Source organism: Pithys albifrons, chromosome 9 (genome assembly GCF_047495875.1).
Source record: "Pithys albifrons albifrons isolate INPA30051 chromosome 9, PitAlb_v1, whole genome shotgun sequence".
In the NCBI taxonomy this organism is placed as follows: Eukaryota; Metazoa; Chordata; class Aves; order Passeriformes; family Thamnophilidae; genus Pithys; species Pithys albifrons.
Window position 1 is genome coordinate 33,589,136 of NC_092466.1, and position 138,073 is coordinate 33,727,208.

At 46.5% G+C, this 138,073-nt stretch overlaps 7 protein-coding genes across 14 annotated transcripts in view; 6 read left to right on the forward strand and 1 right to left on the reverse strand.

Annotated features, from left to right (window-relative positions):
• Positions 1 to 339: 339 nt before the first annotated feature.
• On the forward strand, positions 340 to 2,877 carry SRGN (serglycin). The gene is made up of 3 exons (XM_071563612.1): positions 340 to 514; positions 2,245 to 2,392; positions 2,547 to 2,877. Exons 1-3 carry the CDS (start codon positions 424 to 426, stop codon positions 2,758 to 2,760), a joined length of 453 nt encoding a protein of 150 aa, XP_071419713.1. The 5' UTR covers positions 340 to 423; the 3' UTR covers positions 2,761 to 2,877.
• Positions 2,878 to 3,435: 558 nt separating this feature from the next.
• On the forward strand, positions 3,436 to 15,915 carry VPS26A (VPS26 retromer complex component A). Of its 3 annotated transcripts, none has more exons than XM_071563862.1 (9): positions 3,436 to 3,537; positions 7,346 to 7,495; positions 9,226 to 9,298; positions 11,136 to 11,292; positions 11,736 to 11,900; positions 12,310 to 12,416; positions 12,736 to 12,804; positions 13,387 to 13,529; positions 14,178 to 15,915. In XM_071563862.1, exons 1-9 carry the CDS (start codon positions 3,535 to 3,537, stop codon positions 14,289 to 14,291), a joined length of 981 nt encoding a protein of 326 aa, XP_071419963.1. In that variant the 5' UTR covers positions 3,436 to 3,534; the 3' UTR covers positions 14,292 to 15,915. The 3 variants fall into 3 exon arrangements, with proteins under 3 accessions (XP_071419963.1, XP_071419964.1, XP_071419965.1); XM_071563863.1 differs by lacking the exon at positions 3,436 to 3,537 and adding an exon at positions 3,785 to 3,793; XM_071563864.1 differs by lacking the exons at positions 3,436 to 3,537; positions 7,346 to 7,495 and adding an exon at positions 8,435 to 9,097.
• A 1,346-nt stretch (positions 15,916 to 17,261) lies between these two features.
• SUPV3L1 (Suv3 like RNA helicase) lies at positions 17,262 to 36,703 on the forward strand. 2 transcript variants are annotated; one of them, XM_071563991.1, is made up of 15 exons: positions 17,262 to 17,518; positions 23,424 to 23,501; positions 23,754 to 23,861; positions 25,553 to 25,667; positions 26,977 to 27,145; positions 28,367 to 28,478; positions 28,745 to 28,822; positions 29,735 to 29,826; positions 30,715 to 30,895; positions 31,296 to 31,389; positions 32,297 to 32,516; positions 32,888 to 32,968; positions 34,461 to 34,637; positions 35,618 to 35,766; positions 36,149 to 36,703. In XM_071563991.1, exons 1-15 carry the CDS (start codon positions 17,269 to 17,271, stop codon positions 36,642 to 36,644), a joined length of 2,400 nt encoding a protein of 799 aa, XP_071420092.1. In that variant the 5' UTR covers positions 17,262 to 17,268; the 3' UTR covers positions 36,645 to 36,703. The 2 variants fall into 2 exon arrangements, with proteins under 2 accessions (XP_071420092.1, XP_071420094.1); XM_071563993.1 differs by lacking the exon at positions 17,262 to 17,518 and having other exon boundaries at positions 23,483 to 23,501; positions 23,754 to 23,812.
• A 4,976-nt stretch (positions 36,704 to 41,679) lies between these two features.
• Positions 41,680 to 62,501, forward strand: LOC139675443 (hexokinase HKDC1-like). 2 transcript variants are annotated; one of them, XM_071563047.1, is made up of 18 exons: positions 41,680 to 41,900; positions 45,283 to 45,445; positions 47,858 to 48,006; positions 48,100 to 48,219; positions 48,968 to 49,063; positions 50,724 to 50,823; positions 51,461 to 51,644; positions 51,946 to 52,101; positions 52,846 to 53,079; positions 54,026 to 54,330; positions 54,622 to 54,770; positions 54,860 to 54,979; positions 56,459 to 56,554; positions 56,646 to 56,745; positions 58,641 to 58,824; positions 59,483 to 59,638; positions 60,538 to 60,771; positions 61,379 to 62,501. In XM_071563047.1, the coding sequence occupies exons 1-18, from the start codon at positions 41,838 to 41,840 to the stop codon at positions 61,521 to 61,523; spliced, it is 2,754 nt and encodes a 917-aa protein (XP_071419148.1). In that variant the 5' UTR covers positions 41,680 to 41,837; the 3' UTR covers positions 61,524 to 62,501. The 2 variants fall into 2 exon arrangements, with proteins under 2 accessions (XP_071419148.1, XP_071419149.1); XM_071563048.1 differs by lacking the exon at positions 48,100 to 48,219.
• Positions 62,502 to 78,197: 15,696 nt separating this feature from the next.
• On the forward strand, positions 78,198 to 114,161 carry HK1 (hexokinase 1). Its single transcript, XM_071563046.1, has 18 exons — positions 78,198 to 78,342; positions 86,125 to 86,287; positions 90,935 to 91,083; positions 95,279 to 95,398; positions 98,609 to 98,704; positions 99,860 to 99,959; positions 100,043 to 100,226; positions 100,429 to 100,584; positions 102,262 to 102,495; positions 102,903 to 103,207; positions 103,817 to 103,965; positions 104,066 to 104,185; positions 104,998 to 105,093; positions 105,855 to 105,954; positions 107,820 to 108,003; positions 110,390 to 110,545; positions 111,404 to 111,637; positions 112,337 to 114,161. Exons 1-18 carry the CDS (start codon positions 78,280 to 78,282, stop codon positions 112,479 to 112,481), a joined length of 2,754 nt encoding a protein of 917 aa, XP_071419147.1. The 5' UTR covers positions 78,198 to 78,279; the 3' UTR covers positions 112,482 to 114,161.
• A 3,203-nt stretch (positions 114,162 to 117,364) lies between these two features.
• On the reverse strand, positions 117,365 to 133,016 carry TACR2 (tachykinin receptor 2). Of its 2 annotated transcripts, XM_071563049.1 has the most exons (6): positions 132,717 to 133,016; positions 128,183 to 128,860; positions 123,578 to 123,772; positions 120,373 to 120,529; positions 119,546 to 119,742; positions 117,365 to 118,038 (listed from the first exon to the last, which is right to left on the reverse strand). In XM_071563049.1, the coding sequence occupies exons 2-6, from the start codon at positions 128,584 to 128,586 to the stop codon at positions 117,846 to 117,848; spliced, it is 1,146 nt and encodes a 381-aa protein (XP_071419150.1). In that variant the 5' UTR covers positions 128,587 to 128,860; positions 132,717 to 133,016; the 3' UTR covers positions 117,365 to 117,845. The 2 variants fall into 2 exon arrangements, with proteins under 2 accessions (XP_071419150.1, XP_071419151.1); XM_071563050.1 differs by lacking the exon at positions 117,365 to 118,038 and having other exon boundaries at positions 119,542 to 119,742.
• The window catches only part of TSPAN15 (tetraspanin 15), a 19,082-nt gene continuing 13,847 nt past the window's right edge, over positions 132,839 to 138,073 (forward strand). The window contains exons 1-2 of one of the 3 annotated variants that reach the window (XM_071563053.1): positions 132,839 to 133,034; positions 137,744 to 137,929. In XM_071563053.1, coding sequence (XP_071419154.1) covers positions 132,867 to 133,034; positions 137,744 to 137,929 — 354 coding nt within the window. In that variant the 5' untranslated portion in view covers positions 132,839 to 132,866. Of the gene's footprint in view, positions 133,149 to 133,172; positions 133,455 to 137,743; positions 137,930 to 138,073 lie in introns of those variants that run through there. The other 2 variants (XM_071563051.1, XM_071563054.1) reach the window with 2 other exon arrangements.

A 138,073-nucleotide genomic window follows, 5' to 3' on the forward strand; every position in this document is an offset into this window, starting at 1 on the left:
GTGCAAGGGCAGGAATGCAGTTGACTGAAAACTGGGGAAAATGAAGCACTGCCTTTTCTCTCTGGAGAAAACAGCGAATGCCCTGGCTCTCTCTGAGAATGGGGCAGGGGCTGGGTGGGATGGCCTGGACCACAAGCTGCCGGCAGCACTGCCTTCAGTCTGGCTGGTGGGTCCCAGGTTTGCTTTTCTCCTCGGGCAAGGCTGGGGATAAGGGCAGAGGGGATTTTTTATTTGGAGTGATGAAGGCCAGGAGACCAGAGCTCTGGGCTGTTCTGTAGATGTCTCGCTCCCGTCAGTCAGGAAGTGGTGACGCAGGTTATGGGTTGGGTTTGGGGTTTTGGAAACCTTTTCTAAAAGTCGATCTCCTCGCTCCGCCGTATTTCTGAAGTGTGAGCTGTGGTGAGGCTGGTTGCGAGCAGAGGGATGCCAGCCAAAATGCAGCTCCTTATCAGATGTAACGGGAGGATTTTCCTGGCTATTTGTTTAATCCTCTTTGTGGGATACACAGCACAAGGTAAAACGGGGTGGTTGTTCTCTCCATAATCCGCTTTCTGGGCTATGCAGTGTAGGCCAAACAGGCAGCCTCTGAATTTCTCAAACTGGGCTTCTTTTGCGGGTAATGAGATCTACTCAGAAAATCTGTTTTGCTAACATTTAATTTTCGGGAGGGAGAATGGTAAGAAAAGGTGCTTTTTGGAAGTGGAGCATTTCAGTGACCCAGCCCTTATCAGAAAAGACTTCATAAAGTATGATGTTGTATGAGTGTATATTTTCAGTCTATTTCAGTATGTATTTTTCTAAATGTCCCTTTCATAATGGTCTGGTTGGTGCTGTAACTCAGTTATGTAGTTACAGACCAAGCATGTAACAGTTCTCATGTCATAACTCCTATGGTCTGCTGTCTTGGGAGAGCGGGAAAGGAAACTACTTGTAAGTATGAGGAAACTAAACGGTTTATCTGGTACAGTATTGCTACACACAGCACCAAAACTATGAAAAGGAAATATCTATTTATGGTGACAAGAGCCCCATGGATTTATTTCTTGTGAGAGAGAATGCTTTTCAAACATGTAGAGTAAAATCTGTCCACAAACAATGTCTGTGATAGTGATAGGGTCTCATTATGTGTTACTACTCAGAGGCTGATCTTTGAGGGATTATAACCTGCATTCTCTATGTTGCTTATTTGCAAATTTTTCAGCTGCAGCTGTTTATTTTGTTGCCACTGTTATTATAAAAAACCTCATTAATAATATGATAAGAGAATAAGTATGGAGAAGGAATATGCTCTAAAAGCGTCAGGAAATTACGCCGGTGAAATCTTTTTTTCTCTTCCAGAAGAGTGTAGGAGGTTGCTGAAAGTCATGCAGTACACTATGGAAATATATAGGGCAATAGAGAAGTGTAATTACAGAGAAATGACAGAATTACAGAAACAGAAATAGATGAAGTGCCAACAGGTGGAGAATGCACCAGGAGGCTTCAGAAAAAATTAATTACATGAGGCTGAGGGGAAGGACAAAATGCCACTGCTTTTATCTTTACTGTGTGGTCCTTATTTTAGCTTTTTGGTATTTTTTGAAGACCCACATTTCAGTGACAGCCCCAATCAGGCACCTGGGGGGCACCACAGCTGAAAAGGTGGGTTTACAAAACCCTGTAGTGTCAAGGAGACACCAGGACTGTCTCTCCTCTGGTGACATGCTCTGAGAGTGTATGTAAACCCCAGATCTGCTCCTGGGGCACACCCTGAGCTTCTGACCTCCCCACCAAGACTCATCCCATTGAACTTGAAGGGGCAGAGCTGGAGCCAACAGAGGAAGGGAGAGATGAGCCAGCTCTCTGCTGGGTGCCTTGCCCCAGAGATTCTCACATTATTTTCACATACCTCCATCAGCTTCAGGGAGAGCTGCAGGCAGCTGAGCCCACAGGAACCTGGGGATGTGCCATGCCCTGAACCTTGCTGTGGTAGCAGTGGTGTCCCATGGGATTTTCCACAGGCTTCCTGGTGCTGTGTGAGAGATGTGATCGATGTCTCTGATGGCAAAGATGTCCCTTGGGGTATCAGTAGCCATTTTAAGAAAAGTCCTTCAGGGTTAGTTCAGCTTTTGGTGGTTGAGCAATCAAGGCTACACAAATTACTTTTCCTCCGCTTCTTTAAGCTTTGCTAGTGCTCATAAAGTTAATAGGACCTGGTGAGTAACATCGTGGTCCTGGTGAGTAAGGCATGGCTGATTCCATCAGGTGCTCCGATGCAGAGGGCAAGGTACAAGAGAGTGAAGTGCCGGCCTGACGACTGGTCTGCCAACTGCATCGAGGAGCAGGGGCCCTGGTTCTACCTGCCCACCGGTGGAGCCAACAGGATCCTTCCTCCCATGGCAGACCCGTCCCTGTAAGTTCATTGACACACATTTGTCATTAATGCCAGCACCCAAAAATGCCCATTACTTCTGAACTGACAGTCCTGCCACAGCATGCCTGTCAGCTGGCAGCGTGAGGCTTTGGTATGTTCATTTAAGAGATAAAATCGCCGCTCTGCGTTTCAGGATAAGGCGGTACCAGGAGCTGGGTGACATCTTCCCTCTCTCGGATGAGGAGTCCGGCTCGGGATCCAACGCGGCGGTGGGAGCAGAACCAGCCTCGGGGTCGGGGCTGGGTGACAGTGACAGCTTCTCGCAGGCCGAGCTGCCCGTGTCCCTGGAGGGCCCGCGGGGCACTGAGCTCCAGGAGAGGCTGTCGGAGGAGGATTTGCTGCTGTAGGGCCAGACACGGCCCCCATGCGCTGCTGCCCCGCCGAGCCCTCCCCACAGCCTGACCCGACGGCCACCAAGCGGCTTTAAACCAACTCCACATCAATAAAAACTTTGCCTTAACGTCTTCACTGCTTTCGCTCACTAAAATGTTGCTGTTCAGTCTGAACTGGCTTTTTGTGTTTGCGCGGGGCGGCCATCCCACCGGGGGGGAACAACAGCGGTGGGGGCGCAGCCTGCGCTGTGGGGAGGTCACCGAGCTCTGGCGGGATGAACTCCAACCCTCTGAGCGCTGGGGGGCCGCCTCCACTTTCACAGCCCTCGGCTAAACGCGTATCGCGATAAACCCCGCAGTTACCCCGCGGGCAGGGGCTGTCCCACAGCGGCGGTGCCTCTCCTGACAGCCCTCGGCTAATCGCGTATCGCGATAAACCCCGCAGTTACCCCGCGGGCAGGGGCTGTCCCACAGCGGCGGTGCCTCTCCTGACAGCCCTCGGCTAATCGCGTATCGCGATAAACCCCGCAGTTACCCCGCGGGCAGTGGGTGTCCCTTATCGGTGGTACCCTGAGGGGAGCGGCGCGCGCTGCCCCTCCCGCCCGCCAGGGGGCGCCCTCCCCGCGCGGGCACGGAGCGGGGGGGTGAGGGGGGAGAGGTCACGTGCGGCGGGGCGTGGCCGCGGGGGGAGTGGGCGTGGCCCGGGGCAGCGAGGTCACATGACCAGGGGCGCGCGGCCGGGGGCGCTGGTGCTGGTGCGGGAGCCGGGCCGCGGAGGGGGCGCGTACCATGGTGAGTGCCGGGGCCGGCGGGGCCCGTACCATGGTGGGCGTGGGGCAGAGGGGCCCGTACCATGGTGAGTGCCGGGGCCGGCGGGGCCCGTACCATGGTGGGCGTGGGGCAGAGGGGCCCGTACCGTGGTGAGTGCCGGGGCCGGCGGGGCCCGTACCATGGTGGGCGTGGGGCAGAGGGGCCCGTACCGTGGTGAGTGCAGGGGCCGGCGGGGCCCGTACCATGGTGGGCGTGGGGCAGAGGGGCGCGTACCATGGTGAGTGCCGGGGCCGGCGGGGCCCGTACCATGGTGGGCGTGGGGCAGAGGGGCCCGTACCATGGTGAGTGCCGGGAGCGGAGGGGGCGCGTACCACGGTGAGCGCGGGGCAGGGCGGGGCGCGGAGGGGCCCGTACCATGGAGGGCGCGGGGCGGAGGGGCCCGTACCATGGTGGCCGCGGGGCAGGAGGGCGCGGGGCCGCTCCGCCATGGCCTGAGGCGGCGGCGGTGGCGGCCTGGGCAGGGCGGTGCCTCCGCCCGCGCTGCCTCCCTCGGCAAACCGGGCGCTGGGCAGGCCCTCGGTGCTGCTTGTGGGTAAAGGTGCCCGCGTGTCCCCGGCGGGCCCGGGCCCGGCGTGCCCCGCCTGGACGGCCCTGAGGGCGCGGGTGGATCCCTCGGGATCGCGCCCTGCAGGAAGCGGCGGCCGCGCCGTGCCTGGCGGGCTCCGAGCCGTGTTTCATGGGCGGTCCAGCCAGCCCTCCGGATCCAGGCACTTCGTGTTTGTGGGTGTTCGGGCTCCGTGGCGCTGGCTTTGTCTCTTCTTGGGTGTGCAGGAGCTGTTGAGGGCTCGGGAGGAAGCTCAGGGTGGGGGTTCTGCATTCTGTGTCGGCTGCAGGGAGACTCACAAACCCTTCGGAGCAGCTCCAGCTCACACTGACGGACCGAAGGCTGTGGGGCTTTGGCCCCGATGTGGCAGAATCTGTGCCTGGCATAAACCCGAGAGCACAGCCTGGCGTCCGGCGAGGTTCTGAAAGCTCCTGTTCTCCGTCTGCTTTCTCTGAAGCTGTAACATAATAAGCCGTATGACGGCTTAAAATACTTCTTGTTTTTGCATAGCTTCCCCGCAGCAGTGTCTTCGACAGCAACTGGGGGAGATACCAGCTGCTGGTTTCTTTATTCCCTGTGTCCCTGCCCTCCCTGGAGGAGATCAGCGCTAATCTGGAGCCGGGGACTGTTGAGATACTCACACACAGCCCCCTGGGAAGAGTTACTGGGGTTGGGTCTGGCTGACTGTTTAACTCATGGTACAGCTTGATAAGGTACCGTGAGAGCCTCTTGTTTGCTTAAAGGTGGTGACCCTCTTGTTTAGTTCAGGAGAGTATAAGACTAATCTGGAAAATGAGTAGAGTTTCTAAGGAAAAAATGTGGGCGTGCTCAAAAGCATCCTGTGTTTAAAATAGTTTAAAATTTGAGATTCTTCTTGGAACTTGTTTCTTTTTCTCTTGCCCATCCCCAGGAGCAAAAAATCAGTAATGGTTCTGGTGTGCAGTGTTAAAAAAATAAATTTGGCAGTCAGTACAAATCTGTGCTTGGCAGAGACTTGCATGACTTCAGTCTTGTGTCTGACTACCTTGTTGGTCTTCTGCTGCTGCTGTTGCTTGCCCTTCAGAATGTGAAGTAGATACAACTGGATTTCACTTAGTTATATACCTCTTTGTGGATTAAATTAGGGATGATTCCTGTCTTTACACATACAGTCATTTTAGTCTTGTGTGAGTCCTGTAGCTCCAGCTTGCACCGTGTCTTTGGAGTGATAATTACAAAGTCAATCAAATGTTCGCACTGCTTAGCAGTGCATTCAGATCAAACTTTCCTCTGGGCTTGTTGTTGTTGTTAATACTGCATTTCCAACCTCAGGTCCCCAAGAATGTCTTGGATGGTGTTCTTACTCACTGTTTTGTGTTAAATTGGTGAAGTGAGCATGACTGTGGTGGTTTAACCCCAGCTGGCAGCAAAGCACCTGCTGGGATGGGGAGGAGAAGCAGAAGTAAAACTTGTAGGTTGAGATAAGAACAGTTTAATAATTGAAATGAAGTGAAATAAAATAATAATAGTTAATAATAAAAAAGAAGACTAACAAGTGATGCACAGTACTAATTGCTCCCCACCTGCTGACTGATGCCAGACCCCAGTTGGTCTCTTCTGGGTAACTCTCTTGGTCTGTACCCTGGGCAGGACATTCTAAGGTGTGGAACATTCCTTTGGCCAGTTTGGGTCACCTCTCGTGGCTTTGCTCCCTCCCACCTTTTTTGTGCACCTCCTGACTGGCAGAGCGTGAGACACAAAAAAGTCCTTGACTTAGGATAGAACCGACTTAGCAACAACTGAAATATCAGTGTGTTATCAAGGTTGTTCTCATTCTGAATCCAAAACACAGCACTGTGCCAGCTACTGAGAACAAATCAACTCTAGAAGAAATTGTTTCTGGAAGAAATGAACTCCAGCTGAAACCAGGACAGACTGTTTCATGTAAACCAAATTCATCCAGTTGAAACAGATGTTTTCGTGGAGAACACAGTGTAATTTCTCAAAAAAATCCCCAAATAGTGTTGAATTAGTGAAGTGTTGTCTGCTTTGGTACATCAAAGCAGATTAGTGCCTAATTCTTGGGAGGAAAGTGTTGGCTTTTGTACTAATCTTGTGGAGTTTCCCATAGAGGCACTAACACGTTTTGCAGCTTGTTGTCAGAAGTCTTTGTGCGAGGTCAAAGGATGATCTCTCGAGGGTCCCGTGTTTGGTGCTGGTCAGGATTGGAGCCTGGGGGTGCTGTGGTGAGCTGAGCATGAGCGTTGTGCCTGGGGCAGTGCTGCAGATACAGCTGTGACACCCCTCTGTCTGCAGGCAGAGCTGTGGGGCTCAGGGGCTTGTAGGAAGAACTGCTGCCTCTCCAGGCTGCAAGTGCTCTGTTTGTTAAGAGAACACACACCTTGAGTGTTGTGTTCAGTTCTGGGCCCCTCAGTTCAGGCAAGAGATTGAGGGGCTGGAGCGGGGCCAGAGAAGAGCAAGGAGGCTGGAGAAGGGACTGGAGCACAAGTGCTGTGGGGAGAGGCTGAGGGAGCTGGGGGTGTTTAGCCTGGAGAAGAGGAGGCTCAGAGGTGACCTCAGCACTGTCTGGAACTGCCTGAAGGGAAGTTCTGGCCAGGTGGGGGTTGGTCTCTTCTCCCAGGCACTCAGCAATAGGACAAGGGGGCACGATGGGCTCAAGCTCTGCCAGGGGAAATTGAAGTTGGAGAGCAGAAAAGCTTCTTTGCAGAGAGAGTGCTCAGGCATTGGAATGGACTGCTCAGAGAGGGGGTGGATTCCCCATCCCTGGAGGTTTTTAAGGTGAGCTTGGCCATGGCACTGAGTGCCATGATCTGGTAAAGGGACTGGAGTTGGACCAAGGGTTGGACTTGATGATCTTGGAGGTCTTTTCCAACCTAATCCATTCTATGATTCTATGATTTTATCCCATTGTTTCTTTTCACCTTACTTTGTTTTAGTAGTTTTGGTTTTAGTAATAGTAATGGTAATTACACTGTGTACTTTTTATAAATGTTTTATTTTTTAAGAGCTGTCACTGCTTGTTACTGACATGATTTCAGTTATTTGCTGGATGAACAACTGTTCTTTGTCATCACTATTTCTTGGGTCTCTCCTACATAATGGCTTTGTAACTTCACGGGAGCACAAGTATTCTTTCCCAGTGTATAGTGCACAGCTGCAAGTGAACATCACATTTAAAATGGAATGTCCACTCTGTAGTAATTTATCGAATTCTTGTTATTCCAGAGTTTTCTTGGAAACCTTTTTGTTCCTGTTTGTGAGATTGACGTTGTTCTTAATGATGCTGAAACACGAAAACCAGCAGAAATCAAAACAGAAGATGGTAAAGTAGAAAAGCATTTTCTCTTCTACGATGGAGAATCTGTTTCAGGAAAGGTAAATTTTTATTTAAAAGTGGCTGTTAATTACTGTACTGATTCTGACATTCAAATGCAGATAAGCAGGTAAATGAAAAACTGCTGTAAGAGCTGCATTTTCAGCTTGTGTTGTTATTCAGAGAGGAAATACTGTGTTGCTCTGTGTGGTCTCTTTAGCCATTGCCTTTCAGGCAGCTGATAAAACTGAACATTTTTGAGCAGTAGCTGTTTATGTGTTTCTGGTCACCCTGTGTTTATGAACAAGCTTTTTGTGCAAAGATGTGCAAGCCTGTCATTGCTTCTGATGAGAAAACTGTTCCAAACTGGATCCCCCTGACTCCCCTTCCCCTTGAACTGCAAACTCCACAGTCCAGCACAGGTAACAGTAATCTTTGGCTGGCACAGTCAGCCTGCTTTGCATACTCTTAAGATATCCCTGTGTTTCATGCCCTGAAGTGGTTTCTGGAATTGCATCAGAGGAACAACATATGAAGTTCATCTGGCTGCTGAATCAACAAGAGTTTTTCTTACTGGAAAAAAGACCATGAAGATGAGATTGCCAGAGGGATTTCTCTACTTTCAATGTTGCACTTAAGAACATCTTGCTATTGCTATTTCACTGGACCCCTCCTCACTCTGAGTATTTCTGTTACCATTCCCTTTTCCTCCAGACAGCTTGAGCTGGGCCTTGGGTTCTGAGATTGACTTGTAAATACCTGCTTTGATCTTGACTGAACTATTGTCATTGGGCATCTTCCTGCCCTGGAGAGACAGTTCCATGCAAAGACCTTGATTGTCTAGAAAGTTCCTTCTGGGGATGTGAAACTCCCATGAGATGGGCCTCAGACTTGGGAAGCTGAGGGAGAAGCTGATGATGACTGGCTGGAGCACTGCTTGCTTGTATTGTGATACCTGAGAGGTGCCCTCTGAGTCGTGATAACACAAGCACAGGGGGATGAGGAGGTCTGGAACACCAGCCATTTTTTGGTCAGCTTCCCTCCACCCCTTCTGTTTTTTCACCACAAAGATGGATTATTCAGGTGGTTTGTTTCCTGCTCAGATATTGGCAATGTGCTGGACTTTAAAGCACAGGAACTTCTCTGGTTGTTGTTGCCTCACAACAAAGTATCACAACAAAGTATATGCTTAATTTTTATATGCTCCAGTAGAAAGTTAGCCTTGTGGAATCTTTTCTTGTCTGTTTGTGAGACTCAAAGTCACAAGTGAAAGCCTTCATAGTAGGTTTTATCATCTCCTGTTTTTCACTGGCTTCTCCAACACCAATGTTGAGCTGCAATCTGCTGAGGAAGGGACTGAAGCTCACTGGACTTGCAAGGAATGCATCTCATGGCAGTTCTTTTTTGAACTTCCAAGTGTGACCGTCAGAAGATCCTTTGAAGTTCTTGGCCTTCAAAGATGGCAAGAGGGTCACGACTGACTTTGTGAACTCTGCTTAAGCTCTGGCTGGGATTCTTAATTTTGCGACTTAAAAGTTTCAGGCTTGGTTATTAAATTCAGTCTCATGGATGATAAGACTTTTCTTGACTGCTTTAGTGGTGCCTTGGAGATGTTTAATTTCATAGTCAGCTGTTTGTTTTGGCTGCCTTCAAGCTCAGGTAAGGCCATTGAGAAGAGGTCTTAGTTTTCATAGGCATGTACTAATATGTTTTCATTTTGACTGAGATTATGTTTAGAGTGAAAGTGTTGAAAAGATTTAACTGTGTTTTTTTTTATTTTTTACCTTGGTAGGTGAATGTCTCCCTTAAGCATGGGAAGAGACTAGAGCACCAAGGAATTAGAATTGAATTTGTAGGACAAATTGGTGAGTTAAAGCTATAAAGGGGCTGTTGGGCACTTGTGGTTTAAGGAACTTGGATGTTGTGACTGTCAGTTTAGCTCAAAAAATGCAACCTGATTGGATTAGTGGATGATAAATGCCAAAGGAAGGTTCTATCCTCTGTATTTTAAAGGAAATGATCTACTAATTTTTGCTAGTCAGAAGGTCATTGGGAGAGAGATATACATGTGAAGGAGAATGATGAATATTCAGTCTGTGTCAGACTAGTTAAAAGTTTGATTAATGACCGCCAGAGATTTCTGAAAACTAATCTTGTGGTCTTTTAATTATGGCTCTGAAAGAGAAGAGACATAGAAAAGGAGTGATGGGGCAGCTTATAGCAGAATACTGTTAAAAATTCTGTGGTACTTGGTTCTCTAAAACCTTGTTTTATGCTGTTAACACAGACCATGATTGATGCTTCAGAGATTCTCTGTGCTTTTTACCAAGATAATGTGGTATTGACATTAAAAATGTAAATTTCTTATGACTGCACCTAAGTCTGCTTAGATTTGAACTATGAGGAGTCTATATTTAACTTCTTACCAGTCAAGGTAATCTCTGCACCCTTAGACTGATGATAATAAAGTTTTTCATCTACTCTGATTTATAAATTCTCTAAATAACTTTAATTTGATGTCTGTCTCTTGAACTTTGTGTGTTTCTGGGCCTTTCTGTTGTGCTACCACGTAGAAGTCCATGGAGTTATGCAGAAGTGGTTCAAGCTGCTCCTTTTGTACTTGTCCATGTTTTCTTGCATCCTTCCAATTTTTAATATTTTTAGTACAGAAGGGACTCCAGTAGTGTGATCTCTGCAGTATTTTGAGACTAACTCAGTGTCAAAGACTTACTTTAAATGAGCTCTTCAGAATGCAGTTTTCTGGCTGGCACAAAAGGTTTTGGATATGCAGCAGTAAATAAACTCTGTATTAGATAAATCCTTGTTGTAGCAAACCAGGTACATCTTAGATAAATTGTGGTCATATTAGAAAATAAGAGTTTACTAGTTTGTGTTAGTTTCTACCAAATTTTCCATAATAAACTGTGGAATTGGTGTGTTTGGTTCATTACTCTTTTCTGAAAAGCTTCGTCTGTAAAACCAACAACTGCTGATGTTCAGTTTTGAATTGTAGAGAAGCTTATTTTTAGATGCCAAAGTGCCTGGGTTTGGATTTTTAGGGTAATATTTATGGTAATTCTCAGTGAGAATTGCCTGACAGAGCTGTAGGGATGGACAACTGACACTGCTCTGGGGACAGGAGGTTCTGTTGCTGTGGAACAGCTCTGTCTACGCTCATGTGTCAAGAGCTGCTTTCTAAATGACTGACTTAGACCAGGGGTCATAATAAGCCATTAGATGTAGACTGGTAGTAACAAAGAACCCTTTGATAGGTGCTGTTAATCTGCAAGACACCAGTTAGGATCGCTGTCTTGTCTTAAATGAGCCAGCCTTGACGTTGCTTGGATTTTGTCCCTGCAGCAATAAATGCTGGAAGTCAAACCCAAGCAATACTAATTACAGAGTATGCAAGGCAAGAAGTGCTTATTAGAGGAAGCTAAACTGTCATTAAAAGACAAAGCTGTGCTAGTGGAGCTTTGAATGTGCTGCGTTCATTGCAGTTATCTCTTCAGGAATGCTTCCTGGAGGTTGCTGGAACTGAAGGTAATCTGAAAACCTGGACAAAACATTTTGATCAAACGTGTGTATTTTAAATTAATTGTTTCTGTTGTACTCTCCCACCTGCTCCTGCCAAATCACAGATAGTTTTGTTTGCTAAAAGCAAACACTGAAACGTGTTTTCCTTTAACTTCCTACCCTTAGAACTCTTCAATGACAAAAGCAATACCCATGAATTTGTAAACTTAGTGAAAGAACTGGCCTTACCTGGAGAACTGACCCAAAGCAGAAACTATGACTTTGAATTCATGCAGGTTGAAAAGCCATATGAATCCTACATTGGTGCCAACGTCAGACTGAGGTTTGTAACTGTTAAACCTTCTTTCCTTTCCTCCTGTGCAGAAAATTCATAATTTAGCAATTATGCTGCATCCTCTTCCTCCTTTTGGTTATTAAAGGGGACCTGTGTCTTGATTGGAGTTGTTGGGATCATATTATAATGTGGCCTTTTATACTCAATTTGGAATTGATCAGTACTGTTTGTATAAATAAAAAGTCTTCTAATTAATCAAGGGAAGATGGTCCATGTTTCTCCTTTTAAAAAACCAACATACCCACAGCTGAAGAAAACAATTCCACATTTCTACATTTGAGTGCGTTGTCTTGTACTTTGTTGTCTCACTCTTTTTACTTGGTCTCATGAGAATGTAGACTGGTGTTTCAAAGAATGCCTGTACTTCAGAACACAGGGGCTCTAACTTAGTAATTCTGAGTCAGTGTGGGTAACTCAGGGCTTTCTGGTAGGTATTTTCTCAAGGTGACAATCGTGAGGCGGCTGTCGGACTTGGTGAAGGAATATGATCTGATTGTTCACCAGCTCGCGACCTACCCAGATGTGAACAACTCCATCAAAATGGAAGTGGGCATTGAAGACTGTCTCCATATAGAGTTTGAATACAACAAGTCAAAGTAAGTGTCAGAGCAAAACACATTTAGGTAAATAGCTGAGGATAAAAGGGCGCAGTGTGTGGTATTTGATGTACAGCTTTGGCTTCTGGAGACTTAAAATGCTGATGACACAATGGCCTTTTTTGAGAACTACTTTTCTGTTCTGCCTGCAGTACTAACAGGAAGGTCACCAGCAAATATTGGAGACTTGATTTTTGTGTTTATGCCTTTTCAGTATGACTGTAACACTTCCTTTACTAATCCTGCAATGATGGGAATGTTCTAGTCATGCTGGTGTGGCTGAGGTGCTCAGCTCAGCAGGGAAGTGAGCTCCAAGGAGTTAACATAACTGCCTGTGTAACTTGTATTCAAGAAGGTGTGAAAGTTACATGTGTTCTTTAATGAAACCTCCCCTTCTGTTCTTTTAAAGGTATCACTTAAAGGATGTGATTGTTGGAAAAATTTATTTCCTCTTAGTGAGAATAAAAATTCAGCACATGGAGTTGCAGCTGATCAAAAAGGAGATTACTGGAATTGGTAAGAGAAATGAAATGGCAGCTTGTGTGATTTGAGCCTTACACAGACCTGGATGGCAAAGTCAGTAGTTGCAGCTTTGGCTAACTGGTGCTGAAGTGCTCCTTTCTCACTGGTGTTTGACTCCCATTTGCATTTTGAGCTTTGGTAATAGTGTTTCACAGTAAGCTTGCTGTGACCATGTGTAACTTACATGCAAGACAAAGGCAAAATTGCAGTGCTGTGTTCATTTAAATGCTGCAGCGTGGAAATTGTGTGGTCAAGCTTTGTAGATGTTTGAGCCTGAAGTGTGTGTTCTGACAGATAAAACTTGTTTCACCAGGACCCAGTACCACAACAGAGACTGAAACCATTGCAAAGTATGAAATCATGGATGGTGCACCAGTTAAAGGTAAGTAACTGCTTGGTTTAAAGGGAGAGCATTGGGTGTTAAGACTGTATTTAAAACATCTGGGGCAGAAGAGATGGCTTAGGTAATTATTTTTTTCCTGCAGAAACCACACTTCTCTTTAGGTTGCTGGAATTATGGTGGATTTTTCTATTCAAAGCAGACATTTTTATTTACTGAGGTCATTTCACTTGGGATCTTAGTAACTTTTATCCTTATTTACCATTGGAAATTCTATGACTGATCCTTTTATCAAACCTGACTCGGTGGTATAGGCCAGCTCTAGAGAGTTCAAGATACTGATCCTTCTGCCTTTCCTGGCTTGCAGTGAGGAAGGGCTCCCACTTTCCATTTCATACTTGCCTCTGTGCTTAGTATTATGTTTGTGAGTTTTTTGGTGCTTATTATTTGTTTGTTTATTTTAACATTTTATTTCCATTCGTGTTGGTTTTCTTTTTCTTTAACCAAGGAAGGGGCACAGACAGTGCTTGGGAAACTGCCTTTATTTTGCATGTCTTTTGAAACTGTGTTAATTATTCCAGTTTTGAGGAACTAATTTAAGGTTTCTTTTTTTTTTTTTTGCAGGTGAATCGATTCCTATAAGACTATTCTTAGCTGGCTATGACCCAACTCCAACAATGAGGGATGTGAACAAAAAGTTTTCAGTGAGGTACTTCTTAAATCTGGTGCTTGTGGATGAAGAAGACAGACGATACTTCAAACAGCAGGTATGGTCCATAGCAATTGTTGCAGAATTATCTGGGCTGTAGTACAAAATACTGTGGGTAAAATGAGCTACAGGTACATGGGTTTGCTTGTTTTCTTAAACTGCTGCAGAGAGTTCTCCTCTCAGCATTAGCCCAGGTTCAAATCTGCAAAACTGTAATAAAAGCTGAAAATGTTACAAAAGATGAAGTGATTCTGAGGAAAGGAATAGCCTAAAGGATCACTCTGTGGGTTATACCAGGATCTTCCTCTAAAAGAGTAGACAAGGCAGTAATAATTAGACATGTAAGATAAGAGGTAGCTGGAGGATGCAGTGGCTGTGATGGCTTTGGATTTTGAGAAAAGGAGGAAGAAAAAATTCTTACACCCTTTAATAGTATCAAAGTTGGGAGTAGAATAGTTAAGGAAGAGGTGACTGCTCAAGACTGCAGGTATTCAGGCAGTAACTAAATAGACAACTTTGTGTTTTTCTGTTACTGTCATGTGAACTGCATTGTTATGCAGATGCAGAGTTTTTTGTGAGGTGGTGTATTTGTTGGTTTGGGTTTTTTTTATTTTCCCCAAAGTATTTGTTTATCAGGAACTTAAGATAGTTGATGCTGCTGCCTGAATGGTTAGTGGTGGTTTCAAACAAGTTTTTCTTCAAACAGGAAATAATTCTGTGGAGAAAAGCTCCTGAGAAGCTGAGGAAACAACGAACAAACTTTCACCAGCGATTTGAATCTCCAGAGTCACAAGCATCTGCTGAGCAGCCTGAAATGTGAACTGGTCTAAGGTGAAAAACTTTGCAATGCTTCAGCAGGTTAGAGATGGCAGCAGCCTGTGGGAAAAGAAGGCCAAAATTCCCATTACAACTGTCTTCCTTCATCTTGCAGTGCTGCGTTTCCCATACTACTAAAGCATTCTTCAGTTAAACATTCAAGTATGTATATACATTTAAAATAAAGTGCTTTCTCAAACACTGGAACTTTCTTAAGCTACTATTTTATACTGCACATTTACTTTTATTTGATAATGTTATATGCACTTGGATATGCATAAGCTTAAATCTAGTTATTTCCATGCATGGTAGGCTGGTGTATTTGATTTTTGCTGCTCACCTCTACAGTGTAGACTAAAGCATTTCCCTTTTCTCATGTTGTTTATTGCATGTTTCTTTCCAATTGTTGCTTCTTTGCATTTGTTTTATTTTGAAACTTAAGCAAGACACAATTGACTAAATCACACTAAAAATGAAGGTTTACAGTGAATTTGTCCTAAGACTCCTAATTACTGCATTAGACAGAGTTTAACTGAAGCTGCATGTACAATGCACTGTGACTGTGATAACTGGAGCCTTCAGATGCCTCACCAAGGGTTCTAAGAGGCTTTGAGTTTGTCAGTAGCAAAGAGTGGAAGCATCTTTGCCCTCCTTCTCCCAGTTCTCTCTACCAATTTTTTCTAAGCCTTTCTCCTGAGTCGCTCCAGACTTTTGGGGGCTCGTTGCCCAGTAATTAGTGACTGTGGAGATGTCGTCATGAGTTCACCTCCAGGTGGTGAGCGGTGAAGTATTTGAACATAGTTACCTCTTATTGATGAAGTAATGCTGGTAACATTGATTATTTTGCAAATCCGTGTAACTGTGTTTCCTTCTGGCTTCGTGCTTCCACTGTCCTCAGTCTGTCTCCATAACTGTCTGCCAGGAAAGGCAACACGCCCTCAAAGAGCATCCTTCTTTCTGGGCCTGTGAGAGGGCAAACCAGCCTTCTGGGGTCTTCTGGAAAGGTATTTAGAAACCAGGCAAGCCTTAAACCTTAAGATGCTTGCCTGGCACAGCAGATTGTTTGTCTTTATTATCATCTCGTGGGCATTCAGTGTTTGAAGAAGTAGCTTTAAGGAGTTCACAGCCTTCCCCAGTCCACAGCAGAGCCTGGGGCTGTTCCAGAGGGGCTTGGGCACAAACCAGAGCCTGCTGTGGGGAAGGCGACTTGCACTTGTTCACTCGGCCTTTAAACCAGGGCTTCTCAACTCCGGTGCAAGTGTCATTGGTAACCTTACTTTATGAGTAAGTAAATAATTGATTTACATTTCTGTAAGAACTGTTTTATTACTGCGGCACTTTGATAAAGCAGACTCTGTGTACTTTATGCTAGGATACTCCTAACGCGGATATCTTCGGCCGACAGCAAATCCAACTCCCTCATGTAAGTGCCTGTTCGGAAATTTAAAAGAATGAATAAAAATAAAAAAAGCCAAATATTTTCATGGTCACTTGCATGTTGTAAACCTGGGAAGGATGATTTGGAAAAATCTGATTGTATTTAACCAGCCTCAGATCGCGGAGCCATGTGTACCCTGCGGGGAGCCCTCCTGAGCTGCTATTTGAACTATTAAACAGCTGTATTCTCACTAAGTGTGGGTTTGTGTGTGTCTGGCAGGCTTTGCCGTCCCGGGGGATCCCTCTGATCCACTCTTTGCGCTATTAAACAGCTGCATTCTCCCTAAAAGTGGGTTTGTGTGTGTGTGGTGGGCTCTGCCCTCCCTGAGGGCAACGGGGGATCCCTCTGAGCTGCTCTTTGAACTGTTACCCAGCTGTGTTCTCCCTGTGTGGGGTTTTGTGTGTCCAGCGCTTTGAGCTGCTATTGGCACTATTAACCAGCTGTCTTCTCACTAAGTCTGGGTTTGTGTGTGTGTGTGGTGGGCTCTGCCCTCCCTGAGGGTACCCCGGGATCCCTCTGAGCTGCTCTTTGAACTGTAAAACAGCTCTATTGTCCCTGAATAGGGGATTGTTTGTGTGTCCGGCAGTCTCTGCTTTACCTGAGGGCACGGGAGGAGCCCTGTGAGCTTCTATTTGCGCTATTAAACTTCTGCGTTCTCGCTAAACGCGGGTTTGTGTGTCGTGGCAGCGCTCTCAGCTGCTCTTTGCACTATTAACCAGCTATATTCTAAGTGTGTGTGTGTGTGTGTGTGTGTGTGGCGGGCTCAGCCCTCCCTGAGGGCACCGAGGGACTCCTGGATCTATTTGCACTGTAAAACAGCGACATTCTCCTTAGATGTGGGTTTATATGTCGGGGCAGCGCTCTGCGCTGGTATTGGCGCTGTAAAACAGCTGCATTCTCCTTAAATGTGAGTTCGTGTGTCGGGGGAGCCCTCCTGAGTTGCTTTTTTGCACTATTAACCAGCTCCATTCTCCGTAAATGCGGGTCCGTGTGTCTGGCGGGCTCTGCCCTCCCTCAGGGCACCGGGGAAGCGCTTTGAGCTGCGATTGGCACTATTGACCAGCTGTAATTCTCACTAAGTGTGGGTTTGTGTGTGTGTGTGGTGGGCTCTGCCCTCCCTGAGGGCACCGGGGGATCCCTCTGAGCTGCTCTTTGAACTGTAAAACAGCTCTATTCTCCCTGAATGTGGATTGGTTTGTGTGTCTGGCAGGCGCTGCTCTAGCTGAGGGTACGGGGGAGCGCTGTGAGCTGCTATTTGCACTGTAAAACAACTGTATTCTCACTAAATGTGGGTTTGTGTGTGTGTTGTGGGCTCTGCCCTCCTTGAGGGCACCGGGGATCCCTCTAAGCTGCTGCTCTTTGCACTATTAACCAGTTCCATTCTCCCTCAATGCGCGTTCGTGTGTCCGGTGGGCTCTGCCGCCCCTGAGGAGACGTGGGCGGGGCGGTGCCGCTGCCGCGCGTGCGCGGAGGGGCCGGCGGGCGGGGCGCGCGGGGCGATGACGCGCAGTGCGCGCGCCGCCGCCGCCGCCCTTGCCCGCGGATGAGTCGGTGCGCGTGGCCGCTGCTGCGGCGGCTCCCGGCGCGCGCGGGGCTCGCGCTCAGGCATGGCCGCCCCGCCGCGGCACCGGCACCGACACCTCCACCCTCATCATCATCATCATCCTCATCATCATCCTCCGGGGACGGCGCCTCCCGCGCCCCCGACACCTCACTCTTCGTACCCGTGCCGCTGAAGCCCGGCCTGGCCGGGGAGGACGTGGGCGCCGAGCTCACGCGGCCCCTCGACAAGGGTGAGTGCGTGCCGTGAGGGGATCGTGAGGGGACGGGCGGTGAGGCCTCGGCCGCCCTCTGCCCGCCAGCCCCGGGGGCGGGTGGTGAGATGGCGCCTCGAGGGCCCTGTCCAGGCCTGGGGCCCTCAGTTCAGGAAGGACGTTGAGGGCTGGAGAAGGGGCTGGAGAACCAAGTCTGATAAGCAGCTGGGGCGGGGGGCCTCAGCCTGGAGAAAAGGAGGCTCAGGGGGGACCTTCTGGCTCTGTAATCCCTGCCAGGAGGAGGAAGCCGGGGTGGTCGGGTTCTGCTCCAGGGAAAAGGAGGAGAGGGAATGGCCTCAAGTTGTGCCAGAGGAGGGGCAGGTGGGAAACCAGGAGGAATTTCTTCACAGAAAAGATGATCATACACCGGAACGGGCTGCTCAGGGAGGTGGTGTAAGGAAAGACTGGACGTGGCCGTGGTTTGGTTGACATGGTGGTGTTAAGCATAGATTGGCTCTTTTCCAAACTAATTGATGTGATTCTGTGACCCTCCTGAACCCTGCTGAGGGGAACTGGCCCTCACTGCTCTCCTTCCTCTCCTGGTGCTGTATCCCTTGGGAGCAGGGCGTTCCCTGCGGGTTGTCTGGCCGATGCCTGCAGAGGTGAACAGGATAAAGGCTGTGGGGTGAGGTAACACCACTGGTACTGGGGGTTTACTGGGCAGATCGTGGGGCTGGCCTGGGCAGGGTCAGGAGGTGGACTTGGATGATCCTTGTGGGTCCCTTCCAGCTCAGAATATTCCATGATTTACCACCAGGACCATTGGCTGTGCCCTGTGTGGAGGAAACAATCTGCTGGCCTGGTTCCTCCACTCCCTGTTTTGGAGCAGTCAGGCTAAAGGTGCTCAGCGTGGGGCAGGTCCTGCAGCTAAACTGGAGTCTCGTGGCATTGTGAAACCGTGACTGTATCTGAACTCAGAAGTCATGGCTTTCTCAGACATTGGTGTTACAGACAGAAGGGCATTGTCTTGTGTGTGAATGTGCCAAGATCAAAAGGGGCAAAGTGCAGTGATGGGGCCAGGGGGATTGGCTTCAAACTGCCAGAGGGAAGGGTGAGATTGCTTGTTAGGAAAAAAACCTCCCCTGTGAGGGTGGGCAGGCCCTGGCACAGGTTGCCCAGAGAAGCTGTGGCTGCCCCATCCCTGAGAGTGTCCAAGGCCAGGCTGGACAGGGCTTGGAGCAACTTGGGGTGGTGGGAGGTGTCCCTGCCCATGGCAGAGATTGGAACAAGATGAGCTTTGAGGTCCCTCCCAACCCAAACCAGTCTGTGATTCTATGACTCTGATCTGTAAAGATCTGATAAATAAGAAACAAGTTCCTGAAACTTTTGGTGTTTGGTGATCTCAAAGTATTGAGGGTGTAAATGGGAACTTTTTTCTTTATATCTTCTAATTAAGTATTCTGATGGCATATTATTTGTATTAATTCCAAAGTATAGGAAGCTTGGGAAAATTACCTTAATTATTTAGAGCTGTGGAGGAAAGAATACCTGGACCTGAAAGCTAAAAAAACATAACTAGGAAGAAGAATCCTGAAATGCTAAAATCTATGTTGTTGTCAGACTTGTCTTTCATATGAGCAGTGCATTCCTCAGGTGCCAATAAATATGAATGATGCCATCTTAGTCGTATATAACTTGTTGTTTCTTTTATCAGAAAAGCAGTTTTATTGGATTTCTTTAAAGGTACAACTGAAATGCTATGGGGAAAATAAGTGGAGATTCTGTCTGGACTCTGCTAAGTTACTGAGATTGCCTAAAATTATGTATGTTCCCACGGATGAAAATGAACTGCTTCACACAGCCTGAAGTTCTTTCATGTGAGATTTGGAAGGAATGCCAGCCAGGTGACCAGAGTGGTGCTCATCTGGCTTGTTGGCCTCTACTGCTCTCTGTTGCTGTCAGCAATTCTGTATTTTGAAACCCAATAATGTTAAAATTAACAAGACCTCCCTAAGCAAAAATCTGTTTTTTAAAATTGCTTAACTAGTCTTCCTCTGCTTCCCCCCTCAGGTTCTGACCACGCAGAGTATTATGCCTCTGTTTTTTTGGTATATTGTGAATAAAATGAGTGTTGTGTTCAGTTCTGGGCCCCTCAGTTCAGGAAAGAGATTGAGGGGCTGGAGCGGGGCCAGAGAAGAGCAAGGAGGCTGGAGAAGGGACTGGAGCACAAGTGCTGTGGGGAGAGGCTGAGGGAGCTGGGGGTGTTCAGCCTGGAGAAGAGGAGGCTCAGAGGTGACCTCAGCACTGTCTGGAACTTCCTGAAGGGAAATTCTGGCCAGGTGTGGGTTGGTCTCTTCTCCCAGGCACTCAGCAATAGGACAAGGGGGCACGATGGGCTCAAGCTCTGCCAGGGGAAATTGAAGTTGGAGAGCAGAAAAAAATTCTTTGCAGAGAGAGTGCTCAGGCATTGGAATGGGCTGCCCAGAGAGGGGGTGGATTCCCCATCCCTGGAGGTTTTTAAAGTGAGATTGGCCGTGGCACTGAGTGCCATGATCTGGTAAAGGGACTGGAGTTGGACCAAGGTTGGACTTGATGATCTTGGAGGTCTTTTCCACCCCAATCAATTCTATGATTCTGTGAAAATGCTCTGTCAGATTCAGCTGTCAAGTACTAGTTGTATACAAGTCAACTAGATGTATTAAAGAAAGATGTCTCTTTGCAGCCTTTCTCATTAGGGCTCGTGAAGGATCTTTGGTAGTGACAGCTGAGTGTAATTCCAGTGTGAATCATCTTGTCAGCTTGTTACTCGCTCAAGTGAGAGTGATCATGGTTTTCATGCCAGTCAAACACTGTCAGGAAGACAAAAGCCTTTTTTTAAGCTTACTTTTGCAAAGCCAGTTTTGTAAAACCTTCATAACAAACCTGGAATTAATTCCCTATATCTGTTTCCCATGACTTCACAGGAATGGTGCTGTATGATGTGTGCTTTCAATTTTGGTGTGTCTGGTAGGCTCAAGTTAGAAGGAGCTTCGGTTTTGGAGCTTTTCTTAAGAGGTTATGGCAGGATGTGTCTTTCTCTAGCATTTCACTGCTTTTACATGTTAAACCATCCATTATTATGCTGATATATTTGTGTAGTGATGATTGTAAAAGCCCCAAATACACCGTGTCATGGGAAACAATAGGGTGATAGGAAATTGCTGTAAGACTGAGTGATGTAAGTGGTGTTTGCCAAAGCCCTTGTATGATTGCCTTATCAAACAAGCTGAGTGGGTGACAGGGGAGCACATTATAGTGAAATATCTAAGGAGCAGTCATGTTAAAAAAAAAGAAGAAAAAAGGAATTATGATGTTAAACATTGGTAGGAGGGTGAAAGGGAGCAAGAGGTCAGCTCATGCATGAGGTATCAGAAGAAAAGAGTGTGAAGAGCAATGAGAGAGGATAGGGGTGGCTTAAAGGAGTTTGATCTGCTCTTAGTACAGAGAGAGAAAGGCTGATAAGTGGCTTCATGACCTTCAGTGTCGGGCCTGAATATTGCCAGGTCAGTGGGCAGCACAGATCAGGTTTGGTTTGACTGTTGGCCCTCTGCTGTAGAGGTGATCCATTATCCATTTTCTAAATAAACATAAACAACATTCTTTGATATGAGGCATTTTGTGATCAGCCCTTTGTGCCGTGTGGCTTTGGGACCCTTGGATATGGGTATTGATTTGGAACCCTTGGATATGGGTATTGATTTGGAACCCTCATACTCAGTTACCGTATTGGATGTCAGTTCTGTGGCCTCAGTTGTCAGACCACAGGGCTGTCCTTACTGGTGGGAAATGCCAGGAAAGACAAGTTCATGTGTCAGAAACAGGAGGTGCCTGAACAAGGGGTTTAGTAGGTGCACAAGCTTACCTGAACTGCACAGTGGAGGTCTAATAGTTGTGCAGGAATTGTAAGCCAAGCAGTTCAGCTGCCCCAGCCTGACTGAAATGGACTGTTGTCATCAGAGATACGGGGAAATGGCTCAAAAGTCTTCTGCAAACAGGGCTGAAACATCTAAATGAATCTGGTGTATTGGAGACTGCATGATTTCTGAACTGAACTGCAGTTGGGCTGTCTCTTTACACAGAACCTTAAAAAGGCTGCTGAGAAGTCAAAGCAATTGAGGAGTAAGAGCTAAAGTGCAGTTACAGAATGAGAATGTGGTAAAGAAGGGGAAATTTCAGACTGGGAGTGAAGGGTGGTTGAGGCAGGACTGAGTGTGTCCCCTGATTGCCACCTGTATGTGCCTATATGTGGAGGAGGCTCATGTGGGCTGCAATGCCAGCTTTGGTTTGATTTGGTTTGATTTACTTTATTGTAAAGACAAGTGTTTGTGCTTGGGAAGGATTGTGACCTTGGATGTCAGGGCTGTGATGGTCCCAATGTCATGTTGCCTTGGATAGTAACAAGTGTTTAGGCACTGACCTTTTCATCTTGTAGTGAGGCCAGTGGGCTGTGCATTTGACTCTGGGGCTGATGATGTGGGAACTGTTAGAGCTTCTCAGGGGAGCTCTGAAGAGAATTTATCCTTGTGCTTTCTTGTGCTGCCCTGTTTTCCAATCTGTCTTTGCTTTTTAAATATTTCCTGTTGAAAGTGTGGATGCCTGTGTAGGAAATGTAATCCTGCTGGCAGCCTTGAATCACAGACTCATAGAATGGATTGGGTTGGAAAAAACCTCTGAGATCATCAAGTCCAACCCTTGGTCCAACTCCAGTCCCTTTACCAGATCATGGCACTCAGTGCCACGGCCAATCTCACTTTAAAAACTTCCAGGGATGGGGAATCCACCCCCTTTCTGGGCAGCCCATTCCAATGCCTGAGCACTCTCTCTGGAAAGGATTTTTTTCTGCTCTCCAACTTCAATTTCCCCTGGCAGAGCTTGAGCCCATCGTGCCCCCTTGTCCTATTGCTGAGTGCCTGGGAGAAGAGACCAACCCACACCTGGCCAGAACTTCCCTTCAGGAAGTTCCAGACAGTGCTGAGGTCACCTCTGAGCCTCCTCTTCTCCAGGCTAAACACCCCCAGCTCCCTCAGCCTCTCCCCACAGCACTTGTGCTCCAGTCCCTTCTCCAGCCTCGTTGCTCTTCTCTGGCCCCTGGCATTTTATGACAGGCTTCATACACTTGAGTAGCAAGTTTATGAATAGGTGTTCTTGATATTTGCTAGGCTATTCTGAATTTCTAATCTGCTGTAGATGGAGAAGGGACACATTTTGCCACTGTGATTTAACATTTAATGGATTAAATTCAGAGTGTGAGTAAATACAATTTTATTGCAACACTGAACTTGCCTTTTAGGGGAAGGAAAGGGTTTATTAACAACTTTATAAGAGAGTTCATGTGAACAAAGCCGAGTAATTTGTGATGTACATGAAGAAACTTTTCTTCTTCCCTCCTTTATTTAACCTGAGAAGAGGAAGAAAACTGTGTCTGGTTTAACTTACCTTTCTGGAAAGTCTGTCTTGGAAGCAGAGTGGAGGGAAGAAGGTACCTCAGGATGTTCAGTAAAACCTGTCACCAGGTAGTTTAAGCAGATTTACTTTTCAAATTGAAACCTGCTGTTTCCTGATGTGTGCTGATAAAAAGCAAACAAAACCCCACTCTAAACATTAGTTCATTTCTTCCATAACATGTTAGCTGCAGGTTCCCACCTTTATGCTTCATGTTATCAATTACCAGGCAGATTGTCTCAAATGCTGACCTCATCTTCGTGGCACTTCTCACTCTGTGTCCTTTTCCACAATAATGTCAATCACTGATTGTGTTTAATTTAGGAAAAATGCATTTTAGTCTCTTCAGCATGGTAGAAATCCCCTCTCTCCAGAAAAAGGAGAGTGTAAGCCAGAGTCTTTGGGCCAGCAGAATGTGAATTAATTTCGAGCAAACTAAAAAAAAATTACTCTTTTTCTGCAGGTGAAGTTCTCAAACACTTAAATAAGTTCTACAAAAGAAAAGAAATCCAAAGACTAGGAGCAGAAAATGGATTAGATGGTAAGAAAATGATCTAAGTTTATTTTTAATGTGAAACTTGTTTTAGTTCAGATACAGTATTTTATAGTCTCACAGTACTGCTTGTTTATGTTCTCTCTGTCACTCGGTTCAAATAACCTTTATATTTACTTACAATAGCTTATACTAAGGTAGAGGCTTTTAATGGATGTTTCAGTGTTGTGGTGGATGTTTACAAATACAGTTTTCTGATCCTGATCACATTAATTTTGTTCCTTGTTTGGTTTTTTGCAGCTCGCCTGTTTCACCAAGCCTTTATAAGCTTTAGGAAGTATATCATGGAGTCCAGCTCTGTGAGTGCTGATTTGCATATTATTCTCAATGATATATGCTGTGATGCAGGCAAGTATCTGGAGTGCTTGTACAATAAAATTTGGGTTTTTTCCTTGTTTTTGACCTGTGTGCTTTACCTGAATACCTTTGGGCCCCCTACTGTGCTGTCAGAGAGGTTAAAAATCCCTGCTAGGATTTGTGCCTGGCCCGGGGAGTGTTCTGTTCTTAAACCTTCTGGAGTGGGAGTGAGAGAGTGGAGGTGTTGGCAAGAAGCAGCCTGTTGTTTTAGAGGCTGAAATGGAAATGGGACTGTTGTTTATTCCTCTCAATAACCCAGTAGTCACTAGGGGGCACCTGAGGAGCTGTCCCATGGCTGGGTGGCTTTAAGGGTTGGCACAGGATGTGTGTTTTAATGGTGGGAATTTAAAGGTTACACTGGCTCTAAGTTTTGTCTTCAGATGTCAATATGTATATTCTAAATGTTGGCAGTCCTAGGAAGTTGTCTCTTTATATCACTTGTGCATCAAACCTTCCACAGGGTTTTCTTATTTCCACTCCCTATTCAGTTACATATGAGCATTGTTTATATATGCCTTAACACTCACATATATGGAAGTATAAAGGGTTGTTTATTGTGGCAGTTTTGAATTAGCTCAGTTGGTTTAAACTTGGCTGTAATAATGCCAAGGTCATGGGTTCAATCCCCTGTGTGGGCCATTGACTTAAGAGTTGGGCTTGCTGATCCTTGTGGGTCCCTCCCAACTCAGAACAGTCTGTGATTCTGTGATATGAGCATTGTTGATATATGCCTTAAACCTCATATATATGGAAGTATAAAAGGTTGTTTATTGTGGCAGTTTTGATTTTTTTAATTTGACTTTTGCTTGTTCAAAGGTGATAATTGAATATATTACAGTTTTTAAAAAATTTTGTAATAATCTTTATTGATTAAATACTAATTCCTTTTAAAAAACCCAGAAAATATAAACACACCCCCCCTCCAAAAAAAAGCACCAAACCAAAGCAACCAAACCCAAACCATTGCTATTTCTTTTTTGTGTGTTTGATTATAACAGTTTTTAGATCAATATAGTTATTTGAAGCTCTGTGAGAGCTGGACAGCAGGAGTGTGACCTGAAATGGGATGTTTAAGGCCACATGTCTCCTCTGCAAACATTTGTAAGAGTGAACCTGGATGTCTCTTCTGAGTTGATTTTCTGGTTTTATTTTCTCACTGAGGTATTGGAAACATTGAATTTTTAACCAGCATCCTAATTCTTGGTAGCTTAGGGAAGCTGCACACATATTCTGTTTTTCTCTATTTGTCATAAAAGCATTTTGGAAGCTTTTATTTCATTTTATTCCAAGGCAGGAATAAAATGAAATAAAAGCACATGGAGTTAGGAAGAAAAGGCTAAAATCTTTTTAGGACAGAGAAGCTCCTTCTCATTCAGCTTTCCCCCAGTTTCTCATTTTATTCTATTTAGTTCTCTGGGCATGTAGGTTAACCAGAGGGAACATACTGAAATGAGAGCTATTTTTTTCATACTACTGTATTTGAATTATGTTGCTTAATGAGTCCAAATTAAGTTTACTTTTACCTTTCAGCAACTGAGATAATTACTGGACTTTGCAGAGAGCCAGGAGTGAAAAGAATTACATGTGTGTGTGGTGGAAGTAGTGAAATTTTGTTTCTAAGTTTATTAATGTGGTGCCCACCTTCAGCCAAGCGTGCACACTGAGGCTGGTTTGTCCCGTAGGCCACGTGGATGACCTGTTCCCGTTTTTCCTGCGGCACGCCAAGCAGATCTTCCCCATGCTGGACTGCATGGACGACCTGCGCAAGATCAGCGACCTGAGGCTGCCGCCCAACTGGTCAGTGGGGGCTGCACTGCTTTCTGTCCTTAGTGCCATGGAGCTTCACAGTCATAGAATCATAGAATGGATTGGGGTGGAAAAGACCTCCGAGATCATCAAGTCCAACCCTTGGTCCAACTCCAGTCCCTTTACCAGATCATGGCACTCAGTGCCACGGCCAATGTCAGTTTAAAAACCTCCAGGGATGGGGAATCCACCCCCTCTCTGGGCAGCCCATTCCAATGCCTGAGCACTCTCTCTGCAAAGAATTTTTTTCTGATCTCCAACTTCAATTTCCCCTGGCAGAGCTTGAGCCCATCGTGCCCCCTTGTCCTATTGCTGAGTGCTTGGGAGAAGAGACCAACCCCCACCTGGCCAGAACTTCCCTTCAGGCAGTTCCAGACAGTGCTGAGGTCACCTCTGAGCCTCCTCTTCTCCAGGCTAAACACCCCCAGCTCCCTCAGCCTCTCCCCACAGCACTTGTGCTCCAGTCCCTTCTCCAGCCTCGTTGCTCTTCTCTGGCCCCGCTCCAGCCCCTCAATCTCTTTCCTGAACTGGGGGGCCCAGACCTGAACACAACACTCAAGGTGTGGCCTCCCCAAGGCAGAGTCCAGGGGAAGAGTCACTGCCCCGGGCCTGCTGGCCACGCTGGTTTTGATCCAGGCCAGGATCCCATTGGCCTTCTTGGCCACCTGGGCGCACTGGTGGCTCCTGTTGAGCTTCCTGTCCCTCAGTCCCCCCCAGGTCCCTCTGCCTGGCTGCTCTCCAGCCACTCTGTGCCCAGCCTGGAGCGCTGCAGTGGTTGGTGTGGCCTGAAGTCTGTGGACTTCAGCTTTGTGATGTGGGATTGTGCTGCATTTTCAGTTCCATTTCTCTGTTTTTACAGTAAGTTATGCCAAATACTCTTATATTTTTTTACAAGCTACATTGCAATGAATTAAAAGGAAAATAAGGTTGTATCAGCTATTAAAGTCCCTGGATGGCCTTTCCAGAAGGCTGTATATCTGGGAGGTAGCACACCAGAACATTAAAATGTTAATAAACCCAAGGAGAAAGAATTAAGAGCAGTAATGAGAATTATTTTCAAGACTGTGAATTTCACTGTGAATCTTTGAAAGCATTGTATGATTTAGAAGATGAATATATAAGACATAGTAATGTCTTTATGCTGTTCCTATTTAAGAACTTGATCCTTCTGCTTTCAACACACATTAAAAAGTCTATTAATAAATAAATGTTTAAGATAATGTCCAATTTTTTATGAATCGGTGTCCAGAACACCAGATAAAAGTTCAACAGATCTGCTTTTTTTATGTGTTTGCTTTAGGTATCCAGATGCCAGGGCTATTCAGAGAAAGATAATATTCCATGCTGGTCCTACAAACAGTGGAAAAACCTACCATGCCATCCAGAGATTTTTGTCAGCCAAGTCTGGAATATACTGCGGTCCCCTGAAACTCCTGGCTCATGAGATCTTCCAAAAGACTAACGATGCTGTCAGTATGTCATAGCACTTCCCAACATCCTTAGTACGGGGACAACCTCATGAATGCATGTCTGTGAAGTCCAGGAATTCCCTGGAGTGGTGTATGCTGGGACAGGTGCCTTTGCTTTGCAGCAGTGTCAGCTCGTGGCAGTTGTTTTGCATTAATGCTTTAGGTGAGCAGGATGGAGCGTTGTTTCCACAGATGGAACAGAACTGTCTCCAGAGCTCATGCTGTGCAATCATCCCTGTAACCTGCCTCCATTTCCCTGTCACTTGTTGCTCTCCAGGTTTAGCCAGGTTGCACTATTAGGTTTTTCAGACTGGGAACTGCCTCTTTCACCCACAACCTTTATTTTAGCTGGTACACAAAAAATCACCCTTGCTTAACTCCCCTCAACCTTCTGCTTCAGTGTTTAAATATATTTCACTTCACCATCTGTGGAAAATTCTGTAGACTCAGTTGTGTTAGAGTTGAAGAGCAGTGCCCTGTATCAGGTTCCTTGAGGAAATTTTCATTAGTGTGGGGGTTTTTTAATTACTTCTGGCATATTTTTGGAGGCTTCTCACCACTGTGTTTCCAGCTGCACAGAACCAGTTCTGAAGCATCAGAACCACATGTTAAAGAGCACAGTGTGTGTGTATGGTAGTGTTTATAAAGGATTTGTGATTTCTCTTTTTTTGATGTAGAAATTATAATTCCTTACTGATTTATCAAAGCCACACATCAGAAAGACTGGCTTGTCCTAGGAGACAAGTCCCAGGTAATGTGCACCATGTGGGTACCATCAGTGATGTTCCCTCTTGGTAGTCACTGCACTTTATTCCTGTGTGTTCAGTGTGTGTGTGAGAACAATCCCCAAATGAACTGGAGGAGGTGGAGCTTGCAAGGCTCCTTCACTGCTGGGCCTTACTTTTTGAGCCCCTCTTACTGCAGCTCTTCTGGCAGTTCTTTTTTGCAGGTGTGACAGCTCTGAAATGCTCAGGGCAAGATATCTCCTGCAGGCATCTAATTACAGATTGTACCTGTTCATTATACCTCCACTGTGATAGGACTTAAATACAGGGCACAACTCTCAAAGGGCTGGGCAGTTATTTTCTGGGCAGTTATTTCCTAGATAAGCTTCTGTTATACTGTCCTAGAAGCTACTGTAAGAAACAGATTTTTTCCTCTTTGGAAAGGGGATTCTGTTGTATTAAAGACACTTAACCTGAGTTTTCTGAATTCTTTTAGAATGTGCCATGTGACCTGGTGACAGGAGAAGAGCGTGTCTATGCCAGTGAAGATGCCAGACAAGCTCCTCACATTGCCTGTACCATTGAAATGTGCAGCACTAATACACCTTGTATGTATTTAATTGTTTCAGTCCTACCAGGGGTATCTCCATGTGTATTATTGCTTGGACTCTGAAGTATCTGAGCTATTCCCTTTCACTCCTATTTCAACAATTTCTGTGTTAAAGCTGTTCAGGAAACCTGGATCATCTCACAGTAGCTTTTTTTGGTGGTAGAGGATTAACTTGATTTGAGCAGCCTTTTGAGTCCCTGCATGTGTTGTGTTGCTGTTCTAAATGCTCTTCCTTGTGCATCATGTTTTTCTTTTTGTTTTAAGATGAAGTTGCTGTGATTGATGAAATTCAGATGATCAGAGATCCTGCCAGAGGGTGGGCTTGGACCAGAGCCCTTCTAGGTAAGCTGCTTTATGTTGGCTTTAATGGGACTGTAAATGGCACATTAAATTCAAGATTAACAGTCAGTATATTCATAAGTTGTTACAATATGTGATGCAAAGTAAAACTTGAGTATTTTTAATTCATAGGTCTTAGTGAGTGAGAGGGAGACTCTACCCCAAAGGATTTGTCTGCATGACAGCAAGTTACCTGTCATGTTTCACTTAATGGGTTTTTTAAATTTTATTCACATACCTCTTTTAGTTTTCTTTCCTTGGATAATATGGAGTCTTTGCTACATCCTGGTGTGTGCTGTCCTTTTACATTATTTGCTAGAAATACAGTCTTTTGTTCAATTAAAACAGTTTTCAGGGACTGCCTTGGAGAGAGACTGTTAAATGTCTGTCAACTTCAAGTATTTTAGTGCTGATTTCAAATGGCTCATTTGTAGAGCTGCATCAATCTGTAAAATTCATAAAGGAATGCTTATTTTGATAATTTTAGAATTTTTGAAACAGTTTTCCTTGTATTTTGAACAGAAGTTTGGAGTCTGAATCCCTCTGCCCTCGCCCCTTCCCTTTGTCCCTTTGTTGCTTTTGATGATGAGTTCAACAGAATGATTTTCACACTTCCTCTGCCTCTGTTTTTTTCCCCTTTTCCATTTGGACCATATTAGAGATGAATTCATGCAGAAAACAAAGATCCTCAGTTCTGCTGTGTTTTGGGAGTTCATAAAACAGTAGTAAATAAATGTTTTGCTCCATTTATTCAGTGGCTGTTGGTACCTTTTGTTTTGGCTGGGGGTATTGGCTGCTCCAGTTACCACACTAATGTGATAAATGTAATTTTTGGGTAACTTAAGAATCAGCTAAAGCTACTGTTGTTCATAAATAGATAACATTTTGCTTTTTATTTAATTGAACCTTGTTCAGGCCTCTGTGCTGAAGAAATCCATGTTTGTGGAGAAGCTGCTGCTATTGACTTGGTGACAGAGCTCATGTACACTACAGGGGAGGAAGTTGAAGTGAGTATTTTAATCCTGACAAGCCAAGCACAGAACATCAGGTTCTCCTTGCTGTAAAACAGGCAAAAACTGTAGGGTCTTTTGGGGTATCACCAATCAAAGTTACCCTGCAGGAGCCAATGTTTCTCAGTTTCTGTAAACCAAAGGAGGTGTTGCAAAGTTCTTTCTTTTTCTTTTGAAATAATGGAGTTGTTTTGCTGGAAGAAGATAAATGCTTTGCTGAATTCCCCTCAGGGAATGTTGCAGGTGTTACAGCTGTTTAGGGGCTTTCTGTACAGTTCTGATCTTCCTGGAGGACACAGTGCCCTCAGGTTTGCTGACTTTCCTGGGCTGGTTGATAGTTAATCTCCACATGATGAGGAAGGAGGTTAAAAGAGTTAATGCCTCCAGAAGAAAGTGATTGAAAAATCTCTGAAACAAACTTCATTGTCATCAATATGTATTTGTTTTGATTGGTAAGATTCTTTTGAGAAGAGTGTTTAAAAACATAAAATTTGGGCCGAATAAAGTCCAGCCTTCACGACTTAGTGGAGAATTAGCTGCAGCTTTGTCTGTGTGTGGTAGGGTGTGTAATTCTGACAGGGAGGGGATCAGTGAGAGCATTCAGATATGAGTGAAAATACTTGTTTTTTGATAGAATGGGATGTAGTCTGTATGCTGCCTTTTCTGAATCCAGTTAACATGTAAAAATACATAGTTCCGTTTCCTGAAAAGGCTGTGTAGTTCTCAGCTTGGGAGGTGCTGCCAGTGTGCAGGTGCACAGGGTGTGTGTCACCCTTCTCCCTTCAGGGCTCAGAGAGTCCCTCAGCTGTGATAATAAACATGCTGGTTGAGATTCTACAGGAAATTCTTAATTTACAAAAATATCTTTGACAACTTTGGTTCCAGGTCCGAAACTACAAGAGACTGACTCCTCTGACTGTGCTGGATTATGCCTTGGAATCCTTGGATAACCTCCGTCCCGGGGACTGCATCGTCTGCTTCAGTAAGAACGACATTTACTCTGTGAGCCGACAGATTGAAGCCAGAGGATTAGAGTGTGCTGTCATATATGGCAGTCTGCCACCAGGTAAGGCATCTTCCTTTCCTTGGGGAGGGAATGCTCTACTTCTTGCTGCTCTCCTTAGGAAAAAGCCCTTGCACTGCTTGCTTTATTTTAGAATAAAACTGCAAGTTTCCTGGATGTGCTTGTCTATATAGTTAGAAAGTAATCAGCTTTTGTTGACTGGTGGTTTAATCTTGGGATTAGTCCTTTATTATGTACTTAATTTTGATCTTCAGATAGATATAATTAAATGAGGTCTGTCCACAGCTTTGGGAATTACTTAAATCCCTCCTGCCCCCTTCCCCCAGGACAGCCAAATACCATTTTTTCCCCTCAGCCTGTTATAATGGCATTGGGCTTAGTGATACATTGTCTTTGGTTTGTAAGAGGTTTGCTATGTGAAGTTTTCATCATTCTGTTTCAGGAACAAAACTTGAACAGGCAAAGAAATTCAATGATCCTGATGATCCATGCAAAATTTTGGTTGCTACAGATGCAATTGGAATGGGACTCAATTTGTAAGTACTTGGAGCAGGTTATTGTATTTTTTTTCCTTTGGGTGTTAGGCCTGCATTAATTTCCTTGCTTGTTTCTCCCCAGTCCGATTAATTTGGTTAAAGATCTACTGTATCCAGATAATGCAACATACATTTTAATTCTGAAGTAGTGATCATTTGGCTGCACAGAACTAAGCTTTAATTTTAAAACTGATTCCAAGAATTTAATGGCCTCCTTGGCCTAATCCTGTGTGATAGTGAATGACAGCAGTGCCTGCTGGATCAACAGGAGTCACATGTCAGAGTTACAGTCTCTTGCATTTCTGTGATGTAGAACAAGTTCAGCCCAGTTTCAGGTGTGCTCTGTTGGTGAAGGTGATGCTGTCACATTGCTATAAACTACTGAGGCAGGGACCCTGCTAGGACATGATTGATTGTACAGGGATGATGATTCTCCTATGACTAACCAGGAGTCTTTTCCTGCCCTTTGGAATGTGCTGTGTCCATAGGTAGTACCTGTGATAACTTAATTTATAGAGTAGAAAAAGGCTTCCTGAAGGGAAGTTCTGGCCAGGTGGGGCTTGGTCTCTTCTCCCAGGCACTCAGCAATAGGACAAGGGGGCACGATGGGCTCAAGCTCTGCCAGGGGAAATTTCAGTTGGAGAGCAGAAAAAACTTCTTTGCAGAGAGAGTGCTCAGGCATTGGAATGGGCTGCCCAGAGAGGGGGTGGATTCCCCATCCCTGGAGGTTTTTAAAGTGAGATTGGCCGTGGCACTGAGTGCCATGATCTGGTAAAGGGACTGGAGTTGGACCAAGGGTTGGACTTGATGATCTCAGAGGTCTTTTCCAACCCAATTGGTTCTATGATTCACATTGGAAGCAATTAGCAGAAAAGGATTTTTGTTTGGTTTTGTTCCAATATTCCAGGTGTATAAGAAGAATAATCTTTAACTCTATAGTGAAGCCGACTGTCAATGAGAAGGGAGAGAAGGAAATCGACTCCATTCCCACCTCGCAGGCTCTGCAGATCGCAGGCAGAGCGGGGCGGTTTGGCTCCTCCTTCCAGCAGGGAGAGGTCACCACCATGTACCGTGAGGACCTGGCGCAGCTGAAGGAGATTCTGAGCGAGGCTGTGCCCCCTGTGAAGGTGAGAGGCTCAGTACCCAGGCAGGACAGGTGTGCTCTGGAGCTGGTTTATGATGTGCAGATCCCAAAGTATTTTTCCTTGTGTCTGTTTACAATGTAGTAATAAAAATGGATTGTGTTACACCAGAGTGACTTTGGATACATGTCCCACTTGGAATCTTGCAATGTTGCATTTATACTGAAGCTGCTCTTTTAAGAATTAAAAGCTCAAGCACAGAAGTTGCTGAGTTTCAGATAAGTGTGCTAAATAAACTGGAGTCTGTGGAGTGCTTTGGGTTCTTGCATTTTGTCTTTCTGTATGTTGTTTCTGGTGCATTAAATTTAAAGCAATACTGAGAGTTAATGGAATTTTTTTCTTTATTTTCCCTTTAGGCAGCTGGCCTACATCCTACTCCTGAGCAAATAGAAATGTTTGCTTATCATCTTCCTGATGCCACTCTATCCAATCTAATTGTAAGAACTATCAAAATATTACCTTTTGCATTAAAAATTAAGCATTACTTATAGTCACTGCTTTTTTGCAAACATGCACTTTGGGAACCTGACAGGAGCCTTGTGTGTGTTTTTTATCACTTGGATTCTTCTCTCTACCACAGCAGTGACTGCAAAGTTTTTATGATGCTCAACTTGTCTACAATAAAACTGAAAGCTCCTCAAGTGTATAAATATTTTTGTACATGTTGAAGACTGTGCAACAGCCTTTTCCTTTTACCTTTTCTGCATTTTAAATGTAGACATTTTGGTCTGAGGCTGACAATACTAGAGGTTGAAATTTTGATAAATTATTTTAAAATTCCTGGGAAACTGGGCTGGTTGTGTCAGACTTCAGTATACCTGAGAGCTGCCTGATTTTTTGTTTCCTCTTTCTCTGGATTTTATGGTAGAACAAGGCTTGTGTAAATTTGACAAAACAGATTTTGTGAAATCTACTTGATCTCATCCTTAGATGGATACGATACTTTGGATATGCCTAAACGTTTTAAAGTATAAATTGAGCTGCCAGTGCTGTATTTAAAGAATTATATCACAGCTTTTAGTACACTTAGAAACTCTTAAGCAGCTTTCATGGATTTAAACGTGCATTATTGTTCTCTGCTGATGTGCTGTTTTGTGGCCAAGTGTATGATTTCTAACCTTGGGAGAAAAGATTATACCTGGAGACCTCCTGGAAGACTTGGGCTGGTGGGGTAACAGCACATCTTTAAAATGTTGCTATTAATGATTTCTGGGCTAGCATAGAAGTATGAAGATAAATACCCTGTGTTGTTACTGATCCCTTAAGTGCTCAGTCACATATTGAGTTAAAAACCCTCAGTGTTTCTGTAAAGATTGTTTTTAAAAACTCTTTCCAAGATTTACATTAGAGAAATAATTTTGGGGGCCCATAGAAATTCCCCTGCAGTGTGCCCTGGCATTTCCTGTTTCTCCAAACCTTGGATATGTTTCAGGTTTTCTTTGAAGTCTTCTATTGCAATACTGTATTTATCTTGTGTTTTCTTTCTTCCTAAAATAGATCTGATCCTGATATTGCGCTAGAAATGCCTCAATTATTGAATTTTGTGCTGTAAAATCAGCTTTTTGGGTCATGCTAAGTGACAAACCTGGAGAAACTTCTAGAGTGTTAACTGGTTCTTGGTTCTTTGTGACTAAAATATACAATTTCAGAACTTTGTTATTTAGGAGACTTCACTGAAAATGTTTAAATGAAGTGTAGTGTGTGATGTCTTTTCTTCTGATCCTGTGTTGGAGAATTTAATGCAAGTTCTACTAAAAGAGTAGAGGGAACTGCCCCTTTTTTATTCCTGTGGTCAAACTTGATGTTTTTTTAACTGTTCTTTCAGTATAACCAGCCTTTGAACAATAAATAATTTTTTGGTTTGCTAATACAGAGTTTGACAACCCTCTCCTGTAATAACGTTCTCTTCATTCGGTTCTATTTTCACAGGATATTTTTGTGAGCCTCTCACAAGTCGATGGGATGTACTTTGTCTGCAATATTGATGACTTTAAATTTCTAGCAGATATGATTCAGCACATTCCTCTAAATCTGCGATCACGATACGTCTTCTGCAATGCACCCTTGAACAGAAAAGAGCCTTTTGTGTGCACCACGTTGCTCAAGGTCAGCTGGTTTTTCCTCAAAAAATTTGTAGGAATTTGTAGTCAGAGGATTTTTCAGGTTTGGGGGATTAATAATTTAATTTAGGACTGTTGCTTTGGTAGGCAGTATTGCCTTTGTTCCCTTTTTAGAGGCTGCTTTAAACTTCTCTAATAAAATAGTGTGAAAATGAAACTGATGTGGTGTCCATATGTTACAAATATTAGACCTTGCTTTTCATAAAGGGCTAATAATCTTCTTTAAAAACTGAGTGGTTGATTAAAGAGTTGAAAAAGTCTCTCATTAAGAAAACGCTGAGCATTCAGATCCCAAGGAGTGAAGGTGCAGAGGGGTCATAATGTGGTGTTGGAGGGAGGTGGGATGTTGTGAATGCTTGTGTGAATTTAAGCCCCACTCCTTGACCAGAAACCCCCATTTCTAGTGTCAGCCAGTCAGGAGGCAGTTGTTCCAAGTCATCAATACTCTGTAAAATTTTAGACTTAAATCTTAGTTGACTTGTTTCTCTGTTACTTAAAGGGCTGAGGTGTTTGAGTTTCAGAAAGGCTGATTTCTAGTGCAGATTAGTCTGTCTGGGTTGTGAGTAGTGTGTTCCCTAATCCAGGGAATACATTTAATGTTTTCTCAACCTGGGGTCTCTGAAACAAAGATAATTAACCAAATAGGAGGAGGAGGAGAATTTAAAAAGGCAAAGTCCATCTGCTTTGCTGGATGAAATCAAATGCCTTGTGTTATGTTTTTCTGGCTAACTCTGTGCCTTTGTTGCTTAACTGTGTGCATGGCCCATGGACAAATTGTGTTAATGAGTCCCTGGAAAAGAGAGGTGACTCCTGTGTTGAGTAATTAAGTAAAAGAATGTGTGGCATTTGGATTGTGCAAATCAAAGTAGGTATTTTCTGGAGTATTCCATGTGTACAGACTGCAGGGAGTTTAGCTCTTGGGATTTCTTCTCTGCTGATTAACTGGGGGCTTTGCCTGTGTTTCAGTTTGCACGGCAATTCAGCAGGAATGAGCCCCTGACCTTCGACTGGCTCTGCAGACACACCAAGTGGCCCTTGGCTGCTCCAAAAAACATCAAAGAGCTTGTGCACCTTGAAGCTGTTCATGATGTTTTTGACCTCTATCTGTGGTTAAGGTATTGTCTCTGTGTTTGACAACTGTTTCTATTTTCTCCTGATATTTATGACTTACAGTCCTAGGAGAGCACTGACTTCAAGCCTGTGTGTACATGGGGCAGGATGGGCCCCTTTTATCCTTAGAGGATCATGACCAATGCAAGTGTAGTTATGTTGTGGGAGCGAGTCATGGGCTCTGCAGGGAGCAGTTGGTGAATGACAGAGAGAAAGATAGAAACAAGGTGATCCTGGACTGGAACAGCTGAAATGCAGATTAAAATACAGTGGCCTTCCCATGCAACACGTAATACATTTTTTCTTATGTAGTGTGTGTCCCATTTTTGTCCCAGTCAGCATTCCTATATGGAAAGGCTTAACTGTGTGTTGTTTTGCCTCTCTCAGTTACCGCTTCATGGATATGTTCCCTGATGCTGCCCTTGTAAGGGACATACAGAAGAAACTGGACGACATTATCCAGGTTGGGGTGCGCAACATCACGAAGCTGATCCGGGCGTCCCAGTCTGCAGCTGCTCCTGGCACAGCAGAAGTTGTGTCCGAAGACCTTCCCCTTTCCAGGACTAAGAGGGATGCCAGGGTGGCTTCAGAGCGTCACAGTGCCAAGTCCCCCGCGGCGCTGTCCATTGCAGTGGAGGCTCCAGCACTGAGGAGGGCGAGGAGCGCCAGAGCCTCCCGCTCTGGGGTGAGGCAGGAGGATCTGAAAAGCTATGGCCGTGGATCCCTCGCCAACAGACTGCTGCGTGAAGGACTTCTGACACAGGAAATGCTGAGGCAGCTGGAGAGTGAGTGGCAGGATCAGCACAGGAATGGTAGATATGGCTCTGGTTCAAAAAGAGATGATCAGCATAGTTCAAAGGAAACGGGGAAAAAGAGCAAATAGAACCATGTCCTAATTCTGTTTAGTTTTTATTCATAAAATAAATTACTATTTTAATAATTTGTTTGGCATTTCATGTTTACACTGCTGCAGCTCCTTGATGTCTTTCCTCCTCCAATTTCCAGTAATGTGAAGCTCTCAGAGAAATGGACTCTTCAAGCTCAGAGGCCATAGGTTTGCTTTTACCACTCAGCTGTGCACTCCTTCAATCATGGTGTTCAGCATAAGTGTGTGATCTGCTGCTATGTGAAAATTGGAGCTCGGTGTCTTCTTGCAAGATATCCTCACATCATTAATAAACATCAGATATTTCACTAGTAATGAATTAGCTGCTCATTCCATCCCTTCCCAAAAGGCAGAGTTTAACACACAACAAACAAGTAATGAATGAACAATCTGGAACAACATTGGCTCGGAAGGGTGATGGGAGTCGTGTGCCTCTAACCTTTGTGTCCTGGGAAAATGTGAAAGGAGGTGAAAAGCATTTGTGTTAATATGTCAGGGAATGATGAAATTCTTGCCACAAGAATTTTTGAGTTAAGTTTCAGTTCTGGCATCTGAGGGATAATTAGTGAGACAAAGCAAAATCTGTCCTTGCTCTTTAATTGTGTTCTTCTGGGGAGAGCTCATCACACTGATTCAGGCCAAGTCTGAGGGGAGGAAAAACTAAAAAGTTGGATTGTGATTTTTAGAGGAAAGGAGTAAATGTTAGAAGCATAGGTGTTGTTTACTTTTGAGAAATTCAGAGGTTTGTTTCTCCCGTACTTTTCTAACTCAGTTTCATACAAATTACTTTGATCTCTTGCACTCCATAAATGGTTTTTTTACTTCATATGCCAGTTTGTGATACCTGGATTTTGAGAGAAATGTCCTGATGCAGTGTCACTGGGTAATGGTTAGGGCAGTGCAGCACCAGGCTGTGCCTCTTCCACAGACATGCAGGGGCTCTTTGATTTGTTTTTAGCAGGAGCAGCTTTAGGATGTGCTTTTGAGCTCCAGTTGGAGAGTTGAAAGAATCAGGTGCTGAAACTGCTGTGTGTTCACAGAACTGGGTTTTAGTGCTGGGACCCGTTCCTGGACTGCCTGAGGAGAATAAAGCTGCACTGACCATATTTCTGAGGTTGGCTGTGTACAAGTCTGCACAGATCTACTGGTGTTAATGTTGGGATCTCTGTAAAACCCAGGCTGAGTTCCACTATCAAGTGCCTGACTTTCTGAAATGATCAACTGTCTGTCTTTGCAGGTTGAAAGTCTGCTCTGAATCCCCTTTTCCTCCTCCTGGTATCAGTCCTTATGCTGCTCTTAAACAGGTCTGCAGCAGTTTGAAAATTGTTTTTAATAGCTGTTTTCAGTGTAATTCATGTACTGTTTCCTCAGTGTTTCCTAAAAAGCAAGCAGTGTATCAATGTTTTTAGTCCACATAATCCTTCTGGTTTCAGGACAGGACTGGTGGGAAGAGAATGTTTTCGGTCCTTCCCCTGCAAAGCCCCATCTGTTTCCTCCCCCTGGGCAAACCAAGCAGCTCTGTGTGTGTGGCAGTGGCCATGTGAGTGTTGTGGATTTTCTGTTGTGTGGATGAGTAATTCAGCTTTGCTTTCACAGAGTCCTGCTGAACAGCAGCACGACCTGCACGGAGTGGGAGCTGCATTAACCCTTACAAATGGGTTCCATTTGATGCTGTTCCCAGAGCTCGGGGCGTGTGGGTTCCATGACTGAGTGGTCTCAGTTGCCTCCTTGTTCCTTGGCTCTGACTCAGTGGAGGGGACATTGTAGCTGCTCACGCCTGCAGGGATGTTTTCATCACGTGCATTGTCCCGTTTCCCTCTGGGACTGCACACTTCATGGTGGATCTGCAAACCACTGTTTAAAACCATTTTCTGCAAGGGCAACTCCTCTGATTTCTCTCCCCAGAGCGTGTGGTGTTGGGTTGAAGGAGACCCACATTGATACTGTGCTTGGCTTCCAGCCTGTTACGCTAAATTTACACTTTAATTATACACTGTGCTGTGTACTGGGGTGTATTTTTGAGCAAGGCAAGAGTGTCTGGGCCTTAGGGGTGTAAGCCAGCCTTGTGTTTGAGCAGCAAGCCTTGCAATAAGGAAGCTAAATGACTATAAGCATTCCTTTTTGTGTTTTGCTGAGATTAGCACTTGGCTTAACTCATTGCTTGTTTCCATAGAGACTCCATAGTAACTGTTTTAGGAGCTCTGAAGTTTATTCAGGCGTTTCCAGGCTGACTTTATGAAAGTTTTCTTTTCTTCTGAGCTAATGGTGTGGCTGTCATTGACTCCCATTAGAATGGCTGCCAGATTGGTCCCATGTGGTACAATCTGAACTGATGTGGGGCAGTTATCCCAACCACTCATTTTTAATGTGCCCCATGGGGCTGTGCTCAAATTTTAAGCAACATCTCACCAAAGATAGATGTTTCTCCCACAATAAAATGCCTCTTTCTAGAGATATCTGGCCCATGTTTAGGTGATGTACTCAAGGCATTTGTCTGATTTTCCCCATTGTAGCCTTGAGCTCCTTTGCAGGCTTTGACTGCAAGGCTGTGGGAGACAGTTGAGCACCAGACTCCACATTCTCTGTTTTGCCTTGAGATGGGGTTTGCAGGGAAAAATGCAGGAGAAGGAAATAGAGAGCTATCACAGTTTTGAAGTTTTGTTGGCCCTTGCAAAGGGGAGAGGGAAGGTTTGTGAATAACTTTTATTGGGTGCATGTCAAACAAAGAGGAAAACCAACATTGCCTCAAGACTCTGAGCTGCATGTGATTGGAGCTGCTCTGCTCACTTGGGCCTGGAGTAGCTCCCCTATTCTGGCCAGGATCTGTACAAAATGGCTGTGACATTTTTGGGTTTGGGCCCTTGGTACATTGAACTGCTGTCTGTGTGGAAATGAGATCATGTCTTGTCTTTTCTTGCACAGCAGAATCCGGGGCCGGGACACCCCAGGGATGAGCGAAAGGGCCACACAGGGATTCTGACACATCAGGTATTTCACAGAGCTTGCTGCCAGTTCAGGAACATTTAGATCTTTGAGACCCTTTTCCAGTAGCATCCGTTAGAGAAAGAAAGGAGAGAATGAGAAATAAATCTACTGATTACAGACACAATGAGCTCCGGATCAAAGTGTGATGGAGCCTGAAAGGTGATGTTTTGAATTGTGCTGGCCAGAGGGGTTGTGACTCAGATGGTGTGGGTGAACAATGAGGAGAGAGACAGTCCCTCTGGGAGTCAGTGTCTGACTTAGCCAGCCAGCAGTTATGAAAAGATGAATAGAGGAGAAGTGAACCGTGCTTTCTGGCCGGTAGTGTGGCTTATTTTCTTCTTTCTTTTCTCCCTTTCTCTCCAAGATCAAAGGCCTAATTTTAGAACAAGTCCTATTTATGGACTGCTCAGCCACTCTGTCTGCTTTACTCTTGTTCTAGAATAGTGGAAAATAAATAGAGCTGGCGGGATCTCCCAGTGTCCAGAGCTCATCCCTGATGCAAGGCAGGAAGGGGGTGGGGAGGAACCTTTCCTACCAGAGGTTCTGTGTAATTTGTCTCTGCAGAGGAGTTCCCTTCCCCTCCCTCAGCTCTTTCAGACTTTCCTCGTGATCAGAGGCTGAAAAATGTGACCTGTGAGTGCTCCTGATGTTCAGCTGAGCTAAGTCCTGATCCGAGCCTTGATGTGCCAGAGCTGCCAGGACTGGGCAGAGCCCTTTTCCCGAGACTGGTACAGAGGATGGAGTTCAGTTTTGTGTTCTGTGTCTGTGGATTACACCTCCTGTATGTGCAGCCCACCATGGTGATTGGTTCTTCTTTTACGATACCATGGGATTGTTGGGTCCACCCTGGGCTCTGAGTTGATACAGTCTCACATCCTTTTCTGCTGACTGGCTGCCTTTGCCCCACTTTGGATCTCCAGACCTACTTTTCTACTGCTCAGTAGTTCTTTGTTTCCTCGCATTATTTGGTGCTCCCCTCCCCCTTTCCATCTCCCTTTTCTCCTCCTGCTGTTTCTGCAATCTATTAAAATAATTTTTAATTGATATCTTGTTCTGCAGAATTTTGGATGACAGTTGTGTCCAGTGCAGTGTGTTCAGTCCAGCTGAGAGGAAAACAACAGGTGGGAAAACTGGGGGGGGGGGGGGGGGGGGGGAACAGGTGCAGTTTGGGAGTGAGCTTCTAATTGCCCCCGGGGGAATGTTTGGGGTTTTTGCTTTTTTTCTTTCCCCTCTCTCCTTCGTGTCAGCATTTCACCCTTTGGATGAGGTTTCCATAGTTCATATCATTTGATACAATGACAATATCCTAGAAACACTTCTGTATTCAGAATGAATTTTTGGGAGTAATGGTTAAAGACTGTGTGAAACTGATGATGTGAGAGGCACTCGCAGGATGCCAGTTAAAGGCATCTCTCCACTCATACCCACACTGCTGGCTGCCAGGTAAATCTGTCCCCTCCCCAGCTTTTGCAGTACTGAGGATCTTCATTGGTCTGAAACTCTGTCTTCAGGAGGGGTGGAGAGAGTAATCAGCCCTCCAGCTCTCTGCTGGGAATTCCACCAGGAGGTATTCCAGCTGGGGGGCAGGGTCTGTGTGTCTCTGCTCCTTTACAGAGCTGAAGCCTAATTGGTGAAAAGCTGCAGATAAGGGTGCACTGTGCAGAACTAGAGTGGAGTTCATTCATGCAGAAGAGATTGTCTCGCAAGTGGGAGCCCTGAGCAGAGGGAATAAACCTCCTCAAATCCTGTCCAGCTTCCCCGATCCCTGGCAGTGCTTTGCTGCAGGCTGAGGTGGTGGGAGCCCATCAGCCCCCGGAGCCGAGAGGGGCTGCTGCGGAGCAACTGCACTGCCAAGTGGTAACAATTCCCAAGTGGGGCAGTAACAAAATCGATTTTTCTCCCCTTCAGCTTGGCAGCTCTCCAGGTGCCTGCTCTGGCACAATGAAGTGTGTAGCTGGGGAGGGAGGGACTTCGGGTTGATGTGGGGGGGTGTAATACAGGGAAACTAAAGTTCAGCCACTGAACCAATCACAGTGGATGGATTTATTTCTGGACTCAGTTTCCCAGGAACTCCATTGTTGCACCCTGGTGGAAATGGCTCAGCTGAAGTTTCTTTAGCTCCAGCTTTGTGAGTAAAGTTTTTACCTGTCACAGTGAAGTTACAGCAGCTCTGTCACTACCGACTCATCCATCCACTCCAAGGAAATGTTTGCCATCCACCTGCTGGCTTTTCATTTCACAAAGCTAAAAGAGGATCAAATAAAAAAGGTAAGATGCAGCATTAGCTGATTCCTATTTTGAGAACTGTGTTACCCAGATAGGGAGGAGTCTGCAGTATGTAATGCATTCCATATAATGGCATTATCTACTAAAGCCATTCAGCCAAATGGGGTAAGAAGTATTTAAATCCTAAACCACCTGATGAGTGTGAAAATAGGTCTGGTTAATGCTTTCCCCTACACAGGTAAAGGTGTTCTTCCAGTAATGGAGCAAATGATCTTCAGCAAGGAAAAGTGCTATAACTTTATCTGGTATGGTGTGGTGTAGTCCAGGGGGCAGAAAGGAACCTCATGCTGAGTTGCTTTGCAAGTGTGGCATGAAGGATGAGATTTTTCAAGCTGAGTAGGAATCAAGAGCCACTCACATTGTAGCTGGGATAGGGAAGACTCCTGGAGTCTTTGGGCCAGGAGACACTTCCAAACTAGTGTAGGTGTTGGAGAAGTGCCTGTACTTTCTCTCTGGTTGTCCAAACCTGGCTAATCATTCTGATGTTTATAGATGTGACCTTTAATTACAGTTGGAAAAGCTTGAGATGGCCCAGATCTGAAGCCATCAGTGAGCTGCCTAATGTTGCTCTACTTTCATGGCCATGCTGGAATGGGTTTTGGGCTCATGTCCGTCGTAAGACCATGTGGGACCTGTAAGCTTCATGGGTCAGAAGTCCTCTTGCTTCTAGACAAGTCCTCTGTGCTCCTGGTGTCTCCCTTGAGTGCTGCCATCGCTGCCAGGCTCAGTCCTGGTTTTCCAGCCAGCTGGAGGTGGAACTGTCTGTAAACTTGTGGCAGGAGACCCAAGGCCCCAGTGTGTTGGATCCACTTGCACCACTGAGCTCAGCAGCAAAGCCAGCAGCACTGAGTTCTCCTGTCTGTGCCCCAAACATGCAGTGGCTTGTTCTTAGGAGGGCTTCTTCCACTGATTCTGCTTTGGAGAGAGGCGTTCCAAGAGAGGTACTGGGATCCCAACAGTCAGATGGCTCAGACTCAGTCACAGTCCTTTTGTCCCTAGGATTTAATGTGATCAGAGAAGGGCCCCAATGCCCTTTTCATGTGTGGAGGAGCTGATCTAAGATTTCTAATCAAGACAGTGCTGTTTCTTCTTGCTTTTTACTAAGAAAGAGACCCTTTGGAGCAGTGCTTGAGTGGAGTGGGCTCTTCAGAGACACATCCAGAGTGGAGTTGAGGGAGGACTTCGTTCAAGTGAGGACAGTGAAGAGGAGAGGGCAGAGGAATTCTGGCAAAATGAAAAATGAAGTCTTTCTGCTATGTGCAAAGTAGCCCTTCCTGAAGGCAAGAAGCCACATGCTCCTTGGACCTCTCTTTCAAGGAGCTTAGGATAGGCTGTACAGAACAGAGTTGATTTCTCCCTAATTAGAAAGAAGGAATGCCTTCCCACCTCTGCCTCTCCAATCTTATTTATTCCTGTGGCAAACCCAAGATTATTCATAGTGCCATGAAAACAGTGCTGTTGCTGTAATTGAGGCAAGGTACTGTTCTTGTGCCATGAGGGGGAGGCAGCGAGTTTGGTGTTTACAAGCAAGTGGCATGTGAGCAGGGCTTTGCTCTGGCTGTAAATCAGGCTCTGCCTTATCTAGTTCCTTGGAGAGGACTATCTACTCTTATGATTGTAGGTAAACAGGGTGGGGAATGCAAATTCTGGGGGAGCAGGGAGCTAGTGCATGTTGTCTGCAAACAGACGTGGTAATTTTTATTACTCTTCAGTTTTTTTCCACAGGGACTTCTGTCACAAGGTTATTTGGGCCTGTGTCAGAGTGTGTGAGGGCTGTGTGTCTCCAGGCACTGTATTTTCTCCAAAAAAGCAGTGTGGGTGCGTGGGCTGAGATGTTGGATCATACACAGTGGTGGGGCCTCAAAAAACCCTTGGAGGAAATCAAGTGCATGTGCAAACCAGGGCTACAAAGACAGATCTAAATAATGGCCTTTCCAAGGCACAGCTGTGTCCAAAGGCAGCTGGTGCTCTTAGACTATCGCATTTTGTAGTTTAACACTTGCTCCTCTACGTGTGTTGGGTAATGCTGGAGTGACTTTCAGGGTCCTGGTTCTTTCAGGTGGGTCACCGCTGACCATCAGTTTAACATGGGCCTGTGAATGGGTAACTACTACTTTGTGCCTCATTAAAATAGGCCAGTCCACATAGCAGCAGAGGCCAATTTATCTACAACCTGCATTCCTCTCTGTTTAAACAATGCAAGCTTTTAAATCCTGCCTTGTTGTTGGTAGAACTTAATTTGTGCCTGTTCTTCCAACCCTCCTGACCTCTCTATGTAGATGGGACTGATGGAATGCTCTGAGCAGATAAAGCATCATAACACAGCCCATGGTGCAAGAGCTGAGTGTACAAGCAAAGCATTGGAAACTGTCCCCCCTCTCTCCCTTCTGGCCCTGAATGCCATGTCATGGGGAGTGGGGTGTGAGCAGCAATTACCCTTCAGTGGACATCCAGCTATTTGCAGCACACAATTATCAGGCCTGCATCATGTTCATACAGCCCCAAAGTCTGTCTCCCCACTGGAAAAGCTTCTGGATGTCTGCAGATTCTTGTTCCACTGTGTTAATCCTTTGTTGTACCCACCTTCTAGGCCACGTTACTTACAGCCCTGCAGGTAAATGTCAGTCCCAGCAGCATGTGGTCCCGAAGGAGAAAACCTGTAATTTTTCCCTGATGAAGCTGTACATAAAGACTGATTAGCTTCTCTGCCAGTTTTTCTGAATGAGCTGCTTCATAGAAGCTTTTGATCCCCTTTAAATTCAACTGGCCTTTATTTTGATGTATGCTTTGACTTATAGACCCTTTAGAAAGAGTATTGATTGTGCCCAAAATGTATTTTAGATGTAATCCTAGAATCACAAGAGAATGGAGGCTAGAGCTGGAGTGAGAAAAAGGCTTTGAGCTCCAGCCTGGCATTCCAACAAAGTTAATTGGCTGTGGAGTGAAGCAGTAGCTGAATAGATGTTTTTGGGTTGTGGCTGACACACTTGGGTAGTGATGGCATTTTCTGGACGTACTCAGGGAGGTCAAATTCTCTGCAGATCAAGATACTTTGCAGTTCTAGTTCATGACTTGTATAGGAGGATGGTGTAAAAGTGGCTTCTTGTGGTCTCAAGGAAGTCTCATGGGCTTACATAGGTTAGCAAGTTACTGAGCCTTCAGAAAATGAGAGTTACTGAGCCTTCAGATGGCCAACTTTTGGACAGTAATTCACCAAGGCTGCATTAAACATTGTCAAAACAAAGCTTTTAGAAGAGCAAATGTTCTGAGGATGCCCTGGAGCTTTCTTGCACTGACAATCATGATGCTGGGATCAAGAATGAAAAGAACAGTTGGCAGCTGCTGAGCGCTTTCCTGTTCCCAGGTTGACAGGTACCTGTATCCCCTGCGGCTCTCTGACGATGTCCTGCTGGATGTGATGGCTCGTTTCCAGGCCGAGATGGTGAAGGGGCTGGGCAGAGACACGAACCCCACGGCCACAGTGAAAATGCTGCCGTCCTTTGTGCGCTCGCTGCCCGACGGCTCCGGTGAGTTCCCCCTGCCCCAGCACGGCAGGGCTGGGCCAGGAATGTGAGGGGCTATTGCCAGGACTCAGCACAGCTGAGACACAGGGCCCCCAGTGGCTTTGGGTGACTGCCTGTGTGTCAGGTGTGTATTGAGGAGACAGCAGCCTCTGGCAGAGAGTGTCTTCCTTGCACCAGATGGATCTTGACCCAGTGCTGCTTGTTTGAGGAAATGACTTCCTAAATGCTCAGAAACAGCCTGTCCTGTCTGTTGCTGTAGGAGCTGTGACTGGACATGGCAAGGGCAGCCTCTACAGCTCGGAGCCTGCAGTGCAATGTGCTGCATGTGGGATGTGGCCTGGCCCGGAGTTACAGGGAGGGCAGGATGCCGCAGTGAAACCCCTCACGCTGCCACGTGACAGCAACACTGGTTCTCAGAGCTGTCACCCCCTCCTGACTTCCAACAGCAAAACCTGCTCTGCTTTTTCTAGTGCCCCAAAAAGTGATCCCTTCCTGCCCTTCCCTGCCTTCTGCACTGGGAAAATTGTTTCTGGATGGGGTGCACCAGGAAACTGCTTGGTTTCTTCAGCTGGATCCTTGTTTCCAGTTGCTCCTGAGACTTAAACAGAGAGGGAGAAAGTGCAGTGGTGTCCTTTGGGAGGATGTGAGGTGAGGTAGGATCTAAGATCATCTTGTTTGGAGGAGTGTGCACATCCAAAATAACCTCCTGGCTCAGCTGGCTCCTGGCAGTGCAGGCTGACAGAAAATTACATTTTTCCCAAGTATAACCAAGTGAATTTGTGCAGGACTCTCTGTCTGTCCTAGGTCAGAACTCTGTATATGAGCTGTGCAGAAACCTGAAGAGAAATGTTAGCTTTGTACCTCATTCCCACAGGACTTCTGGAGTTAATTTCCCTGCAGTTAAATGAGAAATAACACCTTTAATGGCATAAAGGGAATATTTGGAGGGAAGTCCCTTGAAATCAGGCATGTCTGAGAGAAATTATGTACAAGCTGCCTGGATGGAGGTGGGCACTCTTCTTTTGCTGCTGTCTTCATCATGGAGAAAGAAATACTTTCTTGACCCTTGCAATCTCAGAGGCCATTGCTGGTCCTGAGGTCTTATGTGGCACTGATGGTGTCCTGAAACAGCAGAGAGCCCCTGAGGTTCAGGGGGCTTGGAAAAGTGCATGTAGTCTCATCACTGTTGCAAGACTTTGTGTGTCTCAAGCCCAGCTTTGAACAGGGCTCTGCTGCCCTGTGTGACCTTTCCAATGTGTCAAGGACATGCTGCAGCATCAGGCTGGGCTGTATCTTGCTGAAACAATGCCTACTTTAAATTTTATCACACTGATTTTTCTGTTTTTTTTTCTCTTGAAAAATAATTTTCGTTATTTTACCTCCAGACAAAACTTTCCTGCAGATTTAAGCACCTCAGACTTGGATGGATTTTTCCCATTTGCAATAGCAATGGACCTGCAGAAGTTTTAGTGCCTTTGGTGTTGCTGCCTGAACTGGCTTATGTGGAGCATCATCAGATTTTCATCATTTAGGGATTAGTGGTCTGACTAATGTCACAGTTTGAGTAACCCATTTTGCCTCCTCACCTTTGTGATGGCTGACCATGGTATTACAGGTAGAATTTCCTGCTTTTTTCCCTTACAGGGCCAGATTGGATAAAATTTAGGCAGGTGTTTGGACTGTGGAACAAAGATCATGTTAGATGAGGCACATGGCACTGTATTTTCCTTTTGGGAAGGGCCTTCTCCTGTGTGTGGGATAAACAATTGTTTTATTGTAGCAGTGAGGCCAGCCTGTCCTTCCATCTGAGGTTTCCTGCTGGAGAAGTGTGTGTTTGAGCTAAGACTGAGAAACAAAATGGTGCTTTTACAGAAACCCCTAAAGGCATTTAAAAGGGATTGTTTGGGTTAACTTTGGGTGGCAAATTAGTCCAGCCCCAGCTGGAAGTTGATTTCTGCACCAGGGCTGAGTCTTGACATGCAAACTCTGCATCCTTTACAGGGCATAGGAAATGATCTCACTCTGATTCTCCCACATTTCAGTGATGGATTTGCAGCCCCTGTGTGCTCTGCTTGGCTTTGCAGTGGCTTTGGGCCTTTCTTGCAGAGAAGCTCATCCTTCTGCAGCTTGAAAACATGCTGTTGAGGAAGGAGCAGGGTGGACAAACCCATGTGGCTAAAGAAAAATTGAATTAGCTGTTGCATAACATGCTAACAGGAGGGGCCTGGCACCCTTGCTTAGGGCTTCCAGATCCCAGCCTTTCTGGTGATGTTCCCAGGGCCACAGGGTAAGGATCTGCCCTGATGGGGTAGGAGAGCCTGTGGTGAGGGAAGGGCCCTGGGCTGTGCCTTCAGCATGGCACCCAAGCTAGGCTTTGTGGCCACCACTGGTGATGGGTGCCCACTTGTGTTGCAGAGAAGGGTGAGTTCCTTGCCGTGGACCTGGGCGGCTCCCAGTTCCGTGCCCACCGGGTGAAGGTGTTTGATGATGGGAAGCAGAGCAGCCAGCTGGAGAGCAAGTTCTACCCCACACCCAAGGAGGTCACCCAGGGGAATGGCACCGAGGTAGGCACTGCTGTGGCACTGCTGTGGTGCTGCTGGGCTCGAGCTGCTGCCTGCAGGACGCAGCCTGACCCTGCACACTCCTTTCTTGTGCAGCTCTTTGATTACGTTGCTGACTGTCTGTCAGACTTCATGGAGACCAAAAACCTGAAGCATAAGAAGTTACCTCTTGGCTTTACATTTTCTTTTCCTTGCAAACAGACCAAATTGGAAGAGGTAAGATGCATATAAAGTACTACTGGCAAGCTGAGCTCCTTGCAGAATCCAGAGAAGCTGATGAATGAATGTGTTACTCTGTGGCTTTGTTTTGGGGTCATGTTTACAGTGCTCTTCGAGGAAGGCATGGATAGCATTAGCATTTAACTGGATTTGACTACCTTTCAAACACTCATTTCTGATCTCAAGGCAACAAGATCTTCAAGCTAAAGCTTTTCTATTACTTAATCAGTACCTAATTCCACAGGAACCACATGCCCTTCTATGAAGACTGACTGTAAAACACATACTTTTATGTTTTGAAGCATCTTTATTTTTTAAATTACTCTCAATTTTTTATTTACAGTTGACTCTAAACAGGAAAGACCTGTAGCTGAGCTGTTTGAGAGACCACATGGGGAAATGAAGGGCTGGTTGCAATTGTTTTATGTTGTCTCATTCTAGGAATCTGTGCTTTGGGTCCCAGTCTTGCCAGTGCTTTGTGCTTAATGCCGTTAGTTTGTGATGAGCATCAGGAAAGCTTCACATGCTTTAAACAAAGCACATTTGCAGGATTGGGGCTTTATGACTGTACCTGTTTAGTTGTGTTGGTGCTGACAGGCACCCCAAGGTAAGATGATTTTTGGCCCAGTTTTAATGTGTGGAGAGACATGGTGGGCTTCTCCACAGGCTTTGGTCTTAGCTGGCTTTGTGGCAGGTTTGTTTGGTAAAGCTGGAGAGTTTGGGTCACTGCACTGTTCCTTTTCAGGGGGTTCTTCTTGCCTGGACGAAGCACTTCAAGGTCCGAGGGGTTCAGAACACAGATGTGATCACCTCCCTGCGCAAGGCCCTCCAGAAGCACAAGGCAAGTTTTGTACTCATGGAAGCTGAATCTGAGTGGCCTCAGAACATCCTCCTGGGAGGTCAGCTCTTGGTGTGGGGGTTGTTTGGGAGCTGTCAGGCATCCTTCAAGGACAGCCACTAACACATGCCTAACATGGCTGTATATCTAGTAGATCTGGCTCTCCCTTGGAGCTGGAAGTAACAGCAAGGGCCCTGCACAGTGATCATGGAATCACAGAACCATAGATTGGATTGAATTGGAAAAGACCTCCGAGATCATCAAGTCCAACCCTTGGTCCAATTCCAGTCCCTTTACCAGATCATGGCACTCAGTGCCACGGCCAATCTCAGGTTAAAAACCTCCAGGGATGGGGAATCCACCCCCTCTCTGGGCAGCCCATTCCAATGCCTGAGCACTCTCTCTGCAAAGAATTTTTTTCTGCTCTCCAACTGAAATTTCCCCTGGCAGAGCTTGAGCCCATCGTGCCCCCTTGTCCTATTGCTGAGTGCCTGGGAGAAGAGACCAACCCCCACCTGGCCAGAACTTCCCTTCAGGGAGTTCCAGACAGTGCTGAGGTCACCTCTGAGCCTCCTCTTCTCCAGGCTAAACACCCCCAGCTCCCTCAGCCTCTCCCCACAGCACTTGTGCTCCAGTCCCTTCACCAGCCTTGTTGCTCTTCTGATAAACCAGGCTGTGACAGCACGGCCCCACTGTCTGAGCTAAGGGGAATCTGTTGTGAAACTACCGGGTGAGATATAAAACACTCAGTAGTTTCACCCTCTGTGTTTCACAGTCTGGCTTGTGGAATGAAGGTTGGTGGGGGGAAACCATCATCTCAAATTGCCACACCTGACTCTATCAGGGCTTGCCTGTCCACTTCAGTCTGTGGGATGGAGTGATTGATTGTTCAAGATCAGCAGTAAGACATGGTTAAATCTGCCCTGGAACTAGTGTATACTTTGAATAACATTGTGTTGTAATATTTTGAAAAGCCTTAATTTTCATGATTGGTGCTATTGGTAACACCATCTGGGAAATAAAAAGCACCTCTCCATGTCTTGATGGCTTTGTGGGAAAGAGGAAATTCTGTTTTCTCACATGCTGAAAATCCAGCCTTGATTTTGGTTCCCTTCTTTTTCTGTATCAGTGTTGTAGTTCAGCAGTAACAAAGGATGTGAGACTTCCTGGGTGAAGTGTGTCCTCCTGCTAGTGTTGGCATCTGAGTTACACCAACCCTTTGATAAGTGTGAAAGGAAAACTGCACAGCCTTGGTGGAAAGGCTTTTTACTTGAGTGTGATATTGGTGGTTTTGGCCATACCTGCATTTATGTGTGTGTATTTTCTGTACCATTTGGTGGGATCTGCTCGGGTGGTCAGACATTATCCTTTCACACAGCCCCATAGCACAGGATCACAACACTCAAACCTATAACATGTTGATTTTCTGGCAAATGAGGCTGGACTGGGGAAAAAAAACAAACTCTTCAAGCAAAGACCCTGGCTGGCCAAGCACTTCAGAATTCAGAGATATTTGTTATTTTACAGGGCTGTGGGAATAATGTTATAAAAGGAAGTTGTGTCTTTCCACCAAGGAGCTTTCCTGAACCAGGCCTATGTCTGCAAGCTGGTGCTTTAACACACAGGTTTTTTCCTTGTTAATCACCCCTCTTTATGCTACCAGGACATAGATGTTGATGTTTTGGCCCTGGTCAATGACACTGTGGGAACCATGATGACTTGTGGATATGATGACCAGCGCTGTGAAGTTGGACTCATAATTGGTAATTTTTTCTGTTCACTGAGTAGGGTTTTTTGCTCTCATTTGTTTAATTCTATCAAATCTGGAGTAGAAGGGAGTTTCCCAGTACGGGAAAGAGCAGAAAGAAAATGGAAAAAACAATGATTAGATTTTCAAGCCTGGCTGCCTCCTGTAAAGCAGCTGTTTTTATGCTGATCACATTGCCATCAAATGCCACAGTCCCCATTTTGTCTGGGTTCAGTTGTGACCAGCATACTAAAGTTTTCTGCTGACTGTGGAGAAAATTACTGTGTGTCTGTCCAGAGAAATCCGAATTCCTCTCACGTCTGGTAGTTAGGATCAGCCACGCTTTCCATAGCTGCTCCATTTGTTACACTGTGATGGCTTTATAAGGTGCATGGAAGTACATTTGAAAAAATTAACAAAAAGGTTTTTAAATAAATCAAGTGTTAGAATAATTTCCAGGCTTCTTCACTCACTGTGAAATGATTTCACAAGTGCAGGTGACCTGTATTAGCATCCTGTACCTCAGGGTTATGTGTTTGTACTCTCTTCCAAAGGCAATATACTGACTTATTCCCAAACATGTGGACTTAAACCAACAAAAAGCAAACCTGGAACAAACAGGGATTTCTCTGTGCTGTCTCCAACACCCACAGGGACCGGCACCAACGCCTGCTACATGGAGGAGATGCGGCACATCGACCTGGTGGAAGGGGATGAGGGCAGGATGTGCATTAACACAGAGTGGGGAGCCTTTGGAGATGATGGTGCTTTGGATGATCTGCGCACGGAGTTCGACCGGGAGCTCGATCTGGGATCTCTCAATCCTGGAAAACAACTGTAAGTGATTCCCTGACTGACTTGCAGTCCAAGTGCGTTTCCAGCATATGCCAAGAGCCCCTTTGGACCAGGAATTGGGTTCAGTGAACCTGAGTTAACTTGATCCTGGTCCTGTCTTACCCAGACCTTTCCATTCTGGGAAGGGTGGGCACCTTTCACCCCTCCCAGGCTCAGGCCAAGGGATTGCTGCTGTGGTTGCTCATCTGTTGTTAAAAATAGGTGGTTGCTCTGGTGTGATACTGTGGAGGGCTAAAGAGAGGAGCTGGCGAAGACCTTCAATCCTTTCTGTCCCCCATTCCAGGTTTGAGAAGATGATCAGCAGCCTTTATTTGGGAGAACTTGTACGACTCATTCTCCTAAAAATGACAAAGGAAGGTCTACTCTTCAATGGGAAAGTGTCAACAGCTCTGCTTACCAAGGGCAAGATTGAGATGAAACATGTGTCTGCAATGGAAAAGTAAGAAACTGCCACTCTCAAAGTTGGCCTTTCATGAGCACAGCAATGGTAATGAATGTGTAATTATAATCTGTGAGTGCTGGGAACAATCCTGAGCTGTTCAACTTGATTTTGCTTTTGCCTAGGAGGATAGTTGACCTTTCTGTAAGTAGGAATTGGTGTAATACAAAGTTTTAGCAAAGTGACACAGTAGCAAATGTGTTGCTGACCATCACAGAGGCAGGTTGTTTAAATAACCTCTTTGGAGACCTGAGTATGTGGGATAATTGTTGCAGTTTTCAGCTTCTGTAATGTAGGTAGACTGGGGTTGTGGAGATGTAGTACAGATTCTGGATCAGCTAATGGATGACTACATGGAAAACTGTTGGATTCTAGTGTTCTGAAGACAAATTGTGGTCCTTGTAATTCTGGGAATGATTTTCTTTGTTGTATTGAGTGAAGCTGCGTGTTCATTCCTGTGCTCCCCCTTCTATGAACTATTTTATCCCATTCTTTTCTTGGCTAGGTAATTAGTAAGTCTTACCAAATGCTGAAGCCCAGGAAGCAGCCTCTTAAAAGTCTGCTCTCTCCCCTGGGTACTTTTGGCAATACTGTGGGAAAGACACTACTGGTTTATAGAAACCAATTATGGTGCTGCCTGATAGGTTGTCCTGGTCTTCTCTCATTTATTTTTGAGCCAACTTGCAGCTATTGATGTATGTGTTGCCTTTGCAATGGATGGTGTATTTCTTTGCTTTGGGGCAGGTACAAGGAAGGTCTCAGCAACACAAAGGAGGTCCTGACAGAGCTGAGCCTGTGTCCCTCTGAGGAGGACTGTGTTGCTGTCCAGCACGTCTGCACCATCGTGTCCTTCCGCTCAGCCAACCTCTGTGCTGCCGCCCTGGGTGCCATCCTGACCCGCCTGAGGGAGAACAAAAAGCTGCTGCGGATGCGAACCACGGTCGGGATTGATGGGGGCCTGTACAAAACACACCCCCAGTAAGTAGCTGAGGGGGATTCAGTAACTGCTGGCCACATGTTGATGTCGCAAAGGGTCTCAATCTTGTGTCTGTGTGTGACTTTTCAGAGAACTGCTGGTTTTGCTGCAGGTTTGGGGTGGGACCTGACTGGCTTAGTTATTGGAGAGCTGTCTTCAGGAGCTTTGGAATTTGGGGTGGAAAGAACGTGGCACCTGAAATAATGGTGTCTGGGGAAGTGCAGTTGATTTCTGAAGTGACTCCTGGGCCTCCAGAACTCTTGCAGTTCATTGTGGGTTTTTGATTTTCTTTCTTTCTTCCTCCACTACCTCCATGTTTTTGAACCTTTGCGTTCCCAAACTGGAAACTTTCTCAAATATTTCTTCCAAACTGGATGGGGAGCTGATTCTGGGTGGAGACTCACCTTCTGTGACTTTCCACTGTGGCCTGGCTTCTCTGCAGTGTCCCTGTCCCTTAGCACTGACACTTGTTCAGAGTCATCTTCGCATTAGAACCATAGAATCATAGAATGGATTGGGTTGGAAAAGACCTCTGAGATCATCAAGTCCAACCCTTGGTTCAACTCCAGTCCCTTTACCAGATCATGGCACTCAGGGCCATGGCCAATCTCAGTTGAAAAACCTCCAGAGATGGGGAATCCACCCCCTCTCTGGGCAGCCCATTCCAATCCCTGAGCACTCTCTCTGCAAAGAATTTTTTTCTGCTCTCCAACTTCAATTTCCCCTGGCAGAGCTTGTGCCTGTGCTCCCTTGTCCTGTTGCTGACTACCTGCATTCCTGTAAGTGCTCAGGTTCTTCAGAACAGTCAGAAATAGGGATCATTGTTCCCACCTCCTAGAGCAGTTTCTGACCTCCTGCTCCTCTTGCCTGTGCTGCTGTGTGTGTGTGTGAAGTAAACCATGCCCAAAACACCTGTGAGAGCCTGAAGCAGTTCTGTGCCCCTGGCAGATACGCCAAGCGCCTGCACAAGGTGGTGAGGAGGCTGGTGCCGACCTGCGACGTGCGGTTCCTGCTGTCCGTGAACGGCAGTGGGAAGGGCGCTGCCATGGTCACAGCAGTGGCAGCCAGACTGGCTGCCCAGCGCAGCCACATCCAGGCCACCCTTGCCCCCTTTCTGCTGTCCCTGGGCACCCTCAGAGAAGTCAGGAACAAAATGAGGACGGAGCTGGAATATGGGCTGAAGCGAGAGACGCAAGCCAAGGCCACTGTGAAGATGCTGCCCACGTATGTCTGTGGGACACCTGATGGAACAGGTGAAGTTATTTCCTGATCACCTGGAAGGTCGTTTAGGAAGAGTTGGTTGCCTGTTTTCTGGGGGAGGGGAATGTGACAATTAAAAAGGAAAATGACAGGGGGATTTATGTTGTTAAACCAGAGCTTCCTGCGATGTTATCTGGCTCGATGGGATAAGTGGCACAGGGAACAATGTGCTCTCATTGACATGGATGAAGTTTCTTGGGAGGAATGTGTGTCAGAGTGTGCCATTGTGACTGGCAAACATGCTATGAGAAGCACCAGAATTAAATACCTTTCTTCTCCTACAGAGAAAGGGAAGTTCCTTGCCCTTGATCTTGGGGGCACAAATTTCCGGGTTCTGCTGGTCAAAATCAAAAGTGGGAGAAGAAGATCAGTGCAGATGTACAACAAAATCTTTGCCATTCCTCTGGAGATCATGCAAGGGACAGGGGAAGAGGTAATCTGTAATGGATGTTTAACTGATCAGCCAAGGCTTTTTTTTATAGGACTACCTGTGAGATTTATATGCTTTTGCTTTCCTTCCAGCTCTTTGACCATATTGTCCAGTGCATAGCAGACTTTCTGGAGTACATGGGGATTAAAGGGGCTCGCCTGCCCCTGGGCTTCACCTTCTCCTTCCCCTGCAGGCAAGCCAGCATTGACAAGGTGAGAGCTGCAGGCTGCAGTGGCTCAGATGGCAACTGTGCATCTGCTGGGTAAATTTTGGGCAAGGGTGACTTGGTGGTTTGGAGACTAATTTGCTCTACTGTGCCAATTAGTTGTGTTTCATGGGAAAGTTATCATCCTATGTGGATGTGGGAGGTAGAACTTTTAACTTCCTGTATCTAATAAGAGATGGTTGTTCCACTTTTATTCTATAAAGATTAAACCCTCATGACAGCGAAATGAACTGCGTATTTTTAATAACCCAGGAATCTCCTTATGGTGCCTCAGCTCTTCAGTGGCAAGAGATAAGAGGTGCTTCCTTCTGCTTGCTCACCTATAATCTCAAACCATACTCTGACTGTACAGCTTCTGCACTACATTATGTTCTTTTTGTTGAGTGTCAGTGGACAGACCTGAATTTGCTTGTTCAGCTTGAAAGGGTTGGCTTTTGGACAGGTAACATAATTTCATCTTTCCGGATCTGAATTAAGAAAAGATTATTTCAATGCATTTCCAAAGAGGGACAGGGGATGTTGTATTTAGTTCTAATCAGATATGTAGAATATAGGGGAAATTAGGACTGCTGTTTTATGAAATGTTTTTATGTCCTGATGGGTTTCACAGTAGCTTCTAAGCCTGGAGCGAGTCTGGTCTGTCTAAATTGTCTGGTCTGTCTAAATTTTCGGCTCACAGTTGAGAGTATAGCAGTAGGACTTGGCCTTTTGTGGAGACATGATTCTGTATGGCTTCCAAACCTACAGCTTAGTTATTTAGGTCTTGACAAATGATTAGGAAACAAATTTCACAGTATTGGTGGCAAACAGAGCAAGACACACGCTGTGTCTACATCCCATAGTCTGTAGCCCAGTGTGCTTGGTCTTTTTCTAGAATGTGAGGGTGGTTTTTAAGAGCAGCTTTTTTTCTCACTTGCTCTCTGTTTTATTTTTTTTGCTTTATTTGGACAGACAGCCCAGAGCCAGTTACCAAGTGGAAGGCCAATTACTTCATGTAACCTGGAACCAACCTCTGTCAGGCCAGAGTGCTGTCCAAAAAGAAACAAATTATTGTTGCCTGGAGTTGTGGGATCATAGCAGTTGTCCTTCAGTCGATGAGCCAAAAATTAACAGTAGATGTTTATTAATGTTTGATGGGTGCTTAATTATTTAGAACAAAAGTATTTTTTTGCAGTCTTTCCCTCACAAATAGTACAATGACTGTGTGCACAGGAGGTGAGATGAGGTTTTTCCAAAGGAAACTTAGAAGGTCCTGAGTGCAGGATAATCAATAGCTGAGTTAGCCTGGAGTCTCTGCCACCAGCAGCTGAGTAACAGAGATACATTAGACACTCACAGTAACCTGTCCAGGGAAACACATCATTTAAAATAAAGGATTTGGGTTGGAGGCAAGAAACGACTGGTGCTTGGAATGTCACTTCTTCTCTCTGTCTTCACTTAGGTTTTTATTTCTCTTCTGTTTCAGGGAACACTTGTGGGATGGACAAAAGGATTTAAGGCAACAGATTGTGAGGGGGAAGATGTTGTTGATATGCTGAGAGAGGCCATCAAGAGAAGAAATGTGAGCTATTCTTTTCTGCTCTTTCTGGGTTATTTAATGCCCCCTTGCTCTTTCTCTGGTGTTCCACTGCTGATTATGACTCATGTTTTAGGAGTTTGACTTGGACATTGTAGCAGTGGTGAATGACACCGTGGGGACCATGATGACATGTGGATATGAGGATCCAAACTGTGAGATTGGCCTTATTGCAGGTACGGTGGTGCTGAGGGGACCACCCTGAGAAGAAAGCACACATGCAGGTGCCAGGCTTTGGAATCTGTAAGCCAACATCTTTTACTGGAATATAATCATAGAATAGACTGGGTTGGAAAAGACCTCTGAGACCATCAAGTCCTACCCTTGGTCCAACTCCAGTCCCTTTACCAGATCATGGCACTCAGTGCCACGGCCAATCTCAGTTGAAAAACCTCCAGGGATGGGGAATCCACCCCCTCCCTGGGCAGCCCATTCCAATGCCTGAGCACTCTCTCTGCAAAGAATTTTTTTCTGCTCTCCAACTTCAATTTCCCCTGGCAGAGCTTGAGCCCATCGTGCCCCCTTGTCCTATTGCTGAGTGCCTGGGAGAAGAGACCAACCCCCACCTGGCCAGAACTTCCCTTCAGGCAGTTCCAGACAATGCTGAGGTCACCTCTGAGCCTCCTCTTCTCCAGGCTAAACACCCCCAGCTCCCTCAGCCTCTCCCCACAGCACTTGTGCTCCAGTCCCTTCTCCAGCCTCGTTGCTCTTCTCTGGCCCCGCTCCAGCCCCTCAATCTCTTTCCTCAACTGAGGGGCCCAGAACTGAACACAACACTCAAGGTGTGGCCTCCCCAAGGCAGAGTCCAGGGGAAGGGTCACTGCCCTGGGCCTGCTGGCCACGCTAGTTTTGATACAGGTGTTACTGGTGACTTGGGGTTCTTGGCAGATATTGTGTGGTGTTGAACAGGAAACATGATCCCTGTAGCAGATAGGATCCTGAATCTGTTGGATTTTGGTCATATCTCTGATGGTGCCTAACAACTGTGTGCAGGTAAAAGAATATGAAAACGGAAGATAGGGCATGGATTCTTGTTTGAACAAGTGTGTTGATACTTACTGTGTAGCCAGGTCATAGAACAAGCAAATATCCTTTATATATATATATATATATATATATATATAAATAAATCAATCAATCAATAAATAACTAAATAAATAACTAAATAAATAAATAAATAACTAAATAAATAAATAACTAACTAAATAAATACATACATACATACATACATACATACATACATATTCTTAAAAATCTGAATGAATTCTTTTGGGGCTTTCTAGATGATTCCTCCAATGGGTTCCTCCAAGTTTCGACCCAGAAATGTATCTAAGCATAGATTCATGGAATCGTCTGGCTTGGAAGGAACCTTAAAGCCCAATTCATTCCAATCCCCTGCCATGGGCAGAGACACCTTCCACTATCCCAAGTTGCTCCAAGCCCCATCCAACCTGGCCTTGGACACTTTCAGGGATGGGGCAGCCACAGCTTCTCTGGGCAACCTGTGCCAGGGCCTGCCCACCCTCATAGTCAATATCTAATCTAAATCTCTGATAAACAATTCTGGCTGGCCAAATGCACCAGCTATCTCATTGGCTTTGGAGAGCTAGTCCTTACATCAGTTAATGTAACTTGGGTTGGAAGTGATGAGATCGTGTTCACCTGTGGATTTCAGACTTAGTGACTGCTTGGCTGGCTGCTGGGCTCCTGTCAGAGGAGCACACTGATGATGATGATGATGATGAGCAAGATGTCTTGTGGTGCATTATGACCAGACTGGCAGCAATGACTGAGCAGTGCTTCACTACCAAAGCCATTTCTGACCTGCAGCAAAGAGTCTTCATTCCTCTGTGCTGGGGATTTCCTGTGCAGGGCCTGTTTTGCTTGGTAACATTCTGTTGTGGTAAATTACAGAACTCCTCCTGTTGTTGGCTAGAACTTGCTAGGAAAAATCTTTGAAATTTGGGATATGGCACAGAGAACTTTAAGATGACCACTGCGATCATCTTCCATGAGTGTTGGGTCCTGCTTCACTTTTCTGGCTGAAACCTTGTCATTTCTGTCCTTCTAGGAACAGGTAGCAACGTGTGCTACATGGAGGACATGAAAAACATAGAAATAGTGGAAGGGAATGAAGGAAAAATGTGCATTAATACAGAATGGGGAGCATTTGGTGACAACGGCTGCATTGACAACATCAGGACAAAATATGATAAAGAAGTAGATGAAGGCTCTCTAAACCCAGGGAAACAGAGGTAAATGTGACCCTGAGGAAGTCAGTTTTCAGGAGACACTGCCTGCTTTTTAAAATGCACTTAATGAATGATCAGAAACGAGATTTTAATGTTGCATTTCTTTTTTGTGTGGTAAGTAACCTAGATATCCAGAAAAAAACAAAGAGGTACATTGTTTTTGTTATCATAGCACTGTTCTCATCTTAGGGCAGTTACCAAACAGTGCAGCTTCAAGATTTCCCTGCAAAGTGTAGGCTGTGCTTTGTTCCTCCTCTTAGAGTGATTTTTCAAAGGTAAAACACAACTCAAGCAATAGGATAAACTGAACTTGGCAGTTCTTTGTTCAGTAAAGACAGTATTGATCAGGTGTGACTCACTGGGGAATGTGGGGGGGGACAGGGAAGTGTTTCACCTCAGTGTGGGCTCTGCCTTTAACACCACGTTCTCTTTGATATGGTCTGTTACCTGGCACAAGTAAATATATTGTAATTAATGTTTGCACATGAAGTCACTGCAGCACATATTTGATGACTGAAAGATGGAATTCAATGCCTTCTACTCTGCAAACTTGGGCTGCTTCTTTGAGAGTTCACAGGGGCATGTACATACCACTCATGCTGAACAGAGCTAACATGCCATCTCTTTAAGTGCACCTTTTTTTCCTTTTATAACTTCACAGGTATGAAAAAATGACCAGTGGAATGTACCTAGGAGAAATAGTAAGGCAAATTTTGATCGACTTAACCAAACAAGGGCTGCTGTTCAGAGGACGCATTTCGGAATCCCTCAGGAAGAGAGGCATATTTGAAACAAAGTTCCTGTCTCAAATTGAGAGGTAAAGTTGTAAGACTTACATGGTTTAAATCCTTAAGGCCTTCTGGGACCCCTAGAAAACAATATTCTCTAAATGTTCGTGGAACCCTTTCCTTTGAGAGGTTAATGACTGTTTTTTTCTTTGCATATCTCCCCATCCCCACAATAAAAGCCAAAAATTATGAACTGAGAGAGTTCCAGAACTATTCTGTAATTACATGAGTTATAAATTCCTGTCCACACAACTGGGTTCCCTTGGGTGCCTTAACCATCAAGTGTGATTGTACTTGGAGTGTTTCCTGTGGGGCTTAAAATAGGAGTTATCAAAAACCGTAAAAAGTCAATGGTAGATGAATATGTGCTTACCTATGTATCTGTGCATGTTTGCAATGGTCTTCAGGTTCTTTGAAACCCTTTCTGCTGTGCAAAGCCTCAAAAGTAGTGTCTCACCTTTGAGATCAAAAATAACACAGTCAGGTGGCTGATCTGGCTCAGTACCCTCACGACTCAGCAATAGGACAAGGGGGCTCAGCTCAAGCTCTGCCAGGGGAAATTTCAGTTGGACATCAGAAAAAACGTCTTTCCAGAGAGAGTAATCGGGCATTGGAATGGGCTACCCAGAGAGGGGGTGGATTCCCCATCCCTGGAGGTTTTTAAAGTGAGATTGGCCGTGGTACTGAGTGCCATGATCTGGTAAAGGGAGTGGAGTTGGACCAAGGGTTGGACTTGATGATCTTGGAGGTCTTTTCCAACCCAATCCATTCTATGGTTCTATGACTTTGGGAGTTAGATGGATAACTACTGTTTGTGCCTTCTGGAAGCACAGTCTAACATGGCAAAGGGCACAGCAGGGGCAAGTTTTCAGTGTGAGCTGAGGCTTTCCCTAATGCCTTGCTGCTCCATGTGCTTCCCCCTGCGCAGTGACCGGCTGGCGCTCCTGCAGGTCCGGCGAATCCTGCAGCAGCTGGGCCTGGACAGCACGTGTGAGGACAGCATCATTGTGAAGGAGGTGTGTGGAGTGGTGTCCAGAAGAGCTGCCCGGCTCTGTGGGGCTGGGCTGGCTGCCATTGTGGAGAAGAAGAGGCAGAACCAAGGTGTGGAGCACTTGCAAATCACCGTTGGAGTCGATGGGACCTTGTACAAGCTCCATCCACAGTGAGTACGTTGGTACCACTGCCCTTTGCTGTTTACTCATTGTCAGGTGAGAACACACCAAGCTGTGCCAGCTTTCTACCGAGATGATTAAAAAATGTGAGAGGGGTCATCTAACATATTTCCCTGCATCCTGTTGTTTCCCTTGCATAGCTAAAGGATCAGAATTGCCAAGTCAAGTCCAGTTACCAGTGGGAGGCTCTTTTCTCCAGGGTGTTGAGTGAACTTACTCCTCTAATATTTATTTACCAGTGCCTGAGGGGATTTCTGCAATATCTGGGTATCCCAGATAGAAAGCTGTCCTGAGTTTTGTGAGCAAGGCCTAGAAGTAGAAGCATTTTGAGCTGGGAGAAGAAAGCCTCCCTCATGATCTCTAAATATAAGGGCAGTGTGTGGCATCTTGCTGAACAAAATTAAAGTGTAGAAATGAAAACTAGAATCTGATTGTGTTCAGAGACTTGTGTCTTCCATGAATAGTAGGAAAAACAAACAGAAAGTGATGCTGTGGAGGATGTTGGCTGAGGTTGTGGTTCCTGGCTGATAAACACAACAATCTCAGACCAGAAAGCAGCTGCTGAAACATTCTGTTCTTTTCTCTCTTTCCTTTCAGTTTTTCTAGGGTCCTTCGGGAAACAGTGAAGGAACTGGCGCCTCAGTGTGATGTGACTTTCATGCTCTCTGAAGATGGAAGTGGGAAGGGGGCTGCCCTCATCACTGCAGTGGCAAAACGATTGCATAATGTTGGCCAGAAGTAGAAATGAGTGGCTGAGTCATCTCAGCACTGCCAGGCGTGTGCACAGGGGTTTGCTGGGTGGTGATTCAAGGCAGCTGTGCCAGACACCAGCACACAGGTACCTGTTTCCAGGGAGCAGCTGCTTTTCACTGTCAGGACTCTGGATTTCTGTCCTTTGATAACCTGGATCAGGTGTTTCTGCTCCCCACTGGCATTATGTCTTGGCATACCACAGTCCACTCAGTTCTGTACCTTCTGCAGTGCATCTGTAATGCACATGGGAGAGTGAAAACAAAACAAACAATCCACCCCAAATGTGTCTTTTTACAATGTCTTAATTAAGCTACTGCACAACAAGTTTATCATCAGTTTCTTCAGATCTGTGTGTTTTAGTTTTGGCTTGGCCTGGCCCAAGGAATATTGAGGTCCTGAAGTTGCATCTATCTGGTGGAAATACTTGTTCAATGCTTCACAAGGTTTACAATAAAATTGCAGGTATAATAAATCAATGGACTTTGGCCAGTGATGCTCCCCCTGCCACTACACGGATTGCAAGTGTGTTATAATGTAATACTTCCTGAGTACAGAGGAATGTTTAATAGATTAATGTAAAGATTCCACAGAATATCAGTTTGTATCAAAATATGTTAGTGCAGCTGAGTGCACATAAAGCTAAACCAGTGCTGGGTGGATTCTGTGACTGATTCTTTTTATACTGGAGGAAAGAAAATGTAGAGGCAGCTACAGAGTCTGCTGTGTCTGTGTCAGAGCTACATAGGGAGAATCAAACAGGCCACCAAAGTAGTGGTGTAGAGAGAAAAAAAAAATCACCTGAATTTCTGAAATGCTCCTCTTTGTTTTCCCTCTGTTATCTCCTTGCCCATTCCTGAGAGAATTGTTTCCACTGTGTGAAGAGGAATTTATCCTTTGTTTTCATTTTCTGTTGCCTGCTGCTCTGCCTGTGTGTAGTCTGTTTGTAAATAAATCTGGGGTGCTGTGAGCCTCTTCTTCTCTGTCTAGTGCCTCTTCTGAGCTGTGGGAAGAACCTGCAGGCAAGGGGGAGCTTTCTTAGAACATAAATCTTTAAACCTGAATGTCTGACAGTGCTCAGCAGCACTGACTTGTGTGGTCAAATGTCCCTCACCTGATTTACCCAGAACAAACCAAAGCAATGATATGATACAGAGAGGCAGCGAATCTGTATCCTGCCTGTCCCCTGTTCTCAAGTATTCCTGTATCTCCTTCAATTTTCTCTTTGTGGATATTTGCTTCCTTTCAGGCTGGCACCAGAAAGTGGGGCCAAGAAATGTGCTTTAAGCCTAGCTAGGTCAAAAGTAACTGTTGTGCAGGGGGATCAGCACTTGGGTTTATGTAATAATCTGTAACCAGGACGCCCTGGGTTTAAATTTAGCAATTGCAGATTCAAAATTGGAAGCTACAGACCTTTCCTGTTTTTTAGTTTAAAAAAAACAACAACATGTAAACAACTCTGTGTCTGTGTTGGAGCTACTGGATTGGTAAAAAATAATACTTGGAAATAGTTTCCAATTCTGAAGGAATTCCTCTTGGTGCTGAGCAGTTGGGAAGAGACAAGTTGTGAACTCATATTACATTTAATGTTTTCCTCCTTTTGTCAAGAAACTTAGTGTTTTACTCTTTCTTTGTATTTCAGAATCCACAGAACTCATGGAACCAAAGCTTCCTATGTAGCAAAGGCAGTTACTTGGAACAGAAGTTTGTTCCTGGTGATGAACAGGTTAAATTTGGAGGGACTGGGTATAGAAGCAAAAAAGGTTCAGGTATTGAGGCAATGTGGGGCCTAGAACAGCAGTGACTGTTTCTCCCTTCAGCACCTGAAATCTCGGTGGGTGGGTTTGGGCCCTCCTGGGGGAGAGGACTTTGCTGATCTGCAAAAGAGCACCTGTGGGTGAAGCTCATCCCTGTGTGTCTGGAACAAGGGGATGGGGACTTGCCCCAGGACTGGCATGTGAGTGTGGTGCAGGGTATCTTCTGTACTTTTATTCTAAAGCCTGCTCTGCACAATTGGGGTTATTTAGTCTGGAGGAGGCTCAGAGGTGACCTCAACACTGTCTGGAACTCCCTGAAGGGAAGTTCTGGCCAGGTGGGGGTTGGTCTCTTCTCCCAGGCACTCAGCAATAGGACGAGGGGGCACGATGGGCTCAAGCTCTGCCAGGGGAAATTGAAGTTGGAGAGCAGAAGGAAATTCTTTCCGGAGTAATCAGGCACTGAAACGGCCTGTCCAGAGAGGGGGTGGATTCCCCATCCCTGGAGGTTTTAAAGTGAGATTGGCCGTGGCACTGAGTGTCATGATCTGGTAAAGGGACTGGAGTTGGACCAAGGGTTGGACTTGATGATCTCAGAGGTCTTTTCCAACCCAATCCATTCTATGATTCTATGAATGCAAATCAGTAACAAAGCAAGGCACACCCCTCGCGTTCAGAAGGAAATCCTACATCCCTTTGATTTTTTTTCGTCTCTTTGGGAGATGAAATACTCACACAGGCAGTTTACACCTCACCTCCAGTTATTCCTTTCCTGCAGTAGACTAGACCCACACAATAATAATTTTTTGCATGTTCAGTGGTTTTTTTGCCCAGTGAGTCTCTGGGTGTTGTGGAATCCAGTCACATGAACTTGGAAGTGCTTGCAATATGCTCAGCACCTGATGGCTCTTGCCAAGGTCCCGGAGGCCCAGGACACGTGCTCCTGCTTTTCCTGCAGGCAGCTGAGTTTCTCTGGAGCCAGGCAGCTCCCACACAACTCCAGTACTCAGCTGCTGGGCAGGGGCATGGCATGGGAGCTGTTTTCAAAAGGGGAGCCAGCCAAGGTTTGCTGGGCAGCCCTGGAGAAGGGCAGGATTGGCTGCTGTGAGGTTTCACCAGGGGTACACACTTGCTTGCAGTTTCCCAGGGATCCCACAGACACACTTGGGCTGTCTCTAAACCAGAATGTTCTCCATCTGGGTAATGATGCAGCATCGTATTCCTGATTCTGTCGACGTGTGGAAACTCAGACTGTTGCAAACTTGCCCACCTCCCTTGTGTAGATGTTAAACTGCTGAAGCCAAACCCTTGTCTGCATATCATATGTGGTGATTGAGTTTAAAGACCTTGCTTAAAATAACAGGCCTTCTATTAAGGGTAACACAGCTGAAAAATGTGGTACAATTAATCACATGATGACATTAGTTGATTTAAAATGAGATTCTTTCAGTTTCACATCTTAGATTTTTCGGGTTTTGCTTTTTCTTTTCTACTGATTTTTGGATAGCTTTATGATGCTTCATTTCTGCCTGTTTTCCCTGAGTTTTCCCTCCAGTCAATACATTTAGTCCTCAAACTTATTGACTTTGTTTTGATGCTTCTCAAAGACATGAACATCTTTCTTTCAGATGTAGGTCATGCATTTGATTCAGAAAGTTGGAAGATTTTTAAATCACAGGTGTGATAGAAGCATTACTGGGTGGAGGAACTAAGGTTTGTGCTTTCCAGAAGCTCCCAGGAGATGGTTGCAGGTACCCTTTCATCCATAGGGAAAAGAGGGTCCTAAATATGTTGGTTTTTTCTGCCAGATGCACATGTTGGTGGCTGTAGATTTGGACAGCGCTGGTGCTTGACTCAATCAAAGAAAATGCAGTAGCAGCTTGATGGTGACATATTCCCTTTGTCACTCTGACAAAGTTCAAAAGTAAGTGTAGGATTATGTGTAAATCCTCCAGAAATCCTGATTAGCGTGATCTCCTTTCTTGGGCAGTCAATATTATATAGGATTAGCAGATTAGCCTAAAGGAGTTTGAGCCTGAAATGTAGGTAATACCAAAATCAAAGTATTGCTTCTCTGATCTTTCTTGATTTGTTCCTTTGCATTTGGTGAAGTCAGCTGGCTTTGGTTTGGGGGTCCCAGGTGCAAAGTCAGCATAGGAGCAGGTGGAGAGGGAGGTGTGCAGGGAGAGGAGGAGGCTCAGTGAATGTTGTCTTGCTCTAGGTACACTTAGTCTCTCTAGAAAGGACTTCACTGCCTTGAACTGTCATTGGGGGCTTGCCCAGAGCACTTATCATGCTTGTCAAGTGATATTGAGATAGATACATACATATATTAAAAAAAAAAAAGACTATTTCTGTACATGAGTATGGATGGCCTGTTGGAGTGGGAGTGGGAAGGGAATTAAGGCAGTATCTGCTCTGTCCCAGCACTGCACCCACTCTGTAAAGCTGATGTGTAAAGCAAGATAGAAAACCACCAAAAGATTAATTAATGTTTTCCTTTCTCTTATTGATACCATCACCTTGCAGGTGCACACTGAAGGTGCTGTAAATGTGATGGGTCATGTCTGTCTGAGAGGGGAATGCTGAAATAATTTGGATTTGGTGTGTCATTTTTTAATGCCCTGCAGACAGTAGCCCCTTCCCTCCATCTGTGTCCCAGGGCCTTGCACAGCCCTGGCACCTCAGAGTTACTCAAGGCTGTGTTCTGTGGAGAGAGGACAGATTTGGTAAGAAACCTGGTAAACCTGGGTCCCTCCAGAAAATCTTCCCACGGGCACAAGGAATTGGCTGCAGGAGAGTGGACAAAGGGCTCCAGGTGGGTGCATTGCTGTGCACATGTTGAAGAATCAAGTGCTGGGGAATCTCAGCAAACAGGAGCTTGCTGGGAGGAGTGGAAGAAGGTCCTTTTGCTCTTGATCTTTCCTGACTGGATATATAAAAAAAATCTAAACTCAAAACATCCCAATCCCCCCAAATCCCCTGAATTCTTATTTTCATATAGAAAATCCTGGGTTAAAACCAGGTGAAAATAAAATCAAAGAGATATTAAAAAAAAACTAAACAAACAAAAAAACCCCAGAAAGATGAGGGGAGGCTCAATCTGTTTCACTGGCACTATGTTTTATTTTATTCTTTTGTTGGGAAGGATAAAGGCTGTTTGGAGAAGAGGGGAGAGGTGTGTGAAGAGTGAGCAGTGAAAGCATCCCTATACATTCATTATTGGGTATCAGAACAACTTTAAAGTGATTCTTAACAGTGGAGAAAAGGGCTGACAGCAATGTGAGGTGTGATACCTTAGGAGTCATTAATTACAAGGACTATTCAAGGATGTTCACTGAGCTAACTGCTTCATTTTTTTAATTACTCTTTGGGCAGCACAGAAGGGGAAGCAATGGGGTTACAACCTTCCTGGCATCCATTTTCTTTGGACTTGGAGGTGAGATGTAGCTTCCAGCCTCAGGAAATGCCAGGGTTCTGTTCTCAAATCCGCCAGTGTTGTTGATTTGATTTACTTTTCCGAGGTCTGTTTTTGCTGCTCTCAGTTTGCTGCTTGGATGTTCAGCTTGCCAAAGGCTCCTGTGCCCCTGAGAAGCTCCCGTTCCTGTAGGGCTGCCTTGGCCATCTGTGTAGCTGTGGGACTGGGACTGCTGCCTGCCAGGCCATGCTAAAGGACTGTCCTCATCCTTGCTGGCAGCTCCTGGGAGCTAAAAAAAAGGCTGTCCTGTGTTGCCACGACGAGTAGGAGGGCAGGGAGATCATAGAATCATAGAATGGATTGGGTTGGAAAAGACCTCTGAGATCACCAAGTCCAACCCTTGGTCCAACTCCAGTCCCTTTACCAGATCATGGCACTCAGTGCCACGGCCAAGCTCAGTTGAAAAACCTCCAGGGATGGGGAATCCACCCCCTCTCTGGGCAGCCCATTCCAATGCCTGAGCACTCTCTCTGGAAAGAATTTTTTTCTGCTCTCCAACTTCAATTTCCCCTGGCAGAGCTTGAGCCCGTGCCCCGTTGTCCTATTGCTGAGTGCCTGGGAGAAGAGACCAACCCCCACCTGGCCAGAACTTCCCTTCAGGTAGTTTGAGACAAAGATGAGATCACTGTTTGTATGTGGAGAGGGTGAGCCCAGACATTCCCCTCAGTGAGGGGGAAGGCACCAACCACCCATGGATGCTCCAGGAAAGCAGGAATTGGAATGTAAGTGGTTAATGGAGCAGACTGGCTGGTGATGGACAACTTGGTCGTGGAGGGGAGCTCTCTGCAGGAGGAGAAAATGGATGGCAGAAAGACACGGAGGGAAGGTCTGTGAGGGTCTGAGCAGGTAAACAGGGAAGATGTTTCCCATATTCCCATGTCCTGAATACTTCAAAGCGGAAAGTTATGGACGCTGATTTGGGAGCAGCAGCTGATTCTGGAAACAAATGTGATAAATACTGGCATGAGAAAAAAAGAAAACAAAAAACAAGTTGAAATGCCTGAAGGGCACATCTGCTGCGGCCAGCGATTCTGCAGGAAATGCACTGGGACCAGGCAGGGGCGAGGAAACGACACAAACACGGCTCCCAGTAAAGCCAAATGCGAGCCATGGGCCTAGCTAGTGCCTGGGAGAGCGTGCTGAGGGTTGGGCTCTCCCTCCTGGGCTCTCCAGGGAAGGAGCTGTGTTTGATGTGGGCCCCAGTATGGCTGTGCTGAATGAATTGTGGAGGTGTTTTGTGTTCTGAACTTGGAAATTCTGCTCTGGAGCCTTTTCTGTTGCTTTCAGGTCTGTGTTTTCAGAGCAAGATCTAAAGGGTTTTCAGAGCTGTAGGTCTAAAGCCCAGTCTGTTAGTCTGAAATTTGAATAATTGCATGGTCATTAAGTTTTGCACAAAAAGGAATTGACTCTAAAAGCAGCTGATATGTTATCACGATTAGAGCAATAGCAATGACTTCTTTCATCACAATGAAGTTACATTGTTAGGGAGCATAATTGACATTTTTTATTGAAAGATTAAGAAGAATTTGTTTACAGCTCGCAAACAAAGAGGTTTTAATTCAACAAACTGCAGCAGGAATAAGCAGTAAGTGGCATTTTCATCTGCTGCCCGGCTAGAGCTTTAGCTGCAGAATGCTGTGGAGAGAGAAGTATGAAGGAATTTGCAGCTCAATATCTGCCCAGTAAAGCGTGCACCACGCTGGCAAATGCCAGAAAGCTGACAGGGAGAAACCTTGAGTGCAAAGAAACAAAGGACTCTAGTTAATATTCTCACCTTTTGGGAAGACACCCCAGTTTTTGGAGACCAGCTTCATGCCGCCTGTTGTGCAGAGGTCAAGGTGTGGCATTTCTGAGGATGCTTTTGCAACGGAGCCCTCGGGATAACACCTGTCTGCTCAACTGGGTGCTAAAGTAGGTATCTGGGTTATTTTTGTTTCTCTGGATTTGTTGCTTCATGGTCTAATAGGCTCAGGAGCTAAGTGGTACTGGCATTTCGAAGTGGCATGTTGTGATTGGAAGGGGGTGCTGTGGAAGTGTTTGGAGAGCAGATCCAAATGAAGCATCATCATCACCCGACTGCAGAGAGGCTCTTTTGCTCTTCAAATGTATCTGGGATCCTGTTTGTGCTGGTGGTTTTATCTTACTGTCCAGACTGCTCTCCAGATAAAGCCAAGGGTATGTGAAAAACTCAGTTTTATTTTTAAGCAAATTCCTCTTTTGCAGTTGGAAATTGTTTGGATTTATTGTCCCAGCTCTGGTCAAAGTTTAAGGAGCCTGAGCCAAACTCTGCTGTTCTGAATGTGCAGTGCTGCAGAGAGAGGCAAAAATCCCTTTAGGGCACTTGGGGTGCTGACAAAGCTCTGCAAGGAGGGTGCTCATCCAACCACCCAGGGGAGCATGTTAAACCACGTGCAATGACACTGCTGTGAGGGGAGGGAAGGACGTGCCAGGCTGATACTGAAAACATGAGAGCTCACCTGTGCCAGCCCTGCAGCTTCAGCTTCAGCTGAATCCGTAGCATCTGATACTGAGGGCAGGTGATAAAGCAGCTGAGGGCACTTTCTGTGCTCCAGTGTTGGCTGATAGCCACAGGCTGTTGTTGCAGTAATGTGTCCAATACATGGTTATAGATAAATCGTGTGATTAAAACATTTGTTTGTATCAATGTCAAATGTCAGAGCAGAAATAGCTGTAACCCTGCTGGGAGACAGGGATGGCCTGAGTGAGAGCACAGGTCTGTCCATGCTGGGCCAGGTCCCAGATGGGGCTGGTGAGCTCAGTGGCTGTCAAAGGACCAGCAGGGGATGAGTAGTAATGGCCTAAGATATCAGGGCTCTTGTGGGGTTACTTTTGCTTTCCTAAAAATCATATCTTCTACAGGGAAGGAAGGGAAAGACAAGCAGAGTGTGGTTATCTGTTGCTGCAGTGAGTCCTGGGGAGCACTGCTGAAATCTGGGGCCAGAGCTGCTGACCAGGAAGCCCAGAGGGTTCCCCATTTAAACCACTGAGAGGACAAGGAAAACTTCCTTTTAAAAAATATTTCCAAAAAAAGTCTCCATCACCCATCTTTTGTAGCTATGCTGTAAATCCAGACTCTCAGGTTGCCTACCAGAAATGGGTCAGAGGGATGGAGAAACCTGCTTGATTAAAACAAGAACTTGCTTTCTGACACATTCATGAATATTGGAAAATTTTTTATTCCCTCTCTGTGTTTTTTGTGTGTGAGAATCTGAGAATGAAAATAGGGGCTCAAGTCTCTTCTAGGTTTGCATTTGACCTGGTGTGGGAGGTTGGCTGTATCTGGCTGCCTGATGCCCACACAGCCACCTCACAGTCTCCTCCTCAGCAAGATGGGGGAGAAAACAGGAGGGAAAAGCTCACAGGTGGACAAAAGAACAGGAGATGACTCACCAATCACCATCATGGGCAAAACTGTCTTCACATGGGGAATAGTAATTAAAATGGATTTGGATGGTGAGAAACAAAGACAAAGTTAAAGCAGCATTTTCCCCAGTGTACAAGTGTTACCAGTATGCACCAGTATGGATATCTGCCCCACTGCAGACCCCCCAGGAGATGCAGGAGAGCTCAACTTGGGGCAGTTCCCACTTTTCCTCACAGAGACCCTTCAGTCCCACTGCTGTCCCAGGCACAGGCACCCCAAAGACCTGAGAGTGGCTTGAGGGAAAAAATTGTTAGGGTGGGGAGAGAAGATGACCCCGAATAGTCCACGTAGATCTGCCAGGACCTGGCCAGGGCTGACCACACTGGGTTTCTGATCCCACTTTATAACGTTTCATGGCAACAGTCTGTAAAGCTGAAGAAGCCAAAATTTTACTCAGAGGTGCTGTTTGCATCTTCCTCCAGCCTTTACTGAGACAATTTTGGACTTTGGCCTAAAAAAAAAGGTATCACCAGATTATCACAGAGCAGCTCAGAATCTGCAGTTGTTCCTGGAGGACACTTAGCTGTAAGTCCAGCATCTGTGACTGTCTTCCTGTACTGACTTTTAATGTGGATATTTTGGCTTTTTCAAGGCCTTGTAGGTTTTTTTAATTAAAATAACAAACTGTAGCAGCACTCAGGTCACACAACATGTCCTTGCCAAGCCCTTCCCTGTGTGCAGCAGGAGCCCCGTGGCACTCGGTATCTTGGAGCTATGTGAGGGCCACTGCTTTGCCAAAGTGTTCCAAACTTCCACCATTCTTGTGGGTCACACTTGTGGTCCATTAGCCCATATGTCCCCAATTTCCCTCTCTTTCAGGGTGATGGTGACAGTGAGTCTGTGTCTGCTGTATCCCAACCAGTGGATGGGTTTTTAAGAGAGCACCTGTCTGTGGAGTATGTGGCTTTCAAAGGCATCTTGAGGTTGGGGAGGGAGATGTGGAAACCTACATTTCTGCTTCCTTTCTTGTTGACAGCCTCCTGTGATGACCATGTGAGGTGGCAAGAGGTGCTCCTGCTATGGCCACGTGGGAGGAGCTGAATGCTGTGGACATTCCTGGCTCCTGCTGCTCCCCATTGTGCAAAGTAAGTTTCTGCTTCTCACCCCTTCTGGGCTAAAGGGTGGAGGTCCTTAACTTATTGGGGACATCCCCATGTTGTGAGGGTATTAATCTGGCCTGGCAGGAGAGTCTGTTGTACTGGGTCTTGCTGGAAAAGGAGCACAAACCTAAAGCTACTGCAATTAATGCTGGCACCCTGTGTGTTTGGGAGTTGTGATGCAAATTGATTTTCAGTAGCATCAAATGCTGGATGAAGGAGAAGGGTGTATCCTGAGTGGAAACTGGCCTCTTTGCCTGGGTTGAGAGCTACTGCCTTGTTTTGTGTTAGTGGAAAGCCAAAAGGGAGGGATAGGTCTTTTTCCCTCTGCTGGAAGTCCAAGCTCTTCCTTTTGAATTCACTGCTTACACAGCAGAGGTGCAGTGCCATTAAAGGGCACTAACTGGGACTTTGCCATTCAAACCTTGCTGGGATAGAGCACACCAGTGCACAGAAACCAGCTGGCTGCTGAGGTTCACTGCTCCTTGCAGGGCTGGAGGACTGCCTTTGGTTTTGTCTGTCATCGGTGGGTGTGTTAGAGCTGAACTTTGGCAAACGAGCTCAAAGATCTGTGAGGAGCTGAAAGCTGTCTCTATATAGTACAATAAATTAGGCTATATTTTCCTTTGTTTAAATCCCTGTAATTGCCTCATCACTTCAGTGAATTGCTGGTTATACAGACATTCTTTAACTGGTATTGAACTGCCTCTCAAATAACAGATTTGAACTGAACTGAAAATACTATAAACTTAACCCTTCTGAAATTTCAAACTAGTTTGCACTCTATTTTGTCCTTTTTTCAGTGTCATTTCTTTTAACATTGTTTATTAGCGTTGGAGCTTTAGTAGGTATCAGAAATCTGCATTTGTGCTCATTTCAGTTTGCTGAAGTTAAGATATTTTATTAAATGAAACAAATGCTTCACCTCCTGCTCTGGAAAGGCAACTCCCAGGCACTCAGCAATACGACAAGGGGGCACGGGCTGAAGCTCTTCCCGGGGAAATTTAAGTTGGAGAGCAGAAAAAAATTCTTTCCAGAGAGAGTGCTCAGGCATTGGAATGGGCTGCCCAGAGAGGGGGTGGATTCCCCATCCCTAGAGGTTTTTAAGGTGAGATTGGCCGTGGCATTGAGTGCCATGATCTGGAGTTGGACCAAGGGTTGGACTTGATTTCGGAGGTCTTTTCCAACCCAATCCATTCTATGATTCTGTGACTGGATTCATCACCCAAACACCAACACCCTCCTATTGCCTTTACAAACTGAGTTTGTTGATACACCTTTATGTGCATATAAATGTCTGTGTTTATGGTCTGTTTTACTGGTAAATGAGCTGCAATAATGACTTCGTACCAATGCCCTGCACAAAGTGCTTGCTTGATGCAGCAGTTCTGACCTCAATGGAAAAAATGTATAACTAATGCAGGGCCCTCCAGCAGAGTCAGAAAACTGGGCTGGTTATTGCTTTCCTATGCAGAGTTGTAAAAGGAGTTGTAACTGGCACTGGAAAGAGAGAAGGTGCTGTGGTGAATACCTAGAGCAGGAGGGGAAAGAAGAAAGATGAATTTGGATGGATGGATTACGCTTGTGTTTCACTTTTAGTCTGTCAGGGAAGAGCCAAGTGAGGAGACTTGCATGCAAAGTGCCAAGGGATGTCAGCAGGCTGGATCTGTGTTGGGAAACCTCAGTGGGATGGAAAGCAGCATAGAGTGGCTCTGCTGTGCAACACAGGGGCTGGAGGTGAAGTTTTGTGGTGGTGTGACTCCAGGGAGCAGTTTCCTCTTTTCCCCACATATGTGCAGATTTGGGAAGTCCTTTGCAATGCAGCTCATGCAGCCCGTAGTTTCTGGAAATATCATTTAACTAAAGATGGAATAATAGGGTTTGCCCCCAGTTTAATGAACCTTGCAATAACTAAGAGGTTCAAAAAGAAATCATCATCCAGGCCTTCCAAGGAGTGGGGCTTTATTGTAAGCCATGGGTTTGGGGCTTGTGTTTATCCGCTTTCTGGTTTTCTTGTGTTTGGGTGGGTCGTGTTCTCTGCATCCTCTGATGCTGAAGAACAGCAACCAGTGTAAAGAAATAAAAGCCAATGCAGCTGTCTGATGCTCAGATATGGGGAGCAGAGACACAGAGCATCTCCACCTGCCACAGGAGTCTCTGTTCCCATGTGAACCAGTAGACAAAATTCCCCCTTTGCTGAATTTGCTTTCTCCTCCACTGTCCTCTCTTCATGGCCATAGTCTAGAATCTAGACGTGGCTGTTTGTGCTCCTTAATTGCTTAGTTCAAAGCTTACAGAAATACTGTCCTGTCTTTGGAGGGATTTAAGTCTTGCAACCCACAGCCCTGCTATTTGGGCCTCAAATGCTCAGAGTGGTGAATGGTGCAAAAATCCTTCCAAAGGGACTTTATTAAAAAGGAGCTCGCCCTCTTCCTGGAGCATTTCCAACAAAAGAGGCTAAAACAGGCCAGAACCTCTTTCCAGTGCTTGTGCCTAAAACATCTTTTGGAAACATAGTCCTGGTGTCCTGTACCAGGAGCATAAACCCCATTTTCTAAGTGCATGCTGCTCTGTCCTCACATGGAGTGGCCCTTCCCATGCATGGGATGAGCTGCCCTCAAGGCATTCCTGGCTAATTTCATTTCCTCATAGGGCAAACAGCAGCTAAAGCACCCTGGCTGGCTGTGTGGTAATGCCTGCTCTCTGTGCCTCCAGGCAAGGTGAAATTCCAGAATGTGTTTAACCTTGGTTGGCTGGATTGCTCATCACATTGATATCTCTGCTGCTTTTAGATTTTCTTAGTGGATTCTGCACTAAGTTCAGCACAAATGAACAGTGATTTCTTCTGTGCAAGCACATGGTTTCCAGCCCTGGAAGGGGAGCTTCAAAGGCTACCTAAAAATTCCCTTGTTAATCAGAGGTGCTGTCACAAACTGGGAACTTACTATTTATTTATTTTCACTTTGTATTGAGAACTGTGAAAGGAAAATGCTATGGAGGGGGAAAGGGGGATCAATAATTTTCCAGACACTTAAAAAAAGCCAACAAACACAACTACAACTTTATTGTTTCCTTACAAAAGTGGAAAGCATCTATCTGCTGTGTGCATCAAAACTATGTGATGGGCATGATTTAAAAAAAAAAAACAAACAAAACCACATTGTGTAGGAATCCAATTGTAATACAGACTTGTATAGAGCAGCAAACACTTAATGAAGAAATGAGCAAAGGGGGGAAAAACCCCAAAACACCTCCAGGAGAGCTGATGCACAGAATTACTTGAGTGAGTTGGAACACTTCTCTACAGTTAAAGAGGGACAATAAGATTAGAGCGGGATCAGAATAGCTGCAAGTCATCAGGTGTCACGTTCAGCCTCCAGTAATTTGTCTTAAAGGACAGTGGCTTTCAAAACAGCCTGCTGGATGCCTGGCAGAGTACGTGAGGTGCTGGTAATGAATTGGCTGCTGAACTGATCTCTTCCAGCGAAGCAGAAGGGAAAACCCAGGGCTCAGTGGTGCGACACTCACAGAGCCAGAGATGGAGAGCTGGTTGGTCCTGCCTGGCAGCCTGTGCACACACAGCTCCTCCCAGGCCCCCCAAAATCACACCTGTGTGCTCACTGCTGGCCTGGCAGTGCAGAGAGGGCTTGGAAAAGTTGGAGTGTCCATGGGGATATATAGCTCTCTGGGGATATTCCAGCTCTCTGGCAGGAGGAAAGTTTGTTCATCCCAGTGCTGGTTATCAAAGCTGGTCATGCACTCTTATCCTTGCATGGAGCAGTTTAAAAATACCACCTTTAAATATTGCAGCTGTTTTGCCTTGGACGGACTGTTACATTTTCTCTAGTGCTTTTAAGCTGTCAAGTTCATTTTCCCTGAATGCCACACTCAGCAACTGAAGACAAACCCAATTATTTGCAATACTTGTTTAGCTGTCCCCTAATTGCTTTTGACTTTGTCACAAAACACCTCCTGCTCAAGCGTATATTTAATTCTTTAATTTATTTTTGGGGTTGTCATGTGTACAGGTTTCATTTTCATTGCACGCTACTAAGAGGGCTTGTGTAGTGGTATTTTGAATGTGTTTCTTGCTTTTTCTAGTTTAAGGGAAACCTGAGACAGTTGTTTCTGAGTTTGGAAATACGTCACAATATAAATGGTCAGAGGAGCCAAAAGCCATTTTAATGATTGGTGACATTCTCAATTCACTTCCAAGTCACAATTTTGGCAGAGGAAGAAAACAAATGTCCCCCTCTTGCACATTCTTAAGACAAATGTCATGTTAAGGAGAAGACCATTCTTATTCATAACCACTTTGACTATTCTGGGCTTCCTAAACTTTTAGTTGTCTGACTCAAATTCTTTGAGTGCCAGAGAGAATGGTTTGAATTACTTTCATTTGGTCAAAGATTAGTTGAAAACATCTTGAGCTCGTGTTCAAGTGTTTTAAATGAGAAATATTCCTTCCTGCAGCAGGGTAACTGGGGGGAGTATTGTGGTTTAGGTGATGTTTAGGTGTTGGACCTGGAGCAGATAGAAATTTTTGTAAACCTCGTGTAGAGGCAGCTTCACTAACACAGAATCTGTGGGAATTGAGCAGTGTCAGGCAGTGTTCAGACCAAAAAGAGCCAAGTCTGTCTTACCTAGTGAAGCTAAAGCTGGGGATGTGTAGAGTTACTTTCAGTGTATTTATAGAAAGTGAACACCCGAGAGCGAGGAGAGAGATTTCAGATGAAAGACAAGGTTTAGCAGATGACAGATGGATTGAAAACAGGAGCAAGCCTGGCTGGGAATTAAAAATAGTTTCTGACCAGCAGAAGAGGAGGAGCGTGACTGAGCAGTGAATTAGATCTGCGTGAGAGCTTGGTCAGCCTGTGTAAGGGATTGGGTGACGTTGGACAGTGGGATGATTCAGCTCAGCCCCACGTTCCTGCGCCGCCCCTGAGCTCCCGCTGTGCCTGGTCGCAGGGCGATGCTGCTGTGCCAGCAGTGAGGCAGCCCGGCTGTGCCAGCGAGCTGGGAATGCTGCTCATTAGCTTGCCAAGTGAATGAGCAGGAGTAACACCGTGCAGAGCAGTGAAACTCCTGATGAAAATCTCTCCGAGCTGGGAGGCGGAGAAGGAAATCCTGCTCACCCTGCCTGCAGTGACTAGGCTAGTCTGAAGGAGGATGTGCCTGCCAAAGCAGGTCCTGATTTTGGCCAGTGAAACCATTTAATTAAAGTAGCATTGAAAAGGAAGCCGGAAACTCAAGAAGCAGGTTTTTAATCACTTAGACTGTGGTAGACAATCTCCATGCAAATCACGCCTCCAGCATCACCACCCTGTGCATGGGTGTGTGTTCCTGTCCCTGTGGATGGACTGGATGCAGGCAAGAACCCCCTGAGCTGCTGACATGTGTCACTTGGCACCTGGCCTTGGCCTTCAGCTTTCAGAGGGGCACTGGGTCGCTTTGCTTAAGTGCATGTGGACCCTCAGAACCTTCATGGCACTGCTGGGGAATGCCTTCCAATGTGGCAAAAATGTGGGCATCACACGCAGGGAGGAGAGGCCAACTCCTCTATTATCACAGAATATCCTGTGTTGGAAGGGACCCACAGGGATCATTGGGTCTGACTTCTGTCCCTGTGCAGGACACCCAAAGAATCCCACCATGTGCCTGGGAGCACCTCTGATGTGGGGATTTTCCTGATGGAATGTGAGCCCATTTGGTTAAAACTTGGTTGTAACAATGCCAGGGTCATGGGTTCAATCCCCTATGTGGGCCATTGACTTAAGAGTTGGACTTGATGATCCTTGTGGGTCCCTTCCAACTCAGAATAGTCTGTGATTCTGTGAATGTGGGGTCCCTGAAAGTAGAGCTGTCACAGCAGCTCCGGGGCTCAGGTCTCCAGCAGCTTGGCTGTCTGTCCAGGGCTGCAGGATCACACCTGGGCAGGGGATACTTGGGCTTAGTGGAGCTTCCCAAAGTTCTGCTGTTTTCTCAAAGATTTGACCCTTTGGTTTTGGGTATTCTCACAGAATCACAGACAATTATTAAGTCTAACTTATGCCAAACACCACTATGTCAACTAAACCATGGCACTAAGTGCCATGTCCAGTCTTTCCTTAAACACCTCCAGGGACTGGGACTCCACCACTTCGCTGTGCACCCCATTCCAATGTCTAATCACCCTTTCTGTGAAGAAATTCCTCCAGATGTCCAACCTACACCTCCCCAGGCACAGTTTAAGGCTATGTCTTGTTCTGTCGCTGGTTGGCTGCATTGCTACAACCGCCTGTCATGGAGTTGTACAGAGTGATAAGGACACCCCCAGGCCTCCTTTTCTCCCGGCTGAGCTCCATCAGCTTCTCCTCACCAGATCTGTGCTCTAGACCCTTCCCCATCAATGTCCTTCCTGAACTGAGGAGCCCAGAACTGGACACAGCACCAGTGGCCAGTAGAGGGGGAGAATCACTGCCCTAATCCTGCTGGGTTTTTGTGTGTGTGCGCGTGCTTGTGTATGTGTGTGTCTGTCTGTGTCTGTGCCTCTGTGTCTGTCTGTGCCTCTGTGTGTGTGTGTCTGTGTGTGTGTCTGCGTGTCTGTGCCTCTGTCTGTCTGTGCCTCTGTGTGTGTGTCTGTGCCTCTGTGTGTCTGTGTCTGTCTATCTGTGTGTCCGTGTCTGTCTGTCCGTGTGTGTGTATTTTCAGAGCAGCCTCCCGCAGCCTGTCCCCACGGCTGCTGCTGCTGCACAGCCCCTCGGAGTACGGGGGACATTGCCCTGCTCCGCACCCCCCATCCCTCACCCCGCATCCCTCACCCCGCATCCCGCATCCCGGTTGCTGCGCCGGGCGGGGCCGCGGCGGCCGCGCGGAGCAGCAGCAACGGCAGGAGGAGGAGGAGGAAGGGGCGGCGCTCGGCTGGGCTGGGCTCGGCGCGGCCATCCCCGGGCCCCGCATCGCAGCGTGCGCGGAGCGGCGGTGCAGCCGGCAGGATGATCGCCGCACAGCTCCTGGCCTACTACTTCACGGAGCTGAAGGAGGATCAGGTCAAAAAGGTTAGATGGGCATCCCCCCGCCCCGGCCCAGGGCTGCCCCCCGCTCACGCCGCCTTTACTTTTTTTTTTAAATTGTTGTGGTTTGGTTTTTTTTTTAATTTTTAAATGCCCCCGTTGGTTTCGTTGCTTTGCCCCCGAAGCCGCCCAGCCGTGGGAGAAGGGGGGGATACCCGCGGTTTAAGCCCCGCGGAGCATCCCCGGGGAGCGGGAGCGGGCGATGGATGCCAGCGCCGGGTCGGGCCGCTGACTGAGCGAGCGGCAGCGCTCTGGCACCCAGGGCAGGGTGGTGGCTCCTCGGGCTTTTAGGAGGCACCGGCATCCCTGCACAGGGCATTTCCCCTTCTTCCCAAGGGTGCCTGTCGGCATCCTCGCTCCGGCAGGCGAGGAGCAGGTAGTTTTTGAATTATGTGCCACTGCAGGTTCAGAATTTACAGGAAATGGTTGTCAGTTGTGCTTAAAAAGGAGCATTTCCATAGGCTTCTTTCCTTTTCCTTCAGCGCCGGGCGGCTGTTCCTGTGTGGTTGGTACAGCCCTGGGGCTGAGCACTGCCACAAGGAAAGGGAGCTCAGGATAAATAAAAACATGGCTGTTAGGGCCCGGCTGAGCGTGTGGCAGAGCTGTCGGGAGCGGGGAGCCCGCGGCGAGGGATGTGGGAACACAAATTGACGAAATAATTGCCAACATTCCCCATCCGGGCTGACGTCAGGACGGGAGGCTTCCCCTGTGCCACCTCCCCCGGCGGTGCTGCGTGTCCCACCTGGAGGCATCCCTAAAATATTTTGGGGGAAGCCTCAGTGACAGCACTACGTTTGTAGTGTTCCCGGGGCTTGAGAACCTCCCTGGGCAGGAGGAGAAGGAGAGCTCATCCTGCTTTGGGCTTCCAGCTGTGCCAGGGGAGACAGCCCTGTGTGTGTGTGTGACCCATCCTGCCCCACTCGAGACCACCCATGCCCACCCCTCCTTCGGAGGAGACGCCTGGCAGCACACCATATTTTCCACTTCTTCTGTCGTTTGGTTTTTGTGTTTTTCTGCCCAGTGGCTCTTGCAAAAGGAGCCAGAGGCAGCTCAGCCTGTGCCTCCTGCCCCACGGAGCTGCCTCTCCCCGTGCCTCAGCCCGTGATGTGCCTTTTCCCGAGGGATTTGTAAGTGCTGCTGCTGTGCCAGGCGTGTGTGCCTGGGTAAGGCCTTCTCTGTCTTGCTGTGTGTTATATTTAGACAGCCAAGATAAGCACAAGGGTGTGCGGCGGCCCAGGAGCAGCAGGAAGGCTGGGGACGGCATGGAGAGAGCGCAGGGAAGGGAGCACAGGGAAGGCATGGAGGGGCACAGGGAAGGCATGGAGAGAGCGCAGGGAAGGCATGGAGGGGACACAGGGAAGAGAGCACAGGGAAGGCATGGAGGGGGCACAGGGAAGGCATGGAGAGAGTGCCGGGAAGAGGGCACAGGGAAGGCATGGAGGGGGCACAGGGAAGAGAACACAGGGAAGGCATGGAGGGGGCACAGGGAAGAGAGCACAGGGAAGGCATGGAGGGAGCACAGGGAAGGCATGGAGGGGACACAGGGAAGAGAGCACAGGGAAGGCATGGAAGGAGCACAGGGAAGCTCTGTGGCCTTGTGGGGGTTATTTATTGCAGGCTGGTTTGGCAGCTTGGGGCTCATTGTCTGGCAGCGCTGGAAATCACTTGGCTGGGGAGCTGTAAAGCCTTCTTATGGATCGATCTGGTTTTGTCTGGAAAAGAAAATTAAAAAAAATTGGGAAAAAAAGGCAGGCTGCTGTTTGTGGAGGATGTAAGACAGCTTTTCCTGTTTATGTCCTTTTGGAATGGATATTGAGCCCCACTTGTGGGTGCTCTGCAGGGAGGGTGGCAGCCACTGGCTGTGTTGCTGAAATCTGCTGGGAGCTGCTGGGCTCTGCTCCCGGGTTCCCCGTGGGGAAAAAGTGGTTTGCTCCATCTCAGCATGCTGCTTGCTCGGCTTGTGCTCCATCAGCGTGCGGCTTTTAGGGATACGTGCCTGCATGGCTTCAGTTCTGGTCCCTCCCTCTGCTCTCTGCTTCCGGAACAGCAGCTCTCTGCTGGTACGTGCCTGTGCCCCAGGGCTGCCAACCAAGGCGTTGTCCCTGCTCCCCACACTGTCCCCTGGGTCTCCTTGGCTGCTCCTCTGCCTCACCCATCCATCGCAGCCATCTGCCCGCTGTTTGGTGGCACAGGTGGCACAGGTCACCTTCAGGATGCTGCTCTGGGTCACAGGAGGGGTGTGAACAGGTTAAAAGTACTAACGAGCCAAGGTTGAATATTCTTTTTATCTTGTGGCCCCATTTCCTTCCTTTTTTGAATTCCCATCCTCACTTTTTGTTTTGGGTTCCCATCCCTGTGTGGTTCTAATGCTCTGTGCTGCCCTTCCATAGTGGGAAGCATCCTGTGGGACGTGGATAGGGCTGGTGGTTTCAGGCCGTTGGGATACTGTGGGTCTAAGACCCAGTGCTTCTGTACTGGTTTTGCTGGATTTTTATGCACCCCCTGTGATAGTTTTGACCCAGGCCAAAACCTGGGTGGATAACCTGGGAGATAGTGTCCATGGTTAGCCCCTTAAATTTGAGTGTGATTTTTTGCCAGTTTGTAGTTTCTGGATTTTTTTTCTCATCACATGCTGGCAGCATTGTGGCCCCTGCAAGGGGGCATTTTGCAGTGAATCCACCTGCAATGGCACTTGTGTGTCACCTGCCCTTGCAGCAGCAAGCTGGCAATGTGTGATTATAGAATCATAGAATGGATTGGGTTGGAAAAGACCTCTGAGATCATCAAGTCCAACCCTTGGTCCAACTCCAGTCCCTTTACCAGATCATGGCACTCAGTGCCACGGCCAAGCTCAGTTGAAAAACCTCCAGGGATGGGGAATCCACCCCCTCTCTGGGCAGCCCATTCCAATGCCTGAGCACTCTCTCTGGAAAGAATTTTTTTCTGCTCTCCAACTTCAATTTCCCCTGGCAGAGCTTGAGCCCATCGTGCCCCCTTGTCCTGTTGCTGAGTGCCTGAGAGTTATGATGCCCTGTGCTGTATAATTACACGTGTGGGTTTGCTCCAAGCAGATTAAATTATCCAGATGTTTTTGAAAACGTCTCTTCTCTGAATATTTGTGCCCTTCTGGGGACAGCAGCAGAAGTGACAGGGCACTTTGAACATACTGAACCCAGGCCCTGGTGTCTCTAAAGTGCCAGCTCCCATCCTCAGTGTCCAAGCTGTTCATGGAGCATCCCTGCCAGCTGTGCCCCTGCCTTGTGTGCAGGAGAGCTTTGTAAAACTGCCCGGAGTACCTTTTGTTTCCAACAGGTTCCTACCTGCAGAGCTGGCCCCAGCAAAGGAGCCTTTAGGTGTTGCCTGGTTTCTGTCTGTCATGGGAACAATATGTTTTTGTTGTCTTACCTGATCAGAAAAGAAAAAGTAATGCAATCCAAGAGTGACATTTAGGTGTTGTTTAACCTTGAAAGGACCGTGATGGAATGGAGTGTAAAATGTAACAACTGGCATCAAGAAGAGCCCTGTATTGGTGCCCTGCCCCTATTAAAGGCTTTTTAGGAACCAATCAGATAAATCACAAGTAAGCATAAACAGTTTCAGAATGTCTTAACTACTTGTTTTAACTTGCCTTGGCTCCTAATGAATCTTCCTCATGCTGAAAGGAGTATGATTAGCTCTGCAGAAAAATGTTTACATGGTGAAGGGTTCTGGTGCAAAGTCTGTGTCAGGAAAATAGGTGCTAATGATTTCTGAAATTGTTGTGGGAGTGCTCTCTTCTCTTCATTGACTGCTGTCAGTGTCCTGGAATGAGGCATGTTTTTAAGGAATAGCCCTTGGTGCTGCCTGTTTCATTGTGTATTTACAATTATTCACAACTGCTGCAATGGCTGGATTTTTGGAAACTTCCTTTCCCCACGTCCAAACAGTGTCTTTCCTGTGTGACTGGGAAAAATTGCATGAGTGTGGTTCTGAGTATGAAATGCTATTTTTAAAAAAATTGCTCACAGATTCTGTCTGTCTGGGGTTTTGGTTTGGGGGGGTTAGTTGGGGTGGTTTTTGGTTTTTTTGTTTTGGTTTGGTTTTTTTAGGAAAATGAGGGGAAAAAAGTGATAGAGGCCTTGGAGGATTTCTGTAGTGGCACTCTGGAAAGATGCCCTTCCTCGGGGGGTGGCTGTGAGGTGGCAGCTAAATAAAGGAGTGTTTTCTGCTCCTTGCCCACACAACTGCCTGCCTGAAGTTGTTCCTGCCCTAGGCCATCCCCTGGGAAGGGCTGGCACCTGCCTCCTTGGGAGAGCTGTGAGTCTGCCTGGGTGCTGCCAGCAGCTCCCGACTGGCCCTGCCATCTTCCCTGTGGATCAGGCTGAGATTTGCTCTCTGATCGGCTTTTATTGCAGGCAGAGCAGGGAGTTATTAAATCTCCATCCATAATCCAGCCTCCAGCTCCCTCTGTCCCAAGTTATTTATGGCTATTTGCTGGGAGTTTTCCCTTGGAGGGCAAACAGGAGCATGTGCTTCCAGTGCAGGAGAGCAGCATTTATTCCCTTGCTGCCACACTGCTGGAATGACTAACCCTTTTCCTGCCTGGGAGAAAAAACCTGCTCTTTTTTTGTGTTTTGGAAGCTGTAACACACAGGAGTGATTTTTTCCAAGCAGAGGTTCAGTATCCCCTGCCTCCCCTCTGTGGTTCTCAGCAATGGAGGCGGGATGGCCTTGATGTGATGTGATGCTCTGGTGTGCATGAGGGTCCAGCCCAACTATGTAAGAATCATTGAATGGATTGGGTTGGAAAAGACCTCCGAGATCATCAAGTCCAACCCTTGGTCCAAGTCCAGTCCCTTTACCAGATCATGGCACTCAGTGCCACGGCCAATCTCAGTTGAAAAATCTCCAGGGATGGGGAATCCACCCCCTCTCTGGGCAGCCCATTCCAATGCCTGAGCACTCTCTCTGGAAAGAATTTTTTTCTGCTCTCCAACTTCAATTTCCCCTGGCAGAGCTTGAGCCCATCGTGCCCCCTTGTCCTATTGCTGAGTGCCTGGGAGAAGAGACCAACCCCCACCTGGCCAGAACTTCCCTTCAGGTGTTTCCAGACAGTGCTGAGGTCACCTCTGAGCCTCCTCTTCAGGAGGTGTATTAATTGCACAGTGAATGATGTGTTAGTGTAGCTTTCACTGGCAGATCTGGGGAATCACCACCCTGAGCAGCAGCGTGGGCTGCTGAAAGCTCAGCCTGAAAAAAAGGTTGGTTCCCCCCTCCTTTAAGAAGGAATAACCTCATGCTCTGACATCATGCTTTACACACTCTGCTAAATAAAACATGTCAGGTTTTGCCATGGAGGACAGACCTTCCTGCTCAGCCCGACAGCAGCCTCTGATCCATCCCCACAGCGTCTGAGGCTGCAGAGAGGGCACGTCCCTCGCATTCTTGGAGTGAAATGGCACCTTTTTTGGTTGCTGTTAAGGGTCTGTCAGCCCACCAGGGTGGCACCGTGGGGATGCTGCCCTGGGGTCGTGCATCTGGCCTGTGTTGCAGGGATCCTGAGCTCAGCTCTTTGCTGTTCAGCCGTACGCCTGCACCGGCACGTCACCGCCCGGGGGGGAAATGCACGGTGTCGTTCCATCATGGGGTTATCAATCATGGCATTGTTGCACTGCTGCAGCCCCTTCTGCTCTCCCTCTGCAAGCAGTGACACTGGAAACTTCACAGCTCGTGCAGCCTCTGGCTGTGTCCCCTGTGGTTTGGGATCAGGGTGAGGAGCTCTGCCCAGCAGCACCATCCATCTGATGCCTGAAAAGTCTGTAAGAAAGACTCCAAGCCAAATTTTGGTAGGAGGTAAGAGGGTAGTGACATTAATGAGCACCCAGGCTCACCCAGGAATACATCGACAAGCTCTAATTTCCATGGCTTTTATATTACGATCCATCCAATCATTACCTTACACATCTCCAGTTCAACCTTTTTCCTGCCGCGGTCCCACCCCCTCAGGATTTGAGTCTGGGGTGGGTGAGACCTCCTCTTCATCAGTCCTCCTCTTCCTCAGGCTGCTGGAGTTCTTCCAATGTTCTGACTTCTGGGTCACTCTGCCCTGTGTTTGTCTCCTTCTGATATTCTTGAAAAAACCACTAAACAGCCAAGGAATTTGAGCTCTCTGTTCTGGGACAGGGGTAGCGATAGAAAGACATTAAACTCAAGCTGCTAGAAATATTAACACACTAGATCTACTTTTGCTACAGCTACAGTGTTCCTAAAATCTATAAAATGTGAAAATCAAAAATCCTTCCTGCATCACATGCCTTCCCTCCTGGGCTGTGTACGTAACTGCTGGGTCACAGAGGGTGTGAGATACCCTGTCTTCAGTGCAGACCTTTGGTAGGTGTACCTTCTGTATGAGCAATTAAATTGGCCCTGGTTTTATGGTCACTTTAGGGTTTAATTACATTTTGATTGCATTTCCTGTGCGAACGGCATTATTCATCACTTCCTGTCTCAGAGTCCCTGGAATACCGAGCGCTTGCGTACGTGTGTGTTGTGTGAGGTGTTTATTGTGGCCTTGGTCTCGTAAGACGTAATACCAGCTTGGAGATGAGTTGCTCTCGAGGCTTCCAGAGAAGCCAAGGAGACACAAAGAGCCTTGGCACAAAGCGGACCTGGGGTTTACAATGAGGTGGCTTTTCCAGTTTTGCTCAGGACAGAAAACATGGGCAGGGCTTTATTTTCTTGGTCCTGCCAAGCTGCGAGCAAGAGTGATCCCAAAGGTGTGGCTTCTGTCTGTGCCATCTGCAGAACCAAATTTCCAAGGCAGGTAATGAAACAGGGCAAGAATAGACTGGCAGCTGAGGTAAAGGGGTGGGACCTGTGTTTGGCAAGAACCCTCAAGGCTATGTTGTATTTTTGGACATCAAAGCATCTTTCAGTCTTCCTGATGGTGAAGGTGTTTGTAATATTACAGAAAACAATATTGTTGGAGAACTAGAACTGCCTCCTTTTTCCAGGGAGGTAAAGAAAGTTTCTGTCATTGGAGGCCACAGGGAAGAAGTCACAGAATCACAGACTATTCTGAGTTGGAAGGGACCCACAAGGACCATCGAGTCCAACTCTTAAGTCTGTGCCCCACATAAGGGATTGAACTCATGACCTTGGCATTATTACAGCCAAGTTTTAACCAACTGAGCTAATCAAGTCGACAACTTTTAATGTGATGTTTTGTCTTGAGGAGGAAGATGCCACCTGCCCACAGCCTCTGCTGACCCTCTGGCTGTGATAGCTTTGGTCTGCTACACAGAAGTGATTTCTCAGCCTGGGATGTAGCCCCAAAACTGCTGTCACAAGGCTTTAAATACAAAGCATCTTGGAGACCCACATCACCCCAGCTAGGACAAGGTGCCAGAAGAGGAATTTTTAGCACCAGCTGTTCAGCTCATGGATAGTCAGGAGAGCTGAGAAGTGGAGCAAGGGCTGGAGGTAGTGCGAGACTGCAGGCAGACAATTTTGTGTGGAAAAGAGGAGGCAGAGTGATGTGGGACTGCGTTCTGCCTTGGGAAGGCAGTAGGATGGCGTGGTCTCCAGCTCATGTAGACCTTGCATGTTTTTTCCATGATTTGGAGTCAGAAGACAAGGCACGGAGCATGTGGCTGTGCTGTAAGCTTGGCCAGAGCCCTGAGGCTGAGCTGGGGCTATACACTCCCCTCGCAATTAGAGGGGGGTCCAGCTCCACGTGGGTGCCTCAGGGCAGTCCCCCACTCCTTTGTGGTGTGTGTTTCTCCCCAGATTGATAAATACCTCTACGCCATGCGGCTCTCCGACGAAACGCTGCTGGACGTCATGGCTCGCTTCAGGAGGGAGATGAAGAATGGCCTCTCCAGGGATTTTAACCCCACAGCTGTAGTCAAGATGCTTCCCACATTTGTCAGGTCCATTCCTGATGGTTCAGGTAAGGAGCTGAGTGTTTGTTTTCCGTGTTAAACATGGTGTGCTTCATGGAAACCTGTTAGAAATACACCAGTGCACCACCAAGAACAAGAGGGATTTGCTTCTGGCAAGCCCAGGCATTTTGAAGGTATCTCCCCCTCTGTGTGCAGGTCTGTTCCTGCAGATGCTGCAAGATTTAGTGTCAAAGCCATTTTGATGCCAATGGCAGAGCCCTTCCTAGCAGCCAGTTCACTATCAGTCAGTGCATTTACTCTTGGATTTGTCTGCCAACATGTAATACTTCACATGGGGTGATATTTCATTTATGCAGTTCACACTGATGTGATCTAGAGCCTTTACAAATACAGTGGCTTTTAATCTTTTGCTGTTTCACTCAACATCTCTTCTCCTTATTCTTTCCTCAGTGGAAGTGTGAACCATTACAGGCTGAATTTGAGTTTTCTGGCATTCATTTTGCATTTTGTAGCTACTTCTTGCAGACTGTCTTGGGGGAAAACTCACATAACCCAAGGAGGCTGCAGCACGTGGCTCCAAAGCTGCTGCTCTGGTGCTTTTTCCATCCAGATGTAGGACTTGGTTTTTCCATGCTCACTGTACCTGGTAACAGTGGCACAGAGATTTATCAGAAACCCAAAAGGTGTTATGTTGGTATTTGAGACCAAGATTGCCTCTATTAGTTACAGTTACTTGTAAATGACTTAGTGTTTGTAAAAAATAAATACCACATATAGAGGGCATAAATATATTTATAAATGTTATATAATAGTGTGTATTATTTAGTAGTAACACTGAGTTTCCTTCTTGGGTAGCATGAGGAGGTTAACTAGTTTGGTGCCTACCACATATTATGTCCCTGTGTGCAGAATTTGCACAGTTGCAAAAACTGCATAACAGAGTTACCTGTTTTGAGACTTTCTTTTTTTGTGAGTTAAAATCAAGAATTTATTGGTGAAAGAACATGAAGCCTGGTGCCTTGTGTAACTTGGTGCTGCTGTTTGGCAGGTGGAAATCTTTGGTAGTTCTGCCTTACGCTTTTTCGTTGAGATGTGAGTCTCTGTCTAAAAAAAACCCAAAGGGAGAATGAATTGCGTGTTCCCCTTAATTTAGCATTGCTGGCTGTTATGTAGAAATGTGTTGAAATTTGCAGCATGTTGGGAAAGCCAGAAGCTGCCACACGCAGTTGGGTCACAGGCAGGGGTTCCTCAAAGGGTTTGCAGGTGAAGTGAGGTGACTTGAGGGCTTTTGTGTAGAATCCCAGCCGTTTTACTGACTCAGAAATCCCTGTTTTTTCCTTCACGTGTGTTTGAGTTCAGTTGAGTAGCGACTCATCCCCAGGACTCTGCTCTGTCAGGCACTGCAGGGTGGCAGGTCTGAGCTGCTTGCAGTGAGTCACATAATTCTTTGGATTGTTCTGTGGTACATACTGGGAGGACTCAGAGATGCCATATGGCACAGGATAAAGGGGATCTGCACCTGGCCAGGATTGGTGTGAGGTTGCTGAACGCTGCTGGGACCGAGGACAAGCCAGAGCAGTGGGAGCCCTGGCTGAGCGTAGGCGTGTCTGTATGACAAGGCATTATTTCAGACCATGTATGACACACCTACTTAAAAAAGCAGCCATGTGCATTGTGTGCAGGGTGCTCAGCTATTGATCCTGTGCCCACTTGGCTCCTGCCAGCCTCTGCAGGACAGGCAGGCTGTGGGCAGTGCTTTGCAGCATGGATTAGAGCAGGGCAGGGCTTTGCCCAGGCAATTTCTGTAGAATGCACCAGTGATCTGTGCGTGCATGTGGCGAGTGTGTCTTTGGTAGCTCTTAGGAAAGCAGGCAGAACCATTCTGTTCTTTCCCTGGCAGGGCACGCTCTGATCCCAGGTATGAGCAATATTTGCTGTGGGTGGATGTCGTGGCATTTCTCTCCCTGACTGACCTGCCTGTGTCTGGCACGCCTGGCTCAGCCATGGCACGGGTGCAGCCAGGGCACACATGGAGCCCCCTTCTCTCTTCCTCCAAAAGGTTCTGGGGGGCCCTCATGGATGTGGCTGTGTTGCTGTGCCCAAAGATGGCAATTTCTGCCTTCAGCTGTCCCTCTGAAAGCCAGAGGCTGAAAGCCTGCCCTTTTCTCTGGCCTGTCTCTCATTACTGCCTTGTAAGCTCTTTCCTCTGAGTCCAATTATTATTATGGGAGCTGACTATTCAGAAAAATACTGTTGTTTAGTTTCAGATCTGTGCTTGTGTATTTGTTCAACAAGGAGTTTGTGAGCAGTAATTCTGAAGACCGTGGAGGTGCTGGTGTTAGCTGGGGTTTTTTGCTTCATTCAGAGTTGTTTAATTTACAAAAGCCACAAGGTTTTTTTGTCCAGGGTGCCCAGAGTGGTACCTCAAGATAATTCAAAATGCCTTCAAAGGCTCTTCCTAAATAAATTCATGGAAGGTCTGATTGTATCTTGGTGTTACAAAGCTCAGATTAAATGCTGCTACTTGGGTTTAATTCCTGAAATACACTAAAAGAAAACTGCTACTTTGCATACAGAAAGCTTTCCAATCTAGTTCAGAGATCCTTTTAAGTGAGAAGGATAATTCTCAATAAATTGTACCTTGTGATGAGCATGATGCTGCTGGAAGTCAAACATGGTAACCTGTTAATTTATTTACAAGGGAGGTATTTCTGAAGTGCAGTGTTTGTTTGAGGTGGGTACTGAGGTGCATTTAGGCTTGAAAAAGGGCCATCTGGTCTGATGTTGATTTTCCCATTAGTGGCTTAGACTCAACAGATGATACTCATAAGATAAAGCTTATTTGGGCATTTGGCTTAATGAGACACTTGTGGTCAGTGTTTGACTTGTGGACTTGCTGTGGTGAAAGGGGTTATCAGTTACTGAATTTCTTATGCTGAGCCCAGTAAAGGGAACTGCATCTCCAGTTTGGGTATGTTCATGTTTTAAATGACATTTGTACTGGTAAAAAGTGATATTTAAAGCCACACTGCTCAGAAATAGGTAGGGAAGCACTGCAAGATCTGTGTTTTGGCAAACTGAGTTTGCCTGTGTCTTAAGCAGCAAGAAACAAAAGTACATTGCAATGCAGTAAAATCAGGAGGATTATTGAAGTTGTGGGCTCCCACTGTCCTTTTGCTACATTTTTCTGTACAGAGCTTATTGTTCTTTGTGGTTTCTCATGTGACAGTGTTTTGTTTCTGTATTACACTGCAACCTTGGAAAACCATAAGGGCATTTGCAGTATTTTTGCCTCTCTTGGTCTAATTCTGTTAAAGACCCTGCCCTGAGAGACACCTTGTCCAGCTCATCAGCTTTGCTGAGTGTGTTGAGTTTCCCAGAGGTGCATGAGACGATGAGGAGGAACAGCTCAATAAGCCAGTTCAGGAGTTTTGATCTGAGACTGCACAGAGGCAACTCTGGCACTGGAAATCCTCACAGAGTCTGTTGGAGGTCCAAACAGCCTTCCCAGCTGCCAGAGGTCTTTCCATGTTGAATTTAGGTAGAAATAGAAAAATGGTGATGTTAGGAGTGGCCTTCCTAAAGTCAGAGGAAAGCTCCATGTGCCTTTGCTTTGCTGCCCCCGGAGCAGGCTCTGTGAGCCCAGGGATGCCATGCACAGGCACAGAGAGGAGCCCTGGGGATTCCCTGCAGCCTGGGCACACACTGGGTTGATAAGCTGTGCATGCTGCCCCCCTAAATGCTGCCTTTCCTCAGACTTAATGATCACTGCCTGTGCTCCCTCGTTATGAGGTGAGAGACACTGATGTTGGAGACACGGTGGTTGCAAAGCAGCTAAGGAAGGGTGGGAGCACTTCTTTCAAGAGTGGGTCAGTCAAATATATTTGCCCTGCTCTCAAGGGGTGCTTAAAGTGACATTCCTCAGCTCAGACAGCTCTATGTGCATCTGTTGCCTGAATTGCAGCCTGAAGCCTGTGGAGGTTGGAGGGTGGTAGATTTGCCTTCAGACCTCTCCACACAGGGAGATGGAGGTGTCCTAAGTCTTTCCCCTGCCTCCTGGGGAGGTATTTAGGAGCTCTGTGCAAGGCATCACAACTTATGCACAAGTCCTGCAGCAGCATAGGGCTGTTTTTTCACGCAGTAATTCTCTCACTGCTCTTACTTGACTGCAGTTTGCAGTGAATCTCAGCTTTTCCAGGTGCAAAGTTAAGTGATTCCTATTTTATTTACATCTGTGTGTCACTTGTTGATTTTAGAGTAAGGACAATCCATCCACTATTCACTGTTATTTTACAAATGACACAGGTTTATTTACAGCAAAAGGCAGCTCATCAGTGCTCTGGCATCCCTTCATTTTACTCTCTCTGTTTTTCCTGTCTTTTTTGACATTCTCCTGAGATCTTTGCTCTGGCACCTTCATCATGAGATCTGGATGTGGACTGTCCACTGTTAGTCCAATCTTTTTGGATAAACCCTCATTGCAGTTGCCTGTGGTGGTTGGTGTTGCCACTGCACCAACTTCATGTTAAACTGTGGGGAATTGGGTGGATGTTCACATGGATGCCCCGCAGGCAGAACTTCCTTGCTGTAGGCACTGGACATTCACTTCTGTGTTGCACTTAACAGAGCTTGATTTTTTCCCATATTTGTCCTGCATACAATTTTTAATCACTTGTGTCTTGATTTCCACATAGAGAAAGGAGATTTCATTGCACTGGACCTTGGTGGTTCCTATTTCCGAATTCTGCGGGTGAAGGTTTCGCATGAAAAAAAGCAGACGGTGCAGATGGAAAGTGAAATTTATAACACCCCTGAAGACATCATGCATGGCAGTGGAACACGGGTAAGCTCCTCTTCCTTGGGATGCCCCTGGAAAGATGAACTGCTTGGATTTTGGGAAACCCCCACAAGAATGACCTGAACATCCTAACGGTTGGCATGGACTTGACTTCAGTGTTGATACTGAAAATAAATAAGCAGTATTTGGTGTAAGAGAGCATGCATGGGTGCTGCAAATCTGCTGTCACCTTCTGGGAGACTTCTGGATGAATTAAGGGAAAAATGGCCAGGAAATAAAAATTCTGGCTTTTATATTAAACTGACTTTCCATGCCATGAGTACAAATGGAGAGCAGGAAAACAACTTAGTCTTTGTAAGCAACAAGCATGACCAGCCCTGCAATTGTAGTGTTAGATGAGGGATAGAAATCCCCATGACAGCCACATATCTGTGCTGGCAGTCTGAGCAACTCAGCACTCATGAAAAGTACAAGTACATTAGAAAAATTACAGGAAGCTTATAGAATGTTTTGGCACAGCTTCAACTTAAGTTTTGCTGAATAATTGAAAGGGGATTTTTTAGTTTCCCCCATTCCAAGAGTGGAAAATGTTTGGGTCCATTCACTTGGATTTCAAATTGGGTTCTTTGCAAGTTTTTTTTTTCTTTTTAGAATCAGGAAGTGGATCACAATGATTATTTTACTGACAGATTTGCCTCTGAGTCAGTGTAAGGCAAAACAAATAATTTTCATTGTTGGAAACAGCAAGGTTTTAACACTTGTTAGTAGAGTGGGTTGCTGTTTAGGAGTGTGAGACCTGCAGGTAATTTAAAGCTTGTTTCCAAAGAATAAACAAAAGAGGAGAAAAAGAAAAATTCTGGAAACAGCATTTCTGCCTTTAATGTATTTTCTGTAGTCACCTCAGTACCATTAATATCTGTATCTAATAAGTTCTGCTGCATTCTTACCCAGTAGTATTTGCAAGATGGCAGTCATGGCCTGTCAGTAGAACTGATGAGAGCATTACTGTGATATCTGAACCACAGCAATAAAATAACCTTCTTGGAAAGACTTTTCCTAACCTATTGCTTTCATTGTGGGCCGAAAGGTCATGCAGTGTCTTTCCTACAGAGTAGTTTTAGGGGGAGCTGAGCTGACCTGAGCTGCCTGGTGCTGGTTGAAGCAGGGAAGTTGGGTGGGATGCTCAGGGGCAGGGTGGGAGCAGGGGGCTCTGTGTCCATGGATGGGTGTTGGGAGCTGGAGGCTGGCGAGGAGCAGGGCTGTCTGCACACCCAGGGGAGCCAAGGCAGGCTGACCTAAGAGCAGACATGCTAAGAGTGATAAGGAGAAGCCAGGGAAGGAGACATCAGGTCTGCTTTCTTTCTACAGCTGTGTCATGCTTGTGCTTTAATTTTTAAATATCCAAAGGCCACTTTGCTGATGGGAAGCAGCAGTGTGGAGCTCAGCCTGATAAGCTTTGTCATGGCTTTTAAGCTGAAAGAGGGGGCAGGTGAGGCTTTCACTGCCCCTGTGGGCACAGTTGCTCCCAGTGTTTGAGTACCAGGAAAAGAGAACTGGAAGCATCATCAGAATTACATCTGGGTTTGAAGTTGTCCCATGATAATACCCAGTGCTTGCTGTGTGACTTCCCAGGGCAGTGTGGGGGTTGCCCAGGAGGCACAGGCAGGTAATGGTTTGGTACTTCTGACTGGTATGGTGGAGATTTTCTGAAATCTGTGAGCCAGGTTTGTGGAGTACTTGGGCTGAACTGCCTGCCTGGGGGAGGCTGCTAATGATTTCCAGCAAGCTGTGTCACTAATTTTGGTGCGTTATACTCTCAAAGCTTAGTACCTAATCAGCTTATTGAAGGATTGTGATTTATGGCTTCATTGCTCACTATCACAGTTCATTTTGATGTTTTCTACTTTATGGCATTCAAACTTCTGTGTTTTTCCTATCTGTCAAGCATGGGCTGACAACTTTGCCAGTCAGAGACAATTCCTTGTCAAAGTCAAGGGCAAAACTTCATTGATTTCAGCAACGTAATAGCAGGTCTAAAATTTTTAAAAGGTCTGTCTCCCCTGTCAGCTCAGCAAATGGGAGTGTACCTGAGGCTTGATTTTACTGTTGCTTTTTGTGTTCTGCTGCCACTGGATGTAGGTTATGGATTTGTGGCTGTTCTGATCTGAAGTTGTGCTTTCCTTGCTCCTTAAAACATCCCCATTCAGAGACTTGAGCCTGAGCTTGGACCTTCAGTTGCTTGCCAAAGTCTCCTGTCTGCCAGCTGAATGTGTCCTTGTGGAGCCCTCTTGGAGCCCCACCTGAGCAGGCAACTTCATGGCCAGAGGAATTAATGAGGCCTGATCTATTGCTCAGCATCTCATGGTTGCATTGCTTCAGGTCTATAAATGTGTGAAATCAGACTGGTCCTTCCCTCTTGGCTGCAGAGTTTGCTCTGTCTGTCTCTGACATTTAATAAAAATACTTGGCTCACACTGTTCCCTGTCACACCTGTCAGTGAATGGGGATTTGGAATTTTCCTCTGTCTACCTGCCCTATTTAATGAATTCCACAGGAACTTTGCCTTGTTCCCTCTACTCTCCTGTCAGAGTCATTTGGCACTGGCAAGGTTTGGATGTTTAATGTGGGCATGGGCACACACAGACACTTCCATGTTTGCCCCTGGTTTTCGTTTGTAATCCTGGAAGCAGCTGAAAGTTTAGTAGGATTGAATATTCAGCAAGAGACTTTCAGATGGAAAGCATGATCAAAACACTCCCTCCTGCTGTTTCTGTGTTCCTTCTGGAGAAGTATTTTATTACTTAACTGTAGTTCTTTTCATAACTCTTCTTCCTCTCTCATTAATCTGGACAGCTGGAAGTTGTTCCAGGAGTGCATCTGTGTACATTCTTTCCCATGTTGTTTCACTGCATGGGCTCAGCAAAATGTCCTTGATATGCCCAGGACAATGAATTGCAACAGTCTCTCTGGGAAGCTGCTGTTCTTCTGCTTAATCAAATCTGACCTCATTTAAAGAATGGGTTTAAGGTGTTTAGGTTAATTGTAACATTAAACACACTGTTTCTTGATCTGCTTTGAAGGGCAAAATATTCCTGTTCATCACTTGTAATTGCTGCAGCCTGTCTGTAGTGCACTCCCAACTCTCTGAGGCTCTAAATTGTTCTTAATAAAGCTGTGTGGGCTAATTGGAACCAACAGATGGCTTTTTGTACTCCTTCCCAGTTATCCCCAGTCTCCTGGGCAGTTTACCTGGTCATGTCCCAGCAATGCCACAGATAGGGCTGGGGTTTTGTTTGGTTTTTATTCTTCAGGGAGTTAAAATGTGAAGCCCAGTTATCTCCAGGGGCAGGCAGTGACTTGCTAATAGTCTGCCATCCATTTGTGGTGTGGGTCAGTTCAAGGCATGTCTGGCTTTCTGGTACTGGTAAATACAAATGTGTATTTTTGTTGCTTCAATTGCTTGGGCTTGATTTCAGGTTTGTGTTGAGGGGCTTTCCAGAAGGCTTGGTGTGAGAGGCCTTTGTGCACTCCTGGTTCCAGGCCTGGCTGGCAGGGGTGCACCATTCAGTGGTTACAGGTGGGAATTGGTCCCCACAAGGCTGGTGCTGCCTGCATGGTTCAGCAGTTCAAAAAATGCAGAAAATGTTCCCATTTGGGTTATTTCTCAGAGCATGTAAAATATTTTGGCGAATCCCTGGGGTGTTCATTTTGTTTGTCGTGTGCTTTAGGAATAGATTTGAGAGATGATGTTCTTTTGGGTGGCTCCTGCAAAGTGCTGGTTCTCCAGGCTCAGCAGTGCTTGAGTGAAACAGATGTTATCTGCTCTGCATCACTGTGAAAGTGTTCAACCTCCTGTGGGACTGGATCCCAAATGTTCTTTTGAGATGCTCCTTCCTGTTGAAAGGTTAAAAGAACATTTTTGATCTCATCAAATATTAAGTGGAAGGGTTACAGCAGACTTGAGAGCCACGAGCCCCTTGTTTCGGGAAAAGTGTTTTTATATGAGTGTAAAAGATGCCTGCAGAATTAGCTGTGTAAAAGGACAATATATTGTATAATTTATTAATTATTACAGTGTTAATGCACACTGCCTGGGAGTATTTTCATAGCTATGTCATTTATGTATCTTTTAAAATCTGAAGCTTTCCCCTCACCCAGTGCAGTTTTCATGTGGAGTTTGAACCATCTTCTCCCCGAAGCTGTATCTCTGATCATGGTGGTTTTATACCTTTTTTTACAGCTTTTTGATCACGTTGCTGAGTGCCTGGGAGACTTTATGGAGAAACAACAAATCAAAGACAAGAAATTGCCAGTCGGGTTTACGTTTTCTTTCCCCTGTCGACAGTCCAAGCTAGATGAGGTAAGATGATTTCACAATTGTATTAATATGCAGAAGAGCTGCTGTGTTATTAAAGCACTGCCATGAAAGCAGTATCCCAGACAGGGCTCATTTTGGGGATAAATGAGTGTTATATTTCACTGTCAGACTGTGTTTGTGTTTATGTCTCTGCTTGAAAGAGCTGGGTAACATGAGGAAGAGGCATCTGATGTTCTGTGCTGCCTCTGCACGAGCTCCTGAGCATTTTGGTTTACCCTGTAAACACAACACCAATTTTTCCTGCCTCCTGTGCAGTCTTTTTCACCTCTGCACGGGGTGTGACTGGGAGGGACCCAGCCCAGCAGGGTTTTCCTGGCTGACTCTCACAAGTGGATCCGGATCCAGGAGTTCTGAGCCACAGGCTGGGTGCACTGAGGGCAACAGGGCAGGTCACCCGGGACCAGCCTGGTTCAAAAAGGATGGGAATAGCCAGCCTTGTGAAGTGACTGGCGAGATTCCCATGGCAAGGATGATGTGGGATCTTCCTGCTTTTGCTCATTATATCACAAATGACTCAGCAGCCTCCCAGTACAGCGTTGCCATGGCAGTGGTGCAGCAGATGAATGCAGGAAAGGTAAATCCACATGAAGAACCCAGAGGTTGCCCTGTTAAAGCACAACCTGCTTTTCCAGCTTGCAGGTGTGTAGGTTAGTCTGGTGCAACAGCCCCCCAGATCCTGGGCACAGAGTGGCTGGAGAGCAGCCAGGCAGAAAGGGACCTGGGGGGACTGATTGACAGGAAGCTCAACAGGAGCCACCAGTGTGCCCAGGTGGCCAAGAAGGCCAATGGGATCCTGGTCTGGATCAAAACTAGCGTGGCCAGCAGGCCCAGGGCAGTGACCCTTCCCATGTACTCTGCACTGGGGAGGCCACACCGTGAGTGTTGTGTTCAGTTCTGGGCCCCTCAGTTGAGGAAGGAGATTGAGGGGCTGGAGCGGGGCCAGAGAAGAGCAACGAGGCTGGAGAAGGGACTGGAGCACAAGTGCTGTGGGGAAAGGCTGAGGGAGCTGGGGGTGTTCAGCCTGGAGAAGAGGAGGCTCAGAGGTGACCTCAGCACTGTCTGGAACTTCCTGAAGGGAAGTTCTGGCCAGGTGAGGGTTGGTCTCTTCTCCCAGGCACTCAGCAATAGGACAAGGGGGCACGATGGGCTCAAGCTCTGCCAGGGGAAATTGAAGTTGGAGAGCAGAAAAACTTCTTTCCAGAGAGAGTGCTCAGGCATTGGAATGGGCTGCCCAGAGAGGGGGTGGATTCCCCATCCCTGGAGGTTTTTAAAGTGAGATTGGCCGTGGCACTGAGTGCCATGATCTGGTAAAGGGACTGGAGTTGGACCAAGGGTTGGACTTGAGGATCTCGGAGGTCTGTTCCAACCCAGTTGATTCTGTGATTCTATGAAGGCCGGGTGAGGCACGATTTTTTATTACATTCCATACTTGTTGAGCAGTGCTGAGAGCTGAGCCCAAGAGTGCTGACTAACTCAGGTCTCAGAACAGAGAGGTGCCTTTTCCTGCATCAGATCAGGAGAGATGAGCTGACCTTGGTGCAGCTCTCCCATCTGGCCGTGGTGCAGGGTAAGGCTCAGGCTCCTGAACGTGGCAGAGCCGTGCTGGGGGTGTGGTTGTGAAGTTGAGTTGCCAGTGGGAAGGTTTGTTCAACTGCACAGTGAAAGGCACTTGTTTGTGGGCTGGTTTGCTGAAGCCAGCTGGGCTACAATGGTGCTTGTGCAGGGGCAGAGTGGAGAGGGGTAGTAAGAGACGAGGGAGGGTGTCTCTTAATTAAAAAAAAACCAGAAACCAATAAAACTCTTCATATCTCTTTCTGAGAGTTCTTCTGATACTTTGGGTGTTTGAAAAATACATTTTTCTGGATTCTGTGGGCCAGCTTTTTTCCTGGATTGCTGCTTCTGGGAGGCTGTGCTTGCCTGGATGCTCTTCTTGTGCTTGTTGAGCAGAAGGAGGCAGGGTGCTCCCTGCTTTCTCTGTGGGTGGCAAGATGGCACTGCATGGTTGGGTCCCACTCACTCCTGCTGTACTCCAGGGGGTCCTTGTTGCTGAAGCAAAAACTCCTTCCAGCACAGTGGCCAGTCATGCTGAGAGGAGCTGCTCGTTGCCAGTGTGGTTTGACCAGTTTCTTCTAAAAGTTGTGTGGAACAAGGTGCCCTTTAGCCTGTTAAATCTGTACCAGCAGAGAGGGCTTTTCTGTGTTTCTAAATGATGCCAATGAGGACAGCACAGCGGCAAAACTTAAACCTGAGTTTGTGCTCTAGTGATAGCAGAATACCTCCTGGTCTGGAAAGAACTGCCCTGACCCTTTGTCTCCTGTAGCTGTCCCAGTTCAGAGGGCAGATTTGATTTTTAAGCTGAGATATAGGCAAACATTCACCTGGGCAATGGCTGCTGGTGCCCACAGGCTTCAGCTTTCCTGGTTTTATCTTCCTGGGCTCCTGTTGTGACAGATGTGAATGTTGTTGGTATAGAAAGCTGAGCTGGTTTGAGCTGTCTTTCCTGTTTACTACTATCAGTGCTTCTTTCTCTTTTATTACTATTTACCTGTATCTGAATGCTCTGATTCAGCCAGGCATTAGCTAAACAGCAGAAGATCAGATGTAGTCCTTACCTTGGGGGATTTTCAGGCTTTTGTGATGGTTTGCAGACAAGGAATTCAGTGCCAAGATTTCCTTTTTGATCCATGCTGTAAACTGGGGACATGCATTGCTACATTTCCAGTATTTCCATTTGCCTCAACCCATAAACATGATCCCACAGTTAAACAAGCCAGACAAATGGGACTCCAGGCAGCAACTCTGCAGCAGTCGAGTCCTGGACATACCAACAGCACATCCCTGCTCTGTAGTTGGTCCTGCACAGTCAGCTTTTTCTGAAAGCAGTCTATTTCCATGGCCCAAAAGGATTAAATGGTTTTCCAAGAAAAACTGTCGAGGAGTAACAGGGAGAAGAGTAAGGTGAAAATAAAAAACATAGACACACTGTTGTCTAGCAAGAGAGGGGGAAACAGTTTTCCATCTTTCAGCTCACTAGACTTGAAGACCACCAATTGCCTCATATTAGATTGTTAGGCCAGGTAAGAAGAGAGACCTGAAGATTCATTTACAGTATAAAATCTTATTTTTAAGGAAAAAAATTAGTGTGTGTCTTATTATTGTGTTGTGTTGAATGTTGTTGTCTTGTTTTATCAGGGTATTCTGATAACCTGGACAAAGCGCTTCAAGGCAAGTGGAGTGGAGGGAGCAGATGTTGTGAGGCTGCTTAACAAGGCCATCAAGAAACGTGGGGTAAATTGTATTTATTTTTTTTTAACTGTTTCTCAGCTTTGTCAGGGACCACCCTTCATGCCACCCACTGGGGTGGGTGGTCTGAGTGTTGGTGGATCTCTGCTTTCCTGCATGAAAAGGTGTTTTTCCATTTGCTGGAAAAGTGAAGCATCATCAGAGTTGTTGTGTGGAAGCTGTGATTTTCCTCACAGCACAAATCTAAGTTGCTACGTTGTCATGGCTTTTCACTGACAACCTTCAGCAATTTTATCACTCTCCAGAAACTGAGAAAGTGCTGTGGCTTTTCAGTGACACCAACATATCCTGTTCCCGAGAAAACTCTGTCTCCTGGACTGAGTTGTGCACCTGCTGTGCTTTGGGAGCATGAGAGGGGTAGAGCAGAAGAAAAGGGGATTTCAGGCTCAGTGTTGCTCCCTGCAGTTTCTCTCTGCTGATTTTATAGAGAGTGAAGGTGACCGGGTGCTGATTTAAACAAATAAAAAGGCACTGAGCGTGAGATGGAATGAATTTGGGTTTGCATAATACTTGCAGCCAGGTGATATGTTGATTACTCAACATCCATATTCATCAGAAACTGAGAGTGTTTGCTTTCTTTGTGTGTTTGTGGACTCTTAAGCAAGGCTGAGTTGTACTGTCACCAAAGAGCATTACTGTAGTCAGTTACTGTCATCAGACTTGGTAAAATCACACACTGAAGAACCTGGAAAGGAATTGGTGCATGTCATGTGGTTTGCTTATTTAATTGCATTATTTCTGTATTTGAATCTTGAAATAAAATTCCTGATTGAAGTGAATCCTATGAGAAATATTTTCTGGATTGACTCCTTAAGCAACTGCTTCAAATCACTCCATGCAGAGTTCCTCCTCCCTCCTGTACAGCCCTTTTCTTTGCTGCCTACGGGTGCTTATGTGAGAGCAGGACTTTGCTCTCCAGAATGTTGCTAGTGCTGTTTTATTGCTTGCCTGGGGCATTATTCTGCTCTCATTGCCTTCTTGGGTACCTGGGATAGTGAACTGGTGGACAGAGCAGGGGATATTTAGAAAGTTGAGTGGTGGTCTTTGTCTGCTGTTTCTTGTGAAACTGATCTAAGCAATGGTGTGATGAAAGGAGCAGTGTTCCCCAGGGGGTCCCAGTGATGTTTGTTCCTCCCCCAGGACTACGATGCTGATATCATGGCTGTTGTGAACGACACCGTGGGGACCATGATGACCTGTGGCTTTGACGACCAGCGCTGTGAAGTTGGCCTGATCATTGGTAACACACGTTGCTGCTGCTGGGGCTTTTCTCCCTGTGCCTGGCTGATTGTGTCAGCACCTTCTGATGTGCTTTCCCCCAAGGCACTGGCACCAACGCCTGTTACATGGAGGAGATGAGGCACATCGACCTGGTGGAAGGGGACGAGGGCAGGATGTGCATCAACACGGAGTGGGGGGCCTTTGGAGATGATGGTTCTCTAGAAGACATCAGGACTGAGTTTGATCGAGAGATTGACCGTGGATCCCTTAATCCAGGGAAGCAGCTGTGAGTGAGGCAGTTACTTGGGAACTTTGCTTCTGTTGTTTTGTGCTTCGTGCTCCCTTTTTCGCTTGTGCTATGAATTCTGCAGTTCAGGAAAGGCCTGTGGTGAGGCAAGCCCCTGACGGGGCAGTTGCAGTGGCACAGCTGGGCCCTGCCTCCTGGTGTTGCCTCTGGATTTTTGAATGACTGCTGTCCTCTCCTGCAGGTTTGAGAAGATGGTCAGCGGGCTGTACATGGGGGAGCTGGTAAGGCTCATCCTGGTGAAGATGGCCAAGGAGGGGCTGCTCTTTGAGGGGAGAATCACCCCTGAGCTTCTCACCAAAGGGAAGTTCGAGACAAAGCATGTTTCTGCCATAGAAAAGTGAGTAATTTATTCTTTTCCCCTGGGCTTCACAGTAACTGTGAATGTTAATTTACAGCATCTCTTTTGGCTTTGTGGGGAGATGTGCTGTATTGGGCGTGGCTGTTGTCCTCCAGTCCAGGTGCAGAGCTGGCATGTGGGGACTCCCAGCAAGCAGTCTGTGCCCTACCCACAAAGATTTCTCCATTTTTCTGTGTTGGGAGGAACTGTAAAGTCTGCCAGTCTGTGCAGCTTCAGGGTATGAGCTGTACTACCTGTCACCCTGCTGACAGAATCTCCAAAGCTGCCACCCCGCAGCTAAACACGGGAGTGAGTTGGCTTAGTGCCTCCCAGCAAATACTTGTGTTGCTCTTTGCTGTATCCCTGGGATTGCTGGGCAGAAGGAAAACAAGCATGACAAGGCAGAGCATTCAGTCTCGTAGGCAGTGCCGGGTGCTGCACAGTGACCTCTGAGCTATGTGCCAGTTGGTTTCTTAGGGTGTCATCACCCCTTTGGTCAGTACTTACAGGCTCTTTCCCTGGTGTTTTTGAAATTCACATCACTGGGATAATTTGTAGTCACTGGTGTGGCATTTCTTTTGGAAAACAGCCAGTAACTTCTACAGTGCTTGTTCCTCCTGCCCCATTTTACTCTTGTCCCTGCAGACTGTCTTGTCTGATCAGCTTTCCATTAAATGTCTGTGTTCATTTGTCTTAACCACAAAGGTCTGTGTCATGGACCAAGGTAACATTGAACAGCAGGGAGAAAAACAGACTTACTGAGAAATTCAGTTATTAAGAGGAAAATTTGCCTTGAAATCTCACCTTGCTTCCTGAAAGACACTTTGGTTATAAGTATAGGGCACGTTCCTGTGCAACCTCAAATTTTTGGCTGGTGCTAGCAAGATGCAAGGGTCCTTAAAAAGATGTATGGAGTGCAGTTAGTGATGGCAAGATATACTTCTTGTGTTTTTGTCTGGGAAATGACCAAGCTGGAAGCAGAGAAGTTTTGCCAGAAGCTTTTCTCCCAGGCTCCCATGCTAATGAGGGGAAGGCACTGCAAGAGGCAGAGATTCAGTGAGGTTGTAAAAGCCTGAAAAGAGACACGTTAGGATGAAATTGCTTAGGCAGCCTTTGCTCAGGGTTTTGTTTTTCACACTGGACTTAATTTATTGAGACATGAGAGTGAGTGAGCGTGGGATTAGGTGTGTGCTCAGGCCTGGGCTGAAATGTGGGGCTGGTGCTTTGTGCTTGAGAGAAGCTGTTTGAAGTTTAAATCATCAGCATGATGAAAAAGCATTTCATTCCTCCAGGTCTGTTTGTGGGTGGCATGTTTGCACCAGGCTTTAATGGAAAGCTGTTTCCATCTCTGAATAAATGCATGTTTAGAGCATTTCATTTCACAGACAGAATCACAGACTATTCTGCGTTGGAAGGGACCCACAAGGATCATCAAGTCCAACTCTTAAGTTAATGGCCCGCACAGGGGATTGAACCCATGACCTTGGCATTATTATAATCAAGTTTTAACCAGCTGAGCTAATCTCAGGGTCATGGAGCTTCCCAGTCCAGATCTCTAAGAAATTCTCTTTCTAACCTTCTCCAACCCCAAGGAGGGACACCCATGGTCGGATGCACCTCAGTCCTCAGTCCATCCCCTCTGAGGGGTCCCCTTTACTGCTATCTGTCTGTTTGTAGGAGCAAAGAGGGTTTGAACAAAGCCAAAGAAATCCTGACGCGGCTGGGCGTGGAGCCGTCCCACGAGGACTGCATCGCCGTCCAGCACGTCTGCACCATCGTGTCCTTCCGCTCTGCCAACCTGGTGGCCTCCACCCTGGGTGCCATCCTCAACCAGCTCCGGGATAACAAGGGCGTCGGCCGACTCCGCACCACCGTGGGCGTTGATGGCTCCCTCTACAAGATGCATCCACAGTGAGTCCCCGGTTCGGGTGTGAGATGAGGAACCCAAAATGTGGGAATGGGGGTTTGGTCTGAGCTGGGGAGCTCAGGGGAAAGGAGAGGTGTCTTTAAAGTGAAGAAGTAGTGTGAGATTTTAAAAGCTCAGGATAGGGGATCAGAGCAGCAGTTGAGCCAAGGGATTTCTCCTGTCTGGAGTTATGGTTAGGGGATGAGACTCTGATGCTCTCCCCTGCTTTTTGCTGGCTTTGCTTAGAAATTCAGGAGCAAAGAGGCTGTGAGGAAAAACCACTGCTCCCTGGCAGTTTTGCTCCTCGCAAGGCTGTAGTTTGGGCGTGATGAATCTCCTCACCCCGTGTGGGCAGAGCAGGTTTTGGGGGCAGGCCGTGCAGACGTGGGGCTCGCAGCCTCCTCTCCCCCAGGTACGCGCGCCGCCTGCACAAAACCACTCGGCGCCTGGTGCCCGACTCGGAGGTGCGGTTCCTGCTGTCCGAGAGCGGCAGCGGGAAGGGCGCGGCCATGGTGACAGCCGTGGCGTACCGGCTGTCGGAGCAGCACCGGCTCATCGACGAGACCCTGGCCGAGTTCAAGCTCACCCACGAGCAGCTACTGCAGGTCAAGAAGAGGATGAGGGCAGAGATGGAAGCGGGGCTGAAGAAGAAGACCCACGAGACGGCCAAAGTGAAGATGCTGCCCACCTTCGTCCGCAGCACGCCAGATGGGACAGGTGGGGCATGGCCTCACTGGCTCGGGGATGGGATGCCCAAAACTGGCTCCCAGTGATGGGATTTGGGTTTGGTGGAGGGGGAGCAGATCTGGTGTGATCACGGAGGAACCTGGGCAGGGCAGCCTGTGCTTGTTGCTGGCAGCCTGGCCCCATGTCCCTAACCCCAGGGTGCAAACAAGCCATGGCTTGAGGGGAGAGCGCCACAGAGGGGCTCATAAAACCACAGCTGAGATCACAAACCCAAACCCTGCTTGCACTAACCGAGCAGTTCTTTGTCTTTCAGGGTGGCCAAATTTCTTCCTCCTCTCAGGGAACGGTTGTTTGGGTCCTTTTTTCCTTTTTGGTTTAAAGCAAAACAAACCCAAATATAAAACACACTAAAAAAGGAGCTGAAATAATCAGAACAGCATCTAAAATCCTCCTTTGATGAAGATCTTCCCAATTGAGTTTCTCCGGGATTTTCTATCGAAGTACTTTCTGGGGAAAGCATTTTTCCAGATTTTGCTTATGTTTTTTTTTAAATATACACACATATTCATAGAATCATAGAATCAGTTGGGTTGGAAGAGACCTCTGAGATCATCAAGTCCAACCCTTATTCTTTTACAGAAAATGGAGACTTTCTGGCACTTGACCTTGGAGGGACAAACTTTAGAGTTTTGCTGGTGAAAATCCGCAGTGGTAAAAGGAGAACAGTTGAGATGCACAACAAGATCTATGCCATTCCCATAGAGGTGATGCAGGGAACAGGAGAAGAGGTATTTTTGTTTCTCTTTGGCTGCACTGCTGCTTTTTAAATAACTTCTTAGGACCATGTAACATACACACCTTCAAATATTATGAATTTTCTCTTTACAGCTGTTTGATCACATCGTTACCTGCATTTCTGACTTCCTGGATTATATGGGCATAAAAGGTGCACGTCTTCCTCTTGGCTTCACCTTTTCCTTCCCTTGCAAGCAGACCAGTCTGGATGCTGTAAGTTCCTTGGTATCTTTTGAATCTGCTTTTGTGCTTCTGCCAGGGCTGGTTTCTCTTGTCTTTGTACCATCCACGTGACACTTACAGGAAGGTTGTACAAGGGGAATGTTTGTGCTCTGACCCTGATCAGTACAGCTGCTCCTATAAATAGTTCCTTTAAGGGTAGTAATGCAAATGCTGCTCAGCCCATGGCTGTGGCAGATAAGAGCATTTGAATTTTCCATGGTGGTGATACCCCTTTTTGAGGCATTATGCTTTTTCCAACCATACAAACCTGCTGGCCTGTGATACTTCCCTGGTTTTACAAGCAGTAAGCAGAAGTCCATCCCCGCTGCCAGCACCTATTCCCAGCTCATCTTCTCTCACAGGATGGAGCAGATGGACCAGGGTCTGTGGGCTGTGTCACCCTGAGGTGACTGTGGCCTACAGCGTGTCCCTGACAAGTGTGCCCTTGTTCTTTTCACTTCCATGTTTAACTTCTTCAGTGCCACAGCCTTACACCAACCCCTCCTGTGCAGCTGCTGATATCTTCCTGTCTACTTAGCTGCTACTTTTTTTTAAAGAAAGACATATTTTCTGTCTTCTTTGGTTTTTTGAGTTTATTATTCCCATCACACTGTTTATTTTTTCAGTTTTTTGCACTCCTCTGGAAATTTGGAGACCAAGCACAGTTAGTAGTTTTTTGGATGCAAATTCCATGTATTTTTTTCACAGAGACTCTTCTGTAAAACCTCACATTAAAGCATTTAAAATACCAGGTGCAACATCGGAGTCTTAGCAACTTGATAATCTCTTTTCTTGCTTTTTAGGGTATCCTTCTCAACTGGACAAAAGGCTTCAAAGCTACAGACTGTGAGGGAGAAGACGTGGTATATTTGCTTAGAGAAGGAATTAAAAGAAGAGAGGTAATTTTTCTTTGGGTTTTGTTTTCTCCTCCTACTTCTCCAGACTTGGCACACCTTGTGTGTCTGACTGGCTCCCACTCACAGGGTTTGCATCCCTTGTGGACATGAACTGTATCTCCTGTCCTGCATGGAAGGGTGTTCTTTTTCCCCAGAGGCTTCTGGCTTTCCAAATTTGCCCAAACTTAACTTTCAAGACTTCTTCAAACCCTGTGGCAACTTTCACATGCATCAGAGCATGGAGTAACCAGGACTTTTTAAAATGGTGATTGTAGGAATGTACCTCAGTGCACCCTAAAGGACAGTTTTCACCCCTCCCCTCCTTGAACTTTAAAATACATCAACCAGTTTAGCCAAAACTTTCTATGAAGGGAAGAAAAATAGCCTGAGGGGGGCATTAATTTTGCAGAGTTTTTATCAGTCAGTAAAAGGAGGTCTTAAAACTTTTGTTACTGGAGTTGCTACCTCATTGCTGTGCTATAGAATGTTGATAGTCCTCTACCACATGTGCCTGTACATGATGTACCTAAACCAAGGAGAACAGCCAGAAGTATAATATTTTCTTCTGAAGACTGTCTGTCATAGGTAGAGCATGTGAGGAGCCTTAGCTATCTGCTGGTAGATTAAGTTCCTATTTTTGTGTTTGCAAAATCAGGCTGGTAATATCAGTTACTTGTTTCCAGTGTGCTTTGACAGCAACCCCTTTGGTGTGAAGGGTTGCCCCAAGCCCAGAGTTGTCACTGTTGTGTTTCTCTCTCCCAAAGGAATTTGACCTGGATGTGGTGGCTGTGGTGAATGATACGGTGGGCACAATGATGACTTGTGCTTATGAAGACCCAAACTGTGAAATCGGGCTCATTGTGGGTATGTGTTAGAGCTGCTTGTTGTTAAACAGCACATCAACACATCTGTCTGTATTCCCATGGAGGCATCCCCGTGGTTAACTGGAAATAAAGCCAGGATGTCCAGCAGTGAAAGAGCAGAATTCAACAGCCGGCTTAGTTCTGTCCACAGTCAGTTGAGATAAGCAGAGGCTGTAATGCCAGACAAATACTGCCTGTTTATCTAGTGAAAGCACTCTGCTGCTTGGGAAGAGAGCAAAGCTGGGCTCAGATAGCCTCACCAGCTCCTGGAGTTTCTCTCAGTTTAGCCTGTAAGAGTTTCCCTGCCGGGGTGTTCAGTAGCCCACAGCTTCCCTCGAGCATGTGGTCTCTCAGAATAAACTTGCAAAGCACAGCCACAACTCCCGAGTGGCATGTGAGGGGGAGCTCTGATAGACAAAGTGCAGTGGCTGAGAGCTCCCTTCCTAGCAGGGAGACAGCTGAAGTAATTCCATGGGGGACACGCAAATGCCACGCTCGAGGAGCCCGAGACACGGGGTGGTGTGAATTTCCAAAGCTCTCCAGAGCAGTGAGTGTTCTGTGGGAGAGAAGGGGAGGAGGCACCTGCAGGCTTTAAGTTGTGAGGTGGCTTGTAGGAAAATAAAACTCCACCAGTTTCTCCTCCAGACTCTTGGAAGGTGTCCAGGATGAGTCAGCACAGTGCAGTGTGGGTAGGAAGCCGTGTCTGCGCAGCTCCGTCTGTGGTGTGTTCTCAGGAACCAGAGTTCCCTGTAGGAAGGGCAGTGTGTCCTTGGGGTGCAGAGAGCATCCTGTGAGGACTGTGTGCTGCAGAGCTGCCAGACATACTCTGCAGCACTGTGTCTGTGCAGGGCAGGGGGTCACATGTGGCCTGGGTACCTCAGGGATAATGGGAATAAAAGCCCTGGGCTCTGCCAGGCTCCCTCTGCCCTGCCTGGGTTATCTGGGCACTGATGGTGGCCCACAGCTGGGGTTGGTCTGGTTTGGTTTGGTCCTGCAATCCTAAGTCTGTCTGCAAGCCCAAACGTTCCCCCCCCTCAAGCCCTGTGCTGTGGCTCAGCTCTCCTGCAGCAGGGAGTGCTGTGGGAGGATCTATTTTAGCTCAGACTGTATTGAAATAATTCCCTAAAAAAGTGGCGAACAGACTTGCTGATGTAATTGGTGCAGAATCTGTGATGCAGGGTTAAATGGCATTCCTTAGGTAACTTCAAGAAAACTTTTGCCCTGGGCAGCAGCTAAAGCTGCCTCTCTGCTAATAAAGCTTTGCTCCCTAAGACCTTGGTCTACATGGAGCACTTGCCACACTCCTTAGGATCCCCTTTAGGCAGAATCCATCATTTCAACATGGAAGTAACCTTCCTGCCAGAGAAAGGAAGCAATTTAAATCAGAAAAAACCCCAAGCAATCAGATAGTAAAACCCCTGATGCCTCAAAACTTGCTGAGGTTTTCAGTTCCACACATTTTCCCCTGAATTCTGTGCATCCATGGGCTTTGTGGAAGGTAGTTCCTGACTACAAAATCCAGCTGGCTGCTTGCTATGGTTTTGGTTCAGAAACACATGAGGGTTGGTGGGCCAGAAGTGCTGCCCTACTGCTCCTCCTTGGATCAGGGGACCCTCATGGGTGGCCTGGGTGAGTCTCTTCTCTGAGCCACCCTGAGTGATGCTCCACAGCAGAAATATTCTCCTTCAGTTTAGGATTACCAAAGTGGGTTTTTTTGTTTTTTTCCTGATATTTTCAAATGATGATTTGCATTCTTCATTCAGAAAAAAGCACAATCAGAATCCTCCAGAAGGTTTTTCAGGGCTGTGGTGCTGTCCTAGTGTTTTGTTCCAAACACAGAGTAATTTCCATGTTTTCTTCCTTCAGGAACAGGCAGTAATGCCTGTTACATGGAGGAGATGAAGAACATAGAGATGGTGGATGGTGAGCAGGGGAGGATGTGTGTGAACACGGAGTGGGGAGCGTTCGGGGATAACGGATGCCTGGATGACATCAGGACAATATATGACAAAGCAGTTGATGACTATTCACTGAATGCTGGAAAGCAAAGGTACTGTGGGATAAATGGTGTGCTGTGTATATAAGCCAGGCTGCCTTAAACGCTTTTAAGAGTGAATTGGATTTCTCCCTGTTGGAGAAGGGAGAGGTTAAGAGGGAAAAATGGCTGCAGCCCTGCTGTCCTGTGGGATCTCCCCTTAGTCTGCTTTTCCTGATCCCTGATTTTTTGTAACTTATTTGCTGCTGTGGGACTGCAGCAGGGCTTTTGATGAGGACTTCAAAAGTCTTGAAATTACAAAGAGACCTTTTTTCTCATCCTGTGCTGTACTGAGTGGGTTAAGATGGCTTGTTATTCCTTTACTCTTGGAAGTGCTTACTTCAGAAATGAAACAGCTTGGAAACTCATCCACTTTCCTCAGATATTTCTAAGTTCAGATATTTTTGAGACAAAGAATACAGGTGTGGGTGCATTGGGAAGGCTTTATTTATCCAAATGTAATTGTTAGAATATGAACATCCTTTACATCTTGAAAAACAAGTGATCAGATATTCTCAGTTTGGTACCTCTTATGTATTGCCCATAAGCCCTTCTTTTGTTTCTTCTTGACAGAGTGTTTTTTCATATAAGGATCTATTTTCCTTCAGACTTGCTAGTGCTCCCTTCTCTGTGTGTGTGTCTCTCAAACCTTTCATAGTTATATCTCTTTTAGCTGAATTCTCTTTGTGGAGGGTTGTGCCTCTAGAAATTCTGAGCCTAGACCAGCTGCCGTGGTTGGAGCTTGGAGCTGCTTGCTGTAAAGCAGTCAGGAGCTTTCTAGCAGTTGCAGTCAGCTCTTATTTCAGTCAATTTTCTGGATGAAATGTGTGTTTTTAGAGGACCTGCCTTTCTTGGTCCTGGAGTTTGGTCCCCTTTTGGGGGTTCAGCTCTTTTTTGGGCAAATGCTTCTCTGTCCCCTTCAATAAAGGGCTGACAGGAGGTGTACCCAGCACTGACTGAACTGAGCTGAGGCTGCTGCATGCCAGGACTACACTTTTTCATCATTCCTCTGAAGCAATGCTTTGATGCCAGGAGCTTTTAAAAAGATTTGTGGTTAGAGTAAATCTGCCCCAAAACCTGGGGAATACAGACAAGTTGGCAGGTCCTATGGGAAGCTCTTTAGAAGCTGAGGCTCAAACAGACCCAGAGGGGCAGACGCTGAGCGAGCCTGATGCAGCAGCTGAGTTGGCATGGGGTAAGCAGCCAAAGGCAGTCATGGAGACTGCCAGGGGGATAATTTATTCCAGAGGTAGTTAGGCACTCAAGAGGGAGGACACTTGCTGGGTACAAGCCTGAGAGAGTTCATAGTATTAAATGGAGTGCATGGCCTGCTTCCAGCGGGATGGCGTGCTGGGCTCTGCTCAATCCAGGGCACAAACACGGCTGTGGAGCTTCAGGAGGTGAAATAAAAGATGCCTCACTGAGTGCCCTTCTCAGAAAATGGAAGAATGTTCAGTTTGTTGGTCAGGACACAACTCGTAGACCCTAGAATGCTCCATTCAAACCAGAATGATGCTGGAGGGGCAGGAATGTGAAGAAGGGTTGCCCTGTACCAGTCTGAGCATCACTCCTGGACCGCTCCTTGTCTTGTGCTGGGAGGAGGTCTGCAGGTGGAAGATATTCCTCCTCTCACCTGTGGGCAAGACTGCAAATGGGAGTCTTGGCTCCCATGTGCAGAGTAGGGGGTGAGAGAGGTTCAAGAAAGCGTGGTTTCTCCCAGTGGTTTTGAGACCTGGGTTCCTGCTAGAAAGCAGGTACTGGAATTACCTGAAGAGCATAAGCCAACCTTGGCCCTCCAGCTTCCTAGTTTGTAGGTCAGTGATCTGTGAACATGCCAGACATAACCTTTTCTCGTCCTTTGTCTTTCACAGGGTTGGTTTTGCAGGACTGCCTTAAAAACACTGCACTTGCAGTGACTGTACCTTGTGGTTTGCCTGTAATTTTACTGCATGGAGCCATGAGCTTTTTCTGTTTGAAGGTCTCAGCCTTGCTTCAGGAGGGCTTCCAAATGTGGAGACAAATTTTCCCTGGGGTACACTCAGGGCTGTCACTGGGGGATGCAGTGGATAATGTGCCTTTTGTCTGGGCACTGTTCTGTGCTGTGGTGACAGGTTTTCATTTCTTTCATCTGTGAGGAATACAGCCATCATTAACATGCCTGGCCAGGAGAACTTAATAGTGAGGAATAAAGGAAGTGTCTGTAGATGGGCTCATGGGGCTTCCCACAGAGCCTTCATGCTTTTTCTTGCCCAGTTTTTCTAGTAAATGGCCACTCTTTGTGAATGGGATTGCATATTTTATGTCTCCAAGGTGTGCAGTCAGGACACCTGGCAGATGACACACCTGTGATGCTGCCTTTGCAGATGTGAGCAGGTTCCCTCTGAGCTGTTTTTCCTTGCAGGTATGAGAAGATGATCAGTGGGATGTACCTGGGGGAAATAGTCCGTAACATTTTGATTGACTTCACCAAACGGGGGTTCCTGTTCCGAGGTCAGATTTCAGAGACACTGAAGACCAGACATATCTTTGAAACCAAGTTCCTTTCTCAGATTGAGAGGTAAGAGGACAAGAAGCTGCCCAGTGTGAAATAGTGTGGTAGTGCTTGTCTGGTGGCAAGAGGAGGAACATCTGGAGAGCATTGCTTGCTCCTCCAGAGAAAATTTTGGTCTCAGTAAGAGACTCTTTACAGGATCATCTGAATTTCCAGCAGTGCTCACTGCTAAATCTTGGAAAGGGCAGTCAAGGATTCTCTCACAGTATCATTTGTTCAGAAACCAAGCCATTTTCCTGGGCCCCCTGTGTGTGTTTAGGTATAGTTGTGGAATTGAATGAACACTAGCTGAGTGAGCACTTTTCACTGGGTATTTTTGTGCTTTTGTTGCTTGGACTCTGTATTTTGAAACAACCTCTGAGTCTTTATGAGAGGCAAAACTTAAGTTTGTAATGAAAAATATTTTCCTGAAGTGCGCCATGGTAAGAAAAGAGAAGGGGAGGCAACACGGAGCTGGACTTGGAGCCTCTCTGTTGCTGCTTGTACCCCAGTCCTGCACTGCAGTGTGATGCTGGAGTGAATAAATTTGCATTCCCCAAGGTCTCTTTCACAGATTATTCCATTTTCTAGCTTGTCTTAAAGAAACCCCAGTCATTTGACAGACTATTCTGAGTTGGAAGGGACCCACAAGGATCATTGAGTCCAACTCTTAAGTCAATGGCCCATACATAGGATTGAACCCATGACCTTGGCATTATTACAGCCAAGTTTTAACCAGCTGAGCTGATCTCAGGGTCCTGCACTGTCAGGAGAGACTGCTGGCCTGGTGGGGGTGCCTGGATTCAGCCATCAGTGCAGTGGGGTTTGTGGCACTGGCTGGACTGGGGGACACCTTTAGTTTACCACTGTGCTTCCCTTCTGCAGTGACAGGTTGGCCTTGCTGCAGGTGCGAACCATCCTCCAGCAGCTGGGGCTCAACAGCACCTGCGACGACAGCATCATTGTCAAGACCGTCTGCGGGGCAGTGTCGAGGCGAGCAGCTCAGCTGTGTGGCGCTGGAATGGCTGCCATTGTAGATAAAATTAGGGAGAACAGAGGAGTGGAGCGCCTGGAGATAACGGTTGGTGTGGATGGCACTCTGTACAAACTACATCCTCAGTGAGTATTTGCCTTCTCAGCATTTGTTTGCCTGTAGCATGCTGTGTGTACATCGCTCCTCTTGACACAACAAACTGGGCTCTTCTTCTTGCTAGGATAAGAGCCAGGGGGAAAAAAAAACCTTAATCAGGGAGTTCAGGGCTTTCTGGAGGGCAGTGGGAGAATTGAGAAGGACTTGTGAAAGATTCTTGGGGTGGTGACAAACTGAAGGGGACACAGCCTTTGCTGAATGAGTTGGAAGCCGTACAGCAAGGGAAGGATCTCTTGGCTGTGCACAGGCAATGACAGAGCAGTGCTGAAATGCTTGGTGCCTCTGTGGAGGCTGTTTCCCTTCAGTGTGCAGCAGAGAGGAGCTGCTGATGAGCAGTGCAGATGAGGGCAGAAGTCTAAAAGGAGAGGAGGAGAGGAGGACAGTGTGCATGGAGGGAGATGGGTGGCTTGTGTGGTCTATTCTCTTCCCTTTGCTATGGTACGAGTGATCTGAGTTAACCACAGAGAGAGAGAGAGAGGCAGGGCTGGGATGCAAGTGCTTTTTTCCTTTAACTCCTCCCCGTTTTCAAATCCACCCTAGCTTCCAGCATTTTAGTTCTTTCCCTGGTGAAAGGGCATACAGTGCTAAGGCCCATGGCAATGCTCTATGCTCTGCTCTACAGGTGCTGCAGGGCCTCCCTCACCCACTGCCCTTGTTTCCTTTCACAGCTTTTCGAGGATCATGCACCAAACAGTCAAAGACCTGGCCCCCAACTGCGACGTGACCTTCCTGCTGTCGGAGGACGGCAGCGGGAAGGGGGCAGCGCTCATCACAGCGGTGGGATGCCGACTGCGCGAGGCCGAGCAGAACTGAACTCCACACAGCCCTGGCCCCGATTCTGTCTTGTGAGCACTTTCTCATAAAGCAGTGACTGCATAGTCAGAACTGGTAAAAACCCAGAACTCACTGCTTTATCGGGGGAAAAAAAAATTACAACTAATGACATAAAAAAATAGGATACAAGATAGAATGTGTGCTGTTAATAATATCTCCTGTTTCTGGACCCCAATCTGCATGTTTCTTACTCACCTTGTTGGTACCTTCCCCATCTGTAGGTCATGGAAAAAACAGTCTATAATTTCTGCAGTTGTCAGAACTCGGTTGTTGTCTGAGACGAAATTGCCCCCAAGTGATGTGCGTTGAGAGCTACGGTTGCATCGTACCGAGTGTGTCCTTTGCAGCATCCCTGTAAGCGCACTGCCAGCACACTGACCACCAGACCTGGGTGTGATTGCTTTTAGTGAAGGGGAAGCAACAGTTCCCTCCTTCATATCTACCTGCTGTTGTTCCGTCTAAAGCGATTGTGAAAACACTATGGTGTGTCAGCACTGTGCACGCACGTAACTCTATAGTGGGACTTGACACCACGACTTACTCGCTTCCTTGATGCCTGTTTTGTCATGGTAAAAGTAAACGCCCTTGTCCCACAGATCTGGTTCCACTGGTATTTCCCATTGCTTCTGTGAGTAGTGTTGTGTTACTGGGCGAAATCTGTCACGTTTTGGCAAGAAATCCCAAAAAAGAGTAAAGCAAAGTGGTTGGCGATTGGGGTAATCCAAACCTCCAGACCTGCGCCATCGGCAGATTTGTGGTCCTACACGGCTGTGCTGTACTCTTCTGTTTAGGAGTTCTTATAAAAGGTATTTCCTATCTCTTCTTGTGAGTCTGGATCAGGGCACTGCCGCCGCCCTTCCACGGAACCTGCAGCTGGACCGCATCCCTCGGGGGCGGTACTTCCGTCTCTCGCCTTAAATGGGTATCTGCTTCCACACAGAGCTTTAATCTTCAGTACTGTTCAGCAGTCACTCAGAACACAAACACTCAGCTAGAGTTAGTGCTCAGAAAGGAATAGGAGGGTTTGATTTTGATCCTGCCTTTGAGGACCCGGGCGTGTAAACAGCCTACTAAGCCAAAATTGGATGCAGCTTATTCCAAGGATGAAAGCAACAGCAAAGATCATACACACTTGGTGTACCCTGTCCTCTGTCGAGTCAATGCCATTATTAGTATACTTGCATACCGGTTGCATCACTGAAATTGAGAAGCAGTTAGGAAGGAAAATGTCGAGTAACATTTGCAAGTCACACCACTTTCTGCAAAGAGGGAGACCACACGTTAGTCCTTAATTCCCACTCTTCTACCAAATATGAATATGCGATATCTACATGGTTTTCCCTGCTGCCTTTTCCTGCAGAAAGTAGATGGAAATTTGCAGGCTACTCCTCTTTGTCCTTGTTCCACTGCCCTAAAATTTGGATTGCCCTACCTATTGATAACATTTCAATATGCATTATGGTGCACTGTGAGTGAATGTTGTAAAGTAACGTGAGTCACAAACAGTCATTGCAGCTTTAAGTGTGTGTCTACCTGAAAAATTGCATGCCTAACTGGTTTTGCAAAGGTAGAGGGTCTTTTTACTTTGCACACTAGTAGCTCTGGTACTAGTGTTACGTGATACTTGTGAAAATATTAAACTTTTTTGATGTGCGTTAACTGGTGTTTAGTGGTTCTTTCTGGAAGAGGTGCTGTTGGCTGGTGGCTTAGTGCTTTGGGAAGAGCTATTGTGTAGGGAGAGCTGCAACCTAATCCCAGTGGTGCCTGTGTTTTGTGTGTGTGTTTTTATTCCCGGGCATTCGGGGTCAGATTCAAACAGGGTGGATTTCACCCAGGTCCCCATGCCTCATGTTTCCTAATGTAGTTCAGCAGAGGCACAGCGCTGACAATGCCCAAATCTCAGGGGGCATGTAGCTTGTCTGGGTGCACCTCATGCCCTGTCTTGTGCAGGGGGATCTGCAGTGCAGGAAAACCTCAGCCCACTGCACTGAGGGTGATTTGATTATATCAGGCTTTGCCAGAAACACAGTGATGGATACAACATGTCGGAGTCTGTGAGCTCCCTGTGTGCGAAGGGTTAATGTTTTCAGAAACCTGGTGTCAGGTGCTCCTACACCACTGATTGGCACAGCCCGAGTTGGAGTTGTTGTAGATGAAAGCCCCTTTTGCATACACTAAAGCTGTGCTTCTCCAATAACCCATTTTATGTTACAGCTTGAATAGTCTCCTTGATGTGCAGCTATGACCCCAAACAGGAGACAGAAGGTGAGAAACTTTTTGGGCACAGGGGACACATTGCATTTGAATTGCTTGAAGGTTTGTGAATCTTGTGCCTGCCTTTGGCAGCGCTGTAGGGGTGGTGTGAGCCGTGCCTGGGGACCTGGGTTTGGAGCTCTCCGGCATCTGAGGCTCAGTGCAGGATAGAGGGGAATGAGAAGTGGAAGTTAAACTTGGTCTCAGGGTGACTGTGAATTTTGGAGATGCTGGCATAGGTCGTTTTGTTTCTTGGATCCAGCTCATAACAAATAGGGAGTGAGTTTGTGTTTCTAACAGCGCAACTTTTCCTACTGTGGATCATAGTTGATGTACTTGATAAGACACAGCAGTTCTTTTCCAAAGGGAGACCTGGTGGGATTTTCATTTCCAGACTACTTCTTACCCCTAGGAAACTGTTCCAAGTGAATCACAAGCTATAACTGTCTGAAGAAATGTCTCCAATGTTATCCAATCAATGACTGAGATGTCTTACTTAAAGCTTTTAGGCTTGGTGAATAAAATCACAGTCCTCTTAACTGTTAAGCTGTAATTACTGCAATATGAACACAAAAATCTTATATTTCCTGGGGAAAAGACCATTTGCATACCACTGTTGTAATGTCATCTGCTCCTTACTCCTCTGGGGGTTCTCTCAGAAGCCTTTTGAATGAGTTTTAAAACAAGCAGACCTTGTTTTGTTTTGTTTTCTTAAGAAAATAGCAGAAGGCAAAATAAAGTGTTTCTGAACTTCTGAACCCCGTTCTGTGCTTGTTGTTCATTCCTTTGCCATAAAAATTAGTTTCTTTAAATGTTTTTCTTTTCTGACTGCAGGGATTGCTTTGCTGCTTAAAGCACGAATAACCATGCAGAGGAGGGATTTAGTGCTGACCTGGAGGTGTTGCATAGTGCTTAATCCTGTCTATATACCTTATGTATCACAGGAATAATGTAGCCTGCCTTGGTGTGCCTTTTCTTCCAGTATAACAAGGGCTTGGAGCATCTCTGCTTCCTTAACTTGCTGTTTCTATGGGATAAAACCTCAGGATCTGCCATGGGAGTCTGCCAGGGCATGGAGAGTTTGTTTTGCAACCTGAAGAAATCACTGCCTGCTTTCTGCACCAAAAAAGAGAAAGAGATTCCTTAAGCTGTAGGAAATGTTGGTGCCCATCAGGGACTGCACAGGGGATGCACTGGCACCATATGTGTGACATCTGAAATAGGCTCTGGCTGGGTACTCAGGTGTGATGGAAGGTGGAGGGAGAATGCTCAAGATAGGCCTGTTTGGTCTGAAAAGCTCTGCTTTAGAAAGCTGCCTTAGAATCACATCAGCTGGGCAGGGGGAGGTACAGCTTGTGTGTATCAAATAGTGAACTCTCTCTGTAGGTGTCCTTTGGTTCCTCAGAGCAGGAGTCTTTGCCACCTATAGCCTGTCCCAGAGATGTGTGCCTGGCAGAGCATCCCTCCCAAATGGTTTTCAATCCCTTTGGCAGAGTAACTTGGTGGTGGCTGTCTGTAAATGCCTCTTCCTGCTCTCCCTCTGCCCCATGCCCACACCAGCCTTGCGAGGAGCCGGCTGGCCAGGCAACATCTAGACTAAACTACTGGAATGACATACAATAGTGAACTCTTCCAGAAGGGCATACAGCCCTGGGCTTGTTGTCCCATTAGTGGGACAATTTGTTGGGATATTTTTTGTTCTCCACAGCAGCCATGAAGGTGGAGAAGTGCAGAAGGAAGATATGTCTGCTGGTTCCTGTACTGGGACAGGCTTGGGAAGATCATATCCCTGAGTACTCTTTCAGTTCAAGCCACAAATCTTTTCTCTGGATTTACCACTGAATTTAAGCCTGGCAGCACTTTGTACTTTTGCTTTGACAGAGCAAATGGGAATATTTCTAATAACTGGTTCTTGTCACCATTCTAGGAGCTTTTTCATCACTAAGGTAATGGCTCTGTGGTGTTCTTTACAAACCTGTTGTGAGAGGTGAAGGGGATTGCGAGGTGCTACTTACCACAATAGTATTAAATGCTGTATTGCTTTTATGTAATGTTTATATTTCAGCTTCTCCTGTTTGCATGCCTGCACATAATGCCTCAGGCTTGGAAGATGAGACATTTCAGGCTTTATTTTCTTATCTGAGAAGAGCAGTGAGGAGAAATATGGGGTAAGTCTGGGAAGGGCAGATGAAGGGACTGTGGGAAAAGACAGTGATGGATCAGGCTGCTGTTAGGACTAAAAGGAGGTAAAGGAAGTGGATTCAGATTGGATCCATGAGCCCTGACCAAGCCAGTGAGCAGCCCACACCTGGCTGAGGACTCTTCAGAGAACCTCACTGTCCAAATTAGGCACCACAACTAACTGTGTGAAGGAGGAATCACTTGTTAGTAGTTTAATAGGAAAATAACATTGTATTTTGGTACAAGGTTAAAGAAATCCATGCAATGACGATGTCTTAAGGAACTGTTTCTCTTTTTTAACTCATGAGAGATGGTGCTGGGCAAATTGCAGGCATGAAAATCTCAGAATTCAGAAAATTTTCAGGGCAGGCCTGGCTCTTAAGTCTGAATGTGTTTAAATATTTGCCTTTGTTGTGAACAAGCTTTGATCCACAGTCTTCCCCGCCTTGGGGCTGCTGAGCTGTGGGACTTTGCTGCCCACACAGCCCCAGGGGTCCGTCCAAACTGGGCCCGATGAGCCCCAGCCTTGCTGCTCCATCACCTCTTCTCCAAATTTAAGTGTCCTGGTGGAACAGAAAGCAGGAGATCACTATGTGGAAGAGAATAATTGATACTCCAGCGATGGGCACTGCCTCAGGTCTGCTGCTCTTCTGACCTCATGGGCATGATCTCTCTGTTCTGTATCACAGTTGTTGATGTAAGGGAGGGCTAAACTCACATCCATAGCTGGGTGATATTGGGACCTACATGGATATAAGTATTACCAGCAGACTGCTTTTAATGCTGATTGCATCTAAAGAAGTCCTGTAGGAAACAGTTGCTCCAGAAAAACGGACATGTGTCAGGCTGCTACAAATCTCCTGCCCTGACATGGTGTGTTAGGAAAGAGCCAGAACCAGGAGGAGGAAATCAGAGTGTGAGTCGGGTGAGGGTAAATGATTTCTTCTCTTTCTCATTCAGTTGAGTTTCTGTGTTGAAACTTGTTCTTGACTTCCTGTGGGTTGTCTGGCAAAGGGATGGGGATGTGAGTTTAAGTTTGTCTTTCTCAGTTGCTGTTATGCACGGACACCATCGGAAGGCCAGCTTGAAACCAGAGCGAAACCTGAAAATGCAGGAGAAGAAACTACATGGTGAAATGAGCTTTTTAATTGCACAGAGAATGAACAAACTCATGACTTGGTTCTACCTGTGAATGACCATGGAAATAAAAAATTTCTGTTGAAATCAAAGAAGTGAGATGAAGAGGTAACACTGCGGAGGGAGGTGCAATAGGAGTTTATGATTAGATTTCTTTATATTTTAAAGAAATGTATGAGATCAGTGAAATGGCAGGATGTTTGGTGTGCTCAGTAGATGGTGCTGACCACATTGGTAACAGCACTTGTGAGACACAGAGCATCTGGGGAAAATACATGCGTTCACCCACTGGAAGTTTTTTAAAAAAACCATGAATAATTAAATGAGGAAGCTGTCTGAGAGAGGAGGGAGAGGACGTGTTTGGGTGTTTAATGTTAAATGCAAGTTGCCTAGATGGGCTGCAAAGCTGTTCTTTTCCAAGCTTACAGGCAGGGTGTTGTGTGAAAGGAGCCTCAGCATCACTCTGGAGTTCAGTGTTTGGCTGGTGGAGTCCCAGTGAAACTGCTCTGGAGGGGCAGGAGGAGGTGGGCTGATAACTGTGTCACGCCCGAAGCTCACTGCATGCAGCCAGGCTGAAGGGAGGGGTGGGATTTGGATGCAGGATTTGCCACGAGATCCACAGGGCAGCCAGAGCAGCTCTCACACTCTGTATCCCGACACACCAGCGCAGAGCAAGAGGGACATCTCTTGGCACGATGGGGTTGTGCTGTCCCAGCTGCTCCCTCGTGATGACATGCCCAGAAGGGACCTGCACAGGACACCCCTGGGCTGCTCCTGCGTCCCATGGGGGTGAGCCCAGGACGGCGTGGGAGGCTCAGGGCTGTGCTAAGGGGGTGGCCTGGGAGGAGCAGGTGGCTGAGCCAGCCCAGCATTAGCTTAGTAGATGCACTACATGGATTAAGATTCCTCCCTTGAAAACAGGATAGTCTGTGTGTGGAACTGGGTGCAAATGGGCCTGCACTGATCTTGGTGTGCTGGCTGCATTTAATTCCAAGGCAGAAAATGTTAAGGGCTGAGCTAAAGGGTAGTCAGCAACAGGACAAAGGGGCACAGGCTCAAGCTCTGCCAGGGGAAATTGAAGTTGGAGATCAGAAAAAACTTCTTTGCAGAGAGAGTGCTCAGGCATTGGAATGGGCTGCCCAGAGAGGGGGTGGATTCCCCATCCCTGGAGGTTTTTCAGCTGAGATTGGCTGTGGCACTGAGTGCCATGATCTGGTAAAGGGACTGGAGTTGGACCAAGGGTTGGACTTGATGATCTTGGAGGTCTTTTCCAACCCAATCCATTCTATGATTCTATGATTAAACTCTCACTCAGAGCATGCCCCATCTCACATTATTATCAGGCTATAAATTAAGTTGTTGACTCAGCCTGTGGACTGCAGTTTAAAATCACACTTGTTCTCACCTCCAGAGGTTTATGCTTTTTCAGGCTGAGATTTTGTTTTCTGTGTGCACACCAGCACCCTACTCACCTCTGGTTAAGGCAGCAGTATATGATGGGGTTGTACATGGTTGAGCTCATGGCAAGGAGGAAGACTGCAAGATACACCTGCTGAATGTACTTTTGCTGGTAGATGTCTTCCTTGAAGCTCCCCAGGATGAAGTATATGTGATAGGGCAGCCAGCAGACAGCAAAAATGATCACTACCACCACCATGGTCTTCACAAACTAGGAAACAAAACCTGGGGGTTATTCCTGGGCCTCTGGGTGATTCTCTGAGCTTGTTGGGACAAGGGGAAGTGCTGCTTTCATTTTGGGTCTGGTTTGCCCTCATGAAGTGCAGTGTATGGAATGTAGACCTGGTCTGTTAAGGCAAAGATATCAGCCCCGATGATGGAAACTGGACACAGGAGGGAGGGAGCTGGAGATGGAAACTGGGAACAGGGAGCGAGGGATAGCAAATGTTTCCTGGTGCACTGAGTGGACTCTGCAGAGAAACAGCTTGCAGCTACATCAGAGAGATGTGCAGGGAAATGAGAACACTGCTGTTACACTGAAACCTCTTCAAGAGTTTTACCCTGGTTTATTCTGGGACTTGTGGACTCAGTGGACACCAGGCTTTACACTCTAAGGACTCCTGGGAACTGGCCCTTTATTCCTTGAGGTCTGGCTGGTGTGTGTAATCACCATTTTTTTCAAACTTGCTGAGGGATGCCCTTTCCTTCTGGCCCAAAATACTTTGTTAACTTTTCATGCCCAATCCCACAAGATTTTGTGTCAAACAGAGGCTCCATTTTGGAACTGGAGCCAGCAGGGCTGGTGTGCTGATGGTAATTATTTTTAAGTTTCACTTCTGACCTTTTTTTTGGCATTAACTTGGTGTTTGTAGCGGAGCCTGTGCAGGTGGTTGCCTGGAACTGTGCTGCTCCACAGAGTGATTCCTATAATGCCATATGCAACAAACATCACCATTAAAGGCAGTAAATAAATCAACACGATCACAGCAATGTGGTACCTGAAAGAGAAGAACAAGCAGGTTTTCTCAGTCAGTATGGCTCGTGGGGGGACTCTTCAGAAACTGCCTTTTGGACACACTGGCTCCCATTAACTTCAACCACAAAGCAGAAATTTTGCCTACAAACACTGTTACAGAGACTTCTGTAAACAGCAGAAGCTCATTTCTCTTGTGGTGTGATGAGGAGTCCTTGGGCTGGATTCGCTGCTCTTTGAAGACAGAGTAACACCATTTATCTTTTACCAGAGGGTGACAGTTTGTGGCCACCTGGACTGAGCTTGGCTACCCCACTGCAGTCCGGAGAGACAACTGAGACTCACGGCTGTAAAACTACAAGCCTTTAAATCACAGGTATGGAAAAGGAATAGTCCAAAAACTGTAGATAACTTGATGAGTGTAATAGTGGCAACAGAGCAGAAAACCTGGATCAGGGACAGCAAAAGGCTGCTGACAGGGTGCACAAAGATGCAGTGAGGGAGGAAGGAATATTACCTGTATTTGTGTAGCTGGCTGTGTTTATCTGTGTGCACACACAGTTATGTATCACCAACAGGCTGCTTGGCCACTGCTCCACCTGAAAGCACTGGCATGTCCTCCAGATGTGTTTTACCTCAGCCCTTCCCAGCTTTCCATGTTACCCCACAAACTTCTGCTGGTTCCCTCATGCTGGGCGTTGATTATTTTAAGCAAGTACCATTTATGGGAAGGGAACAACCTGCTCACTCGGTTACAGCAGCTGTCAAATTAACATAAACAGGGTGAAAACTAAGATGAGGCAGGAGGGCTCTGGCACACGCTGCTGGCACTGACCCCAGCAGGCTGGGAGGGTGCAAATGGTGTTTCTCAGCATGACAAGGCCCTGGGTCAGCTGTCAAAAGGGGTGTTGGGACTTCAGTGGTGTTTGCTCCTTGGGGAGGCTGCAAATACCACAGCACTGGCTGCACATAGAACAATAATATATTTCCGAAATGTGGCAAGTTTGTCCCTGCCTGTCTTCCACCTTTTCCAGTTTTCCTCAGAGCAGTGCCTCTTTTGAAGTTCTAAAGGTGTGTGTGGAGCACAGCAAAGCCTTTTTAGGGTTCCCATCCAGGGAGGAGGAGAGGATGGGAGCCTAAGCTTGAGTACTGCAAAAAGAAACTTTTAGTCTTGCAGCTTTACTACTTTGCTGCAAAGTTAACCTGCCACCAGAAAAAAAAAATCCTCTGTGAGCAAAGTTCTTTATTCTGGTTCTTTAATCTTCTATGGATTCAGTCCCTTCATATCACAGACTATTTTTGTGCACAAATCACAGACTGTTCTGAGTTGGAAGGGACCCACAAGCCATCCAATTTTTCTCTAATCTTGGCAGTCACAGTGCATTGTCTGGTTTTTGTTTTTAACTTGTTTCTATCAAAATTATACCCATTTTTCCTGCAGAAAAGGATTTTCCTTTGTTCTGAAGTCTAGAAATCCTGAAGGCTGATTTTACTTGACTGCAAAGCCAACAGTGGAACCCAATTCTCCATTTTTTTTCCTTTGGCTTTCTTAGTATTTCTTTTCCTTTATTTGGACTAGCACACAAATGGCTGCACATGGGTTTTTCTCCAGGATCTGTATTGCAGGCATCTGTTCCAGAAAATCCATCACCTAACATGATTCCTGAGGAGCACTCAGAGCTTCCAATTTCCTTTCTAGAAGAGATACTGAGACCTGCAGATCTGAGGCTGTTCAGGAAGAATGAGTTTGGGAGAGATGTACTGTGGTCAGGAGCTGCTGCTCTTCAGCTGGAGATCACAGAAAGAACCTGCCCCACTATTTGCCATGTTCAGGACCAGACTTTACAGCCCACAGAGACTTTGCTGGCATGCTGGAAACTCGTGTTTCAATCCTTCCCAACCATGGATGTTGGATAAATAAACCTTGTGCTGTTCATCTGAGTTAAACAGTCATCAGTGTCTCATATGTTAGTGATTATCTACTCTCCCACCTTCTCAGCTGACTGGAGCCTGGCACACTGTGCTCCCCAGCATGTGCCAAGGGGTACCAGCCAGGAGGAGCCTCACCCAACATGATGTGAGCCTCATTTTTACTATTCTTGACTCTGGAGACTGGGGACAACTGACCACCAGTGGCTGAATATGCTGCAGCTTGGGCAAAATTATATGAACCTCCTGGAATTTGGCATATATTGGTGTGAAAACCAGTTAGTTTGGTAATAACTAATCTTAGGAGGCAGAGATGAAGACTGAGCAAGGAAAAAATCCCTGGTGCATGGAGCTGGGCAAATGAGTTCACAGTGCAGAGTGAACTCGGGGAGTTCAGCACTTGGTTTTGGCTTGAAAAACTGTTTCCACTTTGTTAATTGATTTGTTCCTTTTCTGCGGTTCTTCCATTACTGCTTTGCATAAATATGTTTTGCCTGATAAATTTCTCCAACTGCTCCATGTATCACTGCTTTGAATAATGAGTAATCACTGCAGATCCCCTAACTAAGTGTGGGCTATGGCTTGTTTCATCTGTTTGAACAATCTTGTTTTAAAGCAGGAAGAAATCGCTGTGAGGCTTAAGGAACTTCTGGGAGTGCAGATGTGTGCCCAGATAAATCAGTCTATAAAACCTCAAGATGTTTGAAACACACTCCTCTCATGTTTTATTTTCCTTTTCCCCCACATGGAGCAGCATAATTTTTAACTAATTACGTGGCTTCTCAGCATTAAAGATACCCAGTTTCCTCCTGCCTGAGGGAGGAAGAAAATCCAAAATCTTTGCAACCAGGATTTATTGCTTGTTTAGAGACTTTTCACAATGGTTTCTCTTAAATCCACCAAGCCCTGTGTGTAGGGTTTCTAGACCTTATGACCAGTTTTCAAAGCAAGGAAGGATGGCACATGACCCTTCTTTACCCTGAGCCATGATCACCTGGGAGCTTTTTCCACATCTGGCTTAAACTGAGCTTAGATGGGCTGCCCCAGCACTGTCTCCCTGCACCCCCCGTAGCCAACAGTTTGAGATGAAATGAATTTCCTTCATTATCTTTTGCCTGAATGGGGGTTTTATCGTATCTCTTACGTGAGCTGGTGTTTGGATCCAACGTCATCAGGCCAGACCACGATGCATTTGGTGGCCCCGTTGTCCATCAGGATCTCAGCGTAGAAACACTGTGGGAAGGCCAACCCAAATGCCACCAGCCAGATCACCCCAATGATGACTCTGGTGCTTCCAGCAGAGAGCCTGGGCTTGAAGGGGTGAATTATGGCCACATACCTGCAAGAAACAAAGGTAAGTCTTTTACACTTACTACACATAGAGCAAGTGTAAAAACTCAGCAGGATTGCAAAGTGGGCTTTATTAAATATAGACATTTTGATAGGTTCCAGGCCATAAATAATGGAACTGAGTCCTTTCTGAAGAGAGTGACTGCAGGTCTGAGGGCAGGATATATTAAACTCATGTGGATGGATGCTTCTGGTTTGGGGGGTGAGCAGCCATCTATGTGTTCTGCATATGGTCTTTGCAAATACTCCCCTTGTGGAATCTTCATAGAATCCCAGAATGGTTTGGGCTGGAAGGGACCTTAAAGATTACCTAGTTCCAAACCCCTGCCATGGGCAGGGACACCTTCCACTATCCCAGGTTGCTCCAAGCCCTGTCCAACCCGGCCTTGGGCACTTCCAGGGATGGGGCAGCCACAGCTTCTCTGCCCAACCTGTACCAGGGCCTGCCCACCCTCACAGGGAAGAACTTCATTCTGATATCCAATCTAACCCTGCCCTCTGTCAGTGTGAAGCCATTTTCCCTTGTCCTCTCACTCCAGGCCCTTGTAAAAAGAATTCTCTCTTTTTTTTAAAGTATTTTTTCAAATTCTTTACCAAAAATAGCCCAGCCAAGTACACTGTTTCCTCCTAATTATTTCAATCTCTGATGCCTCATATTACCACAAGAGCAGACTGTATCTTTTACCTATTTTTTTCCCCATGGATTTTTAGCTGTGAAAAACTTGTGTTATCTTCCTCTGTCTGTAAATGCCTGAGCACTTGTGCTCGCAGTGGGAGGGAAGGACTGACCCTTTCATCCCACACCTGCTCCGAGCCCTCACGGCACTTCTGACTCTTGGATTACTCATGAGCCCGGGGCACTCTCTGGTTTTAAATTCCCTGTGTGGAAACACACGGTGTTGTAACGAGTACATAATCAATTATGCATTTCGTGTCATGCTTCCCCTATGCTTTGTCATGGTTGTTACAAAGGTAAAATAGAGTGGAAAATGCCCATTGCCTCCTAGTTTTCATAGTGAAAATCTGACAAATTGTGCTGTTCCTTGGCCAGGACGATGGGAGGGAGCTCTGCAGGATGGGCAGCCCAGGGAGTGATCCAGGGGACGGGCAGCACAGGGAGTGATCCAGGGGGACAGGCAGCGATCCAGGGGACGGGTAGCACAGGGGGTGATCCAGGGGACGGGCAGCACAGGGAGTGATCCAGGGGGACAGGCAGCACAGGGAGTAATCCAGGGGACGGGCAGCACAGGGAGTGATCCAGGGGACGGGCAGCACAGGGAATGATCCAGGGGGACGGGCAGCACAGGGAATGATCCAGGGGGACGGGCAGCACAGGGAGTGATCCAGGGGGACAGGCAGCACAGGGAGTGATCCAGGGGACAGGCAGCACAGGGGGTGATCCAGGGGGACAGGCAGCACAGGGGGTGATCCAGGGGGACAGGCAGCGATCCAGGGGACGGGCAGCACAGGGGGTGATCCAGGGGGACAGGCAGCGATCCAGGGGACAGGCAGCACAGGGAATGATCCAGGGGACGGGCAGCACAGGGAGTGCTGCATGGCAACAGAGCCTTATTTAGCTATAAATCTTTCATGCCACCTTGCTTTTCTTTAGCAGTGTTATATAGTGCTTGAGTCTGGTCAGGGTGGAATCAGGTGGTGAGTATTCTCCAGAGTATTTGCCCACAGAAGTGCCTGAAATGATGACCTGTGGCTGTAAGTGCATGGCAAGTTCCAGGAATAGAATCAGAATGGATTGGGTTGGAAAAGACCTCTGAGATCATCAAGTCCAACCCTTGGTCCAACTCCAGTCCCTTTACCAGATCATGGCACTCAGTGCCACGGCCAAGCTCACCTTAAAAACCTCCAGGGATGGGGAATCCACCCCCTCTCTGGGCAGGCCATTCCAGTGCCTGATTACTCTCTCTGGAAAGAATTTTTTTCTGCTCTCCAACTTCAATTTCCCCTGGCAGAGCTTGAGCCCATCGTGCCCCCTTGTCCTATTGCTGAGTGCCTGGGAGAAGAGACCAACCCCCACCTGGCCAGAACTTCCCTTCAGGTGATGGCAGGGCCTGTGCTGTCACAGCCCACGTCAGAGGTGTTACAGTCTGCTGGGTGGGGGCCTTCCCACTCAGCCAGGGGTGCACCCCCAAGGTGAAATGTAATTACAGGCAAGCTCCTGCAAGTTGAAAGATTTGCCAAATCCGCTGAGATCTCCTGGCTGCTCTTCCTGTGTGGCAGTACTGCCTTTGTCCTACCTCTTGCTGCTCTTGCTCCCTGTGCCCTCTCTGTGTGCCCTGCTCCAGGATGCTGAGGTCACAGTCCTGGCACCCTTTCTCTGGACCTCATCCCACATAGGGTGGACCAAGGATTGGACTTGATGATCTTGGAGGTCTTTTCCAACCCAATCGATTCTATGATTCTATGATAGATAAAACAAGCTGAATTTTGGGCACTCTTGTACCCTTTCCAAACAAGTCCTATGAGCCTTTGCTAACTGGAGTGGGAAACTTGAGCTGATAAACTTCATTTGTGCCTGGAGCACTGCAGTGGAAACAGCTGCTCTGAGACACAGAACAGCTTGGAGGGGGGAAACAGAGTGATTTTAACCCAGTGGTGAGTAATATCGCCAGGGACCTTTGCACAGCAGATAAAGATGACTGGGAGCTGTCACTTCTTAGACTCCTTCCTTACAATAAACCACTTCAAAAGACATTGCTTTATAGAAGTTAAACACTGGAGTCCAAGTGGGCAAGTTCTCATAACACTAAATGAGAGCAGCGAGTTTCCAGCAGGCAGTGTCAGGGTCTATTTTAGGGCTAAGCAAAGAATAGCTAAATATGGTTTGCAGTGAGGTGCCAAGTTTTCTTTCTGGTCCGTGCCATGTGACTGAAGAGATTTTGGCTGTATAGGTGCTTTCAGCAAAAAGCACCAAGGACCAAGAGAAGGGAGATGTGAGGACAGGTTGAAATGGCTTTTTAAAAATAATATTCTTTGGCAGACCACATGTATAAAACAGCAGTTACCAACAACCCTTGATTTACAGCCAGGAGCAGCAAAAGTGTGGTTGAGTCTAAAAGTGAGTTGCCATTGATTGTAAATAGGGATTTACTTTCATCTGGACAACTGCAGAGTGACAAACTCATCACTCATCCCTGTGCTGGTGAGTGACCCTTCCAGAGGCTGTCGGAGCCCCTGGCCCACACCGTGCCATGTCCCCAGCTGTGGCAGGAGTTACACATGGGGAAGAGCCCCCTTTCCTCTCCTAGTTTGTTTATCTGGTGTGTCTGTGTATTGATTGCTTCCCGAGGCTGGGTGTGCCGGTGTGAACAGAGCTGAGAGCAGGGCGGAATTTAGGGAAGTGACCCTGAGGACTCAGAGAACAGTGGCTTTGGGATGGCTCCAGAGGGACACTGGCTCTCCTCCCGAGGGAGATGGAAGGGCTGTTTGTGGATGTGGGCATTTGATAAGGAACAGAGGAAACCTGAAGGAAACTTCAAAATCAACAGCAGGGCTTGATAAAGGGCTGCCAATATTTCTGGATGCCAGGTCTGGTTGTCCCAGGGAAGACCTTCACTGTGGGGTTGCAGCAGGGACAGAGGATGGAAGAGATAAGAGCTATTCCTGTGTCACACAGAGAGTGGAAGTAACAGAGGGAAGACAGGAAGGATGGAGGGAAGGAGGGCAGAAAGCCTAGAAGGGATCTTAACCTCCTTTACTGCCTGTAAGAGAGGAAATTCCCATGGACTTTTAGCCACTTTCTAAAAAGGAAAACAGCTTCATGTTACTTAACACTGAGCTGCAAGCACAGTCAGATTCCACAAACTTAATCTTGAGTACAAGTGACTTGGCAGATGGGAGACAGTATTATGAAAGTACCAAATTACCCCAGAAGTCAAACAAAATAACTAATTATTTCCCTTCCTCTTGAAAGAAATCATTCTTGTGAACTATGGGAGCAGGCTCTGCCATTTCTGATCTAATTCCCATTATTTCTGGTGTTCTGCTGGACTAACACCAGGATTGAGGATGCCGATACTTTCAGTATCCTGCAGCATATTCTCGTTTCTCTGGAAATATTCTTCTGATGGTTTAAAAAAAACCAACAAACCACAAAAGAGTTTGCAGGATGACTAGGAAACCATTTATGATCAGTGATGTGGGAACAGCAAAACACCACCCACTTCCACTTGTTACAGATTTGGGTGTGATTCAGACTGGGGATAAAACAGAAGATCATGCCATAATTAGCATCAAACCCCATAGTCTGGCACCTCTCCTACTTTGCTGATAAGGCACCTGACAGTATATGGGGGCAAACTGCACAAAGTATTGCAATGATTTTTTTTTTAATGACTTACAGGGAATTTTTCAGACTTTATCCTCTCCATTCTCCTCTTACCTCTCTGCAGCCACAGCTGTCATGGAGTAAATGCTCACAAACATTGCAGTGATGGGGAACCAGTTCTGAAACCTGCAGAATTCCTCACCAAAATACCAGACATTGTGGCTGGCGTAAATAAAATTGAAGATGGTGTTGAAAGCAGACATGAGCAGATCCGAGAGAGCCAAATTCACGATGAAGTAGTTGGTAGCAGTCCTCATTCTCCTGTGTGCAAGGATAATCCAGATGATGGTGACGTTGCCAACGATGGATGTGATAATGATGAAGGAATAGGTGAGAGCCCACAGAGCGATCCTCCATCCTGGCTGGGTGAACTGGGTCACCCACGTCCAGTTGCCGCTGTCCTCCAGGGAGTCAGCCTGTGAAACGTTGCTGGCATTAAAAACAGAAAACATGCCCATTGTTTTTCTTCATCTACGTGTTAGAGAAAACCTTCTGGCTCATTTTTTTGCAGTAGAGGCTGGTATGAATATCCATGCGTGCAACTAAGTGCTGTTAAAAAGACATCGGGCTGAGGTGTCTCATGTCCTCTCGTCCCGTTTTCCAAGTGATGCAATGCAGTTCCAGGAGGAAATGAGTGATGCCAAGGGCCTCCTCCTTCTTCCCTGGCATTTTAACCTCCACTTGAAGAGCAAAACCTAAAGAACAACTCTCTTCCTCAAGTTTCTTTTTTCTCTAAAAAGGAATTAAAAAGACAGAGGGAAGGAAGGTGTTTTCCACATCACTGACAAGCGATACCTTCCTTTAGATTATTCTAGTGTCAGGAAAATATTAATAGAAGTATCAAGCAATAAAACACTTCAATCCAAGTGGAAATCCTTCTCTAGGGGAGGGATTTTCCAAAGTGCCAAGTATCTGAATCCTCTGCAGTGGGACTGAGGACTTTTGCTTTTCTTTCCCTGTGTAACTACCAAATGCGAGGCAGGAGTCACGCTGGGATAAAATCTCTACAGGTTTTAAGGGGACTTTGAAGGGAGGTGGAGCCTCTTTCAGGGAAAAACTAAACAACGAATTTGACATCAAATAAAACATGTCAAAGTGGTACTTGAACCTTTCCCCCCCTCCCCCGTCTCTGTTTTGAATAACCTCTGAAATGGTCATGCTGCTGTATCAGGATTTTAAAGGCGTAAATGCAAAGGCAGTGACTTTGCCAGGTTTACCAGTCCTGCAATTCTTGCATTTCCAGGACCCTCCCTGGTTTTCCCACGAGCTCTCACAGCAAGGGAAAAACTCCATTTAATGCAATTTAGCAAGGTCCTTCTTTTTGGGTGGCTGCATCCCGTTTCCCAGGGTAATGATCTCACACAAGCAGAAGTTTTGGGTCCTTGGAGCCCAGTGCTCTTGCTCACTGTCAGCTTTAAAGAACAGGACAGAAACAAGCAACACACTGAGGTTGAGATATCCAAGAGTACTTGGCACTGGCTCGTGCCTGCTCTCCTGGAAGCTGAAAGTGTTTCAGGTATGAAAGCCTGTGGTGCTGGGATGGGAGCAGTTTTCCAGCTGCTGGAGCTGCAGTTTGTGCCAGGCTCTCCTGTAACAGGGCAGTATTTATCAGTTCAGGATCCTTTTGACCAGTTCAGTCTGGACTCTTTCCTTCCTTCATTAATTTCTGGAGGCAGCCTTGAGTTAACCCATCACCCAACCACTGCAACTCTTTCAAGCAGATATGGTATTACCCAAGTGTTGCATTTTAAGAAATCAGTACCTGTTGTACCACACGTAATATTTCCTTCTCTTCACAACAGGCTTCCTTGCAGGCAATCCCACTGATTTCCCTACCCAGAAACTGCAAAACCACACTTGTGCATATCTTCCAGCATGCTTTGCAAAGCTGTTCCAGGCTCTTCCTCAAATTCTTCTGCTGGCACCTCATTAAGCAGCTTATGGACCTTCCATTTTCTGTACACAATCCAGATCTACAATATTAATTCAACAGCTAATAGTGTTCTTCAGACTTTTTTTTCTTCATTTCTCAAATCTCTGCAGATTTGAAGGACAGTCTAAGCAAAACACTCCTTATGTTTACCTGGGAGCACAACTTAAGTGCTTTATCAGTTATGGAAAGCAGAACATAAGCAAACACTTGGAAAAAGGATTGTGCTTATTGACCTTCCAATGGTGAAACCATAACCTCTCTCAGCTGACTTTGAAGATTGTCTGAGTGCCCAGGTTTTCTCGGAACCTCCTCAGAACCGTCTGCCCTAGTCTGTGATCTGTTACTCTGGTGATAATCAGAGAGCAGCCACCCTTTGGTCAATATTTCATCATTTGAGACAGGAAGGATCTGCTTTCCTTTATCCACACCCATACCTTTATTCCTTTGCTGGTAGTGCATTGACAAGGTTATCATTCTGGAGCCCAGCCAGCAACTTCGTGTGTGCTATCAGCCTTTTGACTTCAAAACTGGAATGATTTTTGACAAAGGTGGGCTCCAAATTCCTTATGGAAGTTGCATTTTCCCGGGACTGTGGGTAACACCCACCTCTCCAATGATTTTGGAGTTATAAAGAGAGCAGGGAGCTTGGGGTTGGTTGGTTTCACTGTTGTTTTTATTATGGGCAGGATTGTTCAAGGCCAAACGTTCCTGTGCTGAGTCACTGATCTCAGGTCTGAGCAAAGGGTGAGAGATGCAAACAAAAGATGCGGGTCTGCAGGGTCAGGAAGGGTGATTAAGTGACGTTTTGTGGTTTGGAAAGATAACACAAGGTAATATAGGTACTAGAGCCTTTAATTGTATTGCAAGTTGGGCTCTTCTTTGGGAGGAAGAACCTTTGTCCAGGGAGCAGGTCTGAGAGCAGGACTTGAGGACCACGAGCATCCACCTTGGGTGGCGGAAAATGCAGCTGCCCTGCAGCTTTATGAGCCAGGCATGGCTGGAAGGCAGCAGAAAAATGCCTTTGGTAGCTCTGAAAATCTTGAGGTCTTTCTGACACACTGTGGTGCAGGCCTAGCTCTGGATTCACTTCCTTTCCTGCAGAGCTCCTAAAGCCCTGGATCAAACGTTCTGCAGTCCATGGCTTTTGGTGACTGTCCTTAGGAGGCCTGGAACTGAGTGAGGAAATGTGGAAGCTACTGATCCTTAACATGAACAAAAGCACCACTAGCTGAGCTACTGGATGGTCCTGGGAGCAGGTGTTGTAATGCAGGATCTGCCTCGATGCTGGCAGAGGGGGAGAAAACACAACCCAGGACCCTCAGCACCACAGGCAGTTCATAACATGCTACTTTTAACCTCTGTTTGCTGCTAAACTGTACTAATTGTGTCCAGAAATCTTTCCATTTCAATGTACAGGCAAAGTCTGGGATTCAGGTGAAGCAAGGGATTAGTCAATTATTGTCATACAGTTTCATAACAGGAACTTGTTATGATGCATTGGCTCAGTTCAGAGCGAAAACAACAGGAAAATGAACATTTCTTTTAATCAGCTTCCACAAACAGCTGGACATGCCCTGAAATCTTATTTGCAGAAATCAGCCCAAATGACAAGGTAAGGAAGAAAGTCACACCAAAACTATTAATTTAATTAAATACTCAACTAAGGAAGATGCCTAAGTAACAGGAACATGTTTGGATGTGAATGACACCCATGAGACAAGAAGAACCTGTGACAAACTCTAATTCCCAGCACCTACATGGTATGTGATGTGATTTCCAGCCTGCACACTGTTGGTAAGAGTCAGGAACATTTGTGAATCTATCTGAAAATTGGAGCTGTAATATTTTAGAGGATGAATGCTGTGGGATATTGTATTATTGTCAGAAATATTAGAGGTGTAGAGCTGTTCTCTCGCTGTCCTGGGCTGGATTATTTGTCTCCCAGAAGCAGATGCTAACACTGCATGCAAAAACAATGATACTTTTTATAACAGAATTGCCCAGGGGTATTTTTAGCCGTTATAACAAACAAGGTTTTGGTATATTGTGTGACCTAGCAGAATGATGTGTGACTGCTTACAAAATTTTATATACACAGCTTGGAGGTTTTCCAGTCTCTTTCCAAAATAAAATGGATATAGAGGTATAACGGAATATATAATGGTATATAATGGTATAAAGGATAAATGCTGCCCCAATTCATCTCCTCAGACACCAGACGCTGATGTTCAATGCCATCTGTCTGTGCTCCGGGCCAGAATGCAACAACCAACTCCGTGACAGTTGTCTGCCACTTTGAATGAGACCTTTTCCCCGGGGGAAAATGGCCCTTTGTGGGTCAGCAGTGCGGGCTTGAAAGGGCTTGTTTCATCTCGGAGCCATGAATGGCATTTTTAGTTCATGATCGCCGTGTCAGACCCAACACCGTCCCACTGTCCCAGCATCGAGGCGCGGACAAACCTCGGTGCAGGCAGACAACGCGGCCAGTGCCACTCGCCCATTGTGTGCTTTGACTTGCAGGACGTGCTGGACAATCGCGTGGGTGTCACAACGAAAGGTAAATGCCTTGGCATTGACCCCCCGTGCTGCTGTAGCGCGTACCCATCATCCTGCTTTGCCATTTTCACGGATGCTCAGCCGAAACCCAGCGCTCACCAGCAGCTCCCCACCGCTGTCCGTGTGTCCGGGCTGTTTCGGGCGCGCACACGCGTGGCTCGGGAGCAGCCAGACCTGCCTTCCCTGGCGTTAATCCCGACCGAGCCGCCGCGGGAACCGCGATGAACAACAGCGGAAAACCGGACGAAAATGAAGAAAGCGGCAGCCGCGGCGGCACGTCCTGGCGGTATCCTACCGTGTCGCTGTCCCTGTGTCCCCGAGGCCGGTCCCGCTGCCGGAAGCGGCGGCGCCCCCGGGCCCGCCCGCCGGGAATGTGCCGCCTGGAAGGGGCGGGGAGCGGCAGCCGAGCGGCGGCAGGTGCGGCGGGGCCGGAGGATGGCGGCGGGGGACCCGGAGCAGGCGCGATACTGCGGGCGGCTCTCCTACCTCTGTCTCAAGCTCACCCTCATTATCTACTCCACCACCTTCTGGGTGAGCGGAGGGTGAGGGGTCTCCCGTGCGCGGGTCCCGCCTTTCCCGCGGGACGGGGTCCCCCCTCTCCCGCGGGACGCGGGTCCCGCCTTTAGGGCGGGATGCGGTTCCCCCTCTCCCGCGGGATGCGGGGTGTCCCCCCCCCCCCCCGCGCGGGGCCCCGGGGTTTGGCAATAGATGGATGTTTCCTTGGCTGAAGTCACGGGTGTCACGCCCGTGGCTGTGGGTGCAGCGCCCCGACCTTCCCTAGGCACCGACAAACTGGTTTTGGCGGACGGGGAGCTGCGGGAGTTGGAAGTTCGGCAGGTAAAAGTCGTCCGTGCGCGTGTTAAAATGCGGCTCTTTGGTCCAGGGGAGGAGGTGGGCGAATGGAGCAGCCTTTGCCCTGCAGCGTCGCGGAGCGGTGCGTGGGAAAAGTCCTGTCCTGAGCCTTGGCAGGGCGAGGCCGCGGGGCTGTGGAATTACAGGTGTGTGGCACTCGCTGTCCTCATCCAGGTGTTGGATAAAGCCATAAAGTCCCAGACGATGGGTCCAGGCTATGACCACTGACTTCTGCCATGTGGCAAAATCCACCCAGAGCAGGCACCACCCCCAGTATGGAAGGAGCCCTTGGGGCTCTTTGTAAGTACTCTTTGTAAGCGCCGTGATTTAAAGAGGGGCTTTGACAGGCTCTGGGATGCCGGGGTGGTGCTGGCTCCAGGCTGTACTGGTGTCGGAGATGCTCAGGCGGGGTTTCTTTCCGTCTTTTTCAGTTTAAACGCCACTTGGGTTCCTGTTGGGCTGGTGTGTTCCTGTCTGACAACGGTGTTTACCAAGTGGGAGCACAAAGCTTGGCGTGTACTGTGTGGGAGGAGAGGTTTAGATCCACCAGGTTTGATAGTAGGTGTCTGATTAAAGCTGTGATTTGATGAACATAGATTGAAACACCAAATGTTCGGGTGTAATTCAGGCTTTTGGGGACCTTGGATATCTTTTGTCTGTCTTAGCAGACAGAACAGCCCTTGGGTTTGGGCTCCTGATGCTTCCTGCCTTTCTCCACAGCAGCTATTCCACAGGTGCAAGTTTTGGAAAAGGGAGATTTGTTGTGTTATTTTTGAGCCCCTCTCTTTGCAGCGAGTCCTTTGTGAAGGGCCGTGCGTGTTGTTTGCTCTGCGTTTTCCGTGGGCAGCAAAGGCCCTGCCTGGTGGGATGTGAACATTCATCTGGTGGCAGAGAAAGGGCCCTTCTGAAAGGATTCTCGGAGTGCCCGTGGAGGACAAAGCCTCTTTGAGGCAGCCCGAGGGTTTTATTTACTCTTTGTAGTTGCTCGCTGTGGATTTTCAATGCTCTGCCCTTGTTTATAACCAAGAGCTTCCATTTGTCGGCTGTGCCGAGGAGATGGTTTGCTCCGGGAGGGAGGAAGGGAGGAGGAGGAGGAGGGATGGGGGCTGCGGGAGGGGGAAGGAAGGCTGGGAATGGTGGCTGTGCCCGGGGAAAGGGAGGCTGGGAATGGTGCCTGTGCCCGGGGGAAGGGAGGCTGATGCTGGGCATCCTCCCGGCGCTGGGGCCGAACACACAGCGCATTGTGCGAAGGGCAGCCCGTGGGCTCCGCTCTCCAAATCCCCTTTTATTCCAGCCTAGCGAAGCACATCTCATCAGCTGTAAACGCCAGTTGCCTGGTTCTCCTTTCAGTTGTGTTATTTTTGCTGCGTTTGGGGTTTTATGGCGTGTTTGTTTGTTTGTTTAATTGGTGCAAATGGAAGTGAAGTTTGGTTGTGGGGTATTGGCTTGCTTGAATTTCGTGCGGTTTGAGATGATCTGCTGCTGTTTGGGGCTTTGACCTGCTGAGTTCATTCGATTCCCTCCCTCCTCTGGTACATTACGAGTGATGAACGCCCAGATTCAAATCCCCAGGATGGCTTTAAACCACCAGGAACTAAATAATCTGCCTTATCCGAAGCAGAAAGGAAGTTAAAGCATCGCTGGGAGTGTCAGAGTGGGATGTTTGCGACAGGCCCCGTGTCTGGTCTCATGGGTCTTACCCAGGGCTTTTTTCAAAACTAGTTGTCACTGTAACTTTTCCAGGTAACTCTTTTGCTGGTGAATGAAGCTGTAATGTAATTTTTTTTACCTGCCTGAAACACAATCCAGCATTTTAAACAGAAGAATAAGTACTTTATTTAATAATAAGTATTGTAAATACAGGGTTAAAACCTCTGTTTATAAATAAATCAATGCTTTTCCTTTCACTTGGTACAGCAGCTTCTGTTCATGCAAAAGTCTCAGAGACACCCTCTGGTATTTGCTGGAGGATGCTCATTTAATGTGAGTCAAGGCCAGCTAATTTTTCCTGTGTACACAGCTGGAATTTCCAAGCTGGGAGCTGTTAGGAAGAATGAAGGATGTAAACAGTTCCTCTCTCAGTGGGTTGTGTTTCCAGCCCCATCACAGAAAGGGAGAGCACAGGTGGGAGAGGACACTCTGGTGGGATGGCTGCTGAGTTACCACATCTGCTTGTCATAAGTAATTCCTGCAGTTGGTTTGACCATATTTAAGGTTTGAAAGATTTTATTAAATGCTTAAAAAAATAGCAGATAGCAAAAGCAAACCTCTTGGAGGGTGTGTGAGCAAAAGTGCAAGTGAGAAGTGGAGATACAGATGTACAGGAAGATGCTGTTTGTGTCTCTAAAGCTCCTAAAGCTGGAATGTGCCTTGTATTTTACTCACAGGCACCTTTGAGTCTCTAAAACAAGCAAAAAATCTCTTGAGTAAGAAAAAGACTTTTCAGTAAAAAGTTCTAGTCTTGAAACAACCCTCCTCTGAAATTCTGACAGTGCCCTTCAGTCTCTAATACCTGTGGTTTTTGTCCAATAGTGAGGGGGTTTTTTACTTTTCCAGGCAAGAGTTAATGTTGTTGTTAATGGTATTTCAGTGTTTGGAGGACAATCTTTTTTTATTTTTTAATAATTTAAAAAAAAGTAACAGTAACAGTAGTAGAACTCCTGAGTCATGTGTACAAGTACAGTCACTGATTTTATAATCTGTAATAGGTGTGTTTGGTGCTGAGGCTCCTTCCTCAATTGTTGTAGCTGCATTTAAACATTTCTAACTGATTTCTTTATCATCTCTTTGAAAAGGAATTGATAATTTATTACCCAAATAACCACATTTTTCTGAAGAAAAAAGCTGACACTACCAGTTGACCACCTAGTAATAAAAAAGCCCCAGTTACTGTTTTACAGTAGGAGCATGTAAGTGGTAAATTTTCATACCTGTTATTTGTCCAGCATGTTTTCTCTTCTGTCATGATTCCAGCACAATTTCTGGATTTGTCAGAGAGGGTGTTACTCTCAATTTGGTCCTGTCAAATTTTAAGTTGCTTTTTAAATAGCTTCAGTGTATTTATTTTTATGTGTAAACCCTGCTGAGAATTGTCTCTTTTTAAATGACAACTTGGTGACATTCTCCACATATTTTCCTATGGGGATATTATTCATTCCCATAGAAAATCAAGAATTTCCAGCACATTGTTAACTATTTTAAGATATCCCATAATTAAAAAAAGTATTTCAACTATTTGGCTCATGATCTTGTGAATTATGTTGTGTGTCCCTCTAGCCCTTTGTCCCATGTCATATCCAAAGTGAAAAAGTGAAATTAAAAATGAAGAAGTATAACTAAAGAGCATTGGTGTGCAGGGAGCAGACTGATGGTTCCTGTGGAAATGTCAAGTCAGAAAAGGGGACTGTTGTTTATCACCTTGCCAAAGTGATGGATTTGTGTCTGGTCTCTTCCCTGAGAATGTGTCTGGCTGTTGGAGTCAGCAGGAAAGTTTTTCCGCTGCAATTTTCATGATTAAGTTTTGTGGGCTATTTTTTGCTTTAATTGATTCAGCATAATTCAAACTGATTTGCAGCTTGCCATAGGTTTAATACCAAGTGATTTTGACTTAACTCATTACTTTGATTGAAACATCTATACCTCATTAAGTGTAATATGTCTCTTCTTATTTCCCTTGCCAGCTTTTTCTGGTAGCTGCTCAAGAAAGTGACATAATTTCAAACTTGCTTTTTTTTGTTTTGTTTTGTTTTTAATCCAGTGCCCTTCCCCTGATGGCAGGAGGAGTCGGGGTATAGGATATACCTGGCTGTATTTACTGAGCCTAAATACAGTAGGATCTGATGTGAAGGGATGGATAAGCTGTTTGCAGACAGCTTAGAAACTGTGCCATGTTAAAAATATATATATAGAGAAACATATATATATGGCAGTTGCTCATATATGTAATATATGTGACCTCAGATGAGTAATAAATTACATTTCAACCAGTGATGTCTGTTTCAATTTGTTTAACTTCCAGAAAGTTAAAACATTATGAAATACATTTTTGAAATGAGCAAGTTTCATTTATTGTTCCCCCCACACACACCAACTTGGCTCTTTTTCTGCCTTAGTCTTTGAGTTGTTTTTTCCTTTTTATCCAAACTTCTGCTTTGGGTGTTTCATTGTTTGTAATGAATCCTGAAGTGAGCAGTGCCAGGTTCCTGTGTACTCACAACATGTCACCTCTGTGTTTCCTGGGAGAAGGAGTAACATCTCCTCTGTTTCTGTTCCAGGTCATCGGAGCCCTGGTCCTCGCTGTGGGCATTTATGCAGAAATTGAAAGACAAAAGTACAAGACTCTAGAAAGTGCCTTTCTAGCCCCAGCAATCATTTTAATCCTTTTGGGCATTATAATGTTCCTGGTATCCTTTGTGGGTGTGCTGGCTTCCTTAAGAGACAACTTATGCCTTCTGCAAGCAGTAAGTGCTGGGATTTTTATTCCTAATTTCCAAGGCTTGTTGCTTTTGCTCTTTGGTGCCCCCTGAATCACACCCATAACTGTCTGCATTGAAGAATATTTTAATGGTGTTGCTTTTTTATTTTAGTTAAATCTGAATTAAATG

Bases quoted from the DNA above. Each gene is read 5' to 3' on its own strand.
- VPS26A (XM_071563862.1), top strand. The intron at 7,496-9,225 runs GTAAATTTTTAT...TTACCTTGGTAG, and splicing joins GAGAATCTGTTTCAGGAAAG to GTGAATGTCTCCCTTAAGCA. The intron at 12,417-12,735 runs GTAAGAGAAATG...TTGTTTCACCAG, and splicing joins AAAGGAGATTACTGGAATTG to GACCCAGTACCACAACAGAG.
- SRGN (XM_071563612.1), top strand. From the start codon at position 424: ATGCCAGCCAAAATGCAGCTCCTTATCAGATGTAACGGGAGGATTTTC. The intron at 515-2,244 runs GTAAAACGGGGT...TGATTCCATCAG, and splicing joins TGTGGGATACACAGCACAAG to GTGCTCCGATGCAGAGGGCA. The intron at 2,393-2,546 runs GTAAGTTCATTG...TCTGCGTTTCAG, and splicing joins CCCATGGCAGACCCGTCCCT to GATAAGGCGGTACCAGGAGC.
- LOC139675443 (XM_071563047.1), top strand. From the start codon at position 41,838: ATGTTTGCCATCCACCTGCTGGCTTTTCATTTCACAAAGCTAAAAGAG. The intron at 48,007-48,099 runs GTAGGCACTGCT...TTTCTTGTGCAG, and splicing joins CCCAGGGGAATGGCACCGAG to CTCTTTGATTACGTTGCTGA. The intron at 60,772-61,378 runs GTGAGTACGTTG...CTTTCCTTTCAG, and splicing joins TTGTACAAGCTCCATCCACA to TTTTTCTAGGGTCCTTCGGG.
- SUPV3L1 (XM_071563991.1), top strand. From the start codon at position 17,269: ATGAGTCGGTGCGCGTGGCCGCTGCTGCGGCGGCTCCCGGCGCGCGCG. The intron at 28,823-29,734 runs GTAAGCTGCTTT...AACCTTGTTCAG, and splicing joins TTGGACCAGAGCCCTTCTAG to GCCTCTGTGCTGAAGAAATC. The intron at 32,969-34,460 runs GTAAGAACTATC...CTATTTTCACAG, and splicing joins CCACTCTATCCAATCTAATT to GATATTTTTGTGAGCCTCTC.
- HK1 (XM_071563046.1), top strand. From the start codon at position 78,280: ATGATCGCCGCACAGCTCCTGGCCTACTACTTCACGGAGCTGAAGGAG. The intron at 91,084-95,278 runs GTAAGCTCCTCT...CTTTTTTTACAG, and splicing joins TGCATGGCAGTGGAACACGG to CTTTTTGATCACGTTGCTGA. The intron at 100,227-100,428 runs GTGAGTGAGGCA...CCTCTCCTGCAG, and splicing joins CTTAATCCAGGGAAGCAGCT to GTTTGAGAAGATGGTCAGCG.
- TACR2 (XM_071563049.1), bottom strand. From the start codon at position 128,586: ATGGGCATGTTTTCTGTTTTTAATGCCAGCAACGTTTCACAGGCTGAC. The intron at 123,773-128,182 runs GTAAGAGGAGAA...TGTTTCTTGCAG, and splicing joins ACAGCTGTGGCTGCAGAGAG to GTATGTGGCCATAATTCACC. The intron at 120,530-123,577 runs GTAAGAGATACG...CTTCTCTTTCAG, and splicing joins GGATCCAAACACCAGCTCAC to GTACCACATTGCTGTGATCG.